The 144,179-nt window shown below is 45.5% G+C and overlaps 1 long non-coding RNA gene across 1 annotated transcript; it reads right to left on the bottom strand.

Annotated features, from left to right (window-relative positions):
• Positions 1-51,919: 51,919 nt before the first annotated feature.
• Positions 51,920-140,147, bottom strand: LOC137204095 (uncharacterized). The gene is made up of 3 exons (XR_010933419.1): positions 140,045-140,147; positions 111,335-111,397; positions 51,920-52,051 (listed from the first exon to the last, which is right to left on the bottom strand). It is a non-coding gene; the product is annotated as an uncharacterized lncRNA (long non-coding RNA).
• Positions 140,148-144,179: the final 4,032 nt, after the last annotated feature.

Genomic DNA, 144,179 nt, shown 5'->3' with positions numbered 1-144,179 from the left:
TCAGAAAGAGGGGTCCAGCCTTCAGCGGGGGTGAGGCCTGTCGCAGAGGAAGGACATTAGCCCAGCTTCAGGCGATTAACCCACGTACGATCCAGGTATAACATTATGACTGTCCGGAAACCTAATCATGGTCTATCTACGGACCTGAGCAAACTGGAGCGAGCGATGACAGTGGGCAGGTTACTGGGAAGCCACAAGAGCAGGAGAATTCACTTAAGGATGCCAGCCCAGACCCCGCCCTTGGTGGGGATTAGCTTCCTATGGGCTTTCAGGCGCCCGACCTTCCTGAGTTGCCCTGGAGTTCCTGGCTCAAAAGGGCCATTTCTCACCTGGGAGGCTCTTGGGGACAGAGGCTCCTTTGTCTTGTCATTGCTTTTTCAGGGTGAGTCTTCTGCCTACAGCTGCTGCTCGCTTCCTACAGAGGGGCCCCGTCACAGGAAGGGAGAACAGGGCCCTGGCAACTTGGATGCGAAGCTGCTAGGCGGGCGGTTAGAGGCTTAACAGCTCTGAGCATCATTGATAAGATGGGGACGACAGCGCTGAGCCTGCACAGATGCTGTATCCACTTAGCAGGTGCTTCCTAAATGGGAGCTGCTGTTTCATTATTCTTTGCTGCCTGGCGTGAGTGGAAGGGCGGCGAATTCCTGCCGCTCCCAAGTGTTGCCTGATCTACCATGTCTATAGTCCCACTATCATTTTTATTTATTTATGTCTAATTTCATTCCAGAGCAGCTTATGTGCTCTACTCCCTGAGGTCCCCTTCAAAGGCAGGTATTCATGGGAGAGGTAACATATCAGATCCACCCTTTTCACATTTTCCCAAAAAGCCCTCTAATGGCAGAGGGGAGTGAGCCTGTACATTCTGGGTGGCTGTGCAGACTGAGTCAGACAGCATAGCAAGTGTGAAGTTTCTTTGAGTTTTTTGCCTTAAAAGTGCAGGCCAATTTTGAAGCCTACTCTATAACATAAGCATCGTCTGAATGATTTGTTTAGAAAAAATAAACATTAGATGCTGCAGAAAGAAGAGTGATGATTACCCGTTGATCTAGTGGTTCCTAACACTGTTTTCCAAACCTACTGCATCAGAATCACTGGGAAAACTTAAAACCATCCAGCTACCCAGACCCCATGTCTGAAACTTTGACCCGTGTTTTGGGCTGGAACCTGGGGATTTGGGTTTTAGGAAGTGTCCCTAATCAATTCTGACTTGAGGCCAGGTTTAGGATCCACTGCAGAGTAAATACCCCCAATCTGCAGGGAGACATGTGTCTTTAAATGGAGGAGGGGAGTTCATGGGAGCAGAAGCCAGAGGAAGGCTCCAGCAGGTAAGGAGGTAAGGTAGACAAAGAGTTGGGGCTGAGAGGACAGTAAGATGAGCCTTTTGGAAGACGTTTGCTCGTTCGTTCATTCTGCCTTAGAATGATCAGTACTGATGTCAAATCTGCCCAAGCCTGTGGTTTCTTATGAATCCGTGACCTGAACATGAACACTGCTCAGGAGGGTGGAAGGCACCTGGCCCGGACGCTGACGATGCGGCCGGCCCTGCGCACCTGAGATCTCGTCTGAATCGGGAATTTGAGTCAGGCCCAGCGTGGGGAGGTCATCAAAGCTGCAGCTGGTCACACAGGCGCTGCAGAGGCCGTGTAGCATTGTTTCTCTGATGGTTGGGAAAGAGTGGGGGGTGGGGGGTGCCGGGATGCTCTGGAAGCTTCTCTAGACTCCGAGCCCAGGACAGGACTTCCTGGTTATTCCTAGCCGGGGTCTGTCCCTACACTGCTGGGACCTTCTCTGGGTCTGGCTCCCCTGTGGAGGCTCCCCGCATCCCACGCCACCCCCCACCCCGACCCCGAGGCAGCACCCAGTGCATTTGCTGTCCCTTCTCCCACGATCACGGGCAGGCGCAGGCAGGCTGGCCAGGAACTTCCCACTTCAGGTTTTCCAGTTTGCCGACCATGCAGGCCCCAGGCCTGGATTTCTGCTGAGGCAGGTGACCCCCTGGGACCTGACCTCTGCACCCTGTCCCCCGGCAGGGCCAGTTGTCAAGGAGATGACAGGATTGAATTCCGAGTTAAGGGAACCAATCTTGTCTGTCTAATTTTATCTTCACTGTCTTCCTCTTGCCTGCCCTTCCTCCGCTCTCTCTCTCTCTCTCCCTCTCTCTCCCTCTCTCTCTCTCTCTCTCTCTTTTTTTATCCCGTTCAGCAGTTAAAAGAATGGTGGTCATTTTCTAAGTGGTGACCAAATCATTATTTCATTCAAGTAAGACTTTTGCGGGCTTTTAGAAAATCTCTGCCGTAGGGTTGATTTTGCATATCATACACACAGAGCTGCCGTACGCTATTGATTGCTTCCAAGCCCCTGGACTAACTCACCTGTGATCCTCACAACAGCCTAGGAAGACTTTATTACCTCCAGCTGTCTGATGCAAAACATAGAAATAAGAGGCAAAGCCCACAGCTAGCCAGTGACTAAGCTGGTCCTGGATCCCAGGTCTCCTGACCCACAGTTCAGAGCTGGCCGGGATTTAGGATGGGACGTGCAACCTCCCTGGGCTCCTGGAGGCATTACACCTCTGGGGCCGGGTCAGTGCATTCAGTCAGCGGCATGCAGCTGAGCTTTGAGCTCATTTCGCTGCCTGGTGGCCATGATGCTGATGCTGATCTGATGAGACTCAGCTTATGGGATGTGATACCATCTGTATCCTTTGTCAAAAGCCATCAACTTTTCAGGACAAATCTGCAAATGGTGTTTCTTGCTTCTCCTCCCAACACCTACTTCCCCTTGCTCATTTTAAGATAATAAAAATATATGACATTTCTAAAACGCCACTCATCAGGCATCTTAGAAATTCACTTAGAAACTTGCAAATAAATGAAATAAAATGATGGCCATACTCAATGGGGGTAGAGTAACCCTCCTCCTCTTGGAGGGTGATGAGGGCATCAAGTCCACATAAACAGAGTCCTTTTCTGTTGTCCTGATACCTACAAAAAAATCTTCTAGAATGAACCCCCTCTATCCACTATCCTCCCACAACCCAGAGGCATCTTTGTTTGTTCTTATTTCAGTTTGTAGTAAATGACAATCACCTGGAAAGGGCATGGCTATACCGGGACTTAGGCGAGCCTGCCCCCCAGGATGTGAAGCCCAGCTAAGGGGATGTCCTACTTCTATCTTGCCTCTCCTCAAGTTCTCTGTTTGGCACTCCTCTCTCAGGGCCCCCTCCCAGCTGCCCATCCCTATAGCCTCCCTCCCACTCCAGATGTGCTCAGAATCATCACCCACATACACACAGCAGCCAAATTTCTTCCTCCCATGGGGATTTTCCCAACCTGTATCTCATTATTTTCAAGAAGACAGAACTTTTCTCTAGGGTAATTACATGTCCTGGTTTGCCCATGACTGTCACAGTATGATTGTGATGTCATAATCATGAATTATGTGTTCCTTTTGACTCAAATAAAATATCTCGTTGTGTATACGAAATTACCTGGTCTCTCAATGATCAGGTTTGCGGGAAGGACACCTTCATTGATATTTCCTAAATGAGATGATCTCCATACGAAGTCATGGCAAGATGGGGAGAGAGACATAGGAGGTGGGTGTCTCGGGTAGCTTGCCTCACTGACTTACAAGCTCATTTATCTTGGTTTCCTCAGAGCTTAGCACAGAGCTTGGAACACACTAGAGTAGTGATTCTCAAACTTTTGGGTCTCAGAACTATTTTACATTCTTCAAAGTTACTGAGGACGCCAAAGAGCTTTGTTTATGCAAATTATATCTGACATATTTAATACATTAGGAATTAAAACTGAGAGAGATTTAAAATATGTATTGGCGTTGATTTATATTTTTGCATATCTCTTCAGTATGTTGCCCAGTAGTAACTAGCGAGATTCCATATTTGGTCTTGTGGCAACCCTCAACACGTAGTCTCTGAAAAACTCCACTGTACACTCAAAAGACAATGAGAAGGAGAAAGGCAAATAAACTCTAGCATTAACATGAAAAACTAATTTTGCCCCTATGGACCCCTGAAAGCATCTCAGGGACTCCCGGGAGACCCAGACCACACTTTGAAAACTGCTTCCCTGCCTAGAGTCTGTCATACTGAGCAAAGTAAGTCAGACAGAGAAAGACAAACATCATATGATATCGTGTATATGTGGACTCAAAAAACAATGGTACAAATGAACCTATTTACAAAACAGAAATAGTCATAGATAGAAAACAAAGCTTATGGTTGCCAGGGGGGAAAGGTCGGGGGCAGGAGGGATACATTGGAAGATTGGGATTGACACATACACACTACTGTATATAAAATTGGTAACTAATAAGGACCTACTGTATAGCACAGGGAACTCTACTCAATACTCTGTAATGGCCTATATGGGAAAAGAATCTAAAAAAGAGTGGATACATGTATGTGTATAACTGATTCAATTTGCTGTATAGCAGAAACTACCACAACATTGTAAATCAACTCTACTCCAATAAAAATTAATAGCAAAAGAAAGGAAACTGCTTCCCTGGGTATTCAGTTAGTACCTGTTGAATAAAACAAATTTTCACATTAAAAATCTATAAGAGGAATGTGGCAGCTTCCAGTGGGAGGGGAGGTATTATTTGCACTTCCTGGATAGTTCCTGTGTAATTTAAATAGCTACTTTAGACATATTATGGTTCAGATTTGGGGGGATGAGGGGGACCCGATGCCTATAATAAAACAATTATAAAATTTTTTTTCCATGGAAAAAGGTGAAATAAAGTTCAGGCAATAAATTAGCAAAATTTTGAACATATTTGTGTCCGTGTGAAAGGGATGTGTACGATTCTCAAGCCACTGAGGGTGAAAAGAGGGGATGTTCGATCTCTTCTAGTGAAATTATAAGGTTTCCAAGGTTGGGGCTCTATTTTCTCATTTTTGAGATCTGTGTTGTCCAATACAGTAGCCACCAGCCACCTGTGACTGTTGAATACTTGAAAGATGGTGCTAGCCAGATTGAGCTGTGCTATAAATATAAAACGTACACTGAATTTTGAAGATTTGGTATGAAAAAAGAATACAAAATGTCTCATTAATCATTTTAGAATATCAATGACATGCTGAATTAATGTTTTGGCTATACTGAGTTAAATAAAATATATTATTAAAATTAATCTCACAGCCAAGATGTCCTTCAATGGGTGAATGGCTAAAAAGAAACTCGGGTCCATCTAGACAATGGAATATTATTCAGTGTTAAAATGCAATGAGCTATCAAACCATAAAAAGACATGGAGGAACCTTAAATATATGTCACTAAGTGAAAGAAAGCACTTAGTGAAAGAATCTGAAAAAGCTACATACTGTATGATTTCAGTCATGTAACACTATGGAAGAAGCAAAACCCCGAGGACATTGAAAGATCAGCAGTTGTCAGGTGTTAGATGGGGGGAGAGGCAGAAAGGGGTGAATAGGTGAGCACAGGGGATTTTTAGGGCAGTGAAACTATTCTGTGTGATATAGTAACGGTGATACTTGTCACTTAGACATTTGTCAAAACCCATGTGTTGTGTTTTCTTTACAACACAAAGAGTGATCCTTAATGTAAACTATGGGTTTTAGTCAATAATAATAATAATAATGTATCAATATTGGCTCATCAATTGTAACAAATGTCCCACCCTAATGCAGTATGTCACTAACGGGGCAACAAGTTGAGGCAGAGGAGGTGGTGGTGCAGATATATGGGAGATCTTCATTATTGCTCAGTTTTTCTGTAAATCTAAAATGGGACGAGGGGTCCAGATCCCGGCTCCACTCCGTGCGGCGGGCAGCTCCCTCTCAGACCCCAGCAGAAATCCCTAACCTTGCAAGATGCATTGGTAGCTGGTGTCTTTAAGTGAATCCCTGCATGTTGGCAGAGAGGTCTGTGAGTGGTCATTTTTATAAATCCCGAAGAGGGAGTGGAAATGACCTCCTTCCTTCCCAGTCCCACGCTCACCCAGGCTTCATCCCAGAGGGATTTAGCTGGGAAAGTCACTTTTCGGAGACTGGTTCCCTCTACTGCCAAACTCGGCCACCAAAAGTTCTGAAAGTAAACCGGGCACCTCCTGCCCTTGGGGCCCTTGGACTTCATCAGGGCTGTGGTCCGAATTCAGATGTGGGATGAGGGCAGCCCCCAGCCTCCATGGGGTGCTTGGAGAACGCAAACTCATCCCTTCATTCCCCAAATACCTTCTGTTACTTATTTTTATTTGAAATCAGGAAATACTCCAAACACACAGAAAAACACAGAGAATACTGCAAGATTCTCATGTGTCCACTGCCCAGATGTAAAAGATGTTAATATTTTGCCTTAAAGCTTCAGATCATTTTTTAAAGAAATAGCCTGTTTTAGATGGAGCTGCACAGTAGAATCATCAACCTGTCCCCATCCTTCGCCTTTTCTCTTTCCAGAGGGAACCTGTCTCCTGATATTACTGGAGTTCTTCCCTACCTAGCTTTATATATCATCTATGTACATGGCCATAAGCAAATGTATTACTGCTTTTAACAATGTAATAAATAAATAGAGAGATAGCTACTTACTGAATGTCTAGTATGCACTAGCCACTGTTCTAAGTACTGAGGATGGAGTAACGAAAAAAAAATCTCAACACTCGAGTTTAAATTCTAGGGAGGGAGGCAAATTAAAAACCAACACACGTGACAGTGGAATACTACTCAGCCATAAAAAAGAATGAAATGTTGCCATTACAATAGACAAATAAGCGCAAAATAAATAACTTAGTTTCCCATCGGTGCTCTGAAGAAATCATGCAAAGTAAAGAGAGAGAGAAGGACTGGGGTTGTGTGAGAGCTGGGGCTACGTGCAGCAACATGGATGGACGTGGAGGGCATTATGCTAAGTGAAATAAGTCAGAGAAAGACAAATATTGTATGATATCACTTACATGTGGAATCTAAAAAACACAACAAATTAGTGAATATAACAAAAAAGAAGCAGACTCACAGATATAGAGAACAAACTAGTGGCTACCAGTGGGGAGAGGGAAGAGGGGAGGGGCAATATAGGGGTAGGGAGATAGGAGGTACGAACTATTAAGTATAAAATAAGCTACAAGGATGTATTGTACAACATGGGGAATATAGCCACTATTTCACAGTAACTATAGATAGAGTATAAACTTTAAAAGTTGTGGCTCACCATATTGTATACCTATATAGTAACTTATATAGTATTGTACAGCAACTATACTTCAATTTAAAAACAAGAAGATTAAAAAACGCCAACACCTATGAGTACGCTGAAGAAAAATAAGGCAGGGAAGGTGCATCCCGGGTGCTGTCGGCTGACCTCCTGGGGTGGGTCCTGTGCTATATTGCCTTAAGCTTTGACTCCTTTTCAGTGGTGGTTAGTTTTTTTCTACAGGAGTCCCATTGCCCTGGGTCATGGAAGGGCAAAGAAAGGGGTCCTGCCGTTTGCTTCTGCAATCTGTGAATGGTTTCCTATGAATTCCACAGCTTGGGGGTCCAGCACCCCGAGGGAAGTTTACATTCAGACTCCCCTCTGTGGGAACCTCAGTCTTGGGATTTCAGTTTCACAAGGGAGACATTTTTCCCTCTGGAGCCCCAGGCAGATGACACCACTTTGTCATTTCTCGGAGCCATTAGGAGAGATTTTCCCCCAGTCTTTTCTCATAGAGGAGGCAGTTCTTCCAAGCGCCTGCTTAGAGGCAGGTCTCAAGGCTGCTCCCTGTGTGATGCGAACTGTGTCCCCCAACGTGCGTGCCACAGGGACCTGTGTCCAGGGCATATATCCGCCGGGCTCTCCAGCCCTCGTCGGTTCCATTTTATGGTCCATTTTTGCCTCTTGCACCAGGGGAGTTTTCTTTCCTTCTTTGCAACTTGGATCAAAATTTAAAACGTATTTTTGTTATTTTGTCCAGGACCTCTGTGTGTTTGGAACAGAAGGGAATCCACAGCAGCTCTGATTGCTGTGCTCCCAGGATTTTAAACCATCTTTTTATTGGCTTGTCTCAGGGCCTTAAATCCTCCCTCTGGCCTCCTGCCTTGTAGTTAAGAGCACGATTCTAGAGTCGGACTCTCTGGATTCAAATTCTGGCTCCATCACTTATTAAATGTGGACCAGGGGAAAGATAAGTAACCTCAGTTTCCTCATCTGTACAGTGGGACACTCATAATACTGGCCTCCTTGGATCGTTAGGAAGATTAAATAAGTTAGCACGGTAAGGTGCTCAGACGGGTGTCTGGAACCTGGTAAGTACCATATAGATACTAGCTGTTATTTATTTAGGTTTAGGGTCTTTACTGTTAGTCTGCTACTAATAAAGGATTCAACTCTTGGAAAATATATTCCATAGGGTTACTACTATGTATCTACCACTAATACGTTTAGTTTATTCAGTTCTCACCTAGTTGTCATCTTGGAGAAGGGAGATGAGGAACCCTTAGGAACTGGAGTCTGAGAGGCTAAACTTTGATGGGGATGGGTGGTCCAGGAGGATGGTTTGTCCAGGTGTGGCGGCAGAAGGGAGTGATCTTGCCAGCATGAGGGACTATATTTCTTTGATAAAAATTTAGAAATTAACAAAGAAAAGAAGCCATTTCCGATGTTGGTTCTTTCCTATGATTTTGAGGAAGGAGTGTGTCGTTTTACTGGAGTTTTTGTCTGGGCCACTTTTGCATTTCTTTTTTACTGAAGAGATTGTCACTTCCCAGTAGACTTGTCTAGGAAACACTTTAAAGTATTCCTGTGGGACACTAAGTGTCTGATGAGTTTCTCTTTCTGACACTATGAAGTAAGTGATCAGGCTGGACTTCAGTCTATGCTTTGCTGAAAGACACTTGGATGGATCATGCCACGGAGATGTTTGCTACAGATGGATAACTGCTCTATAAAGCTAGGAATCCCGGCTCTGACCCTGGTGTCAACTTTGGGGGGAATAAGAATAATTGGATACGTAAACTTCTATTTCATGCTCTGTAAAGAGCAAATATTGACCAGGGTGCACTTTGTCCCTCCAATAACAGAAATTCATTGAATACCTACTATGTGCCAGACATCAGCACCCAGGAGGCAACCACTGTTTCCAGTTTCATAGACATTCTCTCAACTTATTCTATGCAGGCAAACACACGCACAGCATTTTATAAAATGTACTGTTGCGTACCTTGCGTTTTCACTTAACGTTGTATCTTACAGGTCATTTCGCATCAGTGCATATGCTTCAGTAGGGCGGCCTCATTCTTTTAAATAACTTCATGGTATTTCACCACATGGATATACCATAATTTATATGAATAACCCCCTATTGATGGAGACTTAGAGGTTGTTTCCAATCATTCAAAAATGCTGCAGTGTATAATCTTATACACACGTTTCACAGATGTGAGCGTGTATCAGCAGGATAACTTCTTAGAAGCGGAATTAAAAGAAAAACTCCACATACATCTTTTCTAAAGATGGCAAGAAGCAGAAGTTCGTGCTATTAAATGAACCAATTGGATGTGGGGAAACAGTGCAGCAGGGAGCATTGGCCTGGGGGTGTTTTATTGCGGATAATCAACTGGTGACCTTGGGCAAGTCTTTTAACTTCTTTGAAACTTAGTTTCTTCGTTTGTAGAATGGGTCACTGGGTCATTCAAGGCTGAGGGAGAAATGTCCTTGAACCCATCCATCTTTGTAAAGTATTTACCATCCTGAGAGTCAGTGTAGATTTCCCCTGCACTCCCAGACTCCTCTTTGCTGAGCTAGGTGAGGAGTTGGTTTTAGGTTCTATTACTTCCTAAGGGCTGGCACACTTCATTGCCAGCTTCTCTTCTGCAGGAACACGCGGTACGTGTTCACGCCCCGAAGAGCTGAGAGTCCAATCTGGACTCTTGTCTCCGCTGGGTGACATTGGGAAGTCCTATTCTCTTGTACGGCCTCATTCCATTGTTGAGTGGATGAGTCCAGGAGGAGGTTTTGGGGCTCCAAAGAAGGGTAAAGCCCCATTTCCCATTTTTTTTTTCCACGGGGGACCCTTTGTAGGATAAACATGTCTTCACTATGTCCAATTTCCAAACAGTCCTTCCTTCCTGCGGCCAGTGTTTCCTCAGAAGGGTGAGCCAACCACGGAGCCCCAGGTAGAGAGAGGAGAGACAATTGCTGGTGGGGAAGATTAGACTAATCCTTATAAGCCAGCAGGGCCATTGGCGAAATCTTTTCTTAGGGTTCAGTTTGTGGTGTTTTTGTGATAGATAATCATTTATTACCTGAAGTAAGCCCTGAGCTTTCCCGAGAGTTGGGTTGCTCAGAAAACTCTGACCCGACTGTGGGTGCCCATCACGATCTGAGCAACCTGGAGCAAGTCCACGGACCAGAGGCCCTCAGTCTTTCACTGATAGGCATCAATCTCTAGTGACCAAACAAGGAGATCTTGGTTAATGAAAGACTATTGTTGGTTGGTAACGGAAGTGTCAACATAACCTTAAATAATGACCTTTGCTTATAGCTTTATTTTATAAATATTTTTGTTCAAGTTCAGTCTTGAGCCTTAAGGGATTATTAGCGGAGGGGTGGGAAGTGTGTACACAGACAAAGAGACAAGGTCTTAGCAAGATTTGACTGAATGAGATTGTATGAAGTTGAGAAACGTGAATGAATAGGATTTGCTGTTGTGTGGAAGCTTTTTACTTCACTCAGGAAAAGTCCCACCTTTCACTGGAATCTTATCCAGGCTTGAGCCCATTTGTCATCATGGACATGTCCCAGTTTTCCTAAAACTTCAGACTAAGGTGAATCTCCACACTCACAAAATTCTAGAACGGGGAAGCAGCTCTGTGGCACCTTAAATTGAGGTCTCCTTCTGCCTCAAGGCCATCAGAGGCAGAACGCGCCCCTGGCACTCAGCACTTGCAGGCTGTAGGCAGGATGGCTGCCATCTTGGTCAGATCTTGTCCAAATCAGGCCCCGAAGACCTTACTTGGTGTCTAGTCTATCTCTTAGCGCATACTTGGAAATTCTTGGAAGTTCAGTGTGTGCGAAGTCGGTCAGAATTTTCCCCTTTAGCCCTACCTGGAGCTCGGCTTTTCTCACCTTTAGAGCTTCTCACCTGACCCTGCCCCATTCTTCACAGAGTCTGTGATCCCGGTACACCTTCCCACCTCTCTCCTTGTTGCCTGTGTTCTTCTATGCTTACAGACTCTGGGCCATTGGCCGCCTCAGGCTGGCCTTCCATTCTGGGCTCCCCATATGTGTATCTGGCCCATGTCCAGTTGCCTGGCTTGGAGACTGAATCTTTTGGAAAAAGAACCACCAAGGCAGTTCTAAGGGGTCAAGCTATGGGCTTTCAAAAGAAGAGTCTGCCGGGGCTGAAGATTCTTTGTGTTCCCATAGCAACCCCTTCTGCCCATCTTTTGCAGCCTTCCTCTCCTTGGTTCTTTTCTAGCTCCTGAGACCCCAATTCTCACGGCTCCCCTGCTCGGCCGTGTCACCCTGTCGGTTGACTTCACTCATCGGTAGGCGGCATGGATGACTGGTCTGCTGACCCCGTTCTATTTTAACTGGTGTCTAACTGTATAGCTTGGTTCTCTCACATTGGCTTTGACCCGTTGGAGGGCCCAGCTCTGCTCTGTAATGTGCATGTGAGAGATGGGGGAACCTTTATCTCCCGCTTCCTCATGTTTCCATGTGGCGGAGCAGTATTGGAGTGAACTCTCTGGTCTCATCTCCCAGTCCTCAGGGCCGTGTGATGGGATTAGTTGGGGCCTGTATCTGCAAGGCCAGCTCTCCAGGACAGGCTCACATCACTGAAACGCAGTCAACATGGCCCATTTTTCTTGGCCTCCCTACACCTGCCACCCACACCCCGTCCCAGGTGGAGCGAGCTTTTCCTCTTCTACTTCCCAGTGACTCGGCCCAGGGCTGGGACTGTCACTTCCAACTGGGGAGGCAAGTAGGGCACACTGTAGTGCTCTCCACACCAGCCTCTCGGAGGCTCCCACTTCGGGTAAAGGGGCTAATACTTTGATCCTTTCTGGGTAAATTGGACCTAGTTATCAACTGGCTGGCCCTGGAAAGGAGGAAGTGTGGAGAATAAGGTCTCCTCCCTTCTAGTAAGGAGCAGGAATGAAGGCGCCATGGATCTCGTGTCTGCTCTGTTGCTAATCCTGAGCTTTCTTTGTTTAACTCCTCGTTCTGACATCTTCCTGGGTGCAGCAGCCAGGAAAGTGGTCTTCCTCTGATTTATGAATCCCGCTTCCCTCCTAAAGAAGCCTTCCCCTCCCTCTTCCGGCCAGGGACCTCTCCCAGGCCCACATGGTGGACATTAATACTGAGTCACCTTTTGCAACAGCACAAGAGTGACCCTTTTCTCCCTTCGACGTGCCTGTCCTTCCAGACCAAAAAGCATCAGCAAGTATGCATATTCCGGTCATGCGGAGCGTACCATCATTGTCCTGGAGGCCGGTTTCATCACGCTCCTTCTGGAGTATGAAAGTGTCTGGTGTCTTGTGGGCATTTCATGCACTTGCAGGAACAGGTGATTCAACCTGAGAAATATATATATATATATATTTTTTTTGCGGTACGCGGGCCTCTCACTATTGCAGCCCCTCCCGTTGCAGAGCAACAGGCTCCGGACCTGCAGGCTCAGCGGCCATGGCTCACGGGCCCAGCCGCTCCGCGGCATGTGGGATCTTCCCGGACCGGGGCACGAACCCGTGTCCCCTGCCTCGGCAGGTGGACTCTCAACCACTGCGCCACCAGGGAAGCCCAACCTGAGAAATTTTTGTCTGCCAGTGTCATCGGGCCACTGGCCACCCTGCGTGAACTTTCCCACTGCCTTTCTGCAGACACAAAGCACGTGTCCCCAGGGGCGGCCGTCCGCTGCCGCAGCCAGAACACGAAACCAGGTTCTGGTTTCCCTGAAGAGACTCACCCTTCCTCAGCACTGCGGCCCCGGGGAAGCTTTTCAGGGACCAGACGATGCGTTCCTCTTCATCCTTCTCTTCGGCTCTGTCTTTCTGCCTTTTCCTGTCTTGTTCTTTGTTAAAAAGGTCCAGAGTGGGGGAGCAGTGGCAGCTGTTGTGTAAGGGATGTGATTTTGACCCCCTCTGCTCCTAACAAATCAATACTCCTTTGAGTCTCTGTGAAGAGTGTTTTATAGACTCCCTTCTAAGCAGCCCCAATCTGTAAAAGCTGATACTATCTGATGACCCTTCTCATAGTTACACATTTTTGTCAACAAAATATTTCCTGAACCTTACCTTTCTCTAGAGCTGCGACTTTAAGGCACATATCTGCCTTGTGACAGTACGTCTTCTCTGTCCGTTTTGGAAAGAAAAGCACCACGCTTACATACCTGAAGGCACTGGGGGATGACAGGGGTCACCAGCTGACATGGTAGCCTCCAGCTGGGTGGGAGCGGGGGGTAGGGAAGCCACGTTAACCGTGAAAGGAGGAGTGAGGCTCCAGGCTGGCAGCCAGGGTCAGAGGAAACGCCATCAGCTTGAGAACGTCTGTCACCTGCGTTCAGGCACAGCCTTCAGCGGCGTGGCCTCAAAGACAGAAGGCGCCTAGGTTTTATCCTTCTTATTTCATGTGTCACTTCCCAGGAGGAGAAACAAGCAACCTCCACTTAATTGCCAAATTCCAGAGCTAGAGCTGACTTCACATGTCCTGTAATCTGACGTGGAAAACTGAAGGCCAGGCAGGTCTCCACGATAGACACGTCTTTTTGGACCTGAGTAGTTGTTTGGGTTTGTTTCCTTGTTTCTTTGTTTGAAGTGGAGTTTGTTGTCAATATTTAAAAATCTGGAGATTTCAAATAAAGTTTGAGAGACTTTCTGGAAATACTGGAAGCTCTGGCTGACAACTCCAGGCCCCATTCCTACATGGGCACAGCTGAGGGGGGGCCACCTTCTTACACTTCTGGAGGCCACAGCTCACTTACGGTGCATCCAGGTGTTGACAGTGCCTGGGCTTGTGCCCCCACCTGACTTTAGCCACCTCCTCTTTTTCTTTTCTTTTTTTAAAAAATTAATTAATTAATTAATCTGTTTCTTTATTTTTGGCTGCGTTGGGTCTTCGTTGCTGCGCGCGGGCTTTCTCTAGTTGCGGCGAGCGGGGGCTACTCTTCGTTGCGGTGCGTGGGCTTCTCATTGCAGTGGCTTCTCTTGTTGCAGAGCACGGGCTCTAGGCGTGCGGGCTTCAGTAGTTGTGGCACGCAGGCTCCGTAGTTGTGGCTCGCGGACTCAAGAGCACAGGCTCAGTAGTTGTGGCACACAGGCTTAGTTGCTCCGTGGCTGGTGGGATCTTCCCGGACCAGGCCTCGAACCCACGTCCCCTGCATTGGCAGGTGGATTCTTAAGAATCCACTGCGCCACCAGGGAAGTCCCAACCTCCTCTTTTTCTGTCTGAGGAACCAGGAGCCTAGAAGGTGAAGTGACTTCCCAAGGCTTCCCAGGGACTAACAGGCAGAGCCTCTGCCGAGTTCTCCCTGGCTGCTGTGCCAGAGACTATTCTAGATGCTTTGCTTTAGTTGAAAAATTCCTATAAAAATTCTTTTTAAAACCGATCTTTCAAGAAAAGGAAGGCAGAGACAGATTTCTCTAGTGGAAAGAGAATCGTGCTGGGCCTCAGACAGACCCAGATTCAGATCCTCGTACGTTCCTTGAGTGTCACTACATGGAGATCCAGCAATGAGAGAGACTATCCCTGGTTCCCACACTTCCAAGCTGAGTGGCCGTGGCCAACTTTGCAACTTCTCTGGCTCACACGGTGGGAATATTGATGCTCACCTTAGGGGTGGTTGTGAAGGCTGGTGCAAGCCCTGTGGAGTCTTCTTCTGACACCCTATGCCTGGTCGTCAGCCCCCCCCGTCCCATTAGCTCCAAGAGATGTGACAACTCCTTCCTTTGTGCCATTTGGTCCTACAGACTGCCGTTCCTACTCGTGTCACACTATTACATTTGCCCCCACGAGACCGCAAATCCAGACATTGGAGCCCTGTACCTGTTGTTATTACTGCGGCACTGAGCACAGTGTAGGAGCTCTGTGAATGCTTGTTGAAAGCCCCTAGCACAGTGGCTGTGATTTTTAAGAAGCAGCACAGGGGAATGAATGCACCCAAATCCGTTCTACCCTCCAGCGGTGGCAATAGCTGTCCAGTGAGGCTGCCGCTGTTCATCGTTGGTCCAGAACTTGGCCTTTGGCCTTGCTTTGGGGGCTACCCTTGAACCACCCAAGAAACCTGTCCCTTTTCTTCGTTATCATGTCAAAGTTTCTACTCAAACGATACTTACCACCTTAGCTGTAAGTCTTAATTCTGACTCTGTCAACATGAAGGATGCCTTAGTTCTCTGAACCTGTAGAATGTTCCATACATTCACAGCTGTTATTATTATCTGGCTAAATAGACGTGGCCAAACCCAGCCTCAGGGATGAAAACTTGCCACTCTTGAGAATTACCCAGAAGAATATTCAACAGCAAGGAGAGAAATGCCAGGAGAGATAGCAATACATTTTGAACAATGAGGATGTCATTAGAATAAGAAAGTACTTTAAAGGAAAGCCTTTTCATTTAAATGAATGAAAAAAAAAATCAATCCCATTGCTGTATGGTTACCCTGTGCCTGAGGGAACAGGAAGAAGGAAGGAGAGGACCAAAGAAGTAATAACATTGTGTCCAGAAATAATAAGACCCAAGGTGGATCACACTCCATGCATTTCTCCACGTTACCTGATTCCTGGTGGCCCCCATTTCTCCCTAGGAAAAGGAACAACCTTGGGGTAAACTAGCTTTTGCTCCAAGATAATGGATGGAAAAACCTCCTCTAACTAGACTTTTTCCAGGGATGGTGGGAGTGTTCCGACAGGCAAGGCTGGGGCCATGAATACTGCTAAGAGGACCCAGACATGGAGCTGACATTCTAGTGGAGGAGATAAGGCAGGATAGAAAAGCACGACCAGCATTAGGGAGATGCCTGAGGGGTGGGGAAAGGTCAACTTCCATGGCTAGGTCTCAGGAAGGTGCTATGGAAGAAATAGTGCTTTTGTTGGACTGTGAAGTCCTGGGGGCACTGGGAATGTGTGGAAAGGACAGAAGGGGGAGGGGAAGGGAGCCACACCAAGATAAGGTAGCAGGCTGATTACTTATTAATAAATGACTCAGCTAAAAACTTACACAACCGAGACACAGTCTGTGGGTTAGTCACTGGCTGCTTTTCATCTTTCCTTCCGGGGTGGAAAGAGCAGTGTGAGGTCTAACGCCCTATAACTCATTTTCCACGGAACCTTAGGATGTCATTGGGTCCCTTGGCACCTCAGTTTGCACATCTGTTAAAAAGAGGAGGAATACCTGACTTTCCTATCTCACCAGGTGGTTCTTAGGATGGAACAATACCGTGCATGTAAAAAAGTATTTGTTCATTCATTCAAACAACCATATATGGAGCCCTCTGGGCTTCCATCAAGAGCAGAGGGGTTAAGGCGTGGATGTGGAATTCCAGTTAGATCAAGAGTTAGAAACCAGTTTTATCAGGAGAGAGAACAGGACCGTAATGACTAGAGACATTTGAGCACTGGCTTTGGAAATGCTCTCGTGGCCCCGAAACCGCTGGTAATTTTGTCTTTTCTGTCTTTTCATTAACTGTGCAAAGGATAAAAGCTCAATACCAACAGAGAAGCATCTCTTGGGAGGAAATCAGCCTGGGTTGGGAGTGAGCACCCCAAAGCCGGCCTCTGTGTTTGGAGGGCCAGGCAGGGCCAGCAGCCCTCACCCCTCACCTGTGAGATATCTTGCCTACACTGTCTCTTCCCCTTTGGCCACCCCCAGCACTCTCCTTGAAGATGAGAGTGTTTGGCTTTTTATTTCTCTGGGCAAAATGGAAGAACAAAGGGGCATGTGTGGGAGGGACAGACACACTCCTAAGAGCTTAACTTCTTTAAGGAAGACCCCAAAATAGAGCCTCTCAGCTTCCCTCTTCTGGGTGGAGATCGGTCGAAAGACTACATGCCTTGCCTGAGTTTCCACCCTTCCCTGTTTTACCTGGGTTCTCGGGGCAGGACAGTTGCTAGGAACCCCTGAAGGAAGATTAGGAAGAGGTGAAAAGGTAAGGTCTGGGGCAGTATTTACTCTCCCACACAGCCTGTGTGACCAAGAGAATGAATGAGAAGACTACAGATAAGGTTAATCAACACAACAAGCTCATTGCTTCATAGGGACACAGGTTACAGTTTTCTTAAACGCTGAGAATGTTTTTAGATAAAGGGGAGAATCATGTGGTATTTTTCACTGTGGAGTTCCCTCAGAATAGCAGACCTTGCCAGAGACTGGTTTGACATTCTCTGTAAACACAATTAGTCTGCGGTCCCTGCCACACGGTAGTAAAGATGCCTTCAGAAAAGCAGGAGGGAGATTAAATGATTAAATTAGTACAGCAAATATATGTATGATAAAGTTTTATGAGCTCTTCTTCCAAGAAAGGGGCTCTGCAAAAGCAATATTTTACTATCCTTATTCCAAGCCTCGGGGAAATGTAGTCTCCCGTATTCAACTTGGCAGTTGGTGATCACATGTATCTAGTCACGACTTAGCCTTTTTTCTTTTTTCCAGAAAATTCAGACCAAGCATCATATTGGTAGTATTAACGTTATTTAGTAAGTCTTTAAACATCTTGTTTGATACCATATATCCTTTTCTTCTAGAGAGCAGCTCAAAATTCCTCTCGTGATCTAGCAAAAGCCTATCATAGCAAGGAAACATTCCACCATTATATGAAGTGATTATTCGCCGAGATTATATTTCCTTCCTGTAGGATGATCACAGTTGTTTCATTGACTCTCGAAGAACTGGATGGAAGCTGATGGATGGGCTAAATGATGCTCTGGGCTTGATTGTTACCTGTTCTATTAGAACCACCCTCAGATAAAATGAGAGCTTCTGCTCAGGTATTCTCATCCTTGTAGCCAGGGACTTACAGCTCAAGACAGGCAGACAGACAGTTGTTGCAGTCACAGCATGTGGTTCTCATTGTATAGCTAAATTAATGTAATGAAAGCTAACTTTTTACATTAGGTAAAGGAAAAAAAATGTACCTACCTCCAGTAGGTGAAGATGAAATTATGGAAGCCATATATTAGCACCAATCACCCATAGTCTTCCAGTCAGTTTGAGGAAAACATCCCAAAGGAAAAGTTTTGTTGTTTTATTTTGCTGAATGACAAGCTGTCACCCCTAAGGTGAGCTGTCACAAGAATTGACTGTTAGGACAGATCTCTCCAGAGGAAGGGGCTAGAGCGTCAAAGTTGTCAGAGCATGAAGGAAACCTGGTTCTCTGTGTTGTTATGATGACATTAGTTTTTTTCTTAAATCAGCCTTATTGAAGGATAATTTACATACAACAAAAGGCAGATTTTAATTGTGCGGTTTGGTGGGCATAAAAAATGTATCCATCCACATAACCACCACTTCAGTCTAGAATTAGAACCTTTCTATCACCCCAGAAAGTTCCATCACGTGCCTTTGCAGTTAATTACCCCCCATCCCACATAACCGCCCCCAAACAAACATGGAGCTGACTTGAAGTTCAGGTTTTAGTCACCTGAAGTTGGAAGGATTCTGACTCAGTGCCTAGCACCGCCCTGGAGCCCTGGAATACAATGTCAGTATAAATAAGGATACATTGATAACAATTACACCGGTCCAAACTGGCTTACAGAGGGCAGGGCTCTGTAACTCCAGGGTCTGCTTAGAGACAGACCTGGGAAACAGCTGAGGTGCAACTGCCCCTCCTATGTCAATTAGGGCCAGAATGACAACGGGATGAGGTGACTTTTACAAGTCTGGAGGTGACTTTAGGCCGATCCGGTCAGGGAGGTCTTGCGGGTCCGAGGAGGGTCTGTGGAAGATGGTGGGGTGTGAGTGGTCTGGTGTGAGAAGGGAGGTACAGGGAGAGGCAGGCAGCCCAGTAGGTGACGGGAGGGGGGGCGTGGGTGGCATGTGGGGGGCAAAGGGGATGGGGTGGGGCTGAGCTCCCACGTTCGCAACCCCTCACGGACCCAAGGAGAAGGCTCTGCTGGAGGGGCTGCAGGACCCCTGCCAAGCAGCCCCACGAGACCACGTGAGACCTGGGATGGCAGGGCGGGGCGTTCCCATAATTATTGCATAATATAACATATGTTGCATTAACATACATTATTTAATAAATAAATGCAGGTTTAAAAAAAATGTCAGACTATGATCCTGTTGCCCTTTTGCTTTTGAAAATGGCTTTGGTGCCTCTCAGCCCTTGGCCAGCTCTCTGGGGCTTTGGGGAGCCCTGGCGTGGGAGCGTTTGCCAAGCCTCTAATGACAGGGGCCCATTAGCGTGCGGGGCTGGCTTCCTGGAACCACCGGTGAGATTAAGAAATGGAGCCAGAGAACGAGCTCGATGCAGGCTCTGCCAGGGAGGGACCTGCGTCCCCAGCAGTGGCTGCTCCCTCGAGGCTGGAGTCGATGGCGAGGACGTGTCCAGGTCATTCAGGCAGCGCTGCCGACAGCGGGCTGGCTCCGGGCGCCCCTCCCCCCGCCACGAGTTCTGGGCAGCTCAGGAATCCCTGTGGCCATCGGGCTGTGCTGTCGCTAGCAAGGGACAGTACAACATGAAGGAGGTGTGGGGAGAGGCGTGTGAATTCAGTGCCCACCCGATGGCAGGCACTGGACACAGTCCCTGTCCTCAGTGAGGTGCAGAAGAGGAACGGGGCCAGTTACCTTCTTAGGATAAGGGCCCTCTTGTGGGTTGAATTATGTCCCCTCCGAATTCATATGTCAAAGTCCTAACCTCCTATAAGTCAGAACGTGACCTCATTTGGAAACAGTCTTTCCAGAGGTAACCAAGTTCAAGTGAGGTCGTTAGGTGAGCCCTAATCCAATACGACTGTGTCCTTATAAGAAGGGGACATTTGGACACAGAGACACTCACAGAGGGAAGAGATTGCGAAGACAGGGAGAAGACGGCCATCTACAAGCCAAGGGGAGAGGCCAGGAACAACCTTAGAAGTAATCAACCCTGCCCAGAACTGGGAGACAATACATTTCTGTTGTTCAAGTCACCCAGCCATGCAGCCCTAGGAAACTTAAACACAGGTCCTGCTGGGGAACATTTGGGGTGGTGGGATCCCCTGGAGCAGACTGAGGGGTCCAAGAAAGTGCTTGCATCAAGGACTGTCTGGGCTGGTACCCCGTGGGGAGGGGAGGGGAGGGACCGCAGGTCCAATGGGCAACCGGAGGGAAGCTTTGGGACTGACAGTGCTGAAGGGAGGCATCGAGAAGGAACCCAAAGGAGGCATCAGATACCGAGCTAAGGAAACAGGTCTGAGGGCCAATGGAATGCCGATCACCCAGCATGGGTCTCTGGAAATTATATATTCTCAGAAATGTCTCCGATTCTACTGGCAACATTGTAAACCCAGGCCACTGACCTTGTCACCTTGTCCACACATTTACTATGGGAGAGCAAGAACTTTATTTATTTTTTTTTGGCTGTAGTGATTGATTTATGTGGGTTTCTTGGATTAGGTTAATTGTCAACAATAACATGAGCTTCCATGGCCAGTGCAGGGATGGGGTTATCGGCTCCCGGGGCTGCGCAGGGTTCTCTGGACTGATAGCCGTGTGTGATACAATCCTGTCTGGCCTTGCAGGGCGGTTGGGCTCCCCGCCCACAGACAAGGCGTGATGACTGATTGCCTGTTGTTGGTAACCAGCTCAACATGGAACCAGCAAACTTCCAAAGTCAGGTTAGGGGGTGAGGAAATTGGCCGAGGACTTGGATTTTAGTTCATTAATGTCCAAACAACAGGGAAGCTTTCTGAATGGGAACAAGCCAGACTATTTCGTCCTAAAATTCCTTTCTGGGAGCATATTAGGATGGGGTTCCAGTAGAGAAGGATGGGCACTGGGTAAACAAAGCTGGCAGGTGAGAGTTTTCTCCATTAAAATGCACAAAAACAAAGCATCTTGGGATGCTGGAAAGACAATACTCACTTCACAAGTGAGTGGAAGGATAAAACTGTTAAAACAAAGAGTTTTGGCTGGCAGTTCTGGGTTCTCAGGAAGGTCGCATGAGGATGAGTGATGAACTTTCTCAGGGCCAATTCCTGGATAGTGGATCCTGTTTTATCGTCCAGAGAAAGGCAGGGTCTATTCTCCAACATTTTGTAGGCTGTCGAGAGCAGGGATAGATCTGAGACTGCCTTTAAATGCTGGGTTTCAATTGCTTTCTTTCTTCCCTGGGCAGGTATAAGGGCTTGTATATGATTTGGTGCCCGAGCCCCAAGGAACTGGAGGGCTTCTGTAGGCCAGAAACAGGGCTTTCCAATTACTTTTGTGTTTTTCTGCTGAGGACAAGACTCAGTTCCCAGGAGAGGGACGTTCAGGGCTGATGATTCTTCTTGGGAGGAAAAGCAGAGGCCACAGCGATGGCTGGGCCTGGCTCCCTTACTGTTTCGGGGTTTGGGGAGATGGCCTAGGTAACAATAATAATAATAATAGTTGCTATTTTGTGCTTAACATGGGGGAGGCATTAATCACACTTTCTCCCCTCTTGGTTCTAACCTACTGAAGAGCTAAGTAGGATCAAAGAGTCACCTGAAACCTAGGGCTCCCTCGTAAAGTTGGATAACGGCTCTCCAATCTGAACTTACATGCTCAGTGACTGGCCCCCTCAAGAGAGGCCCCCCTCCCTAGAGGATGGGGGTGGGCAGGGGAGGAGGGCGGCAAACTCCAGATGAAGCCAGGCAGGTCCATGTGAGAACGAGCCAAACATGTCCACGTCCACTCAGGGAGCCGGCTCCTGGCAGATGTGACCCCCTGGGTTTGCTTGGTTCTCCATGATGTCCCCGGGCAGAGAACTCACTGTTCCTCTGGCTGGAGCCACACGTGAAGGGTGGGGAGAGGAACTGGGAGTGTTTATTCCAACATTTCTCTCTTCTGGGCGTGGGGCAACAGGGTGAAAACATAAGGTGTAGGGTCATACTTGTATACCTGTAATAGCTGTCATTGCTGAGAACTCCTCCCAGGTGCCAGGTATTCTGATGAGGATGTTACATGCATTATTCATTTAAGGTGGTTTTGATTTCTTGACAAGGGACCGGAAGCCACAGGCTTGCCAGTTCCTCTAAACACTCACTGGTCTCCCCAGACCAGCCTTTGGGCTAGCAAAGGGCTTTCACCCCTAGACAGCCATCAGGGACCAGGACTGGCCATAGGCTGAGTCTGCTATGGGGTATGGAGCTCGAGAAAAGAAGGAATTTTCTGAATTTTTGTGTTCAAGCCCCGGGTTAATGTGGTTGGTTCTAGGATGAGGATTGACTCAGGTTACAGCAAGAGACAGAATCCTGGGGCTTTTGTTGGACCGTCTCTTTCTCAGAAGCAGCAGCTCCTTTGTCCATGGAGGTTGCTAAGTATGTGGGTAATGTAAGCCTGGGAATCTGGGGGGAGTTCTTGTAGAGAGATGCAGCTTGGGAGGAAAGCCAAGCCAGAGACCAAGCGTTGTTGACTTTATCCAAACATTTGGGTCCCTTGCTAGAGCCTGAGCTAGATATACTTCTGGCTTTCCAGTCAACTCTCTCTTTTTTAGGGCTGGGTTTCTGTTGCATACAACCAAAAAAGCATTGGCGAATGCATCTGTGGATCTATCCAATGGGATGAACAGTCTTCAGACAGTTTATTGTGGAAATTAAGTAGAAAAATGCACATCTAGTGAGATAGGAATGTTCTCAGAGCCTCTATGACCAAAAACAGCCCACTCCCACCTCCAGGCTGAACCAGAGCCTCTGAAGATGTCACCGTACTCACTCTTAAGTTTAGGATAAAATGCCCTAATTACCCACAGGCGGGGTATCTGGAGATATCAGCCAGCAGCCTTGAGTATCTTAGTTGGAGTTGATCAGTCCAGCTTTAGTCATTTATTGTGGGAAAGGGGCCCTGAAAGAGAGGAAGAGCCGAAGGCCCTTTGTTACATGGGGAGGGGCTAGGAAAGATGTAGGTTATGTCGGGGTGACTGGGGAGGATACAGAGCACAGAGTATCAGGGTGGGGTAGAGAGAGAGCACCAAAGATGTAGGAAGAGGTGAAGGTGGAAAACACCGAGGTGTCACTGGTAGAGCTGTGACGCGAAGTATAGTGAAGACGAATCTCCCTGAGTCCTGGCTTTGCGAGGAGCCATCCTTACCCTTAGACAGTAACAGAATAGGACCCACATAACGCATCAGGAAAATGGAGATGACAGAGACCCAGGGTGTGATATGAGTCAGGCCCTAGCGTGACTGTCGGTGCGGGTGTAGTGGGCGGGTGATCTGTTCGGGACACTCAAGTGTGAGTGTGGGTATTGGCAGCTGCAGTGGAGGAATGGACGTGATCCGAGGTGGGTCCCGGGTGTTCGCACATGTGTGCACGGGATGGTGATGGGCGGGGTGCGGGGGGGGTGTAGAATCAGCAGGAGGTTGGCTCCGCCAACAGGCAGCTGCCGGCCAAAGGCCCCTTCCACTTGTAATTGAGAAATGGCAGTGTGCTATCTCTCCCGGAGCGGGATGATAGTAATTAATTGTTCATTGATCCCTGCAGGTCAGCTAGAGGTCAGTGAAGTTACTCCAGTGGCCTTCCAGTTTGCCCGGTAGCCGGGAGCAGTGGTTTGAGACTCAGTGGGAACTGTCCTGTGCCCTAAATCCTGACGAAAGGTGACGGGATAATTATGGTAACCTCGATGTCTATTATTACAAATAACACACAAGTGAGCCATTCAGGAAAACCATGCCAGCGCACAGTCTAAGACTTGGGAAGGAGGAGGCCGAGGAAACGTGTGCGACAGCGGACCTTTTTCAGTGCAGAGCTGGTGGCTGCAATAGGATTACTATGGTCACTATCAAAAGCTTAAGTGACGGGCTTCCCTGGTGGCGCAGTGGTTGAGAGTCCACCTGCCGATGCAGGGGACACGGGTTCGTGCCCCGGTCCGGGAGTATCCCACATGCCGCGGAGCGGCTGCGCCCGTGAGCCATGGCCGCTGAGCCTGCGCGTCCGGAGCCTGTGCTCCGCAACGGGAGAGGCCACAACAGTGAGAGGCCCGCGTACTGCAAAAAAGAAAAAAAAAAAAGCTTAAGTGAGTGTCCATCTGTGTATGTGGCAGCACCTGGGGAACCATGGAGATCTCATTGCTGACCCATATAGGCGACTGCAGGCTAAGATGGAGAACTCTTACACAATCTGAAGGGCACACAGGGTGGATGGATAAAGTAGGACTCAGGTCAGGCCCCAGCTCTTCTGCAACGCCTTCTCCCATCCTCCGTGTTCTCCTATAGCCTCTGACGTTCTCCAACACATGACAGGGATGCCAGGCATTGTCCTAGGGGCTCGTGTTACATCTATGTTCCCGTGAAGTTTATATAGGTCCCGAGTTACCCTCCTTGTCTCTCTCCCCTCCAACCAGACTGTAAGCTTTTTGAAGGCGGGAGCCATGTTGGGTATCTTATACAACAGCCACAGCAAACATTAATTGAGTGTTACATTGTGCCGGGCACAGAGTAAGCTCCATAACGCTTAGCACGGGGTGACACATGTACTCGTCCCTCAATAAACATTGATCGATTAACAAATATGGAACCTCGTTGCCTTGATCATGGGGATGGTGAGGGGTGGAGGTAGGGAACTGCTGTGGTGAAATCTTGGTGGTTTCACTGTTTCCTGGAGAAGAGATTCAAAGTGTTAACCTTTCTAGCTATCTGCACTTGTATCTTAAAGGCTATGGGGTGAGATTATTGATGGAGGCTGTAATTGTGTGAATTTGCTCAGTGAAATATACTATCTCTGAGTTAGGACAGAGCTCATAGAACAATATAGTGTCCACATTTCAGAGGCAAAACCATTTTAACTCGGGGGAGAGAGAGTGTTTCGATGAAATCAAGGATCTGCTTTTCTTTTGAAATGCTGGTGTTTTCTTTCTGTGCCCCTCCACTCTCCTAACGGGTGGAGCTGGATGTGTTGCAGCTCTTAGAGGCAATAAATTCTCTCGCTGAAACCATCTGCCATCTGTTTGATGCCTCCACCCAGGCCCACCAACCACCACCAAATCCAAAGGACATCTTTTGGAACACAGTGTACCTGAAGGATGATTTTGGGAACACCTTCTTGAAACTTGGTCTTCTGCAGGCTACAATCCCAGGCTCGTGCGTTTTCCTCCCACCTGTTTGCCTGTTTTTCTCAGTTCCCTTCATGGGCTCCCCAAGCCTTCCTCCATCTCATCTAAGTTCGCCATTGCAATTGCCACCTATGTTCTCTATCTCCAGAGAGATAGGTGTCTCTCCCAGGCCCAGGTCCCTGTTTCTTTGGACTTCTTAGGCACTAGTCTCCACCTGAATGTCCCCTAAGCACCTCAAACTCAGTAAATAAACGTGGACCGTATCATGCACACTCCTCTACCTCTGCATCCTCATGCCCAAAGCTGTTCTCCATTTAGTAAATGACACCTTCATGCACGTTACCCAAGTCAGAAACCTGGGAGTCATCCTGATCTCCTTTCTCTATTCCTCACGCCCAGTTGGTGCCGAAGCCCCAGAATGAGTCTGTCTCTTGAGTCACTTTTGTATCACTGTTATCTTGTTCACCTGCCAGGCCACCAGCGTAGTTCAGTCCTTACCATCTCCTTCATAGGTCGTTGAAATGGCTGCTTAAATTGTCTCCCTTCCTTCCCTCTTGCCCACATCCCATTCATTTTCTGCCCCAATATTAAGGATCTTTTAAGAAATACAGATTATGTCCCTGCCCCCTTTAAACTCCACCAGAGTTTGCAATTCTTCTAGAAGGTCAAACACCTGGCATAGTTTATAAGGACCGTGATACTCAGGCTCCTGGTCGCCTCTGTTGCCCCAAACACTGTCCTTCCCATGTGACAGCCATGCCACATGACTGTCGCTGTCCTGTGCACACCATGCACCCTCTATGCCCTGAGAAGGGAACGCCCTCAGCCACTTGACAGCCCTACTCTCCTCTAAGGCTCAGCTTCCAGGCAGCCGCCATCACCATGCCCGCCCCCATCTCTGCGACCAGGCAGAGTGACGGTCTCCTTGACCTGTGCTCCCATAAATCCCCCTAAATATGCCAACACTTATAACAACAGCTGACGTTTAGGAAGCACTTGCTGTATGGAAGGTGATGTACTAAGCATTTTACTTTGCTTACTGAGTTAGTCCTCACAATCTAATGAATTGATCCTACCTTTATTCCCATTTTACAAATGTAGCCCAAGTGGCAGAGCTGGGTCTGAGCCCATGTCCAGTCCCAGCGCCCACACTTTGAACCCTGCCTCCACACTGCCTCTCCTCCACGGGGAGCTGTCTTTGCTTGGAGATCTGTCCTCCCTACTTAACTGTGAGTTTCCTCCAGGGTCCGGATTTGCTTTGTTCAGTATTTTTTCTTAAACCTAGTGCCTGGTATATCACAAGGGGTCAGCAATTTGTAGAAAGAATATCGTTCTGGATACGTCTACTCCAGAATGTATTCAATTTCTCAGATTGTGCCTTTTATCATTTAAAATATGGGGAAAAATGTATATCTGGCCTCTTCATGACTAAGCAAGAGAAAGCCTTCTTATCCTGGCATTCATCTATCTATCCATAATATTTACCTATGAGCTATTTTCAATGATTTTCCAAAATTTAGAGTCTTGAAGGCAGAAGGGCAGGACAGAAATTATGTCCTCTTGGAAAATATCCTTCTCTCCCAGGTATCAGGCTCCTTTTAAAATTAGCTTCTGAATATGAACGCCCAGCTCTTTAAAGTTTAATGTCCCAGCCATTTTAATTGTTTCTTTCAAAGTACAAAAGAGCAGCTGGGCCACATCGGCCCTAATCACTTGCCAACTTTCCTTTTTACAAAAACAGCTAAGCTCTTTCTGAGATTTAAAATCATTCCATCTGAGACCCCTGCTTGGCACCTACGTCTGCACTCACATAAAAGGAGCCTAATTTCTGCTTTTAAGAAACGTGTTGCAAAAGCAATTTTTGGTTTTGTTCTTTTTTCTAAAAAAGTATGATAAAGTATAATACAATTTTTAAAGTTTTTCTGTCCTTTTCCTCTACCAGCGTCTCTTTGCCCTTCTCTACTTGAATTGTCCTGAGATAGTGTTGTCAGATAAAATACAGGACACTCAGTAAATTTGAATTTCAGATAAACAACAGATACTGTCAGTCTACATCTGTCCAATGCAATATTTGGGATATACTTATATTAAAAATATATTTGTTGTTTGTTTGAAATTCAAATTTACTGGCGCCCTGTGATTTTTATTTGCTAAATCTGGCAACCCTAGCCTAGGAGCTTCCTGTTTCTACTAAATGGAAAACACTAACTTATATGATGAACAATATTCTGAAAATAAATAAGTAAACAAATAAAGCTAATAGCATGTCGGGATATCTCATCACACACACTCATACATGCCCACATACTCGCTGGTCCCTGATAAATAATTCCTTTCTTGCAATCCAGGAGGATAAATGAATGTAATTTCTGGAGCCCTAAACAGCCCTTATCAATGATCTACAAGCATTTATTGAAAATGAATATGTTTTAGGGGACTTGGGATGCAAAGGGGAAGGTGGCACCGTTCCTATCCTGGGGTCACATTCCAGGTTTCATGAAGCAAGAAAGAAGATGATTTCTTTTAGTGTGACTCCCATGAGGCATGACGATGATTTCAGAGAAGGAGTAGAGAAATAGGAGAGAAAGAGAGAGAGAGGGAGAGGGGGAGGGAGAGAGAGAGGTGCATTCCCTTTGTAAGCTGCAAGATGCTCCCTCCACCCCTCCCTCCTCCCTCTCCCCCTCCAGATTCAGGGCTGGGGTGCGGCTGGGGGTCTGGGCGGAGTCACTGTCTGTCACAGGCACGCCCCCTGGGGCACTATTTGGCCCTGAGTCTGAAATTGATTCTTTCTGGGTTTCAGGGTAGCAGCAGCAGGCAAGAGCTCCTGCTGTCACTTCCAAGACTTTTATAGACTCTGACAGCAGCAAAGGCTCCCTGTCTTTTGTCTTTTGTATTCTGTTTGCGTTCAGCCTCTAATGCACGTGGGGAATAACATGAAGGGGCCGGAAGGGGGGGGCCTGCTCCACAGGCTGTGCTCACTGGGAGGACGGTCCTAGGAGGAAACGGGTGAGGTCCCCCTGCCCCCAGGCCATCCTTTTTGATTTACACACTTGCTCTGGGATCTCTTTTGGAGGAAAAGCTTGCTGGGCCCACCACTTGGGATCACCCAGGGTGTGCAGGGGGTCATGGGGCGGGAGACGCAGGGAATTCCAGGGCAAGGGTGCCGCTCCCGAAGACGCTTCTCTCCTGTTTGGGGAAATGGGTATTAAATAGACAGGCAGGTGCAGAATGAGAGGTGGAGATATTAGTGTGTGTGGATTCCGAGCAGGGAGCAGTTCCCAAGGCTGAAATGGCGCAGGGGCCTTTGGAGGAAGAGACTTGAGTAAGCCTTTGAAAGAGAGCTGGGAAACACACAAGCTGGTATGATGCCCCGGTAGGCAGGGCAGGGAATGAACAGGCAGAGGGGTGGGGATGGGCAAGAACAGCTGGGGGCAGGGAGTGGGTGTTTGGAGAGTCTTCCACTCCCATTCGAATGGCCCCCAATGCAGGAAACTGGGGTGGGGCTGTAGCTGAGAGCTTCTCAAACTTGAGCAGACGTCAGCATCACCTGGAGGGTGGATACTGTTGAAATATACATGACTGGGCCACCCCCAGAGTCTCTGACGCAGTGGGTCTGGGGTGGGGCCTGAGCATATGCATTTCTAACAAGACCCCAGGGCTGCTGGGACTGCTGGTCTGCAGAACATCCTTTGAGATCTACAGTGTAGCTGGCTCTGCCCTGGAGGACCAGAACTGCTTCCCTTACTAACTCATTTTGTCTCTACTTCCTGAAAATGGCTAGTCTCTAAACTATTAAACATAAAAGATGATATTGGCTATTTGCCTATTTTTGTTCTGTTATGATTGGCAGGAGAGGCGGAGGAGGAAGAAAGCTTTCCCAAGTTTCTTTTTTCCATTTACTCAATTTTTGTTTTTGTTTTTTGTTTTTTTTTTCTGCGGTACGTGGGCCTCTCACTGTTGTGGCCTCTCCCGTTGCGGAGCACAGGCTCCGGACGCGCAGGCTCAGCGGCCATGGCTCACGGGCCCAGCCGCTCCGCGGCATGTGGGATCTTCCCGGACCGGGGCACGAACCCGTGTCCCCTGCATCGGCAGGCGGACTCTCAACCACTGCGCCACCAGGGAAGCCCCATCTACTCAATTTTTGGAACTTCAGCTGTCATTTGTGGGGTGCTATTCCCACCCCACCCCAATTCAGCCCTCACCCCAATTCACAGATGATTACAAGTATCCAGCAAGTCTGAAGTATTCACGCTAGCCTTTCCCCATCTTTGTGCCTCCAGTTAAGGTACCATTGGCAGGTGGGGATGCCAGATTTGGGCAGTGTTCTTAACGAAGCCTGAGGGTTAAACACATCCTTTGTGTCCTCCACCCTTAGAGAGCTAAAATCACCGGACTCCAGATAGAAAGAGCAAGAAGGCGGTTCAATGGAGTTTGGCGTTTTAGACCTGTCATCAGTTGTCCCAATGTAACAGGCAGGTTCCAGGACTGAGAAAATGAAACTCATCCAATGGGGATCTTAACAAGTAGCAGGGGCCGTGGAGGGTGGTCCAGCTCGAAGCCGTGGGAGGAGCCATGTCATTGCTGAGCACACAGTAAAGTGGGGCTTCTCACTGATGTTTCCAGTGCACGTTTCTCGCTGCTTCCTCTAATGTGTTTGGGTTTTTTTTCCCCTTTCTTTGTCGTGGTTGTTAAAACTATCATATCAAGTTATTACCTTGAAAACAGTGAAAAAGGTACGAAGAGTGGGGAAAGAGATGCTGAATGGTCACATCTGTTCTGTTCTGGACAACATGGAAGAGGGATTTTCCCCACCTTCCAAAGCAAAACTTTTGAGCTAGAGCAACATCGCGTGGTCTGGAAACCACACGCTGGGGCTGCGTACCGTCGTGGCTGATCTGGTGTCAGTAAGAAGAGACCGAAGAGAGGAAAGCGGTGTCATTTGTAGCAGTACTAGAAGAGAGGAAGCTCTCTGAGAGGTGTCAGGAGTGCCATCAGCCAAGGTGGCCCAGGCTACTTGGAAGGATTGGCAACCCATGGAGTCTAGACATGGGGGTCAATGAACTCATTCTCTCTACACTCAGGCCATTCACAGCCCTCCCCAGGGAAGACAGCTAAGCTGATCCCAGCCCCTCGACTCCGTCTACTGGGGAGAGAGAACCCCCTCCCACGAGGAGGTCCAGCCGTCCTCCCCCTCAGCTTCCACCAAGACTTTTCTCTTGCTTGTCCCCTCTTCTTCCTTGTTTTTCCCTTGCCTTGATCTCGAAAGGCAGGCAGCCTTCTGTCGTCCGGCTGCAAGGGAGTCTATGAGCGCACTATTTGCTTTAGGACTAAAATTGATTATTTCTCGGTGTCTGGTCCGTGCCGCTACTGCACACTCTCTTTTTATATTCCCTTCATGGATTGTAGATGAAACATGGACTGAAAGCAAATGGCAGGGAGCCACTGCCTTTCTCAAAGTGGGAAGAGCCTTGGGTGGGGATTGGTGACCTGAGCTCGGTCAAGGCATCTACACAATCCTCTGTGTGACCTTAGGCAACCCACGTGGTCTCCCGGGGCCTCAGTTCCCTCATCTTCCTGAAATGCTCACCGGTGGCTCCACGGCAAACATGGAAGCTACATCAGGAAGGCTGCTTCTGAAATACTCCTTAGTGATCTGGAAGGGTTAGGTCAGTACACATTGATTTTCTAAGTCAGTTCATTGTATCCCTGTATGGAAGAGGTAAGATCATTGAAACCGATGGTTGGGTTTGAATGGCTGAGTTTTAAACCCAAGACTCCAGTGGTTGAGTCTGAATGGCTGGACATCCTTCTGGGAGAGCTGAGGGTGGAGGTCTGGGGTTGCGGGGAGCTGATGGGGCCAGGAAGCCCTGAGGCCAGGTTGGGGAAGTCCATGCCGGACGGTCAGTGGACTCAGGGCCCCTCCCTCTTCCCAATTCCCCCCCCCCCACCGCAGCACCCCATGTGTGAAGTACGTTGTCTCCTCCACGAAATGCATCGATTCAGAAATATTTTATGTTCCTAGGTTTTTGTTTTTTGTTTTTTGGGTTTTTTTTTTTTTGTGGTACGTGGGCCTCTCACTGTTGTGGCCTCTCCCGTCGCGGAGCACAGGCTCCGGACGCACAGCCTCAGTGGCCATGGCTCACGGGCCCAGCCGCTCTGCAGCATGTGGGATCTTCCCGGACCGGGGCACGAACCCGTGTTCCCTGCATTGGCAGGCGGACTCTCAACCACTGCGCCACCAGGGAAGCCCATGTTCCTAGTTTTTGTTAGTCAGCACTGAACAAAATTGGTAACTGAGTGTCTAGGCAACCATACTGAGTGGACAAATAATTCCAGGCAAAATTTAAAAATACTAATAACTATATATGTATATATATATATATATATATGTATATATGTATGTATATATAGATACACACACACACACACACACACACACACACACACACACACACACACACACACACACACACACACACATACCTGTACAGCTTACTGTGCATAAGTGCATGCATGATTTCTTTTTCTCTCTTCAACAAGTGAAAATAGGTCATGAACTCTGGCTTTTGAGCACTTTCGGGATCTGGGAGACTCAGGCTGGGAGAATGAGTTTCTAGATTAGGGTCAGGAAGAGGGCTCCAGAGCAGAGGGTGGCAGACCCCTGTTTGGGCTGCATGGAGCCGGAGGTCCTGCACCCTCGAACCCCCTGCGTCCCCTCGGAGCCCCAGCTCCATCGTCAGCGCAGGGACCGACCCGGCCTCCCGTGCAGGGTCCGCTCGGCAGCCCGCTTCCAGGCGGCCCTCATGCGCTTGTACCCCAGCCTGTGTCTTGGCTCCCAGCTCGTCTCCCCAGATCGCTGACACAGGCTAATTGCTTGTAACAAAACTTGGCCTTAGAAATGTCAGGCATAATGGGAAGGTGGGGGAGGAAGAAGGGAATCAAAAACAACAAGAGAAATTCGGCAGAAGCCACCACGGAGGGTGCAGCCTCCGGGGCCCCCGGGGCCGGCCAGGTTCATTAACTGATCCAGATTTAGAAGGTCACCACCTTGCACAGCAGTTGCTCCAGCCCCGCAGCCCCCAGGTAGCAGCTGTCATGAGAACACCTTGGAAAGGGCAGGGAAGTGTCAGCGGGCCCACAGCACTTCAGAGTGCTCTGACGCCTGGCCCGGCTCTGCCCTCCTCCAAATGCCAAAGTGAAAACATTTATTAAGTGCGTTCCCTCCAGTCCGCTGGGCCCATCGCTGACAGGAGGCAGGCTCCTTTGAAGGCCCGGTGTTGACTCTTGGAGGCCACAGGGCACCTTCCTGACCGCCCACCTCCTCCTGCAGCTGCTCTGGGTGGGGCAGAGCTGGAAGTGCATGCATGATTTTAGGGGATGATCCTAGCTGGAAGCTAAGAAATGGCAAGCATGACGTTGGCATTTCCCCCGCAGGAAACCCTGATTGCAGTCCATTACTGATCTCTGCTTTTAGAGCTCTTGATTTCACAGTCATTCAAAAACTGGTAACAATGAGGTTTGGCTTCTGGACTATTGCAGTTCTCAGCAGAAAGGTCTGGCCAAGGGTACTGCCCCCGGCAGAGAGGCTGGGATTCCCCTCCAGGCTGTGCGGCCTTCCTTGGCTTTTCTGCCCCATTACCCCAACCCCCTGAATCCCAGACCAATGCCACCCATGCACTGCGTGGGTCCCCAAGTGCCCGTGGGCGGGGAGGGCTCTGCTCCTCCCCACATCCAAATGTCAAAATTAAACATTCATGAGGTCAGCTTCTTGCCTCTCCGCTGAGGTCCCCTTGCGTGTTCAGAGGCAGCGTGTTCAGGTCACACAGCTAAACCCACACAGCTGGTATTCTGGTGTCCCAAGCAGACAGTGTGGGTGTTAAAAGCCAGATTCCCTGGGTTCCCTTTCTCTGCACCTTCTAGCTGTGTGACCTTGGGCAATTCACTTCACTCAAATTCCCCACCTGTAAAACAGAGTATGATATCTACGTCCATGGGGTTGTCGTGTGGATTAAATGAGTTAGTATGTGTAAAGTGCTCAGAACCATGCCTGGCACGTGGTAATTTGATGTGACTTTATTAGTGTCACGCTTTGTTCATTTGCTGTTTGCAATCTTTGCACTCCTGTTATTAAGGGTGGCTCTCCTTTCCCTAAAACCCACTGTTAGGAGAGGATCTGACTGAACAGCGTCATCCAGCGGGAACTGATCACCTACTCTACTCCATAGTGTTAGGTGCTATGCAGACAAATACGGACGAGGCAGATGCCAGGCGGATGCCCGTCATTTACATCTCCCCAATGGAAGCAGTTTTTCCGCACTTAGGATGTCAGCAAACCTGGGTAGAAAGGTCCGTGGCTGGCAGATGGTGCCAAGGGCCACAGGGCAGGAGTGGTGAAGGGCTCAGTCACTCCAGTCGGCCCGGGGGGCTGGAACCAAGCCCTCCTGACCACAAAGGTGGGTATTCGGTTGCTAATTCTTAAAAGAGTGAAAGAGACTTAATAGACATATCAATTAAATCTGATATGTGGACCTGGTTTGGATCTTGCTTTGAAAAACCGACTGTAAACCCACATTTTTGAGACAATCGGGAAAATTTGATCACGGACTGGTTGTTAGGAGTGATCGTGGTATGTGGTTATGTTTCAAAAAGTCTTTCTTGATTAGAAATATACACAGGTGTTTATAGATGAAATGTTACAATGTCTGGAACTTGCTTTATTCCCAGCTTTATTGAGGTACAATTTACAAATAAAAATTACATATATTTAGGTTTTACAACACGATTTCTTAAAGGTGTACAATGTGATGATTTAATATATGCATGCACTGTGAAATGATTACCATAGTCAAATTCATTAACACATCAATTACTTCACCTCTTGTGTACATGTGTATGTGAGTGTGTGGTGAGAACACTTCATATCTACCCTTTAGCAACTTACAATGCAATATTATTAGCTATAATAATCATGCTGTACGTTAGATCCCCAGGACTTATTCATCTTATAACTGGAAGTTTGGACCCTTTGACCAACATCTCCCCATTTCCCCACCTCCCCTCAGCCCCTGGTAACCAGCATTCTACTCTCTGCTTCTATGAGTTTGACTTTTTCAGATTTCCACACAGAAGTGAGATGATACAATATTTGGCTTTCTGTGACGGCTTCTTTTAGTTAGCATAATGTCCTCCAGGTTCATCTATATTCTACAAATGGCAGACTTTCCATCTTTTTATGGTTCAAATAATATTCCAGGGTGTATATACGCCACATTTTCTTTATCCATTCATCCATTGACAGACACTCTTGTTGTTTCCATATCTTGGCTACTGTGAATAACGCTGCAATGAACATGGGAATGCAGGAAACTCTTCAAGCTACTGATTTAATTTCCTCTGGGTATTTACCCAGAAGTAGGATAGTTGGATCATATGGTAGTTCTATTTTAAATTTTTAGAACCTCTATACTGTTTTCACAGTGAGTGCACCAATTTACATTCCCACCAACAGTGCACGAAGGTTCCCTTTTCTCCACACCCTCTCCATTTGTTCTCTCGTTTTCTTTTTTGAGAAGAGCTAGTCTAACAGTGTGCGGTGATGTCTCATCGTGGTTCTGATTTGTACTTCTTTGATGATGAGTGATGAGCACCTTTTCGTTAACCTGTTGGCTATTTATACGTCCTCTTTGGAGAAATGCCTGTTGAGGTCCATTGCCCATATTTTAATCAGGTTATTTGGTTTTTGCTGTTGAGTTGTAGATGTTTCATCAGGAATTTTCTGTACAGTGTGGGGTGACAGGGAAAAGAATGAAGATAAAACAAGACTGACCAAATGGGATAATTGTTGAAGCTGGGTGACAGCTACAGGGGAACTTGTTTCACTATTCTCTCTATTTTTGCATATGTTTGAGAATGTCTGTAATAAACTGTTAAAATGAAAACACAGCGGACCCCATAAATATAGTTAACTGATCTTTGACAAAGGAGCAAAGGCAATACAATTAAATGAAAATTGTGTCTTCAACAAATGGTGCTGGATCAGCTGGGTAGCCACATGAAAAAAAGTTAATCTAGACACAGACCTTATACCCTCTACAAAAATTAACTCAAAATGGATCAGAGACCAAAATGGAAAATGCAAAAGTATAAAACTCCTGGAAGATAATATAGGAGAAAACCTAGAGGACCTTGGGTACGATGATGCTTTTTTAGATAGAACGTCAAAGACATGATCCATGAAAGAAATAATTGATAAGCTGGACTTCATTAAAATTAAAAATTTCTGCACTGTGAAAGACAGTATCAAGAGAATTAGAAGACAAGCCATAGACTGGGAAAAAATATTTGCAAAAGACATACCTGATAAAGGACGATTATCCAAAATATACTAAGAACTCTGAAAATTCTACAAGAAAATCTGATTTTAAAAGTGAGCCAAAGACCTTCACAAACACCTCGCCAAAGAAGATATACAGATGACAAATAAGCATATGAAAAGATGCTCCACATCCTATGCCATCAAGTAAACGCAAATTAAAACAACAACGAGATACCACTACACACCTATTAGAATGGCCAAAATCCGGAACACTAATAACACCAAATGCTGGTGAGAATGTGGAGCAATAGGAACTCTCATACATTATTGGCCGGGAATGCAACATGGTACAGCCACTTTGGAAGACTGTCACTTTGTTATAAAACTAAACATACTCTTACCACATGATCCAGGAATCATTCCCCTTGGTATTTGCCCGGAGTTGAAAACTTATGTCCACAAATATGTTTATAGCAGCTTTAATTATAACTGCCAAAACGTGGAAGCAACCAAGACGTCCTTCAGTAGGTCAATGGATAAACAGTGGTACATACAGACAATGGAATATTATTCAGCACTAAAAAGAAACAAGCTATCAAGCCCTGAAAAGACACAGAGGAAACTTAAATGCATATTACTAAGTGAAAGAAGCCAACCTGAAAAGGCTGCATGCTTTATGATTCTAACTATATGACATTCTGAAAAGGGCAAAACAATGAAGACAGTAAGAAAGATCAGTGGCTGTCAGGGGTGAGTAGAAAGGGAGAGATGAATAGGCAGAGCATGGAGGACTTTTAGGGCAGTGAAAATACTCTATATAATACGATAATGATGGATACGTGCCATCACATACTTATCCAAACCCATAGAATGTACAACCCCAAGAGCGAACCCTAAGGTAAACTATAGGTTTGGATTATTATGATGCTAACAACTGTACCGATCTGGTGAGTGATGTTGGTAATGGGGGAGGCTGTGTGTGTGATGGGGCAGGGGGTATATGGGAAATCTCTACCTCCCTCTCAACTTTGTTGTAAATCTAAAACTGCTCAAAAAAAAAAAAAGAAAAAGAAAAATACCACACACAATGGAGAGGCAGCTGCTTTGGCTGGGACAAAACCTCCCACGACCTTACTCTTCACAGATGGGCATGGTCACCTGTTCCTTGTCCCAGTGGCCCCAGTCTGACCACACCCCCTGTGTCCTTACCGTGGGGTGAGCATACTTCGACAGTGAAACCAGTGGTTATAGGGACCAAGAATTCATATTTTTGAAGGAGCCCTACAGATAAAACGTGGAAACCAAGAGAGTCCATTTGGGTTGCAGTGCACCTGCTAAGCAGCCTGCCCTCTCCCTGCTCCGATCCGAGGGCTGCCAAATGAATTGCTTTGCCCACCCTCAGGCATGCAAGAGGAAGAGATTTCCACTGCCTTAAAAGGCCCCTGTGTCCCGGGGCTCCTTTGCTCTGCCATTTCCAGAAAAGCCTATTTGTGGGAGAAAGCGGGCTGGTTGCAGCCCCATCAGTGTCTGAGCCTAGTGCTTGAAGGATCCATCCCTGAATGTCTGCGAGATCTCTGTCCCTTTCCAGTTGTTTACATGCAGGTCCTAGATGCTCCATCACTCTCCCAAAACATCTCCGGAAAGTCACCAGAGGTTCCTTTCTTCTCTCTCCCTCCTTCGATGAGTCCACTCAGCACCCCCATTTTGGAGCTTGGGAGGGTGGGGTGTGCGCGGGGGACGAGGGGACTGCTCACCGTCGTGGAAAAGCAACACGGCCCCCATTGGACTGTGGGGAAGGTCCCGGATTAGAGGTCAGGAGCCCTGGGCTTCCCTCTTGTTATCTTGTCTGGGTCATAGAGGACAATGCCTTTTATCTTTTTTCAGTCCAACTGTTCTCCTTTAGAGGACTGGATTGAAAGGCAAGTCTACCTCCAAAAGTCAAATATTTCCTTTTTTTTTAAAGGAACAATTGGCACATTTCCATTTCAGGGAGAGTCCCACAAGCCCATACGGATCCTATCTCTCCGTGCCGCGCCCCAGTGATGGTGGGAACGGGCTCCGTGCCTCCTGATGGTGCCAACTGGGCACTCACACAGGATCCTGCTCCGCTGCCCTGAGCGCTCACCATGCAGTCCTCCAGGAGGAGAGCTGAGTGGTACCCAGGTCAAAACTATCCCTTGTGCCTGTGATGGGAGGGGATTTGGTTTTGTCAGATCTGCCTGGGTCTGCATTCTAGAATCTTCTGAGCAATCCTGGGGGTGTCAGCACAATCAGCAAGGTTCTGTTAGCCTGTTGCTTTCTGATCGGCTAGATTTCTTGCCGTTTGGTAGCTTTTCCCAGCTGTCTATAATTCTGGTCTCTCAGGTCACACCAGCCCCATCTGGAGGAGCGGGTGGGATAGAATGCCGTCGAATGTTGTCTGGTTGGAGTCCTTCCTAAGTAGCTGCTGGCACTCTGCCCCAGGTCCCTCTGACCTTGGGTGTGGTGTCCCCCAGGTATACAGCACCCAGAGCCAGTTCAGCGTGGCAGTTAAGAGGAAGGTTCAGGACCCTCCGGAGTCAGACGCCCGAGGCCCACTCCCAGCCCAGCCACGGACCAGTTCTATGTGCTAGGGCCAGTTATTTTACTTCTGTGGGCTTTAGTTTCCCCATTTGTGAAGCGGGGATAATGAGACTCCCTACCTTAAAATATTTTTGGTGAGAGTTAAACGAGTCAAGCTCTCAGAAAAGCACCTGACACAAAAAAGGGCTCAGTAACCATCAGTTACGTTATGATTATTCCACTTGCTGCCGCCCGTCACCACGTGATTTCCGGAGAGCCAGCTCTGGCAGGTGGGAGTGGGTGTGGAGTCACTGTGTAGTGGGAGCTGGGGAGAGACGAGAGTATCAGTTATTTTATCATCTCACAAGTGGGGGTCTATGCAGTTCCCTGGGAAGCAGCTCAGACCTTATTTATGTCTTTGGGGCTCACCCTGCAGCTCTTCTGGGCCAGGAGTCTTGGGGCTGAGTGACGGGAAGGTCAGCTCTTCCTGGACCTCAGGTCCCACACCCAGCAGCGGCCACCAGACTTTCCCTCAGAGAGAAACCTGGGAGACAAACCTGTTTCACCTGGGAGGTGAGTTAGTTCCCTTGGACGCCTTATTTCTTGAGTGCCTACTATGTGCTCCCACTTGACCAGGTGCTGCGGACCCCAGACTGCATAAGACAGAGGCTCAAATCTTCTCTCAGCCTCAAGGCTCCTTCTCAACCCCCCACTGAACGAGCTCCACCCCAGGTCCACGCCCAGTGCCCTCTTGTCTCAGACCCTTCACCTTGCTGACCCCTTAGCTTGTGTGTATATCTTGGGGAATGATATACACACATGACTCTCCCTGGCTTCCTGCAGGTCTGTGCTCAAATGACACCTTCTCAGGGAAGCCTTCTCTGATTTCACGGTTTAAATCAACCCACCACTCGCTATGCCTTTCCCCTGCCTTTTGGTCTTCAGTGAGCCTATTACTACCTGACATTATCTTACATACTCATGTAATTTGTTTTGGGCCCGTCTCTCCCAGACTTGGATATATATCAGGTGTTCTTAAGCTTTTTCTTTGTGTCCCATGACCCCATGAGCAATCTGGTGAAGACTACAGATCCCATTTCAGAATAAAGTGTTATAAATGCAGACGATCCGATACAGCGGGCCCTCTGTATCTGCTGGATTGATTGAATCCACAGATGGGAAAACCCGCAGATACTGAGGGCTGTCTGTACGTAGTTTTACAAAGGAAACCAACCATATTGAAATATGGTTATCGAAATAAAGAAGAACCCACAAGTTTATGACACTGGGATATATGTGCTTCTTTAATAACACATAAAATAATACTTTAATGATCTAAAGTGGTTTGCCAAATCCCGAGTTTTGAAGTAATGCTAATTCTGATAAATATTCCCAGGTATCTGCAAGAGCTCATAGCGTGATATGAAACATTTATTGTTTCTGGTGACAAGCCACAGGTACTGCTAATACTGTGGTTTGTTGATCTGCAATAACTGTAGTGTGATATATATGAAAATATTTATTGCTTTTGGTGACAAACTACAGGTACTGCTAATATTGTGGTTTGTGGCCTATATGCATAATCGAAGGAATGCTAAAGTTTAGTTATTTTAGTGAAAATAAAGATACCTTTTTTTCCCCATCTGAGTTCACAGATTCCTTGAGTGCCTAACTTCTGCTCAAGCTCTTCAGGCCTACTAGGCCCAAATCCATGCCTGGCATATCACAGGTACTCAGTAAATATTTCTTGAATAAATAAAAGCTTATGTTACAATCTAATAGTTAAAGGGTTAAAGTTTTTCCCTACTCTTTCACATCCATTTTAATAATAAAATGACAGCAATAGGTAGTGTTCAATGATCATTTGCTACGTGCCAGGCATTGTTTTATGAATATTATGTCATTTATTCCTTCCAACAACTCTGAGGAAGGTACTATCAATACTCCCTTTCTGCGGTTATGGAAACTGAGCCAGACAGAGTTTAAGTAGTCTGTTCAAGGCCACACAGCTGGTGTTCTAACAGCTGTGAGTCCAGAGCCTGTGTTCTTAGACTCTGAAGGTAAGCTTCCTCAGATGTCTCGGCCTTGGGAACTGGCCCTCAGTCCCAAAGGTCCAGCCCTGGTCTCCTCCTCTGGCTAAGGCTCAGACCAGCTCTCTCTCACCCTCATCTTCTGAGGTGCCACCTGAAGGGTCTCAGCCACACCCCAGCCTCACACAACCACCTCAGAGCTAATGACCACCATCAGAACGGCCGTCATTAAAAAGTCTACAAGTAACAAATGCTGGAGAGGGTGTGGAGAAAAGGGAGCCCTCCTATTCTGTTGGTGGGAACGTAAGTTGGTGCAGCCACTGTGGAAAATAGTATGGAGGTTCCTCAGAAAACTAAAACTAGAATTACCATATGATCCAGCAATCCTACTCCTGGCCATATATCCAGACAAAACTATAATTCAAAAAGATACATACAGCCCTATGTTCATAGCAGCACTATTCACAATAGCCAAGACATGGAAACAACCTAAATGTCCATTGACAGATGAATGGATAAAGAAGATGTGGTATATATATTCAATGGAATATTACCCAGCCATAAAAAAGAACAAAGTAATGCCATCTGCAGCAACATGATGCAACTAGAGATTATCATACTAAGTGAAGTCAGTCAGAAAGAGAAAGACAAATACCATATGCTATCACTTACATGTGAAATCTAAAATACGACACCTATCTACAAAACAGAAACAAACTCACGGACATAGAGAACAAACTTGTGGTTGCCAAGGGGGAGGGGGTTGGGGGAGGGATGGAGTGGGAGGCTGGGGTTAGCAGATGGAAGCTATAATATATAGAATGGAGAAACAACAAGGTCCTACTGTCTAAGCACAGGGAACTACAGTCAATATATTGTAATAACTTATAACGGAAAAGAGTATGAAAAATAATATACATACATAACATTCACAGCGGCTTGTATTGGTTTGTTATATATGTACGTAGAGCTGAATCACCTTGCTGTACAACAGAAACTAGCACAACATTGTAAATCAACTATACTTCAATTTAAAAGAATAAAAAGCTAACGACCCCCGGGTCGGTATCTCCAGAACAGACTTTTCTTCTACTCTCCAAATATCAATGTCCACCTGCCCCCTGGACATCTTCCCCTGATGTTCTTCAAGCCCTGCTGTGCCAATGTAAGGGTCATCTTCTCTGTGAGGACTTTTCTGACCTTTCCCGGACAGATCTGCCCACCTGATATCTCCACTGTTCTCTGTACACAACTTATCACAAGCCCAGTGATATGGTGCTACCCAATTTGCTTACATGCCTGCCTCTCCTTACCATTCCGGCAGCTCCTTGGAGACAGGGACTGTTTCTAGTGTGTCTCTAAGTCCCTAGGACGCTGAGCAATGTCTGACACAGTAGGTGCCCTGTGGGTGCTTATTGAATGGGTGAACAGATGAATCAATGAATAACTGAGTAAATATATGGTCCAACTTTACTTACCACTTTGGCTATTGTGTTTATTATAATTCACAACCAAGCGTCTAGTACCATTACATGACCCAAGGGAAATGAATTCCGAAAGTGCGAGGACAGCGTTCCTCTTTATTTCCAAGCTTGAAGTCAGTCTGAGCAGTAAAAATACAAAGAACTAGATCACACAGGGTATGATAGTTATTTGTTTCAGTTCCTCGAATCAATTCAAACCCTGTTAATACTTAATTTAATTCCTTGGCTTCCCCCCCCCCCCGACCAGAACATTAACAGATATGTTATTAAGCTGTGGGGTCATCTATAATTAGTCATCTCTCTGTGAATTAAATTTTAAAAAGGAAAAGTAAGATCAAAGAATAATCAGATTTCCTATTTATACAGGACAACTGAGTTAAATTATATTTACTTTCTAAAAATAGATGATTTTCTTAAGAATCAAACATTTATTTGTATCTCAAGCAATCTCCATACATCTTATGTAGAGTTAACAAATACATTCCAGGTAATAGTATTACACATTTAATAAATGTAGCATGTACTGGATGGTGTTTGAGTGCAAAGCATCGAGCAAGCTCTTGAAGGCAAACAAAGATGGATTGAACGGTCTCTTCCCTAAAAAGGAGCTTGTGAACCATAGAAGGGTGTGAGCCTTGAGGGAAAGGCTGAGCAAAGCTGGCCACAGAACTTATATTTCAAAACACCAAACTGAAGCTTTGAGGCATTTTGAAGTCTTGGTCTAGTGGCATGGTTAATGGTGGAGAGGTCTGTTGGGTCTGAAGATAAAGGAACATGTGGGATAAAAGGCATCTTTACACCACACTTGCCTTATTAATTCCCCTCAGGCACCTGGAGTGTGTCCTTATTACCAGCTGCCACAAGCAACACTGTGCTGAGCATCCTTGCACCTGTTACTCTATGTGACATCACTGGCATATGTACCCAGGATTGCTAGATCACTAGAATGGCACTATCCACCCAGATAGCACAAAATGTATGAGATAGGACAATGGTTCTCAACAAGTTTTGCCCCCCAGGGAACATTTGGCAATGTCAGAAGACATTCTGATTGTCGTGCCTGGGAGGGGTGCTACCGGCCTCTAATGAGTAGAGGCCAAGGATGTTGCTAAACATCTTACAATGCACAAGACAGCCCTCACAACAGAGAATTATCCAGCCCCAAACGTCCATGTGCTGAGGTTGATACCCCAGTCAAGGTATCTTAATCTTTGGTCCATATTCCTTTCTGATGATCTATTGATAGACTTGAGTGATTCCGTGAACCTCCTGAAAATGTATGCCCAATGTTATGCACGTGTGTTTATGAGGTATGGAGTGGTGTCAATCGTATCTTCCCTACCTCCTCAATTCATGTCCACCCAGAACCTCAGAATGTGATCTTATTCAGAAACAGGGTCTTTGCAGATGAAATTAGTTAAGGATCTCGAGATAAAATCTTCCTGGATTTAGGGTGGGATCCAATGTTGGGTGTCCTTAGAAGAAGGAGAGATGACACACAGATACACAGGTATGAAGGCCACATGAAGATGGAGACAGACAGAGACTGGAGTTACGCTGCCCCCATCAAGGAATGCCAAGAGCTGCCAAAAGCTGGAAGAGGCAAGAAAGGATTCTCCCCCAGAGCCTCCAGAGGGGGCGTAACCCTGCTGGCCCCTTGAGTTCACATTTCTGGCTGCCAGAACTCTGAGAGGAAAAATTTCTCCTGTTTTAAGCCACGAAGTTTGTGGGAATTTGTTGCAGCACTGCTAGGAAACGAACACAAAGTATGTGCATTTTTACTGGGCAAAGAGTTTACTTTTTGCTTGCCCAACACTCTTTTTCTTTTCTTTTGTAACAGTATCCCAGTTTTCCTCCGACTCGTTTCGTCCGAGAGGTTTGGGGTGGGGTTGACCCCATCCCCGGTCACGTGACCCAGTGATGTTTCAGGATTAGACGTGGGGCTCCTCCTTTCAGCTCAAACTGCCACGCAGCTACATAAGGCTGCCTTTGTTGGTGGCCCTCTTACCACCGTGCAGAGAAAGCCTGCTGAGAATAAAGTCAACACAGAGGACAACACAGCCAACAGAGAAAAACGATATCTATTGATTTCATTGGAGACCCTGGGTCAGTCTGTTCTTAAAGATTTCATCTCTTAAACTTTCCTGTAACTACCCTCAGTCCCATACTTTTTTGGTTTAATCCAGGAAAAATTGGGTATTGGTCAACTGAAAGTAACTAAAAGGGTTCTGACAAATAGAATTCCCAGCTTTCATTGAAATTGCCATAGAGAGTCCCCTCAGATGTTTAGGAACCCCTAACCTTTTTTTATTATTGTTAGCAAAGTTTGTAATTCTGTGCTTAAAAGGACACTGTATGACCATAATATTAACTGGACATTCTCAAATCCAGGAATAGGGCCTCTTTGAATTATTGAATTTGGGATTCTAAAAAGTTTTCACAAGTTCCTAGGATCATGGAATATTAGAACTGAAAATGATATCAAAGATATCCTGATTTTTTTCTAAAGATAAAAGCATGGAGGAAGAGCTATTATACACCAACATTCCAGATCATTAGAAATATAATTTATCTCAAAGGTCCTTTAAATAAGCAATTTTCATCGCACATCTAAGATAAAATTTATTTAGAATGATATTTCTCCTTAGAACTTCTTTGGAATGCATCTATTATGTAAAGAAAGATGAGCTTGTAAATGGCACAATCAGATATTCAAATGAGAAGTGAAGAGGAATATTAAACACCTGCTTACTTTGGTCAACGTTCCCTTTCTGAGATGTCTGTCTGACTTCCCTGTGGTTTGTGACTCCGCCAGTGCGCTCAGAAGTTCCTTAATAAACAAGGTCAACACGTCTCCATTGCTTGCCCTTCCTCTCTCCCCTGAGCACCCCCCTCTGGAGGAGTGCCCTGAAAACATTCATTGGAAAAAATGAAAATGACGGTGCTTCGGTCTTTAGCGCAGTTATGCACAGAACCAGTCTTGTGGATTCGGGGAGCACATCTCCAGGTTGAGCCACTTGTTCTTGGTGGCTTGGAAGGTGCAGCATTTTCACCCCTCACTCGCACACCTACATGAGGTCTTGGTAAGGGTCCCCATCATGTGTTCCAGGTATTGGCATGATGGCGTGACCTCACTGATCCCCCTGACCCCTTTAACATTGTGAGGAGGAAGTAGCAGCATCTTTCTCTTCTGCTGGAATGAGGAAATAAGATGGTATTGGCTAAACCCATCCATCCCTTCTCCCCGACATTTCCCTAACTTGGGGGATATCTGATGCTCTCTTGAGCAGATCTCAGAGTTGACACTAAAGTAACACTGAAGCAGCTGTTCTTTTGTTCTGCTTTCTTCTGAAGAATGACCTTTAGATTCCGAGCAAGCTGCTGCACAATTGTGTCCTCATGCTGGGCAGGTCTGAGGGAGGAAATGGCGGGATAACTAGGCCTGTATCCCAGTAGTTGAGTTCACCTCCACAGCCTTCTTAGGAACTCAGGGGGATTTCTGAAATTGACCTAAAACTGCAGCCAAGCTAAATAAGCCCCACAAGGACATGGATTTCAGGCGTGTGTGAAGGAATCTCAATACAATATTAACCATTGAAGAACCAAGATAAATCCTACAGAGGAGTTTCCCTGCACACACATTCTCTACCACTCCTACTGGTGATGTGTAGACATAGAATCAGAGGTCCTTAGATAGTAATAGTACCCAACCTATTCATCTTGCTTAAGACTGGACAAGTAAAGGGATCCTCCAATATGACAGAACTAATTGCAAAGGCAGGTTCATGCCAGGCATCCTGATTGTGATGGTTTTAAAACACGTCCCCCAAATTCTTTGACATTCCTACCATTGAGAGAGTGTCTATGTCCCCTCTCCTTGAATCTGGGCCCCATGACTGACTGACTAATAGAACAGTGGCAGAAGTAAATGATGCTGTAGTAGTTTCCCAGCACAGGAATTTAAGAAACTGGCAGCGTCTGCCTTCTGTCTCTTGGAACTTGCATTCTTGGAATCTAGCCACCATGTTGTGAGGAAGCCCAAGCAGCCTGTGGAGAGGCCCATGTGGAGAGGAATGAGGTCCCTGGCTGTTAGCCCCAGCTGAGCTCCCAGCCGACAGAAATATTGACTTACCAGCCTTGTGAGTACGGTAACCTGGAAGTAGATTCTTCAGCCGCCCATCCCAGTTGGTGCCACATGGAGCAGAGATGGGCCTTCCCTGCAGATTGGTGGGTTAAATAAAGGTTTGTTTCTAGCATTTAATGGTTTTAAGCCACTATGTTCTGGGTGGTTTGTTATACGGCAATAAATGACACGAACACTCCCTGTCTGATACAGTCCCTATGAGCCCATCAACCAGCATCTTTTCGGGCGTGGGAGCTGGGGCAAATGGCAAGGTGCTACATCGGTGGTTGTCACGCTTAACCAGAGAGCAGAATGGCATGGGGAGCTTGTTCAAAATGCAAATCGCCTATTTCAGTAGCTCTGGTTTGGGTCCGAGTACCTGCATTTTGAACACACACTCCAGCTGGCCAAGAATATTGTACAGTCATCAGTTAATTAGATTATAGTTACTCTAACGAAAGAGCAAGCTGGCTGGACAAAAATGCTTTGGGAAAATTACAGCTGTGCTTCTGATCTACCCTCTCTCCCGCCTTCGCTATCTTTCAGCTTGAAGAAGACTGGTAGTTGGCATTCTAGAAAGAGGGATAAGATATTACTTTAACCCACCTATTCACACTTGGTGAGGATTCATGGATTCGAATTCTTTCATTCAAACCCTGTATGTTCAGAGCTGCCAGCCCCCAGCTCTGCCCTGTGTCCTCCCAGCTGCCCATCCCTTACTTGGGGCAGGGTATTCTAGTGGTTAGAACACATGCCCTCAAATCAGACAAACCCAGCTTCAAAGCCTGGGGGGCTTATTAGGCACGTGACCTTTAGCCAATGACTTCCCCTTCTTACATCTCCAATCACTCATCTGTAAAATGATCATAATCATGTTGCCCGTCTCACAGGACCTCTGTGAGGAGTAAACGACTAATGCATGTTAGATGCTCAACACAATGCCCGGCTCAATACGTATTTGTCCTATGACTGGTGTGAACCAGGGTCAAATCCCTTGGGCACATCTTTAAAAACACAGATTCCCAGGCCCCAGTCTCACAGATTCTGATTCAGTGGATATGCATGGGCCTCAGAACCTGTGCAAGTAATTCTGGGGTGCTGTCAGGTTTGGGATCCAGTGGAACACTCAGGGCCCATTGCTCTTGAACATGATGACTACCTTATACACTAAAATAATATGCAAGATGTCGTTCCATTCCAGGAGATTTGCATGCATTTTATGCACCCTCTGCGAGAACGAGGCTACCGGGCTCCTTAACCAACCTGAAGGACACAGGCCTCTGTGGACCACTCCTGTTTCTGTCCTCCAAAGAGGCTGGACCTCCAGCATGTCCAGGGCGCAACCTCAGGGTGAGAGATGTCCCTGGGCACCTCTGCTTCCCTAACCTTCCAGAAGCTTCACAGTAGCCACCTGCACACTTGACCCAGTTCTCGCCCACAAGATGGAGGTAAATGTCACTGCTGGAGATCTTAATTAATCATCTTTCTGTTTTTTTTTTTTCCTTTTGGGTCAGACTGTTAAGTGTCTATCAAGTTGATGGTGCTCTAGGGAGTCTTTTGTTCTGAATAGGTGAAAAATTGTACCCACAAAAAGAGTTCCTCATCCAATCAATTCTCTCTAACAACTTTATTGATTAGCTGCAGGAACATTTTTCATTTATTAATTATGAAGAAGATGTCTCCGAGATTTTTTAAAGTTAACTATTGTAAGATTTTTTTTAATACTGAGTTAACATTGACTTGCCTCAAACTGCTTACCAGGGCACAGAGTCCTAAAGCAGGTATTTGGGGGTCCTGGCAAAGGAAGATATTAAAGTGCCTGTGAGCGTACGTAGTGGTCTGAATCTTCATTTGGGGCTGATTAATTGATTCCTTGAAAAAAAAAAAAAAAACACGGCTTGTCCTTTTCAATAATGTGTTAGCATCAAAATATCATCCCATTATGATGTCCAGGCTAGTGATGGTTAATTAATTAACTGCTGCCAGTTAAAAACACTGTTCAACCCAGGTAAATCTTTCATTTATTAAAATCAATTTTGATAATGGCTTTGCGGAGGGATTCAGGGGCAGAGTCAGGAGTCTTGACTGGCCCCTCCTTCCCTCCCTGCCGCTTCCCTTCCTTTCCCCTCTTCCTCCTCCCCCCATCCCTCCCCCTTCTTCCTCCAGGCCCCGCCCCCGCCGACCCGCCTGAGGCAGGTGTCTGTTACAGCCCCATTCTGCAGTGCAGTGCAGCGGCTCCCTGAAGTCTGCAAGCTGGCTTCCTCCTGCTGAGTTGTTCAGCTGAAAGCCTCTGATGGTGGGCAACCTTGCCAGCTTGATTCCCCAGGCTTCCTGAAGGGGCCGGCTGGGCTGCTAGGAAGTGAAGGAATTTGTACCTGGAAATAAAATTCTTGCTGCCCAGCAACCAGTAGCATCCCCAGCCCTTTCCCTCAACACACCAGTGCTGGACAAGGTTCATGTAAGTAACCCTCATCCTGGATGCAGGAAGGAAGGCATCCAGTTATCCAGTTTCATTCCACAGAGATCCTGCGTACATCAGGCTGGATGAACCAAGCGTTGTGGTGGCACAAACATGAATACAGGTCCACCCCTGCCCTCAGGGTGACTGCAGTCTACAGAGGGAGACTGAAACCTTCTCACAGTTCTAGCACAATGGAAGAACCCTCAAAGAATATATGTAGGTATTGGGTTGGCCAAAAAGTTCGTTCGGGTTTTCCATACGAGGCTACCAAAAACCCAAACAAACTTTTTGGCCAACCTAAAAATATATATTTATATATATGAATATATATGTATAGCTGAATCCCTTTGCTGTACACCTGAAACTAACACAACATTGTAAATCAACTATATTTCAATAAAAATTTTTAAAAAATAAATGAAGGACCCTGAAGAAGATAGCTGGTGGTTGGTGGGCAAGATCAAAGACAGGAAGAGATGCCCACCTCACCTCAAGTACTTCAGAGGGAAAATGGGTTTGATCCCAAGGTAGAAGATTATAAAAGGGAGTATTTCTCATGGGGAATAGGAGAGGGCAAAAATGAATCGTATTCTTGAATGTGAATGATCCCAGCGAAAATGAAAAGAGCGTGAGAGGCACAATAAAATAAAACAAAAAGCAAAACCCCGGGTGCGGATCAGGGAGCTCAAAGTGGAGTGTGAGGTTAGGGAGATCTGGTGAGAGTAGGTTGATCCACCATGGGAGGGGGTGGGGTGGGGACTGAGGCAGAAGGAGCCTGGGTTCCCACAGGGCTAAAGAGAATCTCAAAAGCTCTAAACCATGTGTCTGGTGTAAGAAGAAAAAGGGGGAAGGGAGGGAGCCAGGTTTGAGAAGGGTGATGGGGGATTATGGGGCTCTGTGCCCCCTCTGTGTTCTCAGGCAAGAACCAGCCTCCCTAGTGATGGGAAGCTCAGCAGTAGGGAGACAGTGAAGGATGTCGGGAGTGTGTGACCATTTGAAATGGACTGATGTCGCCAGATAAATCGCACGCCAGGCTCCAAAAAGTACTTACGAATGTGACCTTAGTACTACTTTCTGTTGCTGAGAAATTAAGGAAGGAGGATAGGAAAATAGGGATTGGTAAAAGTCCTCATTTTCAAATAAAAAAGAAAGGGTAGATTCTAGAAACCTTAAACTGGAACCCTGGTAAAATTCCAGAACAGATTATTAAAAGGAAGATTGGGGGCTTTTAGAAATAAAGCCAGGGGTTCTCAGTAGTTAACATGAATTTGTGAATAACAAGTCAAACTAACCGCATTTCCTTCTTGATAGGGTTCTAGACTTGTGTATCACAAGTACTGCATAACTGTGGATCATCTTGATTCTAGCAAAACAACCAAGCCGTTCATGCTCCACATTCTTATGGGCAAATCTGTAAATTCTGGGTTCAGTTCGGGCAGTTAGTTTGAATCACTATCAGCGGGGATTCTTAGGAAAAAGATCTTGATTATTCAACCCAAGGAGGAATTTAGTTTAGATTCTGTTCCTAACCCTACCTGGTTCAACATTTTTCTAAAAGAAGTCAATGAAGGCACAAAAGACGTGCTTATCAGATTTACAAATATGACTCATGTCTGGGAGGGATAGTTAACACAGCCAAAGAACAAATCAATATTCAGAGTTATTCTGTGAGGTTGGAATATGGAAATAAACCAAGAGTATAACAGGACTGAACACAAAGTCTGAGTTTAGGTTAAAAAAATCAATAGGAAAAAAGGCACAGCATTAGGTAAGTATGACTTGGCAGCAGCCGACGTGAATACAAGGTCGGAGATTTATCCGACTGTAAATTCAGGACAAAGCAGCAGCGCAATGTGGCTGCTAGGAGAGCTGATGCAGTATTAGGCGCTGCCTTAGTCTGGGGACCCCCAGAAGCAGAGCCCAAGATAAGGATTCCAGTACAAGTAATTAACTGGGGAGGTGACCCCACGACACCTCGTCCTGTAGGGGGTGGACAGGGAAGGAGCCAATAAAGAGTGAGTATCAAGCCAGTAGCTATGCAGGTGACAGGGGCTTGACGCTGCTGGGACACTCGGTGAAGCATGGGGAATGTGCATCTCAGGGCCACCCCGGCTGAGAGGTGAGAGAGCTGTGGCATTTATACTCCAACTCCCATTGGTCGTTGATGGAAGGCCCCTGTGGGGAGTGCTCATTCCTTGGCACTTCCAGATGGGCACAGTCCAAGTGGACTCTGGTAGCCAGAGAAAGCCCTCAGGTGAAGACATACAGGTGCTGGCAGTGAGAAGTCAGACGGGCATGTACCAACATGGTAAGACTCAAGGAGATGTGAGCTGTGCACCGGGAATACCTGCTACAGTCCCTAAGACTCATACAACAAACAAGTGTCTTTCTTGTTGGTCAACCATTACCTGGAGCACTGTGTTTAATTCTGGTGCCGCATTAAAGAGGAATCTTGAAAAATGGAGTATTTCTCAGAGTAGGGTCCCAAGACAATAAGGGGTTTGAGGACCATGACATCTGAAATGGAGCTATGGAGTCCCAGTTTGGACTTGGGGGTGGAGGATATATGCTTGACAGCTCCTGTTGGCTGTCAAACAGACATGTCCAACTCCACATGTCCACGTGGGAATTCAATTCCTCCCCTGTCTCCCAAAAATCTAGAACACCATGTTTGAAATAATTGTGCACAAATACAGAAAATACAATATGACCTGTACTTCCCACCAAAAAAAAGGTGGTGATACTCTTGTTCTAAAGGGGTGTTGAGGAAGGGGAACTGAATAAATATGGAAGGCCGAAAACCAAATACCAAAATGTCATATATATATATATATATATATATATATATATATATATATATATATATATATGTATAATTTTAAAGAAGCACGACATTTTGATACTGAAGCAATTAGTTGAAAGAATATACAGAACTTGGACAAATTCTTAACCTGAGACCATAAAAGAACACGGGAATTCATTTACAAAAACTAAAGCACCCCCATGGATGAACAAATAGAAGATTATTTACTATTTATGTGAGCAGACAGTATATGAATAAAGATCCCCACATACAAACATATAGACATACGTATAGATATAGTTAACTGTTAACTATTCACTCACACGTATACACATACAGTAAATTATAGCTGGGTATGACACTATGGTGGTTTTGATTTTAATACCAGTTTTCACCTGATTGGTGAAAATAAATTATGACACACCCATAAATGGAATATGAAGCTGGGGAAGTCTCTAGGTATTGATGGAGAATAATCTCCAAGATACAGTTTGCTCTGAACAAGCAGTCTCCCTGCCATGAACACTGGTCCCGTGTTTTATTTGGTTTCAGTCCTGAAGGGATCCTTCCCTTCCTTTCATTGCTCCTGGATCCTGGTCAGACTACTTACTAAGCATGTGGCCTTGAAAAAAATCCTTCAACTTCTCAGGATTCTAGTTTCCCCAAAATACCTTTGTCATAGGCTTGCCGTGGAGAACATTGGGAATAAGAATGAGCTTTTGGGATTGAGAATTTGATTTTTTTTTTTTTTTTTTTGAGTTGACCTGGGGAATAGAGAATCCAAAGCTGCCCCTAAAGCTTTTGTGGAAAGGAGCATTTATTCCTCTTTTCATTTACTGTTACTCTAGCCAAGGGACAAAATGTTTGTTCCTGGAATCCTTGCTTCCCCTGAGGAGGTTGTCAGGGATACAGTGACCTGGGCCAGTAGCAATGGACACGTAAAAATCAGAACAAAGGCAGGAGAACGGTACAGAGAAACAAAGAAAGCATCCAAGTCACCTGGGTTGGTACAGTTCAGGTCAGAAGCTGTGATAATAGCACTTTGGGAATCCCAAGGCAGCGTCAGGCGGGGAAGCTGTCAGCTCTCATCTAGGCTTGTTCCAAGACCTCCTGTGACAGTCAGGATGCCACTGCAAATTGAATGAACAGAAAGACACAGCGTGAAGACCAGACCCAGGAAACATCTTCCAAGAACGAGGGAACTGAGCCCATGCCAAAAAGCACACTTAAATGTCTAGGATTCACAAGGACAAACTCAAGGAGACCATCTCCCTATAACCAGGAAGAATTTGTTACTGTGCAAATCTAAGAAATTGAAGTCAATGTCTGAGGCAAGATGAAAAAATTAGAGTTGACCCTGATGATGGAAAGATTTTCACAAGGGTTTCATTGTTTAATCTGTTGGCTGTCTGTACTTTCTAGAGAATGAGGTGGAAACAATATAGAGCAATTTGGTCCTCCTTTCTTGCCAAGTGGCTGCCTCGCACAGGGCTGGCGTTCCTGGCGGCTCAGCACTCTGGACTTTGGGGGATGCTGGTGAAAGGGTAACAGTACCTTGTACCTTACAAAGTACTTCCACGTCAGTTATGTTAGTTGACCTCAACACCACTAAGAGAAATGTAATATGAGGAAACTTGGGCTCTGCAAAGTGACGTACATCACACAGTTCGAAATGGACCACACCATGGACCATGCTACTTCTACCAGCCACCCCTCCATTCCTCAAATCCTCCTTGACCTACTCCCGTCCCTGTAGTGCCATTCATTCAGCAAAGGGATCTCGGGAAGCCCCATCCCAAGATGAAAATACCTCTAGGAGGATTATCACATGGATGACATTATCTGCCAATGAGGATGAGTTTATCCAATAGGACCCTTAGGAGATGAAAGACAAGACAGACACGTTCTGAAATAAGGCTGGAGAGAGTAGAAGAAATCTGGAACACACGGCGCTGTTAAATACAGTCAGCGAATCCAGGCAAGAAACCCAGAGGAAACTCTGGGCAGCTGGAGAGCATTTTGAAGGCATGGAGGGACCCAGAGAAAATGGACAGAAAGGTCCCAAGACAAGTGCCACCTACGCTGAGGTTATATCTGGAGATGGTCCAGATCCTGTGACTTGTGGTAGGTCTTCAGTTTCAACACGGCCAGCCAGCTAGAAGGAATGAAGAGTTGGGTTTGATTGAAGCAGACAAAAGGGAACCTGGATGCACAGAGATGACTACGGAAGAGGTCAGTTAGCAATGGAAAGAGCTCTCGGGAACTTTAAATCTAGACAGCGGCCATAATCCCAGGGTCTGCGGAACAAGCCCAGGCAGAGAGGAAGATGTCTGCAACCTTCTGTAATGTGGAAACCTGAGTCTCAGAGGCTCAGCTGGGTGCCTAGCAGGGAGCACACTGGGCAGGTGAGGGTGAGTGGGCCACCCAGACCCATTGAAATGCCCCTGGAAATCAGGGCCCCAGCGTAGAGACTTGGGACGTAAATGAGCAGAGGCCTGGGCTCTGTTACCCAGAGTGCCAGGGATTAGAAGCCTGACTCAAAGTGGATAGGAAACTGGAGTTAAGATGAACAATATACCCTCTGACTTACAATTCCACTCCCATGAATTTTACTCTACAGATATTCTCATACATGTGGGAAATGGCATACATACGAAAATATTCACTGTGGCATTGTTAGTAATAGCCAGAGGTTGGAAACAACCTAAACATTGTCTATGCCACCAATAGAGGATGGCTAGAACAAACTATGGCCTACTCTTGTGAAGGAATTAAGCTGCAGAACTTCTATGCATGGATCTGGAATAATCTTCAAGGCACAGTTTCCTCAAAATTAGCAGAGCAAACCACTATGTACAGCAGGCACACAGCACTGTATTTCTTTTTTGTAAGGCATGACTGGGGGAACCCTCTGGGCGCGAGACCTGGATGCCTGGGTTATAGGGTAGGAAGGAGATATTTATCAATACGTCCTTTTGTAAATCAGGGGATTTGTACTGTGTGTATGTATTACCTATTAAGAAAATACAGGCTTGGAAGGATTCGATGACAGGGAGTAGAATATCAGAGCCAGAGAAAAGAGTTAGCAAAGATGGGAGCTCAGGCAGAGGCAGGGCCAGTGTGTTTGCTGTGGTGTGTTCCTAGCCAGGGTCAGAGGGAGCCAGAGAGGGCGAGGGTGAGGCAGCTCAGCCCAGGAAAGGGACACCTGACAGTAAGGAGTAAGGAGAGGGCCAGGTGACGAGGCAGCTCTCCAAATGCCCTCCTGCCCTGGAGATTTAGTTCTGGAAGGGAATTTTCAGATCACTCAGTCTAGTGGTTCCAAAATGTTAGTCTGCTATTTGACTGTGTCAGAACCAACCAAAGCCCTTGTTAACAAAATTCAGACAGGTGGCCCCATCACAGACCCCTGAGTCTAAAAGTTTTAGTTGTGAGTGGGAGCTGGGCCTTGGCATTCCTGCAGATTGTAAGTTCAGCCAGGTTGGGAACCACTGACTTTGACCATCCACCTCTCTCATAGCTCAAGGGGATTTCCAAGCAAGATAATGCTGGTGTAGTGACCACAGATCAGTCAGGAGGCTTCAGGTTAGTACCCACAAGCAGTGTAGTTCATCATCCATTGCAAAGAACACAGGTTCATGGTCACACAGACTATGTGGGAATCCCAGGCTTGCCGCTTGATAGCTATGTCCTTGGAGATGACTTAATATTGTTATGCTTCAATCTCTTCTTCTCTACATGGATTTAGTAATACTTAGCCCATAGGCTTACAATTTAAATAGGATTGCATATAAATATACACGTATAACACCCACTTGTCATTACTATTGCTGTTCTATTACTGCTGTTGCAACCTCACAGGAAGATAATAATGACCTTGCCGGAAGACGAAGGACTGTCATCACAGGAAGAGTCAGAAATGGACCAACCAACTTCTGCAGCATCATTGAAGCCCAGCATCAAACCATCAGAGGAACCAGAGTGAAAAGTGGGCCCGACATGACATCAGTTTCCTGTGAGGCTCATAATCCCATGACTGCCTGAGCCATTTACAACTCCATCCTGGCCTACATTTAGTGCTTAATCACCCTCAAAATATACCATTCTATGCTGGTAGTGGGATTGTCTTGGGCTTATGCAGTGAGCCACACTAGAGGGAAAAACAGACGGGTTCTGGATCTCCAGAGTACTTAGAGCGCTCTGCACTTTTTGTTGTATTTAACTGGGCTCCTGATCAGATCACTTTCCTAGGATTACAGAACGGAAGCCTGAGGTATTCATCTGATCTCTTTCTCTCCGAGCACCTAATTCCATTAATGAGCACAGAAGCACCTTCCCGGAGCGTTTAATGGGTTTGGGCTCAGAGTCACTTCAATTTCGCATCACGCCTGGCTGGCAGAGGCCCCGACGTGCAGTGAACTTGGCAGTGTAGGGCTTTGAGAAGCTCATCTTGACCCCTCTTTCTCAGGCAGAACTAAATTTTACCCAGAGGCCAGGCTACGAGCAAATATTTCTTCAGATTTGGAACTTTCAGGAGAGACTTTATGTGAAGTGTGGTAGTTTGGTTGCAGTTGGGTTTTTTAAACTTATTCCTATTTTTTTAGGTACTGAAGAGGGTGGAGAAATGGCTGAGGGGCTCCCTGAATCTGGCTCCGAGTGTAACTGGTGCATCAGGATGCCGTCAGGGTCCTCCTCAGAGCTCCTGTATTTTCACTTCATTTCTTTTCTCCAGAATCTGCACTTCATAAATATTGGAGCCTTTATATCTGAAGTGAGGGGAGAGAGAAAAATGAAGACTAAATGCAAGGAGATGAGGTGAAGAGCTCACCCCTGAGAGGCACAGAGAAGAGGTCCCTGGGAGCAAGTCTCTGGGGATTGTACCCCACCCCGTCTTCACAAAGGGGAGGCAACAGACGCCTAGAGAGGTAGGGGATTCTGTGGCCAAGCAGGGACCAGGACCCAGATGTTTGAGACTGACTAGTTTGGCAAAGTCAGGAAGAAAGCCCTGGGCTGGGGAAAGGGGAACCGAAGCTGAGGAGTTAGAGCTAAATTTGTTGGCAAACCTGTCCCTAGGACTTTTTTCAAAAGCAATTTCTAAAATATCATTACATCAGTGTCTCACTTTCTATTGCTGTGTAACAAATTAACACAAAGCTAAACAGCTATAAATAACACACAGTTATTATCTCCCAGTTTTTGTGAGTCAGGAATCCTGGCACAGCTGAGCTAGATGCCTCGGGCTTAAGGTATCTCAGAAGACTGCAGTCAGGACTTCAGCTGGGGCCATGGTCTCATCTGCAAGTCCGCCTAGGGGAGGACCCACTTGCGTGTTCACTCATGTTCCTGGCGAGACTCAGTTCCTTGTGGATTATTGGACTGAGGGCCTTAGTTCCTTGCTGGCTGTTGGTCAGAGGCCCCCCACAGTTCCTTGCCGTGGGGACCTCTTCATAGGGCAACTCATAACATGGCAGCTGGCTTCCATTGAAGCAAGTGAGGAAACAAGAGAGCATGGGAGAGTGCCTAAGACAGACGCCTGTCTTCTTACACCCTATTTTGGAAATCACATCCCATCAACTCTACTGCATCCTATTGTCTAGAAGCAAGTCACTAAATCCAGCCCACATGCAAAAAGGAAGCAGTGGTTCAAGGACATGAATAACAGGAGATGGGGATCATTGGGGGCCATCTTGGAGACTACCTGCCAGTAACTTGTGTTTTTGGTAAAAAACCAGAAAATGCAGACATGCTATACTTCATAGACAATTTTATCATGAAGATTTTAACTACTTACATATTCTTTCATGATGTTTTATCTACACATATATGCAGTTTAAAACATGTCTCCAACAATATAGACTCTTTGGGAACATATTCTGTTAACTCAGGAATATATCATTAAATCTGTATCAATAAATATTGTTCTACGTCATTTTCAATGGTTGAACTTCTTTCATCACATATTCCATCATATGAGCTGTGATGGTTAATTTTCTGTGTCAGCCTGACTGGCCCATGGAGTGTGCAGATATTTGGTGAAGCATTCTTCTGCGTGTGTCTGTGATGGCATCTCTGGATGAGGTTAACATTTGAATTCACAGACTGAATAAAGCAGATTGCCTTCCTTGGTGTGGGTGGTCCTCATCCAATCCTTTCGAGACCTGAATAGAACAAATGGCAGGGTAACAGAGAACGCCCTCTCTCTGCCTATTTTTGAGCTGGGGACCAGTCTTCTCCAACATATGGACTTGGACTGGAATTTACACTATTGGCCCTCCTGGTTCTCAGGTCTTTGGAATTGCAGACAGTTGATCATGGGACATCTCAGCCTCCGTAATTATCTGGGCCAATTCCTTATAATAAATCTTGAAAAACAATTCTAAAATTTGTATAGAACCACAGAAGACCCTAAATAGCCAAAGCCATCTTGAGAAAGAAGAACAAATCTGGAGATATAACACTTCCTGCTTTCAAATTATATTATAAAGTTATAGTAATCAAAATAGTATAATATTGACATAAACCATATCCAAAGATTGGCTACACAGACACACGGATAAATGCAACAGAATAGAGAGCCCGGAAAGAAACCTTGCATTTATGGTCAATTAATTTACGACGAAAGGAGCTGAGAATATGCAGTGGGGAAATGATAGTCTCTTCAATAAATGATATTGGGAAAACTGGACAGTGACATGCAAAAGAATGAAACTGGAGGCTTATACCATACACAAAAATCAACTCAAAATGGAGTAAAACGTTAAATATAAGACCTGAAACCATAAAACTCCTAGAAGAAAGCACAGCGGATAAGCTCTCTGACATCAGTCTTGGCAACGGAAGAAGGAAACCATGAACAAATTGAAAAGGCAACCTACGGAATGGGAGAAAATATTTGCAAATCTGATAAGGGGTTAATATTTTAAAAAATAGTCATTTCTTGGTATCTCCAGGGGAGTGGTTCCAGGACCCACAGCAGATACGAAAATCCACAGTTATTCAAGTCCCATGGTTAGGTCTCCATATCTGTGGGTTCTGCATCTGTGGAGTCAACCAACCACAGATTGTAAACACAGTACACAATGTTTACATCATGTAAACCTGATGTAACGCAGATATGAAGTGTTGACTACATATATAAAGAACTCACACAACTCAATAGAAAAAAAAATCTGATTTTAAAATGGACAGAAGAACTGAGTAGACATTTTTTCAAAGAAGACATACAAATGGCAGACAGGTACATGAAAAAGTGCTCAACATCACTGATCATCAGGGAATGCGAACCAAAACCGCAGTGAGATACCACCTCTCATTGTTAGAATGGCTATCATCAAAAACTCAAGAGATAAGAAGGGTTGGTGAGGATGTGGAGAAAAGGGAACCTTTGTGCCCTGTTGGTGGGAATGTAAATTCATGCAGCCACTATGGAAAGCAATTTAGAGGTTCCTCAAGAAATTAAAAATAGAACTACCATATGGTCCAGCAATTCCACTTCTGAGTATATATCCTAAGGAAACTAAATCAGTATCAAAGACATCAGTATCAAAACTAAATCAAAGACATATCTACACCCCCATGTTCATTGAAGTATTGTTTACAATAGCCAAGACATGGAAACAACCTAAGTGTCAATCAGTGGACAAATGGACAAAGAAATTGTAATATATATATACAATGAAATATTATTCAGCTATAGAAATAAGGAAATCCTACCATTTGCAACCACATGGATAGACTTTGAGGGCATTATGCTAAGTGAAATAAGCCAAACAGAGAAAGACAAATACTTCATGGTAACACTTATATGCAGAATCTAAAAAAAAGTCAAACTTATAGAAACAGAAAGGAAAGTGGTCGCCAGGGTCTGGGGGTTGGGGGAAATAGGGAGAGGTTGGTAAAAGGGTACAAATTTCCATTTATAAGAATAAGGATCTAATGTCTAACATGGTGACTATAGTTGATAACACTGTATTGTATAATTAAGAGAGTAAAACTTAAATGTTCTCACCAAAAAATAAAATAAAAATAAAACCATCAGTTGAATGGTAGAAAAATAGGAAGAAAGAGAGACAGACAATGAGATGGCTGGTTTTGCGGAGATTGTCCCCATTTGGGGCTTTGTAGGAATTCCCAGTTCACATGAGAAGTATCTATTGCAAATACGCACATTTAACTTCATGGCACACCCTGGAAAGTGCCACCTAAAGGCAATGGACCAAAGTCAGCAATTTCAGTTCAATTCCTGGTTCTGTTAACTAGTCTTGTGACTTCAGGCAAGTCACCTCATCTCTCTGGAAATGAAATTGTGGAACCAGATCAGAGTGAGTAAATATACAGCCCATAATTCCATCCTTGCATCTACAGAAGACACTGACAATTAATTGTTGCATTCTTGATGACCAGTCTACACAGCAGCCTCATGAACCTTAACCCAGGTCTCCAGGCAGACACTACCAGTGGCTAGAGTTGGCCTTCCAGAATGCCATCTTGGAACAAAATGATCCAGTGCCAATACTCCATGATCGGGGCTTCACCTCATTCACCTTCTCCACAAGAAGCTGGGATGATTTCATCTGCAGGGGAGGTAGCGGAGGCTAAGAGTGGAGAGGGCTCTTACATAGGACACAGGGTAGCTGTTCTCCTTCCCTCCTCAAAAGCCAAGCTGTTTTGGCCAAAATACTCTGACAAGGCACCAAACAGACCTGTGAAAAAGGAACCAAGAGTACTTTCAGGGGGCTAACTTCCTTCATGGGTTCCTGTCACATCCCAGGGGAACATGCTTTTGTTCCCTTTGCTTTTTGGGGTCTGAAGGAGCCATCAAGAGGAATAAATGATTGCCTCTTGGTCAACCATGTGGACCCATGACTAGGTGCTGGTCTCAGGGGGAATGGCTGAATCCCTTCAGTCTTGGGGTCTCCAAAATGGGACCCCTTTGAAGGTAGAACTTGGATTTGGATCTAGGTCAGAAGGACAAACATGACTACCTCGCTGGACAGATGGTAGAGAAAAGCAAAGTTCTGAGGTTGACCATGGGCTGAAGATAGCTCTTCCACACCAGGCATCTGAAGGTGGTGGCAGGCACTCAGGAAGCTGACCAGACAGCCAGGTTAGGAGACTCAAGGTGGAGCCAAGGGAGGCAGGCAGGACCCAGGCCCAGGGAGAGGAGGGGCTGGGATCTGAGGGCTCGTGGACAGGGTGGGAGCGGTGAACAGGGAGAGAAACCAGGCAGGAAGGTGGGGGGATGTGAGGCCAGGAAGTCAGAAACCAGGCCCAAGGGCAGGAGAGCAGGGAGGAGACCTCAGTGACAAGGACAGCGGCTCCACAGAGGGGCAGTTTCCCACTCAGACAGAAAACTTACTACATGCTTCCTCCCGGGATGGGACAGCTCCTGGTAGAGGGAGCCCTGAGCATGCGGTAGGCAGGGGCTGGGCAGGTAAGCGCCTGCCTTGCCTAAGTGGGGGAGCCAGGCTGGGGATGGGGGAGAGTCTGACTGCAGTGATTAGGGGTGGTGATCGCAACTGCTCTGCTGCTGCTCCTTTTTCAAACCTCTTCACAGGAGTACACTCAGTTTCAATCAGTGTGTATGACATAATTTTCGTGCCCCTAACTAATGCTTCCTGGGTGTCTTTCAGATGGAAGCTGAGTGGCTCTAACACTATGGGGTACAACTGGGTAGAACTTGTTGAGAGAAATGGGTTACTGGCATAGCCTAATGCCAGGTTGACGCTGGAAGAAGAAGGTGTGTTCACTGGAGCAAGTAAGAACTTGGCCTTGAGAGTATCTAAGAGGGTTCAGGCCAGGCCCAGGTTTTCTAACCCAGTGGAAAATGGCGACTCACGCAATAGCATATACAGCCATTTATAGAGACACCGAAACAATCTGTCCTGTGCTAAGTGCCAGCTGGTCGGTGTAACTTCAAGTCTTTGAATCACCACAGGTGGGCTGCCAAAAATCTCAGAGTTGAGTGTGACACGAACACAGAAAGCTTGACAACCACTGAAATGAAGTGACAGAGCCAGTGAGGGAAAGAAAAAGACCCAACAGGGGTCTTGACCCCACCAAGTTGGGTTGCTGGAAAATACAGATCAGCAAACGCAGCAGTTCTCAACTTGGCTGCACACTGGAATGACCTGAGCAGTCTTATAACTTTTGCTGCGTGGGTCCCACCCTCAGAGGCTCTGAATTTAATTGGTCTGGGTGGGAGTTTTCAAAGCTCCCCAGATGATTATAATGCGCAGCCCAAGTTGAAAGCCAATGAGCCAGCTGCACAGCACTGACTTAATCAGGGGTGGGAGGAAGGAAGGGGAACAGCAATCAGTTTTACCTTAATTTCCCTTTGCAAACTACTAAAACTGAGCAGCATCGCTGAAAACCCCACTGCTCTGGGAAGAAGTCATTATTGACTGGAAACAAGCATAGGAGGATTTCAGCTAAGTGGAAGAACTGATTTTCCCATGCTGGTACCTCCAGGAAAGGCCTTCTATCTGCCCAGTTAGGGAGCAGGCATCCCATCACTTCATAATTTAAACTTAAAGCCATCCCAGGAAGACGTGTACCATTTGCCCTATGTTGGTGGGGCTTGGCTCAAGTCACCAAATGGGTCTTCCCCATCTCACTTTTATATTTTTTATGGAGAAACTCAGCATTATCCTCCAGCCAAATGGTACCAATGGAGCATGTCCATGCCCGTACCCTCTTAATTTCTCACCCTTCTGTCTCCTTCTCAGAGCTTCAAAGACCACTAACTGGCCCCCTCTGATGCCTCTCCCCATCCTGACCTCACCTTCCCAGGTGACATAGCAGACAGCAGTTTCCTTCTTGAGTCATCAAAGTTTACTTGTCCCATTTCCCATTTCTTCAGAGTCCTGATAAATGATTTCAAGTTGATGGGCTGGGAAGTGATAGTAGCTTACTGAGTAAGATATGGCACAGAACCTTCTAGACCAGGTGTTTCCCAAGAGGTTGGTACAAATTAAGAGAGACCAGGCAGTGGGATGGGACAGGGTAGGGAGTGATGGGGGACAAACAAGACTTTTTAACATGCCTCAGATGTCACAAGTGGTTCAACCTGCCCACGAGCTGCAGGAAGAAACTAAAGAAGGAGAAATGGGGAAAAGTTGTATGCATGGGGAGGGGGTGGGTAAGGGAGAATATGGGAAAGAAAGAAAACTGGAAGGCCATTTTAGGCAGTGGTTGGAGTTTCTTGGTTTCTTCATGGAAAGAGAGTGAAACCATTTCCTCTAATGAGTGAGAATTATCCAATTAATCTATAAATCTAAGGGCTGCTGTGGGAAATGAGATCTGCAAAGAAATGCCAGGTTGGCATCTTGGGTGACGGGTGTAAACGTGTATGATGAAGCAGAAAATCTCTTCTACACTAAAATATCTGCAGAATAAATCAGGACAAGAATTGCCAAATTCTAATGGTACATTAGGAGCAATTTACTTTATCTTGATTCATTTCTTTGGAGGAAGAAAATTTTGCTTTGGGGTTGAGTGCAAAAGTCTATGATCCTTAGTAGGCGTTGTTAATGAAGAAGAGAGAGGCTTTGAAAAGCAGATTTCTATACCTGAAGGAATTTATAAGAAGTTTCTTACTACGTCATGGAGGAAAAGGCTCAAGGAGATAAAGAACTATGGGGGAAAACAAGTGCCCTTTAAATAATCAGCTCAGGGGACTCAGGAAAAACACTGGAATGCAGAAAGGACAGGAAGCGTAGCAAAATGGTGCTGTGTTCTGGGACCTAACAAGGGGGCAGGTGGGAGCCGATGAAGTGAGGAGAGGAGGAAAAGAGCAAGTCACTAAGGAACAAAGAAGTGGCCTAAGCACCAAGGCACAGAAGCAGAAAGGTTAGACAGGCTTCCATGAAATGTTACCGGAAGTATTCTTCATTTACATTGCACAGAAGAAAACCCCAGGAAAATACCATTCCTGATGGGCAAAGAGGGCAAGCAGGTAACCGGAGGACTCAAAATAGCAGAGGTTTTAATGTGTATATTTACTTCTGTCTGTACCAAAAGATGCTACATTTTGATGTAAGGTCTGCGGGTTACACTCAGAAAGCAACAACAACCAGACATTTTGTCTCGTGTGGAACCTGTTCCCAATAATTCTCAAGATTTCTGATCTCCTGTCAGCCCCACCGTGGCTGCTGAGTACAGTAGGTTTCTTCTTTGAGTCTTCCTTCTTTAACCCTGGGTTTGTTTTCCAGGCATGGAGTCTCACCCTACGTGACATGGCTCGGACCAGTGTACCTGAAATAGAGTGGAGCATCCTTTGCAAAAAGCTATCTGAAACTAAAACCACAGAGACTCGCAACACTCAATTGAATGGATATGGGGAATTGGCAGGGACCATTGGGGAGGGACCAGCAATTACTCTGAGTGTTTCCCAGGGAAGGGGCGTTACCTTGGGAGCTTCACAAAGAACAAACACGATGCCCATCATTTAGGAAGCAGAAAAAGATGACCACATTCCTTACAGCCTGATAAGCTTAACCTGGTTTCCAGGGAAGATGCTAGAACAAATCATCAAGCAATCAATGTGCAGTCAGCCAGAAGGGGGCAAGGCCTGGGGAGCTTATGGACACAGCCGTGTGAAGAGTAAATCAAGTCGGACCAATTTAATTTCCTTCTATGATAGAGTGACAGGCCATGTAGATAAGGTGGAAGCAATAGATGTAATCGACCTGAGACCTCAGCAAGGCATTTGCTTCTGCCCCACGTGACAGGCTCAGTGACAAGCCCTCTTGCTACGGTTCAGGCCAGGGGTCAAGAACCCCAGAGCTCTCACACACGACGGTGGGAGAGCCAGCTCCTGCCAGGCTCGCCTGCTCTTCGCTCCGTTGCCTGAGTGGGTTGAGGTTCGTTGTCACACAATTTTATTTGACGAGCATTTGTTTTGTGCCTCCTGGGTCTGCATACTCTGGCATTTAATAAACGTTTGTTGAATAAATGAATGAATGCATTCTTAGGCACATGAGCTACGACCTTAGGAGACTGGCACCAGGGAGCCTAACCGCAGTCCACCTCCTCCATGGCAAACAGACAAGCAGAAAATACTCAGCTAATTGCTCCTCCATCCATTCAAAATACCAGAACCCATTTTTATATTTATACCGTATTGACATTGGGTGTGTGCAGAGTAGAAAGCAGGATCTTTCCTGCTGCCAATGGTTGCCATTTTTTTCAGAATTGAGAGAGATAGAGAGAGAGTTAGTTCCAGAATGGATTAGATGATCTTCAGATTACCCACCTTTGCCTGTAGGCGAGATGACAGAATTTTAATAATGCAAACTATCCATGGGTCATAACAAATTAGTCTAAGTTGAAAAGTTGAAGCAGGCACAGAAAACAGCCTACTGCAATGGGGGCCCATGAGACAAAATTCGGGAATGAAACTGAACACGATTGGTCTTTGTCAAGATTGTAGGTCAGGCTAGAGCTAAATGGGACCTAAATGTAGTTTTCAACAGACCCCCGGATGGCAGGAGAAGCCATATGGCTTCAACCAATGGCATAAGGTGAATGCCGTCCAGCCAGGAAGCAAACCTTCAGTGCCCCACAGAGCAGATCTCATGTGATTTCCAGCCCCATTTCTTTGGAGTGAGTGCAGAAAAAAATGGCTGAAAGAACTAAGTGGTTGGGGAGATACCTGAGATATGAGAGAAAGGGCTAAAGCAGTTAACTAAAGAGAAGGCTATCAGGTTGTCAAGGGTCTAAAAGTGGTAAGTGAGGCACAAATAATTATTCTCTCCCTCCTCGTTGGGTTAGGAAAAAGGAAATGGAATATTTTATTTTTAAAATTTATTATTTTAAAAAATATTTTATTTTTATACAGTTTTAAAGGTTACACTCTATTTACAGTTATTAGTGAATATTGGCTATATTCCTCATGTTGAATATAGATCCTTGTAGCCTGTTTTACACCCAACAGTTTGTATCTCCCTTATATTGCCCCTCCTCCACCACTGGCAACCACTAGTTTGTTCTCTATATCTATGAGTCTGCTTCTTTTCTGTTATATTCACTAGTTTGTTGTATTTTTTAGATTCCACATCAAGTAATATCATACAGCATTTGTCTTTCTCTGTCTGACCTATTTCACTTAGCATAATGCCTTCCAAGTCCATCCCTGTTGTTGCAAATGGCAACATTTCACTCTTTTTATGGTTGAGTCGTATTCCATCGTGTGTGTGTGTGTGTGTGTGTGTGTGTGTGTGTATGCCACATCTTCTTTATCCATTCATCTGTTGATGGACACTTAGGTTGCTTCCATATCTTGGCAATTGTAAATGATGCTGCTATGAACATTAGGATGCACATATCTTTTCAAATTAGTGGTTAAAAAAAAAAATCTAATACCATAAACAAAGTAAACTCAAAATGACTTAAAGACCTAATTGTTAAGACCAGATACTATAAAACTCCTAGAGGAAAACATAGGCAGAAAACTCTTTGACATAAATTGCAGCAATATTTTTGTGGATGTGTCTCTTAAAGTAAAGGAAATAAAAGAAAAAATAAACAAATGGGACCTAATTAAATTTAAAAGCTTTTGCACAGCAAAGGACACCATCAACAAAATGAAAAGACAACCTATGGGAGAAAAGATATGACTGATAAGGGATTAATATCCAACATATATAAACAGATATATAAACAGTTCTTAGAACTCAACATCAAAAAATAAACAACCTGATTACAAAATGGGCATAAAACTGAATAGACATTTTTCCAAAGAGGAAAGGCAGATGGCCAAGAGGCCCATGAAAAGATGCTCAACACCACTAATTATCAGGGAAATGCAAGTCAAAACCACAGTGAGATATCGCCTCACACCTGTCAGAATGGCTATCATCAAAAATACAAGTAACAAGTGCTGGTGAGGAAAAGGGAAACCTTGTGCACTGTTGGTGGAATTGTAAATTGGTGCAGCCACCATGGAAAACAGTATAGAGCTTCCTCAAAAAATTAAAAATAGAATTGCCATATGATCAAGCAATTTTACTCTCCTCAAAAAACAAAAACACTAATTTGAAAACATATATGCACTCCAATGTTTACTGAGGCACTGTTTACAATAGCCAAAATATGGAAGTTAGCTAAGTGTCCATCAGTAGATGAATAGATAAACATGTGATATATATATACAATGGAATATTACTCAACCATAAAAAAGAAAACTTGCCATGTGTGACAATATGGATAGATCTAGAAGATATTATGATAAGTGAAATAAGTCAAACACAGAGAGATACATACCACATGATTTCATTTATATGGGGAATCAAAAAATAAACAAACAAAACAAAATGAAAAGAGACTCATAGATACAGAGAACAAATGGGAGGTTGCCAGAAGTAAGGGGGTAGGAGGTAGGTGAAATAAGTGAAGGGGATTAAGAGGTACAAACCTCCAGCTATATAATAAATAAGTCATGGGGATGTAATATACAACATAAGGAATAGGGTCAATAATATTGCAATAATTTTGCATGAGGACAGATGGTTATTAAACTTATCAATGTGATTATTTCATAATGTATACAAGCGTAAAATTATGTAGTACCTGAAACTAACATAATATTGTATATCAACTATATTTCAATTCAAAAAATTAAAGAAAAAAACAAGGAAAGGAGAAAACTATTGACTCCAAAATACACACAGAAAGGAAATACAGTTATAGCACACTGCTCGGCTTGACAGTAATCATAATCATAACAACGTACACTTTGAATGTTGACTTAATCAAAAGTTGTGATGTAACTATACTGGGAGGATGGAAGAGGGGAAAGCGGGAGCAAATGAGAGCTAAATTGTCTTATCCCAAAATAAAAATCAACAGACAATATAAAAATCAGTCAAATCAAGAAGTGTAGTATAAGCATTTCATTTGAAGGTAAATAACTGAAAACAGCTAAAAGACTTTTTAAAAATGGCTGCCCGGGGAGCAGGACTTGAGGATAAGAAGGATCAGGGTCAGGGGCCTGCTGTTTTTTGATACAAGTTTTTTAGCACTCTTTAAAGTGTATGCATGTCTTATTTTTAAATGTTAACTCTATTTTTAGTGTTTTGAGAAAACTCCATACCGTTTTCCACAGTGGCTGCACAAATTGACATTCCCACCAATAGCGTATGAGGGTTCCCTTTTCTCTGCATTCTCACCAACTCTTGCTATCTCTTGCGTTTTTGATGATAGCCATTCTGACACTCACTCACTTCCCACAAAGCTGGAGACATGCCCTGGGAGAGGGCTGCTGTTAGAAACTTCCATAACCTGCTCGCCAGCAGGAAAACATCCCAAAGTATCAGGAAGATGACCTCTACCCACCTTCCATCTTCCCAAATTGTCCAAGTGCTTCTTATTGGTGGGACCAAATCTCTTCTCATACACTAGCTACAAGGGAGTCTGGGAAATACAGGTTTTGACTTGCTGGGTTCCAGACAACACGAGGCAGAGATGGAGCTGAGTGCTGACCCATCACCTCCAACACTCTGGCGATCTTTGAAAGTGTGGCAGGAATAAAAGATTATGTGGGAACCTTGCCTTTTTATTTGGGGGCAGCTCCAAATGTTATTAAAGATGGTCTTTTCTCTGGGCCTTTCAGTTTCTCCATAGAAGCAGCCCTCAATCTCCATCCTGGAAGGATAAGCCAGTTCTCAGCATCCTGGGGGCTGGAGGGGTCAATGCTTGGCGTGCCTCACCCTGTTCTCCCTCTACCTGAAGTCCCTGAGTTCAGAGTTTCAGTTTTTAACCTAAAAATTCATGTGGATGAATCTACTCCACAATAAATCTTAGTTTGTTTTAGTAAAAAATAATAATATTTGTTTTAATATAAAAATATTCTCTGCTGAATCTTTGGGTGAAATAATGCTCCAGAAAGCTATTCCATGTTTAATTTGTATTTTAAGAACTACTCCCTGATACATGGCCACATATCCCCCAGAGTTACACATCACCCAGTTTGAGAAATATGGGCCTGGATTATTTCTCTAAGATTCGATGACTATTTTTCTCTTCTTAGTAGGTAGGTAAAAATGAAAAACAACAAAAGAAAGGAAGGGAAGCTTGAGAAGGAATGACCTCCCTCTTGTTTTACAAATAAATCATAGAAGGACAAAGCTGGAATGGAAAATTCAGAACAGTGATCAATATTTGGAGAAAAGAAACCAAAAGGCCATGGTTTATTGCACGATCCACGCACGACGTGCAAGAAGGAAGCTAACTGTGAACACAGGTTTCCAGGGCTGGGAGGAGGTAGAGACAAATCCTTTTTTCAATGAACGGAGCCAGTGAGAGCCTGCTGGAAGTAAATTCACTGCTTCTGGAAAAAGCCATAGTTCTGCTTTGGGAAGCTCCCAGCATACCTTTTTTTTTTAACTTCCGGGGCACTAAACACAGCAAATCATACATTGTTTTCTTCCAACCCTTAGACTGGCTGATGGGGACATGTCCAAGACACTACTCACTACCTTCTTTGGGTGTCAAGCTGGGCAAAATCAGTTGGTATAATTGGGTGAAAGAAAATGAAAATCAGAGCAGTGTGTAGTAAAGTGAAAAGAGAAAGATGTACAGTAACTCCTTTGAGTAGGAGAGAAAAGGATGGAAATGTGAACGACGATGCTTAGGTTTGTGGTACCCTCTGGGGGCAGAGCACTTGGACAGACATGAACTCATCCAGTCCTTTCAATGCTGTCTGATAGTCCCATTTTATAGATGAGCAAATGAAATCCGAGCAAGGTCCAGAGATTTGCTCAACATTACAAAGATAGAAAATAGTAGACCCTGGATTCAAACCCAGGACTATGGGCTTCCCTGATGATGATCATTTAACTACACTCCTATGTCTGAAAGGGAGGGGCTAGGAGGCTGGGATACTGTCCCAGCTCTACCACTAACTGGCTGTGTAACACTGAGCATGTTACTTAAATGCTTAGTTTCTTCTTCTGCACAATAGAGATAATTATAGCATCTGCCTCACTGGATAGTCAAGGGGATTAGATGATATAACATATGTAAAGTACTTAGCACAGGGCTTGGTGCCTATCAAGCACTCAGGAAATGCTAGCTACTGTTGCTGTGCAAACACCTGGGAACTGTAGAAGAAAGGAGCATTCCAGGAAAGTACCAAGCAGAAGAATTCAGAATGTCACTCCAGGCAAGAGACTGTGCTAATCACATTTCCCTGCTTTGCATGGAATCACAGGGAGCTACATTTCTCAACCCAGCTGGCTTCTGTGTAGTTTGGGCCAATGCTATCAGTCAGAATCTCTAGAAAAACAGAACCAGTAGGAGGTAGATATAGAGTAGACAGATCGATAGATAGATAGATAGATAGATAGATAGATAGATGATTGATAGATTTATCTCAAGGAACTAGTTCATGCAATTGTGGGGCGGGGCTGGAAGGTCTAAAACTTGTAAAGCGGGCTGGCAAGGCTGGCAACTCAGACTGGAGTTGATGCTGCAGTCTTAGGGCAGAATTTCTTCTCCTAGAAGTCTCAGGTTTTGCTTTTAAGGCCTTCAACTGATTGGATCAGGCCCACCCAATTTGTGAAAGATAATCTCCTTTACTGAAAGTCAACTGACTGTTAGCCACCGTTACTAGATGCTAGCCATGTCTACAAAATATTACCATAGCAACACCTAGATTAGTGTTTGATTAAATACCTGAGTACTCTAGCCCAGCAGTCCCCAACATTTTTGTCACCAGGGACCGGTTTCATGGAAGACAATTTTTCCACGGACCGGGGATAGTGGGGGGGAGGGGGTGGATGGTTCCAAGATGATTCAAGTGCATTACCTTTATTGAGCACTTTACTTCTATTATTGTCACATTGTGATACATAATGAAATAATTGTACAACTCACCATAATGCAGAATAAGTGGGAGCCCCGAGCTTGTTTTCCTGCAACTAGATGGTCCCATCTGGGGGTGATGGGAGACAGTGACACCTGAAGCTCCACCTCAGATCATCAGCATTAGATTCTCATAAGGAGAGCGCAACCTAGATCCCTCACATGCGCAGTTCACAGTAGTGTCCCCACTCCTATGAGAATCGAATGCCTCCGCTGATCTGACAGGAAGCGGAGCTCAGGCTGTAATGTGAGTGACAGGGAGTGGCTGTAAATACAGATGAAGCTTCGCACACTCGCCCACCGCCCACCTCCTGCTGTGCGGCCCGGTTCCTAACAGGCCACAGGCCGGTACCGGTCCATGGCCTGGGGGGTTGGGGACCCCTGCTCTAGCCTAGCCAATGTGACCTAAAATTAACCATCATAGAGGCACAGCCAGTGTTGGGAGGTAGAGGAGGGGAGAAGCCAGGGCGTGCCTCCCCATCTCCCCGTCTTGCTCTGTCTCAGGAGCAACTCCAGCAGCGACGGTGGGCTCAGCGGGCAGCCTTTCCATCTTGGACCCAGGTTCCTCTAAGCAGCCCCAGACAATGGTTCTAGCTCCCACCAGATGGCCTGGCTTCTGGTGACAAGTCTTCCTCCACTGCCTCCGTGGCCCTTGGTGGTAATGGCTTCCTGCTCTTACCAACTTCTGGGCTGTCTCCTTGTCTCTGCTTGGCTTACTTAGCCTCTCGTGTGTCACTGATGCCCTGTGTGGGATCTAGAGTGGCTTCTGCCTTGACCCTGACCGCATCAGAGGCCCTTCTTGTTAGTTGGGATGCTTGCCCAGCCTTTCAAGTTGCACTGGTTTCTTAGGACTCTGTAGATGAGTTGTGGGGATGAATTTAGAGAAGTGAAGAAGACAGAGACAAAAGAACTTGTTCCATGACCTCACTCACAGCTGCTCAGTCAGAGCAACGCCAGATGGTGAGAGAGGATAAAACCATGGCGCCAACTTCCTGAGGGCAGAGGGGGGGAGATGGCCCTGGTCCAAGGGATTCCACTTACTCGTGAGTGTTGGCATCTGCTTCTCTCACATCAAGAGGGTCATCACCAAAGCCCTGCATGTCTCAGAGGGCAGCCCCACATTGCGCGAGCACCGCCCCTCCACTGCTCAAGACCTGGGTTATTTTGGGAGTAGTCTCTAAATGGCTGAGGCAAGTAAGCAGCTGCTGATCACGGCGTCTCTGGGCACCTGGCTGTTTCATTCTAGAAGCATCTGTCTGAAGACGTTGGGGCTGCCAGTGAGGAAAGTCCAAGAGCCTATGTCCCCCCCACACAAACCCTGGCCCCTTTCCGTGCTTCAATGTTCTCCCAAACACTTAGCAATATCTGACGCATTGCACGTTATGATTATTTATTTGCTTATCATCTCTCTGCCTGCTCAAATATAAGCTCCACCAAGGCAGGCAGTTTTGTCCCTGTGCTCTCGGCTTTATTTCTAGCGCAAAGAGCAGTGCCCAGCTCAGAGCAGGCACTCAGTGGGTGCCAGATGGAGCGACATCATTGCCTCTTTGATCCAAAGGACAGGACCCAGAGACCTGCATCCTCTATTAACCCTTAGCAGACATCCTGATAGAGTCCAGGGCACGGCCGTTCTTCCAGCGCACCCCCCAAACACAGCAGCGCAGAATGGTAGGAATTTGGGAAAACATCTCCAATTCCATGCTGGGCAGAGACAAGGAGGGCGTGGAGAGAAGGACAAGGAAGAAAAGTAGTTTCTGTGGCAAGAAACACATAAGTCAGGGACCGAAGGAGGTGGCTGTAGACCCCAAGTCCCCTGCCCAGTTCACACGCCTACAAAGGGCTCGTGACGCCCCTTACCCCCCTTCCCACCAGATAGAGCTGAAGGATGTCTGATGGCAAATACCCACCACCTCCCCTCCCTCCTTTCCCTCCCCTTCCCCCTTCCTTTCCCTCCCTTCCCTTCTCCCAGCTTTAACGCCATCTGAGCTCTGTTCCCTTTCTCCTCATGTCATCTCTCTCGTCATCTCTCTCTCTCAGGCACTGTCCTTTCTTCAGAGTTAGTAGAGAGCAGGGTGGAGGGAGGGACCGAAGCCAGTGGGGTGGCCCACCCTTCCAAGCCCCTTGCTTCCCATACCTAGCAGGGCATTGCCCCTTGTGAACCACCAAGCCCGGAGATTTTCTAGTGACAGTTCCAGCAGTCACCGTGACCCCAGGAGCTCCGCCACTTCCAGCTGAATGGAGTCCTCTTTCCCCTCTCCAGTCCAGCACACCCCAGCTCCCCTGTTCAAGCCCATATCAGTGGCTCCAGGTCAAAGTGCTCGACTTTTCATGGCAACCTTTCCACTCTTCAAGGTCTAGATCAAGTCCCACTTCTCCACTGACTCCAGCCCCCGCAGACGGATCCCTTCTCTGAAAGGGTGAATGCCACACCACCATAGCTCTGGGGGTTTTGTTTGTTCGTTTGTCCTTGAAATATATTTGACCTATAACATTGTGTAACTTTAAAGTGTACATGTTGATATGCTACATTTATGTATTGTAATATGATTGCTAGTGTAGTGGTAGCACCTCTGTCACCTCACATAATTATTTCTTTGTTCTGGTGGAAATACTAAAGATCTAGTCTCTTAGCAAGTTTGATGATTAAAATACAATATTGTATTCACTTTGTATTTACTGTATTTATAGTCACTAGACTGGGCATGAGATCTCCAGGACTTGTCTATTAGTTGCAAGTTTGTACCTTAAACAGCATCTATTCCCCCTCCCTCAAGCCCCTAGTAACCACCAGTCTACTCTCTGTTTTTACCAGTTCAGTTTTTTCGATTACACAGATAAGTGAGACCCTACAGCCCTTGTCTTTCTCTCTCTGATTTATCTCATTTAGCATAATGTTTTCAAGGTCCAGCCATGTTATCATAAAGGGCAGGATTTCCTTCTTTCTCATGGCTGAGGCTCTGTTTTTTTTCTTAGCTGCTTCTCCCTCTCTCCAGCCAACCCTAAAACCCTTTGCACACTGCCCGTCTGCCCCCAACCCATCACCTTACCCAGAGGAGGAAGCGCATTGGGCGCTCAACACATCATTGCTTCGTGCACCTCACCTCGGAGGAAAGAATTTCCTCCCAGCTCCCAGAGAGAAGGACGACAGAATAAAAGGCATGATAATACCAATAATATAGCCAAGGCTACCAGCCATCTGCACTCCTTTTAATCATTGTAAAAGTAACACATGTTTGTTTTAGAAAATTTGGAACATACAGAAAAGAATTTTTAAAAGCCACATCTATCCTGGTGTGTTTCCTGCCAGTGCAAATATGCACATGTTTTCAAGGAAATTGGAATCATAACACAGTTTTTTTTAAAATTGGAATATGAATATATTTCTATATTAGAATGCTCACAAGTGTAACATCATTTTTGATCCTTCTTTCCCTTTATTATTTTAGGGGGAAATTTTCCATGTTGTTAAATAGTTTTTATGTTGTTAAATATCTTTCAAAAATGTGATTTTTCACAGCTGCAAAATGTACCACCATATGGATGTGCCCTGCCCTATGGCCCTGTTGTTGGGTATCCCAGACATTGCCCGTTCCCTGTCGCCTCCAGGCCTGTGCTCCACCGTTTAGCCCCATGATGTGCCCACACAAAACAGACCCTGCCTGACGTTGACTAGCCCTTCCACCAGGCTCCCAAGCTCTCCCCCTTCCTCATTTATTCTGTCTTCCAAATGAAGCAGCTAATCCTTAGGACGTCCTCTGTCACCACTCACCACCTGCCACTCTCCCCCCACCATGGTCAGACTCACCCACGATGCTTTAATCATTCAGCCTTCTGGAAGGTTCCAAGTGCCCTAACACCCAGAACCGGGGCACATTTCTCAGTCTTGTCTTCCTGGCCCTCTTTGCCTCTCTGGGACCTTTGATCCCACCCTCCTTCCTGAATCCCTCCCCTCCCTGAGCCTCCAGGATGGGGCACTGCCTTTCTCCCATCTTTCTTTCTCTCCTGCGCTGCCATCTCCATGTCCCCCTCCAAATGCGGATGGACCCCAGGCCTTGTCCTCAACCCTCTTTTCTCACTCTCTTTTTCTTTTTTCTTTTTTTTGGCTGCACTGAAATGCTTGAGGGATCTTAGTTCCCCAAACAGGGATCGAACCGGCCTCGATCACCCCATTGGTACGTGATAATGAGAGTCATTAAGCTGGGGGAATGGGAATCGCCTACTTGTCTACATGTGGCCCAAACTCAGCTCCTGGGCGCTGTCTCTAAGAGGCCTGAGCGGAGGCCTTCAGAGCGCCCTCTTCTGTTTTGGGAGGACTCACTCTGGACCTTGGCCGAGCTTGCTTTTATTTATGGGAACTCTCTCATAAATGAGTTTGGCTCTCTCCCTCGAGGGCTTTTAGGGGGCTGAGCAGAATGAGCTGGCACAACAGCAGACAGCCAGAGCACTGATTTCCACAAGGAAATGGTGTCTGGGTTCACTTTCTAGCTGTGTGACCTTGGCACTTGGCCAAGTCACTTACCTCTGGTGCCTCAGTTTCGTCGCCTGGAAAATGGAGACGGGATAAGGATTACATGAGTCATGCACATACATGTTCTAACATGCTTAGAACAGAACCTCGTGTGTAGTAAGCATTTACTAAATTTTAGCTATTATCAATGTTCAGATCCTTCTCTCAGGGAGATAAGGAGGTGAAAAAGGATCCTGGCCCCCTCCACTTCACCTCTGCCTCCAGAGTGGAGGGACCTGGGGATCAGAGAAGGATGTTATAGTCCAGATACATCAGGGAAGAGGGGGTCGGGAAGGTTTCTTTCCAAATCTTAGTTATTATCCTCCTCTCTTACGTGCATATCTGGAGTTATAGATATACAACTACGTCCCTGGTTCAACTCTCTGGGCTGTGAGACCCTTGTAGACCAGAACTTGCTATGCTCATCTCTGTGTCTCCATGGCAACCTGCATACAATAGGTGCTCAACTTATGTGACAAATGGAATAAGTTAAGAAAGGTATTAGAAGAAAGAAAACTAAGGCCATAGAGGCTGAGGCTGAAGTCATCAATATTTGAAATTATTGACCAATCTAGGAAGTTAGCTTCTGGGTAATTATGAAGCTACAGCTGCTCAGACTGAAGAGAACAAAGAACTGTGCATTCTCAAACAATAGGCATTTTGGCTATTACCCCCCAGTGTTGATTATGAAGGAAGTAGAGAAAAAAAGAAAATAAAAGGGGAACGTTTTGGTGGACATGATTTTAAGATGGTAAAAAGTGGGCACCACTGGCTACTCTTAAATTAAGAACAAGGTTCAAGGACTCATCGGGCAGTGAGTCGAGTATTAGCTGGACAGAAAGCATCCGAACATGGTAACAGGCGAGATGGCGTTTGTGGAAACTTGTTTCCTGACTCAGGATTAGTGAGGTGGGAAAGAAGATATACCTTGTTATGGGCATCAGAGCAGGTGGCCGTCAGTGAGAGTCACCTCAGGGTCTTCTGGGGGGGCGGGTGTCCCTTCCTTTGTGGGTCCCTCTCGCTTGATGTTACCCCATCCCTCCAGTCCACTGGAGCCCTCGTGTTAAGCAAGCTTCCTACGTGGGGCTTCAGCTGGATAGTTAACTGTGCCCCAGATTCCCCCTCAACCTCCCTCGCCCCATTCCTCAGCAACCTGGCCAAAAGATATATTGCCAGTGTAGTGGGTTAAAGCGTGCCCTTCCCTCAAAATTCATGCTCACCCAGAAACTCAGAATGTGACCTAATTTGGAAATGGGTTCTTTATAGATGTAATTAGCTAAGGACCTTAAGATAAAATCTTCCTGAATTTAGGGTGGGTCCTAAATCCTATGACTGGTACCCTTTTTAGAAGAGGAGAGGATACACAGACAGACACAAAGAAGAAGGCCATGTGAAGATGAAGGTAGGCAGCGATTGGCGTGATGCTCCCACAGCCAAGGAATGCCTGGGACTATCAGAGCTAGAAGAGGCAAGGGAGGATTCTTTCCTAGAACCTTCAGAGGGAGCACGGTCCTGCTGCCACCTTGATTTCAGACTTCTAATCTCCAGAACTAAAGAAAATAAATTCCTGTTGTTCTAAGCCATGAAGTTGGTGGTACTTTTTTATGACTGCCCTAGGAAACTAATACAGCCAGTGGGATGCTAGTGACTGAAAATGGGTAAATCTATTACCCCAGGAGTATTTACATTTTAAATCTAATTTAACTGGACAGCAGATGACTTTAAACACAAAGGAATGAATCTCAGCTGGTGTAGTGTCCAGCAGTATGGTGGGCCATAGGGCTTTTAGGTAGAGGTCCTTTCCAAGTTCATCATAAATTACTCCATGAAAGTAACCAATGCTCCCATCTCTATGGCCCGAGCAAGTGGATGTGAACCCGTTCAAAGGGTGGTAAAAAGTTAATGGACAATAATATTCTAGTTTCCCAAGTCATTGACTCATGTTTGCTTCAGATGAAAATTTAATTTCAAAGTGGAACAATTAAGGAAGTACGTAGAAATTGTACTAAAAATGGTTAGAATTATGTTAGGCAAGACATCCGCTCTGTGATCTGCAAATATTGACTGATCTATTTTCAAAGCATTGAGGAGTAAGCTATGAATACAAATGTGATGCAAAGCAGAGAGTTAACTCTACTTATGAACTATTCTTCCTCCCTTCCCCCCAAAATCAGCCCTAACTCCGATCAAACCTTTAGATCTAACTATGAATTACATTAACTATAGAGAAGAGAGGACCATATTCAAGGATACCTTGAGAATGCGATCAGCAATGCTTTTTCAACTTTAGCTGCATGGAAATCACCTGGAGGGCCTCGGGGGTGGGGTGGACGATTCTGATTCAGTAGGTTTTGGGGGGTGCCTGAGATTTTGTATTTCTAAAATCTCCCACGTAATTGATTGAGACCACACTTTGAGAACTACTGCTATGGAAGGTAGTTTTTCCTTCTTTTTTCTTTCCTTTCTTTTTTACTTGAGATATAATTGACCTATAACATTGTTTATTAGTTTTAAGTGTACAACATAATGATATACATAAATATGGCAAACTGGTCACCACAGTAAGTTTAGATAACATCCATCACCACAGAGTTACAAATTTTTTTCCTCGTTGAGAACTTTTAAGATTTACTCTCTTAGCATCCTTCAAGTATACCATACAGCATTATTAACTATAGTCACCATGCTGTAAATTAAATCCTAAGGGCGTATTTACCTTATAACTGGAAGTTTGTACCCTTTGACCCCCTTAACCCATTACACACACATATACACACACACATACCCCGCCTGCCGCCTGCCTCTGGCAACCACCAATCTGTTCTCTTATCTATGAGTTTGGTGTTTTGGTTTGTTTAGATTTCACATATAAGTTACATCATATAGTGTTTGATGCTGCTCTCTCGCTCTTTTAAAGAATTCTTATCTTTTAAAGATACTGCAATATTTATGGATGAAATAATAAGATGTCTGGGATATATTTAAGTACAACTCAGGGAGGGGGTATGCAGAGGGTATAAATGACACAAAATCTATGACAAAGGAGGCAAGAATATACAGTGGAGAAAAGACAGTCTCTTCAATAAGTGGTGCTGGGAAAACTGGACAGCTACATGTAAAAGAATGAAATTAGGACACTCCCTGACACCATACACAAAAATAAACTCAAAATGGATTAAAGACCTAAATGTAAGGCCGCACACTATAAAACTCTGAGAGGAAAATATAGGCAGAACACTGTTTGACATAAATCACAGCAAGATCTTTTTTGACCCACCTCCTAGAGTAATGAAAATAAAAACAAAAATAAACAAATGGGACCTAATGAAACTTCAAAGCTTTTGCACAGCAAAGGATACCATAAACAAGATGAAGAGACAACCCTCAGAATGGGAGAAAATATTTGCAAAGGAAGCAACTGACAAGGGATTAATCTCCAAAACATACAAATAGCTCATGCAGCTCAATATCAAAAAAAAAAAACCACAACAAACCTCCCAATCAAAAAATGGGTGGAAGACCTAAACAGACATTTCTCCAAAGACATACAGATGGCCAAGAGGCACATGAAAAGACGCTCAACTTCAGTATTTATTAGAGAAATACAAATCAAAACTACAATGAGGTATCACCTCACACTGGCCAGAATGACTATCAGGAAAAAATCTACAAACAGTAAAGGTATGAAGAAAAGGAAACCCTCTTACACTGTTGGTGGGAATGTAAATTGATACAGCCACTGTGGAGAACAGTACGGAGGTTCCTCAGAAAACTAAAAATAGAACTACCATAAGACCCAGCAATCCCACTCCTGAGCATATACCTGGAGAAAACCATAATTCCAAAAGATACATGCACCCCAATGTTCATTGCAGCACTATTTACAGTAGCCAGGACAATGGAAGCAGCCTAAATGTCCATCAGCAGAGGAATGGATAAAGAAAATGTGGCACATATATACAATGGAATATTACTCAGCCATAAGAAGGAACAAAATTGTGCCACCTGCAGAGATGTGGATGGACCTAGAGACTATCATATAGAGTGAAGTAAGTCAGAAAGAGAAAAATAAATATCATATATTAACGCATATATGTAGAATCTAGAAAAATGGTACAGATGAACCTATTTGCAAAGCACAAATAGAGACACAGATGTAGAGAACAAACATACGGACACCAAGGGGGAAGGGGGGGTGAGAGGTATTGGGAAATTGGGATTGACATACATACACTACTATGTATAAAATAGATAACTAACGAGAACCTACTGTATAGCACAGGGAGCTCTACTCAGTGCTCAGTGGTGACCTAAATGGGAAGGAAATCCAAAAAGGAGGGGGTATAGGTATACGTATAACTGATTCACTTTGCTGTGCAATAGAGACTAACACAACATTGTAAAGCAACTATACTCCAATTTTTAAAAAAATGGCCAAGAGTTGATCATTACTGAAACTGAGTAATGGGGACATAGGAATTCCTTATGCTATCCTCTCTACTTTTGTATATATTTGAGACTTTGCATAATAAAAGGTTGAGAATAAATAAATCAAGCAGAGGGTCATCTTTAGATTCATCTATATGTATGCAGGGCCCATTGTGTGCAGCAGTTTTACACGTATTTTATTTAACTGTCGCAACACAGTTAGCCCCTTATTATGGAGGTTCAGATGGACAAAACAACTGGCTGGATGTCAGGCCGCTAGTGAGTGGCAGAGTCGGGAACTCACATTCAGGCTTTCGACTCCAAGTACGGTGCTCATTCCATTGCGTCAGTGGTCATCACCTAAGAAGGCAAAGGAATCACCTTGGGAGCTTATTTAGAATGCAGATTGCAGTACTCCCCTGAAAGTGTCTCCTATCCAGAAGATTTGGGGTGAGGCTCAAAAATTAGTGTTTTCATAACTCTTCCGGGTGACTGTAATGCAGGTGACTTAGAGGCTGCATCTAGAGAACACAGTCTTCCGGGTCGAGCCAAATGGAATGAAAGATGATAGGAGATGCGGCCTTCCCAGAAAGACAGCTGAGTTCTGAAGCCCCAAGAGAGGATTCTACCCATCCTTGCCTCCTGTAGGTATTGGGGTGATGAATCCTACTTTGGCTGGGTTTCTAGGCCCTTCCATAAAGGCTAAATGATTAAGGCTGTACTAAGGTAGAAAAGGCAGGATTCGAATCACCTAGAATAGTCTCCTCAAGGATGTAGAGCAGAAAGGCACGTTTAACTCAGAAACAAGCACCAAGTACCAGGCATCTCTTAAAGGAGCAGCTTCCCAAGGTGGTAAATGCCAGCTGCTTTCCTCCTTTGCCACACAGAGGGATGAGTTCTTGCCTAATTCTAATCTTGTCCGCTGATGCCTGCCAAAGCCTCGAATGAACATTCTGGAGTTCTCTGTCTTCTCTTGGAAATGCTGATAGAGCATCTGGTGGGGCGAGTGCTGGGGGAGGATGTCACGAAGTTTCTTTTGAGACTTGGGGAGGCAAAGTTGACTCCCCTTCCAATACCCCACGTCCCAGTCAGAGAAGGCTCCTGGGACCCAGTCTCATTTTTGCTAATGAGAGGGGTTTAGAAGGCCCAATTACACCTTCTACCTCAGTGGTTCTGCCCGTTAGCTACATATTCGAATGATCTGGGGAAATCTAAAAAGCTCTGAAATAGATAACCAACAAGGACCTATTGTATAACACAGGGAACTCTACTTGATACTCTGTAATAACCTGTATGGGTAAAGAATCTGAAAAAGAATAGATACATGTATATGTATAACTGAATCACTTTGCTGTACACCTGAAACTAACACAACATTGTAAATCAACCGTACTCCAATATAAAATAGAAATTAAAAAAATAAATGCACTGGGAAACCAAAAAATAAAAATAAATAAAAAGGGGCATCCCTGGTGGCGCAGTGGTTGAGAGTCCGCCTGCTGATGCAGGGGACACGGGTTCGTGCCCGGGTCCGGGGAAGATCCCACATGCCGCGGAGCGGCTGGGCCCGTGAGCCATGGCCGCTGAGCCTGCGCGTCCGGAGCCTGTGCTCCGCAACGGGAGAGGCCACAACAGTGAGAGGCCCGCGTACCGCAAAAAACAAAAAACAGAAAACAAAAACAAACGAACAAAAAAACCTCTGAATGCCTAGACCCTGTCCCCCACTCCAGACCATCATATCAGGATAGAGACAGCGGGACCCAGGTGTCTGTATTGTTTAGGACTTCCCAGGTGATTCCTACGTGCAGCCAAGGTTGAGAACCACTTCCAGTAATTTTAACGATGCCACCCGCTTTGAGACATGGCTTCCAGACTCTTGGTACCTAAGTTCCTTGAGGATGAGGACTACACATCCCTCCACTCCTGTATTTTTCTCAGCATCCAGAACCACTGGGTGTAGATGCTATCCTCAACAAACACTTCATTGATTCAAGAAGTATTCATTGGACCTACTGTGTGCCCAGATGTGGGGAATATAAAACCATTCATAATACACAGTCCTGGCTGAGCAGAAACTGGCAATAAAGTTGGGAAACAAGATACGCCAACATAAAAGTTAAAATAATAATGAAAGAATTAAAGAGCAATTCAAGATATTTTGCTGCAGTTGTTTGTGCCCCGGCTGAGGGGTTTCAGAAGAGAGAGCAGTTACTGGGGTGATCCCAGGAAGCTTTATCTACGAGGATATGAAAGATTTGGGCAGTGGAAGGAGAGAAGAGAGGGAGAGAAGGCTTGAAGATAAAACTTCTCCAGGTAGGTGGAAAGGCCCACACTCAAGACTCCATGCCGAGCTTCATGAGGCCAAGTCCTCCACTTCTAGAACACACTGGCATTTTAGGAAATCTTGTTTTTACTTCCTAACTGAGAACCTAGAGCATGTATTGGAAAGAACACTGTACTGTGAGTCATGAAACCAAAGGTAGATGGTCACATCTCAACCTCTCTTGTCCTCTGTCTCTATTAAACAAGAGGTGGAAACTAAGAGAAGTTTAATGCCCTCTTTCCATATGAAATTCTGTAATTCAGTTCCCAAGACCGTGAGGCATAGATTCTATTTTTATAATAAACCTTTCTAAGGTATAACTTATACACAGTAACTGCACCTAATCTGAGTGTATATTTTGATGAGTTTTCAAATATATATACCCATGCAATCACCACCATAATCAAGATGGAGGACGTTTCCATCACTGCCAAAATTTCCTCTATGTCCCCTCCCAGTCAATTGCCACTCCACCCACTCCAGCCCCAAGTAACCACTGATCCACTTTCTGTCACTGTAGATTAGATTTGTTTTTTCCAAAGTTAAATGTAATCACATAGTCTTTTGCGTCTGGCTTCTTGAATTCAGCATAATGTTTTGAAATTCATCCATCAGTATGTATCAGTAGTTTCTTCCCTTTTAATGCTAAAGAGCATTCCACTGAATGGATATACCACAATTTGTTTACACGTTCATCTATTAACAAAAATTTGACTTGCTCCCAGGTTTTGGCTGTTATAAATAAAACTGCTATGAACTTTCATGTACAGTTGAACCTTGAATAACGTGGGAGTTAGGGGCACTGACCCTCCATGGGGTCAAAAATCTGTGTATAACTTTATAGTTGGTCTCCTGTATCCACAGTTCTGCCTCCATGGAGTAAACCAACTGCAGACTGTATCATACCATAGTACATATTTGTTGAAAAACAGCTGTATACAAGTGGACCCATGCAGTTCAAACCCATGTTGTTCAGGGGTCAACTGTATAAGTCTGTGTGTGAACATATATTTTCATTTCTCTTGGGCAAATACCTAAGACTAGGATTGCTTGCATGGCTGCATGGTGAGTATATACTTAACTTTAAACTTTTCCAAAGTGGTTACACCATTTTGCATTCTCACCATTTATGTATGAGTGATCTACATGCTCTGCATTGTTGCCAAATTTGGTATTGTCAGTCTTTTTAATTTAGCTATACAGGATGTGCTTTTTTTTTTTTAACATCTTTATTGGAGAATAATTGCTTTACAGTGTTGTGTTAGTTTCTGCTTATAACAAAGTGTATCAGCTATATGCATACGTATATCCCCATAACCCCTCCTTCTTACATCTCCCTCCCACACCCCTGATCTCACCCCTCTAGGTAGTCGCAAAGCACTGACCTGATCTCTCTGTGATATGCAGCTTCTTCCCACTAGCTATCTATTTTACATTCGGTAGTGTATATATGTCTATGCCACTCTCTCACTTCGTCCCAGCTTACCCTTCCCACTCCCCGTGTCCTCAAGTCCATTCTCTACATCTGCGTCTTTATTTCTGTCCTGCCCCTATGTCCATCAGAGCCTTTTTTTTTTTTTTAGATTCCATATATATGTGTTAATATACGGTATTTGTTTTGCTCTTCCTGACTTACTTCACTCTGCATGACAGTCTCTAGGTCCATCCACCTCACTATAAATAACTCAATTTTGTTTCTTTTTGTGGCTGAGTAATATTCCATTGTATATATGTGCCACATCTTCTTTATCCATTCATCTGTTGATGGACACATGTCCTGGCTATTTTAAATAGAGCTGCTATGAACATTGTGGTACATGACTCCTTTTGAATTATGTTTTTCTCAGGGTATATGCCCAGTAGTGGGATTGCTGGGTGATATGGTAGTTTTATTTTTAGATTTTTAAGGAACCTCCACAGTGGCTGTATCAATTTACATTCCCAGCAACAGTGCAAGAGGGTTCCCTTTTCTCCACACCCTCTCCAGCATTTATCGTTTGTAGATTTTTTTTTTTTTAACATCTTTATTGGGGTATAATTGCTTTACAATGGTGTGTTAGTTTCTGCTTTATAACAAAGTGAATCAGCTATACATATACATATGTTCCCATATCTCTTCCCTCTTGCGTCTCCCTCCCTCCCACCCTCCCTATCCCACCCCTCCAGGCTGTCACAAAGCACCAAGCCAATATCCCTGTGCCATGCGGCTGCTTCCCACTAGCTATCTACCTTATGTTTGTTAGTGTATATATGTCCATGCCTCTCTCTCGCCCTGTCACAGCTCACCCTTCCCCTTCCCCATATCCTCAAGTCCGTTCTCTAGGCGGTCTGCATCTTTATTCCTGCCTTACCCCTAGGTTCTTCATGACATTTTTTTTTCTTAAATTCCATATATATGTGTTAGCATACGGTATTTGTCTTTTTCTTTCTGACTTACTTCACTCTGTATGACAGTCTCTAGGTCTATCCACCTCATTACAAATAGCTCAATTTCGTTTCTTTTTATGGCTGAGTAATATTCCATTGTATATATGTGCCACATCTTCTTTATCCATTCATCCGATGATGGGCACTTAGGTTGTTTCCATCTCCAGGCTATTGTAAATAGAGCTGCAATGTAGATTTTTTGATGATGCCATTCTGACTGGTGTGAGGTGATACCTCATTGTATTTTTGATTTGCATTTCTCTAATGATTAGTGATGTTGAGCATCCTTTCATGTGTTTGTTGGCTATCTGTGTATCTTCTTTGGAGATATGTCTATTTAGGTCTTCCACCCATTTTTTGATTGGGTTGTTTGTTTTTTTGATATTGAACTGCATGAGCTGTTTTTATATTTTGGAGATTAATCCTTTGCCCATTGCTTCATTTGCAAATATTTTCACCCATTCTGAGGGCTGTCTTTTCATCTTGTTTATGGTTTCCTTTGCTGTGCAAAAGCTTTCAAGTTTCATTAGGTCCCATTTGTTTATTTTTATTTCCGTTCCTCTAGGAAGTGGGTCAAAAAGGATCTTGCTGTGATTTATGTCATGGAGTGTTCTGCCTATGTTTTCCTCTAAGAGTTTTATAGTGTCTGGCCTTATATTTAGGTCTTTAATTCATTTTGAGTTTATTTTTGTGTATGGTGTTAGGGAGTGTTCTAATTCCATTCTTTTCCATGTAGCTGTCCAGTATTCCCAGTACCACTTATCGAAGAGGTCTCTTCTCCATTGTATACTCTTGCCTCCTTTATCAAAGATAAGGTGACCATATATGCGTAGGTTTATCTCTGGGCTTTCTATGCTGTTCCATTGATCTATATTTCTGTTTTTGTGCCAGTACCTTACTGTCTTGATTTCTGTAGCTTTGTAGTATAGTCTGAAGTCAGGGAGCCTGATTCCTCCAGCTCTGTTTTTCTTCCTCAAGATTGCTTTGGCTATTCAGGGCCTTTTGTGTTTCCATACAAGTTGTGCAAGTTTTTGTTCTAGTTCTGTGGAAAATGCCATTGGTAGATTGATAGTGATTGCATTGAATCTGTAGATTGCTTTTGGGTAGTACAGTCATTTTCACAATGTTGATTCTTCCAATCCAAGAACATGCTATATCTCTCCATCTGTTTGTATCATCTTTAATTTCTTTCTTCAGTGTCTTATAGTTTTCTGCATACAGGTCTTTTGTCTCCTTAGGTAGGTTTATTCCTAGGTGTTTTATTCTTTTTGTTGCAGTGGTAAATGGGAGTGTTTCCTTAATTTCTCTTCCAGATTTTTCATCATTAGTGTATAGGAATTCAAGAGATTTCTGTGCATTAATTTTGTATCCTGCTACTCGACCAAATTGATTGATTAGCTCTAGTAGTTTTCTGGAAGCATCTTTAGGATTCTCTATGTACAGTATCATGTCATTTGCAAACAACGACAGCTTTACTTCTTCTTTTCCAATTTGGATTCCTTTTATTTCTTTTTCATCTCTGATTGCTGTGGCTAAAACTTCCAAAACTATATTGAATAATAGTGGTAAGAGTGGGCAACATTGTCTTGTTCCTAATCTTAGAGGAAATGGTTTCAGTTTTTCACCATTGAGAACGATGTTGGCTATGGGTTTGTCATATTATTATGTTAACCCCTTTATTATGTTGACGTAGGTTCTCTCCATGCCTACTTTCTGGATAGTTTTTTATCATAAATGGGTGTTGAATTTTGTCAAAAGCTTTTTATGCATCTATTGAGATGATCATATAGTTTTTCTCCTTCAATTTGTTATTATGGTGTATCACATTGATTGATTTGTGTATGTTGAAGAATCCTTGCATTCCTGGGATAAACCCCACTTGATCATGGTGTATGATCCTTTTAGTGTGCTGTTGGATTCTGTTTGCTAGTATTTTGTTGAGGATTTTTGCATCTATGTTCATCAGAGATATTGGCCTGTAGTTTTCTTTTTTAGTAGCATCTTTGTCTGGTTTTGGTATCAGGGTGATGGTGACCTTGTAGAATGAGCTTGGGTGTGTTCCTCCCTCTGCTATATTTTGGATGAGTTTGAGAAGGATAGGTGTTAGCTCTTCTCTAAATGTTTGAAAGAATTCGCCTGTGCAGCCATCTGGTCCTGGGCTTTTGTTTGTTGGAAGATTTTTAATCACAGTCTCAATTTCAGTGCTTGTGATTGGTCTGTTTATATTTTCGATTTCTTCCTGGTTCAGTCTTGGAAGGTTGTGCTTTTCTAAGAATTTGTCCATTTCTTCCAGGTTGTCCATTTTATTGGCATAGAGTTGCTTGTGCAATCTCTCATGATCCTTTGTATTTCTCCAGTGTCAGTTGTTACTTCTCCTATCTCATTTCTAATTCTGTTGATTTGAGTCTTCTTCCTTTTTTTCTTGATAAGTCTGACTAATGGTGTGTCAATTTTGTTTATCTTCTCAAAGAACCAGCTTTTAGTTTGATTGTTCTTTGCTATTGTTTCCTTCATTCCTTTTTCATTTATTTCCCATCTGATCTTTATGATTTCTTTCCTTCTACTCACTTTGGGGATTTTTTGTTCTTCTTTCTCTAATGCTTAGGTGTAAGGTTAGATTGTTTGTTTTAGATGTTTCTTGTTTCTTGAGGTAGGATTGTATTGCTATAAACTTCCCTCTTAGAAATGTTTTTGCTGCATCCCATAGGTTTTTGACCACCCTGTTTTCACTGTCATTTGTTTCTAGGTATTTTTTGATTTCCTCTTTGATTTCTTCAGTGATCTCTTGGTTATTTAGTAGTGTATTGTTTAGCCTCCATGTGTTTGTATTTTTTACAGTTTTTTTCCCTGTAATTGATATCTAGTCTCATAATGTTGTGGTCGGGAAAGATGCTTGATACGATTTCAGTTTTCTTAAATTTACCATCTTCATCTTCATTTATTTGGTCTTGTAGGTTTTTACCTTGCTCCTTCGTCTGTGACATATTTTTTTTGTCATTTCTTTTTTGTTGTTGTTTTTTTTTATGGGTGGTGCTGTATTCCTTTCTTACTGGTTGTTTGGCCTGAGACATCCAGCACTGGAGTTCGCAGGCAGTTGGATAGAGCCAGGAATTGGTACTGAGATGAGGACCTCCAGGAGGCCTCACTCTGATTAATATTCCCTGGGGTGTGAGGTTCTCTGTTAGTCCAGTGATTTGGACTCGGAACCCCCACCACAGGAGCTTGGGCCCGACCTCTGGTCTGGAACCATGATCCCGCAAGATTTGTGGCATGGTAAAAAAGAAAAAAAAAAAAAGAAAGAAAGAAAGAAAGAAGAGAAAAAAGGAGCAGTACAATATCAAAGAATAAAAAACAAAATAAAATTAGGAAGATAAAAAATATATTAGGAAAAATAAAACTTTAATTGAAACAACCTGTTGCTGGGGGTTCCTCCCGTTCCCTTAGGGGTCCGTGGTCCCCCACCAGTGTCTGGTGGGTGTCCTAGTTGTGCAGAGACGCGAATTCCCTCTCCTCTTAGTACACCGTCTTGACTCCGCCCCCTGCAGGATGTGCTTTGATCTTAGACTTTAGGTTATCCCTACATAGCAAGGGATAGAAAGGCTTTTCAGCAGGAACCCTGTATTATGTTGCTTGGTCCTAGGATTAGTTTAGCCTTGCAAAATATAGGTGTCTCAGTGTTCTTCTGGGATCAGAGACACTGGTCAGTTTCACTGGAAGTTAAAGTGATCCTGTTGAGTTGACTCAATCTTCACCATCCATAGTGGATAATGCTTTAAGTTCCTCTGCATTCTGATTTCAGAGGCCCAGCACCCCAGCCAGGGCTTCCCTGGTCTCTCCCAGAGGGCTCCTGACACATTTTTAAGGAAGAGAGGCTGCCTTTAGCTACCAGGATGCTTTTCTTCCCATTTGTGCCAACATCTTCATTTTATGACATGTTTTAATGAGGGAGGATAAAGGGAGAAAATGACTGCCAAATGTTTCTGAAATGGGTCTGAACAATAATTACATTCTGCAGTGAAATGACAGAAATTCTCCACCCAATATGCTTTGGAAAGGCCTGGCAGGAGAGAAATATGTGTTCCAGAAAGCACAATTGAACGAGCACATTTTAAAGTTCTAACATAATAAAAGATGTCTACAACACCTAAAGAAAACCAAAGTTTAACACTCTCCTTCCACTTTTTAAAAGGAATGAATGTGGATTGAACCTCAGTAAAGAGTGTGAACGACCAGCCCTGTCGAGAAGTGGATTCCTCCCATGCTGGATTCTAAAACAGTAAGGGAAGATGACATGGCCTATCCAACCTCCTCAACCCTGGGGGAATTTGACTGAGGGACTGTGGGTTGGATACTGTGGAATCCAAAGATAATGGTGCTCCATAGGGCAGCCCACTCCCCCACAGCCAGACCACAGCTTGTCTGCAACTAAAGGCAAGTGCTGGAGGAAATATGAGCTGTATCTCTGGTCTTGGAGAGTGGTCCCCAGGAGGGACAGTGCTGCTGACACTTTCATGGAGAGCTACTGCACACATCCAGGGGTCCAGATGCTCCCCTGAGAAGGCATAGCACCTGCCTTAAAAGTCCAGCATTGGGCTTCCCTGGTGGCGCAGTGGTTGAGAGTCCGCCTGCAAGTCCAGCATTTTCTCTTAAAAGTCCAGTATTTGAGTCCCCACCCCTTTGAGCCTTATGCAATTTGAAGCCAGGGCCTAGAAAGCACAGCCACCCACAGAGCCCATCTCATTTTGCTGACAGTAGCCATTCTCCCTTCATTTACTTATTTACCACCACACACACACCCCCAGTAAGATAAGGTAGTTCATGGAAAACACGCATTTTAAAATATAAACATCAGATATAGGCAAACCATTTTGTAATGGGAGGCCAAGTGTGAATGTGTTCACAACTACAGGTCGAACTTTCGTACCTTTCACTGAAGTTCAATTCATATTTTTTCTTTTGAAAAACTATAGAGGGTACATGGGATCCCTCTATAATATTTCATACAACTGCATTAGAATCTACAATTATCTTCAGATACAAAGTTTCATTTAAAAAATACCAAAAACAAATGGAAGGGGCAGGATCCTAAAGAGATTAGATGATGTACGGATTTGGTTTGAGATTCGGGAATGGCGAAGTGAAAAAGGAAATGGGATTATTATAAAGTCTTTGCTCACATGATTACGGAGGCCAAGAAGTCCCAAGAATTGAGAATCAGGAGAATTCATGGTGTAGGTCCCAGTCTGAGTCCTAAGGTAGGAGAAGGCCCCAGCTGAAAGTCAGGCAGAGAGCAAATTCTCTCGTGTTCAGCTTTTTGTTAGACTAAGGCCTTCAACGCATTGGATGAGACCCACTCACAATAGGGAGGGCAATCTGTTTTACTCCCTCTACTGATTCAATCTCATCCAGAAACACTCTCACGGACACACCCAGAATAATGTTTAGCCAAATATCTGGGCACCCCATGGCCCAGTCGAGTCGACACAAAAAATCAGTCATCGAAGTTACTTCACATCTCCGTGCCTCGGTTCCTCGTCTGTAACGTGGGCATGATGCGAGCACCTTCCTCACCCAGTTGGAGAGAAGTTCAAGAGAGACAGAATATTCAAAGTCCTTAGTAGAATGCTTGGAATATAGTATGTGCCCCAGCTCCCAAGAGGGGAGAAGTTGGCAAGGAGCAAGGAGAAATTGGACACAGGCTTCCTGAGCTGACTCACCTCTAACTTGCCTCCAGGGCCCCTTCTCTCCTTCTTTCTCTTCCTCTTTTTGCAGCAGTTCTAATACCAACATTTGAAAAGGTTCTGATTGCTCAGAGTGACACTTCCTTTGCATCCCTTTGCCGGCAGCCTCTCTTCTTAGAAAGTCTAATTGTTCCACCAAGGACTTCTGATCGAGACTCAGGCAGAGTGAGGGCTGGGCGGGTCTCAGGGACTTTATCAAATGTCTGCTACCCTGACATTTGATATTGTGGAAACGGATTAGCTGCCTCCCTCACCGTAATTGCTGTTGACAAAACACAAGAAGCCCGAAGGCATTCCCCCCATGCTGACCCAGCTCCCCCCGCACTGCTGCGCTTATTCAAATGACCACGGCATAAAATATCTCCGTGGAGACAGCGAGGCAGCAGCATTACAAGGGGGGATTACACCTTACAGCGCAAACGCAAGGAGGCAGGAGGCGGTGGCAATGGTTTATGTGAAAGAAGCCTCCCCTTTACACACAAATATCTAAAAACTATTAATTTGGGGGCAGCAGCAAGGAAGAAATACATGAAAGGAAAATTGATTTCTATTTAAATGGTATGTTTTCGTCACCTTTCTTCAGAGCCTAAGCATCCGTCTTTGAGGACCTGTGCTAATTGATTTCAAATGCAGTTCAACGCCATCGCTGTAGAATAATAAATCTCAGGGCAAAGAGGCTAAGGGGGAACTTGAGCGGAAGGGGAGGGGGATGTAACCTGTGGCCTTTAATAGGCGTGTCTCTGTCATCCTGGGTGAGCTCGAAGCAGTCCCCTGACGGGTGCCGGCAGCAGGGGTTGCTCAGTTGTTTGTGTAATGGACAATCCCTCGAACTTGAAATCCTCCTACTGATCCAGGGAGTGTCCATTTCTGGGTTACACCTGGGGCCCGGGTGGCCACACCCAGGCACATGCCATCCCTCTTCTGAAGGACTGAGGCATTCTTGAAGCCACTATTCCACTCCTCCTTGCAATGCCTGATGCCTTCTTTCCCTGGGGCCCCCTCATGGGCCTGTTCTTCCTGGCAAGCCTCTTTCTTATGACCCTCTCCTTCCTAAACTGGTGTCCCTTCCTCCCCAGGGGGCTGTCACTTTGAGATGCAAGCAGCTGAGCTGGTCCCTGGAAGGTACAGAGACTTGCTAGAGACCCAGACGTCTACCCCGGGTGGAGGGATGAACCTCAGAAAGAGGTGGGTCCAGGCTCCATGGCTGGTCATAGAGGGCAAGTGGAGCGTTTGGGTTTCATCCTGGTGATTCCCTCCCTGCCTGTGCTGGAGCCTTGCCGTTGCTCATCCCTGGGAGAGGTGAGGACCGAGGGCACGAGGGCTGGGATGCAAGCCCGGATAGGAAGGACCAACAAGGGCTCTTGCTTACTCAGTGGCCACGCGGCAGCTTTAATGTTGTTTTCCTGAGCAAGAATCTAGCCAATAAGGAAGAGAACCACTAATCTGTCAAAACGCCCTATACAAAGGAGCTGAACAATCACAAGAAAGTGATGCACCCATTCCAGAAAATAATTCATGGGGGACAGGCCAATCCCCAAGCCCTGTGTCAGCAGGTACCCTTACTAGGAAGGAAGGAGCAGGTAGTCTAGCGAATCTGCAGGGGCCAGAGAGGAGCTGGGGCTACAGACCTGTGCCCACCTGTACAACGGTTGTGACCTGGTGGGGTTGTATAGGGGAGAGCAGTTAGATTTGTGCAGGGCATGATCCAACCTGCATCAGCATCAAGTCCTTGTAACTCCCCACTTTGCATTCCAGGAACTCTGCTGGGGCAGAACTACTCCCAAGAAGAACTGAACTCTCTCCAAGGGTTTTTCTCCAAATGACTGAGATCAGGAGTTGATTTCTGAAAATGGACAGCCCTAGCCAGGATCTATGCACATAAACCAGAAGCAACATCTATGTAAGATCAAAATACAGCATCATTTCATTCAGTTTGGGCACAAAGGCAATTAATCCAAATTTCCACTGCATAGACAAATGATCCCAAGACAGACTAAATTATTGATGGACTTAATGGTATCTTTTTTGTACAGATATGACTTCATTCTTTATGATAAGCATTTCAGTAGTTATATAAGTACATTTAATCTGCCATGTTTTCATCCCACTGAATTCTCAGCCCACATAAATCACTTTTAAAATTTTTACATTTTTTTCTTCCAGTTTAATTGAGATATAATTGACACATAGCACATAGTAAAAGTGCAAGGGGCACAGCAAAATGATTTGACTTGCATACATCATGAAATGATTGTCACAAAAAGTTTAGTGATCATCCATTATCTCATAGAGAGACAAAATTAAAGAAATAGAAAAAAACTTGTTCTCCTTGTGGTGAGAACTTAGGTTTCCCTCTCTGAACAACTTTTATGTGTAACATACAGCCTGCTCATTATATTTACCATGTTGTACATTACATCCCTGGTACTTCTTTATCTTATAAGTAGAAGCTTGTATCTTTTGACTGCTTTCGTCCAACTCCCACAGTTGCTTCTGTTTACGGCATCAAACGAGCTAGGTCCTCATGTCCCACGTCTCTGTCTCTCCCCATTACTTTCATATTCATTCATTCATTCACTCATTCATTCAGTCTCAACCCTCACTTAGCTCACTGTTTGGTGGGTGAAGCCAGACATGAAACAGATGAACGTTTCTTCCTGTGTTGTGAGGATATGATAAGGGAGATTTAAAGCAAAAAGCCCTGGCGACTGGCTAAGCCGAGTCAAGCTCTCATTTCCCCTCAGTTTGCCCATCTCCCACCTGCCAACCCCCCATGGGGCCTATTGATTTCTGACACGCCTTGATGTAAAATTACACGTCGTGATATCATTCAGGATAATGCTGACAAAGGCAAAAGGGGCCCCTCTGGCTCCCACTGAGAGTTCCTTCCCTCAAACCCACCGCCAACCAGAGCCAGTTCCTGAATTACATTTACAGCTGGGAGGATGCAGCAGCAGCAAAGACACCCCACGGAGGGAGGAAGATAAATAAAATTGCAATCGGGCCCATTGATCTCCCCTCTGATGAATTTAATAGGGAAGTGGAGAAACGGCAGGAAAAGCCCTGCCATGCTGCTGTTTAACTCACTTCTGAGGGCAGGGGACGTCCCTAAGTAAATTGGCCACACTCCCGCTAACAGTCCCTGGGTGAGAAACTCCTGACTCTGCAGCCCCAAAACAGAAGAAAAGGAGGCGGGAAGTAATCTGGAATAGGAAAGAGCAGGCATTAACAAGCCGGACTTAAAATACCCACTAGGTGATTAAGGGGCTTAGGCTGGTATTATTTGTGTGCTCTTCCTCTGAAAGCTACGAGGGAGGCTGAGACCCGGCAAGGCGCACTCCCTGCTGCCTGGGTAGAAATGCACAATGACTCATCTTTCTCCAGGCAAGAACTAGCTGGCACCGAGGGAAGGTCTGTCTGCCTTTCCTCTGTACTGGGTAAAGTACAGCTTCTCATCATGAGGACCAACCTTTTCCCGGCAGAGCACAAGCCCTGTTGCCTTTCTGCTCCCAGTTCTGTGCTATGACGGGGTGGCTGAAACTCTGGGTCTGTCTCAGGTGTCCCCAGTTCCAAATTCTATCCCACTATTGTCCTAGTGGGAAAATCCTCCATCTTGGTGTAGGCACCCCATGATAGACTAAACATGACAGCAAGTCTGGGGGTTCTCCATGATGAACTGAGGCAGGAAGGAACTTGGACCAGATGTCGCTGAGTTCATCAGAGGCAGCTCTTGGTCCCCACCCAGGACTACTCAGAGGAAGAGCCCACGGGTGTCTCCCGGTTGAGCAGCGTCCGCGAGTGGACAGGACTGGGCCTCGCAGAGAGAGAAGGAGAGGGCTTTGACCTTGCTTCCTAGGGTCTGCTGCTCCCCTAGCCTGGCCACCTGCACTCCTCACTCCCCCTTGGCTGAGGCCCCCCGCGTCTTCCTGCAGTTTCCTGACACACGCTCCTGGAGCCCCACCTTGGACCGCTCACTCGCCCTCTACCAGGCACCCATCCAAAGGGCAGTCAGCATCGTAACCACAATCCAAGCCTTGAGCTAAAGGGAGGGAGCTCTAACCAAGGTGGACGGGGTGGGGCTTTCAGACATAAGAGGACATTTTTGGAGGCCTGGGCCTGCTGGTGCTGCAGGAACCACACCGCATGGCTAATCCCCTGTGTGAGGCCTGCCTGGAGGGACCTGATGTGCACGGAGCTTCGCTGCGGTTGGACTCTGCCCAGTCGCCTAACCCTTGACCCCAGTGTGGCAAGGTGGCACTGACAGTACAGGCAGCCAATGGACACAAAACTCCAGAATGGTACAGCATTATAGGAGGCCCCCTCCTGGGTGCCCCGAACTTGTTTTGGGTTCAGGAAATCCCACACTGAACTGTCCTCAGTAGGTAAAACTGTAAATATCTGCACACAGCTCTCCTGCCACCCCTGGGCTCAGGCCCTCAGTCCTTCCACTGTCTTCATGGGCTCCAGACCTTTTTCACCCCAGACCTCAGGTTTGCTTCAGGTTGTCACATTCAGAGCCAAGTGTCCCTCCCCAACATGCTAGAGAGAGAGTTCTTTGGGATGAGAGTTAAGAGACTTATGGCGCTGGTCTCTGCAATTTGTTCATCTGGAGAGGAGATGCTTCCTATTTTTCAGGGATGGGCAGCCATCCAGGTGAGTGTTTTTTTCTGTATCTCCAATGTAATCCAACTCGATTATATCAACAGGTATTTACTGGGCATCTATTAGATGCCAGGCGCTGGGATGACAGTAATAAACAAGCTGAATTAGTCTCCACCCTCACAGAACAAATAGTCCAGAGGATGAAAGGGGATACAGACAGGGTAACAGAACACTCTAGGACAGTGTGATAAGGACATTAGCAAGAGAAGCAGAGGCTGCAGCCAAGCTCCTGAGCTCTTGATGGAAGTCAGGAATGGAGATGAGCGGGAAAGAAGCAACGTCTGAGCTAAAACTTAGAGGATGAGCTGGGGTTAGCAGGCAAAGGGGATGGGGGTGGAGAGGGCCACAGGAGGGAGGAAGAACACGTGCAAACATGGAGGCAAGAGGTTACTGGGCATAGTGGGGGCTTGGATGATGGATGATGGGGGAAATGGGGAGAGATGAGGCTGGAGGAATCAGGAAGGTACAATTCACAAGGGACTTAGCAGACTGACTAGGGGTTTGGGCTTCATCTCTCCTAAGGGCACTGAGACGCCAGTGGGAAGTTTTAAAATGAGGAAGTGACAGACTCAGATCTGCGCTTGAGAAAGATCTTTCTGACCCGAGGGCGTGAGCAGAGGGTGGAACTGGAAGCAGGGAGATCAGGTTGAAGGCAACTGCAGAGCCCAGGCCAGAGAGGCGCCGGAGAGCATCGGTGGGAACAGAGACAAGGAGGGACACGGGAAAGTGACTGGGAAGGACAACTGACGCTCTGATTGAGAGCTGTGCTGCCATTCACTGGAAGAGGGGACCCAAGAGCTGAGAAAGTCTCTCAACTGTCAGCCCAGATGCTGGTGTACCCGTGTGCCCTGTGCCACACCAGACCCTAAGGGGAGTACACAGACCCTGAACTCCTTGTCATTGGTTGTTGCATCATGCTCTCTTTTGGGTCCCCAACATCTGGCACACAATTGGTGGTGAAAAGCATTTATTAAATGCATGCACGAATGAATGCATTGATACATGAATATAAGACAGAATCTCTAACTTCAAAGTTCTTTGAGTCTTTTTGCAAGACAAGGTGATCCTACATCAAACAATTAAAGAACAGCACAAGATAGGACATAATTAAGTTCTAAATCATCTGGTTCAGGCTGTAAGTGCTGGAGTTTCAGAGAAGAGAAAGATCCATGTGGGCTGGAGGAGTTAAGGATGGCTTAAATATAATTCCCCAACATTACAGTACCCTGGAAACAGCAGTGCCGGTCTTAAAACTGAAGAGAGATGAAAGCCAACACAGACAGCCTTATTTACCCAGTGTTGTACAGCAGACCACCATGATATTGGGGGACTGAATTAATATCACTGGCCTTGGGAGGTTAACACTGTTCAAGTGGACTTATTCCTGCACGATTAATAATGGGCTCTAACGTAGTCCGTTCTCATTGTATTCTTTTTTTAAAGATGCTTTTTAATTGAGGTAAAATCCATGTGACATAAAATTAACCATTTTAAAGTGTACAATTCCGTGGCATTTAGTACATTCACATTATTACGTAACTACCTCCTCTCTCTGGATCCAAAATATTTTCATCACCCCCCCAGAAACCCTGCTCATTTTATACCTGAACCAGCAAAGCAATATGGCAGACTGGAAGGAGCCCTGACATGCAGAGCCTTGAGTTCCCACTGGGGTCTATGATTAAGTTACTCAAATCTGACCCAGGGCAAGTCACCAGTGATTTCTTTCTTTCTGACCCAGGGCAAGTCACCAGTGATTTCTTTCTTTCTTTTTTTGTAAAAAAAAAAATTTATTTATTTTATTTATTTATTCTTGGCTGCATTGGGTCTTCGTTGCTGCATGCAGGCTTTCTCTAGTTGTGGCGAGCGGGGGCTATTCTTCGTTGCAGTGAGCAGCCTTCTCATTTCAGTGGCTTCTCTCGTTGTGGAGCACGGGCTTTAGGCAGGAGGGCTTCAGTAGTTGTGGCTCGCAGGCTCTAGAGCGCAGGCTCAGTAGCTGTGCTGCAGGGGCTTAGTTGCAGCACGTGGGATCTTCCCGGACCAGGGCTTGAACCCATGTCCCCTGCATTGGCAAGCGCATTCTTAACTACTGTGCCACCAAGGAAGCCCACCGGTGATTTCCGGACCTCAGTTCCATCATCTCTAAAATGGGGATATTTGATTAAGATGATATCCAAGGCCTCTTCTAAATTTACAACACAGTTATTTTAAGTACAGTTGTCTTTCACATTTGAAGATAGTTGGCATAAAAACAGATTTGTTGGTTGACTGTATTATGCAAAAAAAAAAAAAAGAAGCATGGTGAATGTCTGTAAGTATGTGTGCATATTTTAAAGGGCAGAGATGGGAGGAGGGTGGACTAGCTGAGGCTAAGATGGAACCGGAGCCACGCATTGGTAAAGAGAGTGGAGTTTGGGGAGATTATCTAGCTGGCTCTTGCATTTTTTGTTCACTTGGGTATTTTAGTGTTTAACTCGTGGTCGACTCTGAATTGAATTCAGCAATTGGGTTTGTTCTAGAGTTGCATTAGGTGCTACCACTGAGCTGTGTTTGTATCCTGAATAATTTTATATCTAATCCCAAGGCTAAAAATGTTTTTCTCTTTCTTCCTGCCCCAAACCTTTGATTACCACTTTTCTTTACCAGCCTCTCCGTGCACGCCTCATGGAAAGAACATGTTTCCAGTTTTCTAAGTAATTTCAAACTTATGCGGAGTCCAAGAAAATGCACAGAATCTCAAAACTAATGGCGCGAGAAAAGAATGATTATGTGCGGAGTCTCCTGGGTTCACGGGGAGTCTTCTAAAATTCAGTAGCTATCTGGAGGTACTAGACCATTGCCAACATTTGAAGTTCAAGAATGGAGAGGTTCCCTGAGCATGGGATTGCTTCCACACGCTGCTTTGGGTAAAGATACTAAAGGTAAGTCTAATAAAGTGAGCCTAGAAGCCACAGGGTTGTTATTGCGAGGGTCCTCCAAATCATAAGAGCAGTAAGTACAGTCAAAGGCAGAAGAAATAAATACATCGGTGGTTAATAGGACAGATTTTGGTGCAAGGCTGACTGGGTTTGAATTCCACTTTATCTACTTACTAGCTGGGTGATTGGCAACTTACTTAACCTCTTTGGTGTCAGTCAGCCTATGCTAAATTATGCTGCAGTAACAAACAATTCCCAGATCCTAGTAGCATAAATAAACAAAAAAGTTTTACTTCTTTTTTACTTCTTTTGGGTTTTTTTTGGCTGCGCTGGGTCTTAGTTGCAGCATGTGGGGTCTTTGTTGAGGTGTGCGGGATCTTCACTGCAGTGCGTGGGCTTCTCTCTAGTTGTGGGGTGCAGGTTCTCTCTCTCTAGTTGAGGCATGTGAGCTCAGTAGTTGTGGTGCATGGGCTTAGTTGTCCCGCAGTATGTGGGATCTTAGTTCCCTGACCAGGGATTGAACCTGCGTCCCCTGCTTTGCAAGGCAGATTCTTTACCACTGGACCACCAACGAAGTCCCAAAAGTTTTATTTCTCATTCACTATGCCACCTCTCTACTCTGGTACCCAAGCTGAGGAACAAGCCTCTATCTGGGTGGGACATGCTAACTTTGCAGCAGAATGAAAAGGGAAATGGCAGAATCATGTAATGACTCAAAAGTTTCTCGTCAGAAGTGGTTTACATCACTCCTATCATATTTATTGGCCCAAGCAAATCACACAGCCAAACCAGGCTTCAACAAGGCAGGGAAGAGCAGCAAATACTTGAGAATCATACAATCTACTGTGAAGTTATCCTGTTTTCCCATGTGTAAAATTGGAATAATAATAGTATTTACTTCTTAAGTTTGTAATAAGATTCAATGGGATAATAGTTTTAAAGTGCCTAGCATGTCGTAAGTGCTAAGAAAATGTTAGCTATTGGTATGGCCTTGCTGATACATATCTGCAAGTGGTTTTCATTAAAAAAATTTTCTTATGAAAAAATAATCAGAGAAAAATACGGCATATCACACAAGCAAAGAGAAAAAGAATTAGAATCACTTTTAACCTGACTGTCAGTCAGGTAAGGAAAATATCATAAGTATTTTTGAGTATATCTTTAAGACTTTATACGCACAATCACATCACATCACACACACACACACAAACACACACACAGATGTATGTGACAAAAATGAATTATAACAAGTTGTATTATAATCTTTTTTTCCATCTAACTCTAATGTAACCACTTCCATGATAATAAAAATATATTCAATCCGTGATTTTAATCAGTTTCATAGTATTACATTCTTTGTATATAACATTTTCCTTCAAAAATACCATCCACGTACTATTCAGGATATGTAGATTTTTAAAATACTGTTTCCAAGTATTTGGAACTCACTCTGGTTAACAGTGGTTTGCTGCTCACTCTGCCCCATCTTTTCACAGTTCCGTCTTCTCAGGTTACATTTTTAGAAGTGGAATTACAGGTATCTTCCCAAGGCTTTTGACATGGATTGCCAAAAGGTCCTCCAGGAAAGCTCCAATTTGTAAATTTCACTAGCAGTGCAGCTCTCACTAAATAAGATTCCTTTTTTTTTTTTTTTTTTTACACTTTTTCCTATCTTAGAATCTAAGGGTGGCAAATGTCATCCCAGTTGCTACTTTAATTTACATTCCTTTGATAACAAATAAGGAAGAAATTTTCCTACAGTTTTTGGCTACTTATATTTCTTCTCATGTGAGTATAACTGTCTTTCAAATATACTCAAGAACTATTGTGATTTTCTTTTAAAAATTGCACTAAGTCAAAATGATCACAAATATTAAATGACACCTAGTAATTATTGTACATTTTGTTAGATTCAATAGTGGTATCGTAGTTCTGTAAGAAGTTGTCCATATTGTTAGAGATTCTTACTGAGGGACCAGCAGTGTATGGGTGTTCTCATTTTCCCACTACCTCACCAATGCTTGATACGGTCAGTCTTCAATTTCTGCTTTCCTGGTTGGTGCATAGTGTATTACATATTACATTGTGGTTTTAATTTGCATTTCCCTTTTGGCTACTGAGTTTGAACACATTTTTATATATTTATTGACCATTTAACCATTTGTGAAGTATCTGTTCAAGTATCTTGTTCATTTTACTATTGGAATATCGGCCTTTTTCTTGTTTTGTGAGAATATCTATATGTTTTCTACATATAAGCCCTTTGTCATTTATAAGTGTTGCATATATTGCAACGGTGGCTTGCCTTGCCACTCTGAAAACCGTCTTTTGATAAGTAGAACTTCTAAATTTTAACCCAGTCCAATTTATTAATCTTTTGTTTCATGGTATAGTACTCTGTGTATCCTGTTTAAGAAATCTTTGCCTACCGTAAAATCATGAAGTTATTTTTCTACGTTATCTTTTGGAAGGTTTTGGTTTCCCATTTAGGTCCCTGATCCATCTGGAATTGATTTTTTTGCTTAGTTGTCAAGGTTTCCTGCACCAGGTATTTAAAAAAACAAACAAACAAACAAACATCCTTTCCCCTGGTCTGCAGTGCCATCTTTGTAAAAATTGCAGTGTCGGCATATGTGTGTTTGTTTCTAAGCGTCCTATCTTGTTGCTTGGCCTATTTGTCTATCCTTTTGCCAATTCCACACTGTCTTAATTGGCCTAGCTTTATACATCTGGATATCCAGTAATAAAAGTTTCTCTGCCTCATTTTTCTTCTTTAAGTGTCCAATCCCTACAAGGGACTGTATATATATTACTTCTGGGGTTTAGCCCTTTGGGTCCTCACTGTAACACGTGGTGGTGTTTAGGAGCCCCCCTTCCTTGCTGTGCCCCCAAATTTTATCTCGCAGTCATACATGCTCTACTCAGCTTCGTGGCCGCTCTCTCTTGAAACAAGCAGGTGCTTCTGTGGACAAACTAGCCCTCCCAGTGCCAGGCTCAACACTCTAGGCTTCCTTCTTCTGCTGGTTCTTGGCCTCATGATTCTTCAGTCATGTCCTGTGAGCCCTCCAATACCTCAAACTGGTATATTTTAGGTTATGTCCGGCTTCTCTAAGTGAGAGGTTTAGTCTGAATTATCTAGTCTGCCATTACTGAAGACAAAATTTCTAACCCTTTTAACATTTAAGTATATTTGGAAATGTTCACAGTACAATAATTTTTTTAATGCAAAAAAAGAAAGGAATCTCAAATCCACAGGACTTTGGGTCATTACATAACTCCTGCGTCATTAGCTACCAGACATGACTGCACACCATTGAAGTGCTAACACAATGTTCTGATTCTGGCCGAGGTCCTCAGATTGGAAATGCCTGAGGCTCACAGATGCCACTGGAACAGAGGCAGGGTCTGGAGCCACACCTGGAGATGGTGCCACCTGCACCAGCACTTCTGACATTTGACCAGCCCAGACAGGTTAGGCAACTCAGTGCCAAGTACTTAGAACTAATATGGAAAAAACGCTTAACTGACTGAAGTTTTTCATTTTCAAAGGACTTCTCTGGGCTGTGTCAGAAGCACCTCATATAGATACCCATGTCACTGTGCGAGGTCTTTTGATATTCTCATAGGCGGATTTTTGTATGCAGAAAAGACTGTTTCAAGTTTTGTTTTAGAAATAAGATTTCCAATTTCTTACTAATGGATGCTAACATTTAATGGGTTCTTATCATATAGCAGGGACTATTCTAAGAGCTTACATCTACTACCTTATTTAATGCTCTATTAATATTCTGCTATTAATGTCAGCATGTCCATTTTATAGGTGAGAATACCGAGGCACAGTCAGGTGAATCTACCAGCCCAGGATCACACAGCGATTCAATGGCAGTGCCGGTTTTAAACCCTGGCAGCTTGGCTCCAGCAACAGTAGAGCTATGCTCCACTGTTTCTCCTTAAAGAGCCAAATTTGAAAACCTGCTTCTAAGTTATGCTTCTACAATTAGCTTATAAATCTCATTATTCTATGTGTAAGTCTAACACATTTTAACAACCACTTTAAGGGAGACTTTGATGCATGGTTGATTCAATTTATAAACTTGGTTAATTAAATTCCCTTAAACATTTTAAACTGCAGTTATAAATTTACTATGTTCTCTTTCCTTTTTAAGTACCTCATCTGACTGATTTAACAAACAAAACCCTCCCAGCTACTTACATTCTTATAAATCTAATAAATTAAACTTCTGAGTGTGGTGAACCCTAAGTTCTCCTAAATGTTTTAACCCTGTATGTTAATTTTATAAAATCTCCATTTAAGAGCATAAGCCTCATGAATCGCTCAGTTCCCATTTTAAACTAAGATTACAAGGCTGAACTGTTTCTACAGAAGACAAATTCTCTTCAACTTTAGAAAATTAAAATACCAAATATGCAAAGAATTCCCTGATATGAAAATATCAATGCTACCAATTTGATTCTTTTAAACATTCTTATTTTTAATTTTAAAAACTTCTGAGTTAAAACATGCCTGCACTCTAAGGAAACAATTTTGTCCTAAACAAATTTGGGGGTTACCTTCCCTGGCTTTTTTTTTTTTTCTCTCTCTCTCTACTGGAGAGGATTCTTAAATGACCAAGGGTGTTAACCAGAATTTGACCAGACTCTTGTTTGCAACTCCAACGTCCAGGATAAAGTCATGTTTGCAGTCACCACTCCTGGCTTTCAAAAGTCCAAGAATGGAGTGGGCATGTGGTCCTGATTCTCCCGGGGTTATGATTTTAGCTAATTTTTAAGTCATGCAGTGTCTATAACCTCTCCTCAGGTAACCTCATATTTGATTGGGTTCAATAATCTATTTGCTACTCCATTCCATTCTGATCCATTTTTTTTTCTTCTTCGCTGTTAGAACTATGCAACTTATATGGATATTAATATAATAACTGAATTCTGTGTGTCTCCAATGGCTATGTCTGACTCAAATTATAACTTCTGCAATATTCACGCATATATACGCAACACTCACCCACACGCCCCAAGATATTTTTAGGCCCACCTAGTATCCTAGACAAACTATTGACCAGTTTTGAATATCCAAAGAATCATAAGTCTAAGCATTTGCTTAGGTGAGTTCTAAGAGAAATGAATAAGAACATTTGCATAAATTAAATGTGAAGATACTTGCTAAAGAAACATGGGTTTGACTGAAGATTTGAAATGAAATTTCTCACTTAGCTTGGGAATTGCAAATCAGTTGGTCTCACAATCTCCACCCATACCCACACTCGACCAGGAAAATATTCCCTTTTTGCTTTAAGACTTTTAAAGACAATGTGAAGGATTCAGAAGTTCATTTTCTCTCCTCCAGACTCAACGCATAAGCCCCCTGTACTTGCATTATCATAAAGCCATGGTAATTGCTTGAACATGTTCATTTATCCTGCAATGTGCTGGTTTTATCTGCCTGTATTTAAAGGATTGAAGGGGTGACAGGGAACAGCTAGAGAGAGCAGTTTGGTCTGCGAATGCAGAGAGCCTGAGCTCAGACATGGATGTGTGAGGACTCAAGTTTTCTTGAAATGGAGCAGCTCACTGCCTGGCTGGCACTGAGTCTACTCTGCCCTCTCCTTTCTCTCCTCCCTCCTGCTGGGGCTTCCCTCACCACTAGCTCTCACACACTCTCTCTCCCTTCCTCCTTACCTGCTCTCTGCTCTCTCACCTACCCTCCCTCAGTCCAGAGACTGCAACCCTGCAGAGAGTGGTAGATAGACAACCCCTGCTCCATCAAAAAAAAAAAAATCTTATTACAATTGCTACAATCAGAGCCAGGAGCCGTTTGAACGCCCGTATGGATAATCACAGCTGGGACTGCATAAGCAAAACAAGAGCTAGTGGACAGTCAGAGACCATGGAAAACCCATCGATTGTTGCTGTGGCTTCTTTCCATAGCACAGAATGAGCGTGGAAGAGCTGAACTCTGGGCAATTTCGAGCAAACAATATGCTGTAGAGCGTTATTTGTAGGCCCTGAAAATCGAAGTGGAACCCCCAGCTCCCCGTAGAACATGCTTCGTTAGTGTGGAACAAAGGGCTGGTGCTGGCTGGGGACTGCAGTGCAGTGGGGAGGGGGGGTGCAGCAGGTACAGTGGAAGCTCAGGGAGGCTGTGTGGGCCAGTCCCTGCACCAGAGAGGACTCGGAGATACAGGAGAGCCAGCCTCCTTTCTCAGTGCAGGGGCTGCCATTCATGAGGTCACAGATGGCAGCCCTGATGCTCACTAGCTGGGTAAGCTTCTGCGGCCTTCCATCCGGGGTCCTGGGTTTCCCTTCTGCCTCCAATGCAGGGTTCTTATGAGGACCAAGTATGACTCAGCGATGTAACAGCATCTATTTCATATGCATTGATATGATTTTAGAGATCTGCCTAGCACCATGATGGGGCCTAAGTGTGCATCAGGGACCAGCATGGTCAGGCCCCAGAGGAAACAGATGGCACCGTCAGTCAGGGTATCTGGGGGAGAGCTGAGGAAGGGACTCTCGCAAAGAATGAACAGGGTTAAGGGAAAGCAGCAAAGGAGGGCAAAACACCAGGGGTTAAGCCCAGCAGAGAGAAGTTCCAGCCCTAGGTCCAGAGGAGGAGACAGGTTCCCGAGCTTGGAGAGAGCTGCAGTTGTAGCTGCAGGAGAGGGCTGCCCCACAGAAGCTGTCGCCTGTGTTAGGTGAACTCAGTTACTCCAAAGGATGACCCATGCAAGGAGGAAGTTGGGGTGGAGGGGTGAGTACCCTGACTGCACTCTCATCTCAGCCTCTGATCTCCCGGTAGAGACTTGTATTGGCCTGGCCCAGCCCAGCCGGAAGCCAGAGGACAAGGAAGACCATCAATGCAGACCTCCTGGGCCCGCCTCCCAGGACCAGAGCAGGTACAGAAGCATGGAAAGTAGTTCTGGAAATGGCCAGTACAGCAGCCCTGTTCCGTGTCCCTAGCCAACCCCAAGCATTACTCTGATACTTATCCACTCACAGGTCATTTGTCCACATTAGACTCCTTGGAAACAGGGCCTATACTGACTGCAGTGGATTCAACAAGTAAGAAGTAGTTGGAAGGTTCGGGGCTGCTGGAGTAGGTCCCACAGGAACAATGTCAGAGCAGCCTTCTCTGTGAGTCTCTTGGGCTTTCTTTTATGTTGTCACCTCATGGTGACGTGATCCAGGCATCTCAACATTCTAACCTCAGTACCTAACATGGTCCCTGGAACACAGAGGATGCTCAGTAAATTAGGAGTGAATGAAGGAACGATGGCCCGACCACCAGCTGGAGATGGTCAAGGGCAGAATGCTTCCTTGGCCTGTGAGCACAGTCCTCTTAGGAGACTCTGAGCAGAGTCTACACACCAGTAGAGCTCAGAGACCTTCAGGAGACTCAACCTGTGTTGGCGAAAGTCACTGCACCAGAGGCTCCCCTGCTGCGCCCCTTCTATCCTGAGCATACCGGCACCAGGACAGCTGAACTCCACGCGGTCTGCTCCCACTGTGTCCCCACTGTTACCCTGAGCTCCTGAGAACAGACCCCACTCTCATCCATCCTTGTCACTCTCATGCTCAGCTGACTAACAAGTAAGTCCAACCCCCGTTTTACAGGCGAGAAACTGTCTCAAGATCCTTGTTTTCTAGTGCAGCAGATTCTACACAATCCTCCTACAGAGAAAACAACCATAGGCTTCAGGCCTCGGGGAGAAAGGAAAAAACAGTCTGCTCCCATGGTCTCCCCACTCCCAACCTTTCCCCCCATCCCACAGCCAGCTGCTTGGAAATACAGGCCTTTCCATGGGCTCTTGATTCTTAAAAGAAGAGGAAGAAGAAGAAGGGATGGGTGAAGGAGAAGAACTAGAAGAAGAAATCATGCCCCAAACTCCTAGGTTGATTTAGAGGAGCTCAGATATGTGCCTCACATACCAGTTCCTTCAGCCACGGGCCACACTGACCAGATCACTCCTCGGGGCAGGAGGCAGGGTCAGAGGGGGACCAATGCCCCAACCCCTCTTCCAAGTTTTTCCAGGAAAATGTTAGTTCCAAAGAGTGGATACTGGACCTTCTCTTCAAACCATCAATTCACAGGATTCTCCCAGAGAGGAGAGCAATAGGGTAGAGCCAAATGCAACAAAATGACATTTGTCTTGAAGAACAAACTTGCTTCATTTGCACTGCAAAGCATTTTAAGCAATGAACTGGGTTACTATATTGATTAACTACAAGATCACCCATAAACAACAAACCCAACATAGAAATGCATTTCTATATCACATCAAATCTAGGCTGGTGCAGGGCCCCCATCTCCTGCTGTCCTGTTGGCTTGTCATTTCCAGGGTGTTTATTTTGTCCATATACTTCCGAGTGATTACCAGCACGTCTGTACAACTGCCAGCAGGAATGCTGGGGAGGGGAAGGCAAGGGCACACCCCTCCCTTTAAGGGCAAGACTTGGAAATGTACACACTGTTATTTCCACTCTCATTCTATTGGACACATTTTAGTCACACGGCAACCCTTAGCTGCAGGGGAAGCTGGGAAATGTAGTCTTTATTCTCAGTGGCCTTGTTTCCCAACCAAAAATTATTTCACTCTTTAAGAAGAAGAAAAAATATTTTTAGGGACAATTACAGTCCCTACTGTAGTTGCAAACATAAAAACATGTATGTTTCACATACAAATACAGATTTTAAATTTCTCTTTAAAAAGTTGAAGGATCTGACAATATTGGGAGATATTGCTATGGGGTAAGAATCAGCAGGACTAAGTAAAAGCTGAGCCAATGGGGCAAGGTCTACCCCAGTTCCTACCTGGAACTAAGGAGAGTCTGGAACTGAATGATGCCCTTAGGGGCAGGGTAAAGTAACAGTTTGGATTAATCCAACTCCAAGAGATTAACCCTTTTCTAGTAGAGGGTTCTACTACACAGCTCACTCTCACCACCATCTGCACATCAGTGCTGTAAGAACAAGAGTGCTTCGAATCAATGTTAAACCAAAGAATTCATTCATTCATTTTCTTCAACAAACATTATGTGTGTACCTACTTTGTGCTAGTCCTGGTACTAGGCCCAGGGACACAAAGAAGAATATGACACAGACTTTGTCTTCCAAAGAGCTCTTATTTTTTTTGAAACATTTATTTTGGGGATCCTCAAGGTATTTTTAAAATTAAATGAGTTCCTATATTAAAATATGTGAATCAATCCTCCACTGTGAGCTCATCATAATAGGAGGTATCAGGGACATAGTTACGTAGTTTAAGATAAGACCCAGTACCTGATGACAAACTAGAGAATAAATAAATAGTCCCGAAGGGTTTCACTGTGGGGAGTTTTGAGGCATTTCCTCCTACCGTCCTTCTTCCCACTTTCCCAAGTGTATATTTTCAGTATGGAGGACGACATGTTTTATGGATTAAGAAACCATGTTTTCCTCCCAAACATGCAGCACATTTCTTCTCTTAAAGGTTAGCTGCTTCAAGACAGAAGACATTTCTCTGGCAGTTCCATTAGTTTCCACTGGTGGTTGAATCATCGCCATTGGGGTTGGGATGGTCACAGCACATCATTCTGTAGATCATCACATGACAAGTCTTTTGGGCTAGAACTTCAATTGTGACTGTATCATCAGGTAATCTACTTCTGACCCATAAGTGAACTTGGAGCAAGTATAAGAGGAATGACACAGGACCAGATTTGTTCTGATTCCCTTGGCACGGACTTGGCGAGATAGAAAAATGGCAGACTTCCTTGTCTCACCCCCTACCCCTACCTGGAGATCCTCCACAAGTTCTCTACTGTTCAGTCACTCTGAGGACTAGTTACAAGCACTGCTTTGGGATCACATAGCTCTGAGTTCAAATCTCAGCTTTACAGCAAACACGCTGGGAGATTTTGGAAACATTACTTAATCTTTCTAAAGTACAGCTGGCTTCTGTCTAAAATGAAGATAATTATGGTAACAATACAAGATTGTTGATAGGAATCATTCATTCATTCAACATATTTTGAACTCCTACTATGTTCTAAGGACAATGTTCTAGCACTGACAAATTCCTACTTTCATATAACTTATATACTAGAGAAATAAATGAGTTAATGCCTGAAAAGGGTTAAGTCTGGTGCCTGAAATGTGGTCAGAGCATTATTATAAGGGAAGTTAGCAAAAGTGTCCACTGTGTTCCAGGAGTTTGAATACCCCCAGGGTCCAGGGAAGAGACTAAAGAGAAAGTTCTACTGCCTGAGCCCTCAGAGGGAAAAACTTCTGCCCACTCATTCACGCTTAGAGTCTACGGACTCCATGTGTTGCCCACAAGAGGTCTTGCATCTTACAAGAAGATGCCTAGAAATTCTGAAGAACAGAGACCCCCGATATATATATATATATTTATATATATATATAAAAATATATATATATTTTTTAAAGCAAACAAGGAATGCTTAACCTTATGCATAAAATACCATGGTTAAGCTTCAGACACTGAGATGTTTTGGTAAGTAAGATATTTGGTGGCAGGAGCTTCCTAGTGCCCTCGGATCACAGTCATAAAGGTAACGACCCCTCTGCTTCCACATAAAACTAAACCCTCCTTGACGCCTTATCCCAAACAGGATACAAGGCAGCTTCCCTCCCTCGGCCTTCAGGGAAGTTGGCCCAAACGTGGAAGCAAGCCTACTGGCATTGCAGCTTTTCAGTGCACTGGGGGCATCTGCATGCCAAGCTGGCTCAGAAGCTATTAAAAATGGAGAAGTACCGAGAAGCAATTCTTGGTGGGCGCAGGTGGGAGAGGGTAGGCAGAGGCTCGTTCCCAGCCCTCCTCTCTGCCATGGGAATCACAAGCACATGAATAAACAACATGGGCCTGGAACAGCAATGCAGGGAAAGGATGAACCCGCTTTTGCCTGAGGCCCCATGTACCAGCGGCCAAAGATTTCCAGGAACATCAAACCTGCCTGGCTGGCTTCCCTGGAAAAGAAGGGAGTCCCGAGAAGTGGGCAGAGGTGTCCTGGCCCCCAGCCCCTCGGTAATAATCAAGATCAGCCCCAAGCAGAGGGTGTCAAGTGGGTCTCGTATTTATGACGATACCAGCAGGGGAAGAGCCGGGAGCAACTGGCCCTGTGGTTTATTAGTAGATCAGCCGCCCAGGTTGGCCAGAAAGAGGGTCCAGAAAATTAAATGACCGACACAACAGACCTAAGAAAGGGGAACAGAGTAGACCACAGCACCTCCCCTCAGAGCCTTGGGGTTCCTTCAAAGACCTCTCGCATTTTTGCTTGGTTTGAACTTAAATGTTTTCTTTAATATATTAGTTTAAACGGGTTTCATTGATTATCATAAGATAAATGATGTCACTTTGAAAAACATTTTCTCTCTTTCATCATTTTAAATAAAGGGGACAATACATCAAACGGCAAAAACTCTCCTCAGGTTGGGGTTCTTTCTGGGCCTATATATTTTGCAACATAAATTTTTCAACTCACTGGAAAGAGACACAGAATGGGAAAGAAAAATGTAAGGGGGGCTTCACTGATGGCGCAGTGGTTGAGAGTGCGCCTGCCGATGCAAGGGGACGCGGGTTCATGCCCCAGTCCGGGAGGATCCCACGTGCCGCGGAGCGGCTGGGCCCATGAGCCATGGCCGCTAAGCCTGCGCGTCCGGAGCCTGTGCTCCGCAACAAGAGAGGCCACAACAGTGAGAGGCCCGTGTACGGCAAAAAAAAAAAAAAAAAAAAAGTAAGGGTTCCCTCTGCTCTTCTTGTCAATCTCCTTGAAGTTGAAAATCCATCTTGCCTGGCCTGATGCAGGCTGATTGCCAAATTGGGTTGCTGTCGCCTCACTTTCCTACTTATTTAGCTTCTTGAAGGGTCTCCAGGCCTGGCTCGAAAAGGGCCACAGAGGGGTTGAAATGGGCTTTTTCTTGGGTCGATGCAGGTGGGCCCGAGGTTACCTTGCCCACTGTATCCATGGCAATCATTTGCTCCCAGCAATGAACCCCGTCTCTGCCATCGGGCCCACTGGACAGGGGTGCTCCCGTCAGGGGTCGAATGGCCAACTGTCTGCTGGACTCTTGCACACCAGTCACCAGTCCCTCAGCCATCGGGGTTGGGGAGGAGTTGAAGCAACTTTTTCTTAGGTGCCTTGACTACCTTATCTTATATGAGTCATTTCCCAGATGCCTGTCAGCTATTCTGAAGACAAAATTGGGGAAATGGCTTCTATTCTGATGACATAAAATGCCCTTAAAGGCAAAGACTTCAGTTCATACCAGATTTTTGTATCCAACCTTCAGGAGCAGCTGTGGCTCCTGGAGCAGCTGTGCAGTAGGACGCAGTGCCCTGAACTTGGACCCAGGAAGCTGGAGTGTGAGTCCAGGAGCGCCCAGACCTGCCACTAACTTATCACATAAACCAGGCTAGTCACTCACACTGCTCACTCTGCAGGGAGCTGTTGCGAAGACCAAATGAAACCATGATTCTTTCTGGCCACAAAAGATTTGAGGAAACAGCTCCTGAGAAAACAGGACTTGGGGTTGAGGGAGCAGCAACCAGGCCCTAATGGTCTTGGAGGTACAGGAAGAGCCTCCAGGCTGGGACGCCCAGCTTCCTCTGAGTGTGGGTCTCACATTCACAGCACAAGTGTGAACACTCAGGAAAGTCTTCCGTAGAAGTTCTAGAAATGTCATACACGTGGAGCCACTTCCCTGCTCAAAAGCTACCCATGGTTCCAAATACGTGCCAACCTGCCCGCCCAGGCTTCCTGCCTCCTTTCCAGTCAGACTGGTCTCCTCACCGCCCCAGAAGACGACTTCCACTCCCCCACAGCTCCCCCAGAACACCTTTCTTCTTGGGGCCCAGATTCCCCTCAGTCTCTGTCTGGGGAGCCCGCTCTCAGCAGCCCACTCCACCTGGACCCCTGCTTTGGAGCTGACACTCACCATCATGCTCACCAGGCAAAAATCAGGTGCTGCCCTCATGGGAGGGTTTTCTGAGCTGTGATTTCAACTCTTGGATTAAGATTTAACTTTTTCTGAGTTTTTACCTTGTAGGTAAAAGCCAAGTAGGTTGGAAGCTTTTCAGGGGGGCGAGAACTGTATCTAATTCATCTTTGTATCCCCTGGCAGACAGGACGTATTTAATCAATGTGCCTGGAGAGATCAATATGGAAATCTTTCCATCTCTAGAACTTTGTTCAGACCCCAAAGAACAGAAGAGAGCAGAAGACAGTCTCCCTCAGTGACCTGGTGGACAGCTCTCATGGGCTGTGACTACAGGCCTGGAAAACAACCCTGTACCTCAATTTACACCCTCCTCCCCAAGGCCTGAAATGACTCTAAGTGATGTCCCACAGGTCACATAGCAGGTTTCACAGAACCAGTGAGGTAAAGCCCGGCCGAGAGCCTTAGCTCCCTCCCCCTCCTCCTTCTCTCTCTCTCTCTCTCTCTCTCTCTCCACTCCCCACCCCCATTTTCATCTACCCTGACACAGGCTGTTTACCTATACCTTGATGTCGCTTAGGAATATCGCTAATGTTTACGGAGCGCCAACCGTACGCTCGGCACTGTGCTCACGACTTCCCACGTGCTATTTCACGGAATCCTGACACCAGCCCTTTGAGACGGCTTCTAGTTCCCACTTTAAAGGTACTGAAAACAGCAGTGAAATCGTTGCCCAGAGTCACTTAGGTAGGAGATGCAGGACTTGGCCCCCTTCGGCCTTATTCTAAAAGCCTCTGTATTTAGATTCTCCCTCTTGGTGGGGGAGGGAGGCAAGGTGGGATGCGTGAACCTGCACTGTCTTCATCTTCATAAAGTCCAGGAGCCAGGATGCAACACTCCATTGTGGTTATCCCAGAGAAGACCAGGAAACCAAAGCCAACCCCGGCCGCTCAGGAATCGGGAGCACAGCGTATCCTTATCCACACCCGAAGGGGTGAGTGACAAGAGCATGCAGTCTTATAGAAACTCTCTCTACTACTAACCCACAGAGCATGTACCACATCCATTCACTCACTCGTCTATACAGCAAGTGTTTCCTGAGCATCTACTATATTCCAGGCCCTGTGCTAGGATCAAGGGGTAAAAAGTAATCAATGCACGGCCTTGAGGAGCTCACTACCTAGTGAGAAAACAGATACGCAGACACACAATTACAGAGGCGAATCCAGGACTGAGTGGTGTTTGTGGGAGCCCGGAGTGGGGAGAGACCAGCTGGGCGGGGAGGTCGGGGGCCGGCGGGGGGGCTCCCGCACGGCCGCCGGGGTTCTGCTTTCTGTCCTCACAGAGCTTTATGCATGTTCACATCTGATCCCCCCTGCCTCTGCCCATTTCCCCACCCTCTTCCCTGACCCTGACAGATTCCACCCTGCTCTCCAAAGAAGGGAAGTGTGACTCACAGCTCAGATGAAAAGCTCTGGAAACTCCCACAGAGAGCAGCTCCGAGTCTCCTGGAGCAGCAGAGGTGTGGGAGGGATAAGATGAAAGGGAGGAGGGAAGAGTGGGGAGGGGAGAGATCCTGCAGCCAACCACGTACCTGGCTCTCTCTGGCTTTCTCTCTCTCTCTCTGTGAATCTCCAGAATGTGTAATCTCTGACCACTGCTGGAAACAAACAAAAACAACTGAATGCATTAAATATATATACACACATACACAAATATATGCACATATGTATATATACATACACACACATACACATATATGCACATACACATATCAGAGCCTCCGGCTTCCCCACCAAGCTCAGTGCCCCTTATTCTGTCCTCTCTATGCACACCCCAAAATGTTCAAAACCCCAGCTGGAGGTGGTTTGGGATCTTATTTGGCTTTAAGCCACCAGGAGCCCATCAGCAGGCTTGCCCAGTCCCTTGTCTGAGAAGCCATTATGGGAGAAGTTAATTCAGCACAGCCAAGTTCAGGATGATGGAGACAGATGAATCAATCAAAATATTCATTTATATTTGATGAACAAGAACTTTAAATGAATGAATGAATAAATGAAACTTTACCAAGGCCCTCCTATGTACCAGGGCCTGTGCCAGAAATGTTTGAGTATAACTTATTTTAATCCCCACACTAACTTTATGAGGTAAGGATTATTACCTTCATTTCAATGGCCAAGATTCTGAGGGTCAGAGTGGGTAAGTTTCTTTTCCAAGATAACATAAAAATGCTATTAAGTGGCCAAACTGGAATTTAGTGGATTCTCCATTGTTCCACAGCTGAAACCAAAATTGTGTGCTCTGTCAGATGGTAGGCACATGGTGGAAGTGTAAAAAATAGAAGATATAGACTTATATTTGAAGAGCTCACAGATTGGCAGAGAAGGAGAAAATGCCCTTCAGGTACAATGGGAATTGGAGGGCAAGCACAGAGCATATGATGATGCATGTCACGGGGATTCAGGAGGAGTGCTTACTTCCTGCCCAGGGTCTAGCAAATGCTATGTGGAAGCACAGAGCTCTGAGCTTAGAACTTGGTGGGTTCTTAACGAGTGCCAGGTTGGTTTGGTACAGGTCTAGGTGAATCAGTGTAGGAGCAAAAGACAGCCCAGAAACAGGCCCATGGGTAAAAATAGTTTACATTAGCATTTCAAGTTAGTGGGCATAGGATGACTTTTAGTCAATAACTAGTTTGGGGACAACTGGCTAGCAATTTGCTAAAAAGAAAAGCTTTGTACAGTACCTAAAAACAAATTCCAAAAGAATTAAGGATTTACCCTGAAAGAACTAGGAGAAAATATAGGTGAATATCTCATCTTAGAGGAGAGAATTTTCTAATTATGTTTGCAAAGGAAGTTTTACAAGTAAAAGAACAGATAGTTTCAACTCCATAAAAATTTTAAACTCCAATGTAACAAATCAAGTACTGTTGAGGTTTAAATGATACACAACAAACTGGGAAAAACATGAAACAAATGTGAGAGATAGAGGTTAGTATTCTTAAGCTAGAGGATGCAATTATAATCAATAAGAAAAGAAACTTCAATTTTTTAAAAAAATCATCAAAGTATACCAATGGCATAATTCCCAAAGAAGAAATGCAAATGACCAATAGGTTTATGAAAAAATGTTCAAATTCATTAAATATTTAAAGGCAAATTAAAATTTTAAATTGTAAAAGTGAGTGGGTTTTACATTTTTTCATTTTTTTTTTTTTGTTAAAAAAAGTAAGTATTTTTACATGGTCCCCAAATCAAAAAGCAAAGAATACAGTGAACCATTTTCCTCCCACCCTGTCCCCCTATCTGCCTGGGGCTCACCACACCCCAAACAGGTAACCACTGTTTGCAAACAAAAAGCAAAGAATACAGTGAACCGTCTTCCTCCCACCGTCCCCCCATCTGCCTGGGACTCACCACACCCCAAAAAGGCAAACACTGCTATGAATATTTGTGTACCCTTCCAGAGTTTATATACATATACACAAGCAAATATGCATTAGTATTTATTTTCCTCCCTTTTAAATAAAATACAGCATTATATATATACACATACATCCACAGTTTCACACCTAGCTTCTCCCTCTTAACAATATATGCTAGACAACGATTAATATGGGTATATTAAGGACTTCTCTATATAGCATTACATAGTTTTTTATTGTATAGATGTACAATAATTTATTTAGATGGTTTCCAGTCTTTTACTCTTGCAAACAATGCTGTAATGAATAACCTTGAACATATGTCATTTCCCAAATATGCCAGGGTGTCTGGAGAATGAATTCCAAGAAGTGAAATTACTGGGACCAAGGGTATATGTATTTTTAATTCAGGAAATGTTGCCAAATTGCCTTCTATAAGAGTTTTACCAATTTACACACCCACATAAAATACATGAGTGTGCCTGTTTCTCCACAGCCTTGCCAACAGAGTGTGATACCAAATGGATGAGTAAAAGGTGCTATCTCACGATAGTTTCAATTTGCATTCCTCCTGTTGTAAGTGAGTCTGGGCATCATCCCATATATTAAATAACCATTTTATCTCCTTTCCTATGAAATGTATGTTTATGTTCTTCAAATTGTTCCCAATATTTTCTTTATAGGATAATATCTAGGGAGTATCAGAGCACAAGGACTCAGACACAGACTATAAATAAGGGTCAAAATTGATTTAAAAAAAGTCTTATTCAGGGGTCATTTGGCACATATATCAAAATCCCTAAAATGTAAATATTCTTTGACATAAACTCCATTTGCAGAAAGTTATCATAAAGAAATAATCAGGGACTTCCCTGGTGACGCAGTGGTTAAGAATCCACCTGCCAAAAAAAAAAAGAATCCACCTGCTAATGCAAGGGACAGGGGTTTGAGCCCTGGTCCAGGAAGATCCCACATGCTGTGGAGCAACTAAGCCCGTGCGCCACAACTACTGAGCCCACGTGCCACAACTACTGAAGTCTGCACACCTAGAGCCCGTGCTCTGCAACAAAGACAAGCCACCTCAATGAGAAGCCTGCGTACTGCAACAAAGAGTGGCCCCCGCTCGCTGCAACTAGAGAAAGCCATGCTCAGCAACAAAGACCCAACACACACAAAAATAAATAAATTTATTAAACAAAACAAAAAAGAAATAATCATAGGTGTGGAAAGATGTGCACGTGATCCTCCAAGCATTGTTTAAGTCAGAAAACTATATAGAATCTGCCTCTCTCTGGATTCCCTTGGGGGCTCACTTATGTTTCTCTCTGCATCTTTCTGCTTTTTTCTTTAACCTGGTTTTTCTGATGCCTGTCAATGTCAATCACTGATGGTTGCCTCAAAATGGTTGCCCCAATATGGCAACCTCAATAGTCAAGACAATCTGCATTGGCTAACAGTGTTACATCAGGGCCAGTGCTGTCAACTAAGTGAGCCAGCCTCTCTGAATCTCAACTCCAAGTTCCTGGGAGAGGGAATATCATTGTTTCGGGAGGAGTCTGGGGCCAACTGTGGGTCTAGAAAATTGCAGTCTCTGGGGGAAGGGCTGCCATACTTCAATGGTGATGTTTGATGAAGAGATACTTGCCTAGCAGCTCTGAAAATAGAGCAGCGCCCTGGCAAGTAGAGCTTTGGGGCATCAGAAGCATGCATCCATTTACCACTTCTACCTGAACACGTGCCAGAAGCACGTGGACCCTTCTTACGCAGAGCAGGTAAGAAGGGTCCAGACCACAGATGTCTGAGGAAGCAAGATTGGTTCAGTGAGCAACAGTCGTTATTTAACTTATTATAATAATTATTTCTTCAGGGCTTCCCTGGTGGCGCAGTGGTTGAGAGTCCGCCTGCTGATGCAGGCGACACGGGTTCGTGCCCCGGTCCGGGAAGATCCCACATGCCGCGGAGCGGCTGGGCCCATGAGCCATGGCCGCTGAGCCTGCGCATCCGGAGCCTGTGCTCCGCAAGGGGAGAGGCCACAACAGTGAGAGGCCCGCGTACCGCAAAAAAAAAAAAATTCTTCAATTGGTTGGCATTTCAAAAACAAAGTTCATCAAACTAAGCCACAGTTCCTGTGATTTCGTGACTGAACCAGCAGCCACTTCTTATGAAGAAGGAAGAACACATCTCAGCCACTGTATGCATACTTGTAGTGAAAACATACTCTTTCCAATGTCCCGAGAGCATTCTGAACCTGCAAAACCTTCATGCCACTTTCGTTTTGTGAATGCCAAGAGGAGGCTTGCACAATTTCTTTGTTGGAGGAGAAAGAGCCCCTGGTGAATTGATGATTTTCCCCCAATTTCTCCTCAGCCCGGGGGACAAATTTGAGAGACATTTCAAAGTTATAAGACTTGGTGAGTAATCCGACGTAGTAGACAAAATAAAAGAGAAAATTATTCTCTGGGATTTCTAGCTTGGGAACTTGAGTAGATCACGCTAACACGGAATAATCCAGAGTGCAGAGAGTATCAGAGGCAGAAATCAATGTAGGGACAGGAGCAGAAGTCAATGGAATGGGCTCAGTTTGGGTCATGTTGATCTTGAGATAGCATCCGTCTACAGATGCTACAGGTCTGGAGATCTGTAGTGAGTCTTGAACTGAAATTTCAGCCATGGAGTATTCTAGTTTGGGTTCCTCCCAAAGGAGAACCTGAGACACAGACTCGGGTGCAGGTAGTTTAGTTGGGAGGTGATGCCACAGAGCAGAGTAGAGAAAAGTGTAGAGGGAGACGGGGCATGAAGAAAAGCCAGTAAAGTGTGCTATTGAGCGGCTTATGTCAGTGGGCAACTGGAGCTCAGTCTCACCGGAGATTCTCTGCAGTCACATGGTAGTAACCACTACAGAGCTATCCCTCTAAAGATGGGAAGCTGGAGGATTTATCCACTTACCACATACCCATCGGGTGAGGGCTGCACCCAGGAAGTGTCAACTCTTCCATGCTTCCTGCACTCAAATTTGGCCCTCTGCAGCGTCAGAAAAGGCCCTGAGGCAGGAGAGTGAAGTGACACCCAGAGCATTCTTATGTGTGCATGAGCTGTTCAGCACAGGTGCACTAAGATCCAGTGGGCTGAGGAGATGTGGTGCGTGTACATAGAGCATAGGCTACAGAAGTCAAGAGGATGTGGGTCATATTGGACATCATGGAGTGGATAAAATTGGTGAGTCTAGAGAGAAGAGAAGAGGCACACAGACAAAACCTCAGGACCCAGAGGAAAGGAAAAGGAGTGCTCGGAAAAGGAGGGTGATCAGGACAGTGTCGCATCAACCAAAGGAGACTCAGGAGGGAGAGATCAACAGCACCAAATGAGGGCTCGTTGAGATGGGTTGAGGTCATCGCTGATTTTGGTGGTAAGAGTGGAGACAAAAGCTTCATTTCCTCTGGAGACTAGATGTAATTTGAGGAAAGGGAGGTAGAGAGGTAAAAATGGTACATATGAACCTATTTGTAGGGCAGGAATAGAGACGTAGACGTTGAGAACAGACATGTGGACACCGCGGGGGAAGGGGAGGGTGAGACAAATTGGGAGATTAGGTTTGACATAAATACACTACCACATGTAAAATAGATAGCTAGTGGGAACCTGCTGTTTAGCACAGGGAGCTCAGCTCAGTGCTCTGTGATGACCTAGATTGGGGTGGGGGGGAAGCGGGGAAGGAGGTCCAAGAGGGAGGAGATATATGTATACATATAGCTGATTCACTTCATTGTACAGCAGAAACTAACACAACATTGTAAAGCAATTTTACTCCAATAAAAAAAAGAAAAAAAAAAAGAACTTTGGTTTTAAAGAGAAGGGGAGATATGCTGGTAGCTGGGAACATGTGGGTGGGAGTAGTGACATGCTGGTAAGCTTTAACAACCAGTTCTCAGGACACCAAAAATAAAGCCCTGATTTGTAGCATTTGCTGATGTCCATAGCGTAAATGCTCATGGCTGATTTCAAGCTACCAACATGATGTCAACTGTCTTGCAAAATTCCTGGTATTTTAACAATCAGGTCTTGTGAGCTGGTAGGAGTTATCTCCAGCCCACCAATGCATGGGAGTTAAAAAGTGTTGTTGACCAGCATTGTTGTTAATAGAAGAAAAGCCCATGGAGCAAGCCATGGAGAGGGAGCTATGGAAGATACAGGAGCAAGAGTACAGTGAAAATTTTTGGAGCCAAGTTCTGAAGGGGATGAAATAAGCACAGTGACCTTGGAATGGAGTAGAAATATGATTGAAGGCCATGAAGAGTTTGGAGGTACAATGTAAAGTGCACGCCTTGCCTGGGGCGGGGGGGCGCTTCCATTTTTAATAAAATAAATAAATATTTTTATAAATTAAAAAAGATACACCTGGGAAACCACAGACCTGGGTGTGCTTACCAGCTCCACAGCTTACCCCTGGGGAAATTGGGGTAAGTCACATAACCTCTCAAGCCTTAATTTCTTCACCAATGAAAATCGGATAAAATGCCTACTTCAGAGGATTCTCATAAGGGTTAAAGTGGTAAGTATGTGATCGTGAGTAGCTGAAAATAACAGCAGCTAGAGTTGGTTGAGCACTTAACCTCATGCCAGGCACAGACTTCCTGATAGTCTCATTACATCTCCCCAGTAACCCCATGAGAGATACTCTTTAATAGCCCAACTTAACAGGTGACAAAATGAGCTCAGAGAGGTCAAGGAACTTTTCTGAGTGCAGAGAGCTAGTACTTGATAGAGTTAGAATTTGAACTTGAGCAATTTGGCAACTATATCAACCACGACGCAAACCTGCTTCCCCCAGTATCTGGCACACAGAAGCCAGAAAGTGACAATGTTGTCCCTTTCATGAGAAGGGAGAGCAGGGCTTGGAAGAGCTCACAAGTGGCCCAGGAACAGTGTTCAATTAGAGATGAATGAAAGAATTGTTGCACAGTTTTCACAAGTGAGGTCAGAAATCACAAACTAGTCATGGTGCCGATCAACATGGCCCATAAATGCTTGTTGAACTGAATGAGAAGCTGGCTTCTTTCCCATGAGTCAGTTCTAACTGAGGTGCTGGAGGGACTAGGAGACCCTGAGACCCTAAGTTGGGGAGAGCAGGGGAGACACAGAGAGGCATCGTTGGCCAGAATGACAAGCAGAGGTTTACATGGAGATCCAGTGGGTGCAGCCCAACAGTGATTTTAACAACATTCACAATCAAACCTATTCCCACATCCATGTCAGTGTAGCCAAATTGTATTTCCAAAGACCCAATGGTCTCAGCACCTTTCCCCCAAAGTTTGGGATGAGATAAGAAAGGCAATTCCTTGAGTGTTCTGGAAACTTGAAGCCAAGACACCGACCCAAATGGCTGTCACCTGGTGTCAGAGAGCTAACAATGGTGGCTGGGTTCTGGACACCTGGCTGTGCTTATCTCTAAGTCGACTCAAACCCTGGTAACCCGACCAGATTGGCCACTCTGGGCAGCTTCTTGTAAGACTTGAAAATCAGAGAGATCCACAGCACAGAGTGTATGGCCTGGACTCTGTGCTTCCTGGAGAAGTTGTCTGCTTCCCACATGAGAAGACAGTCGAGGACTCAGAAAGCCACCTGGTTTTCTGTGCAGCTGTCGATGGTGTGAAGGCTGCAGTTTTATTTACTGCTCAGGCATCTGGTAAACCAAGGCCAGTGTTTCACCTAAGAGCAGCCATCAGGAAAAAATGTCAATAGGCCTCATCTTTGCCTCCTGGCAACAAAACCCTTCACTGGTTCATCTTCCACAGGGAGTGGTTCAGGAGAGCTTCCAGCCCACGGGCTTTGAGTGGTAGGAGTCACCTCTCACATCCTGTAACAAGGAGATTGCAGGCAGGCCCGGCAGCTGTGTGTATGACAAACTGTCTCATATTTTTTAATGAAAAAATGATGCTTCATCTTTATAATGACAGAGAACGTGGAGGTGGCTTACAGTAATATATGCCCTTTTTAATACATGGATCGTCATCTCAGGGCAATGGCAGCATGAAGGATGGAGCCGCAGACAAAAGGTTAATAGAGCACTGGGCCTTTTTTAATTGAAAAAAATGACTGAGGGACCCCACAGCAGACCGAGTGGTAATAGTATTACAGACTGTAAGTACCGTTCCGGAAACTTACTATTCATCCGGGGGGAGAGCAACGGACACCAGCACATGTCACCAAGCCTCAGCATGAGGGGGAGTCCATTCCCCAGGAGGTTAATAAGCAACACAGTGTTTCTCAAAAAGATATATACTTTTAAAAATACACCTCTCTCTTTTTTATTGTTCTTAATTTACTATTACTTCTAAGAAATAAACACACCATGTGTTGGCACAATTTGAATCAATTCTTCTCTGTCAATGTGTCTGACCCAGATTTAGTCAGGTTTTCCAAGGCTAGTCTCACTCTGGGCAAAATTTTATTTTGTCAAATATTTTAACTTCAAAGAGCACTTTGTAAGAAGGATCCAGTGTGGACGAGAAAACGAGTCATTTGTGACGGGCTCAGGATGCACAGATGAGATAATGAGCGAGGAAGTGCTTTGAGGGCGTGAACACATAAACATGAACTTCTCTTTCGGCTTGATCTTCAAGCCGATCTTAATGTTCACATTAAGATTTTCAAACTCTCCCGGGGTGACTGGAAATCTGCAGCCTTTTAAGTCATGTGGTACGTGGGGCTGAGTCCAGGAATGGGTCATGGGAATGACTCGGCCCAAAATAAACAAGGGGTTTCCATTTAACCCTGAGCTTCTCAAGTGCTTCACAACCAAACATGTCGAGCCTATTCAGCGGAGGACCTGGGATCTGACTAGGCAATGGAAGGGTTAGCCATGGAGCTGATGATGGGACACAAAGGGGCCTGTCACAAAACTGCCGCAACTCTGGAAGGACTGATCCCTTCAAGCCTACTATGCTTCTGCACCCCTCCTGGCTGACACCCTGTTACCCTTTACCCCCGTGAAGAGGAATGAAGTGATTAGATCAGCAAACATCAGGAATCTCCCCCCTGCATGAAATCCAGGCAAAGGCGTCACTGTAGCCGATGTAAGGTGGGAAACAGAGGTCTTCCCAGCAAAGAGCTTCCAATCCACACACAATCACTGTGACTCTTCTGGGTCTTTCTAAGCCCCAAAGAAGCAGTTTCCTGCCCTGAGTTACCAGAGCATGCATGCTCAACAATTCTCTTGCCCACAAACAGAAATGTTTCTAAGGGACAATCCTGCCTCTTAGAAGCTGAGTGAGAATTCATTTACACCCATGATAACTCAAAACGTGTCTGCTAAATACCAGGCTAGAAAGGTGACTTTCTCAAAGGTCTTTACCTTTCTGAAAGTGACGTGGGGCATCTAGTAAAGATCATTGCCACCAAGCGTAACCTTGCACAAGGCTCCTTTGCCATGGTCCAGCAGGTGTCATAGGACACACAGCTGCTCTGTGGCTGTCTCACCTTTATTTAATAGAAATATTAGGATTTTCAAAGGCAAAGTAAAATCAGTTTGCCTGTCTATGTTCAAACAACGATGCGTCTTTAAACTCCAGTCTTCTCTGGCTTTGTGTATCTCCAAAAGATAAATGGATGTGGGAGAAAGGCAGTTTAGTTCTTTAAGAGATTAAAATATCATGTTGTCCCCTGAAGCCCCCCACTGTCTGGAGCAGACAGGAATGGGGAGCAGAAGGTTTGACAACATCTGCATGGACATTTTGGGGCTGGTTGATGAGGGGTTAATTGGGGCTAATTTGAAATGCACAAGCCAGAAACATTTTCCCTGGAGAACCTATGACAGCATCTTAGCTTCCCTGGCTGAGAGATGACGGCTCCCAGCTCCCTGTCAGTTCCTCCGGGGAGCTCAGAGAAATGATATGTACATGAACCCAACAGAAAACATAAAAATAATAAATGAAACTAATAATGCAAAAAGGGTTGGGGAAATAAGTAGTCCCTTCTGACACAAGCTGTGCCGGAAGCCTTGGGGAAAGAAGGCTGGAATATTAAATGAAAGATGTAAATTGTAAAAATTGGAGCTGTAAATTTTCCTTTAGAAGAAGAGGGAGCCAACAGTTCTGTTCAGAGTTAACTGAGCTCACAGGAGCTGGTTTCCAGTTCAGGTTCAATCCAAGGAGGTTCAGTCCCTTCCCTCCCCCAAAGAGGCAGGGGCTCGGGAGCAGGGAGGTGTGGGGAAGGAAATGAAGGGCGGCCAAACAGGATTTGCAACGTGCCCTTCTAGTTAAACAGAATGTGCTCTTTCCATGGGGGCTTCAGGGGCAGCAACTCCTTGTTAAACCCCTCCTTTCTCAGCAGAGGTCTCCTCGCCATTGCCCCCTGAGACGGCCAACCAAGGAAATAATGCCACAGTGGCCAGGTGGGAGATCTTGACAAGGATGAACAGAAAAACCTAATGAGGCGAACCAGCTCGAATCTGATCGAAATGTATTTCCAAGTGATTGCAGCGCCACAGGATGGAAACATGAAGATGCTCTGTTTTGCTCTAAAAAGAAGGAAAGAAGAGAGGGAGAATGCAAGGACCCACTCGTAAAGAGAGGAGACTGTTCTCGCTATTTATTTGTTTGTGTTATGATTGTCTGATCTCAGTCACAGGGCTGACAATTTCAGCTAGTTGGTCATTTCCAGCTCAAAGCTCATTGGGAACACTCAGACATTCTCCACACTGCAGCAATCCAGAGAAGCCAGATCCTACCTAATTCCATCCTTTCTTTGAGGCAACTGTGCCACACCACCCGCTTCTGAACCCAGCCTGGACTCGCCTCCCCCTTACCCACCATCCTTTCTCTTATTCTGAGTAGATGGAAAATGTAGGCCTTGGCGCTGTGGGGTCAATGACAGAGGCGCATGGTCCCCTGGAGGCCTGGTCCCTCAGTACTGCTCCTTTGGTGTTGATCCGAGATACAAAGGATGAAAGCAATCCAGAAGTGACAACACTCTGGTACGTTACACCTTCCCGCACCTCCAAAGTGAGCATCAGTATGATGTGAGGGAGAGACCTGGGCGCCACCAACTCAGTCCAGGATCTTCATTTATGACTGTATTATTCACTCAGTAAATATCTACTGAGCCCCAGGCACTGGGTCTACAGCAGTAAGTGGAGCAGATGTGACTGGCGATCTCAGGGCGCTTTGCACCATCAACATCCAGTACCCCCTGAGCACCTTGAAGCGGGGGAGGAGATATGATTCCTGCCCTCCAAAGGTCTCCACCCAGTTGGGGAGATACACCCGGGACACACAAGTGAGGGGAAAATTCTAAGACAATGCATCCCCATTTCGCAGAGGAGAGGAGAGGAGCAGGGCTTGACCAACATAAGTGGTGGTGCTGGGGCCGGAGCTCTGTCTCTGTTCCAACACCCTGGCGTCTGCAGAACCAGAGCAAGATCCCGCTAATGCTTTAGGGGCTGGTGGCTGCAGTGACTCCACCTTGGCCTGCACCTCCTCTGTGCACCCTGCCCCCCAATCATAGTGCAGCCCAGTGAATCCTCACTGACCCACCGGTAGAGTCCCTGTGGGTATCACCACAACCATCCTGGCATAAACCAACTGTCTTAGTGTCCTAGGGCTGTTGTGACAAAGTACCTCAAACTGCATGGGCTAAAACAACAGAAATTTATTCTCTCATAGTTATGGAGGCTGGAAGTTCAAAATTAAAGTGTTGGCAGGGGCTTCCCTGGTGGCGCAGTGGTTGAGAGTCCGCCTGCCAATGCAGGGGACGCGGGTTTGTGCCACGGTCCGGGAAGATCCCACATGCAGCGGAGCGGCTAGGCCCATGGGCCATGGCTGCTGAGCCTGCGCGTCCGGAGCCTGTGCTCCGCAATGGGAGAGGCCACAACAGTGAGAGGCCCGCGTACCACAAAAAAAAAAAGTGTCGGCAGGGCTGTGCTCCCTCCGAGACTGGGGAGAAGCCTTCCTGGCCTCTTCCTTGCTCCTGGTGGCTGTCAGTCCTTGACCTTCCTTGGCTTGTAGACGCAACACTCCTATCTCTGCCTCGTGGCATTTTCCCTGTGTGTCTCTGCCTCTGTGCCCAAATTCCCCTCTTCTTAGAAGGACACCAGTCCTACTGGATTAAGGGTGGATTAAGGGGCCACCCTACTCCAATACGCCTCATCTTAACTAATTATACTTGCAATGATCATACTTCCAAATAGGTCACATTCTGAGGTACTTGGGGTTAGGACTTCAACTGTTGGTGGGGGGGGGACGCAATTCAATCCATAACACCAGACCATACCAATAAGCTTGTCAAAGTTCCCTCAAGGAAGCTTCCAGAACCACCGTGCTGTAAGGGAGAAAAGAAACAGCCCTCATGTTCCCTTTTCTACCATGATCACTGTGTACCAGAAGGTGCCCTCAATCAATATTTACTGAATGATTCTTTTCAGTCTCCTGATATCCTCACCCCAAACATCAACTGAGTCTCGTTTTTTGTTGCTTGTTTGTTTTGGCTGCATTGGGTCTTGGTTGTTGTGCACGGGGTTTCTCTAGTTGCAGCAAGCGGGAGCTACTCTTCGTTCTGGTGTGTTGGCTTCTCACTGCGGTGGCTTCTCTTGTTGCGGAGCATGGGCTCTAGGTGCGCAGGCTTCAGTAGTTGCAGCACGTGGGCTCAGTAGTTGCGGCTCACGGGCTTAGTTGCTCTGTGGCATGTGGGATCTTCCCGGACCAGGGCTCAAACCCGTGTCCCCTGCATTGGCAGACTTCTTTCCCACCGGGGAAGTCCCTGTATCTGTTTTTAAAAGCAGAGAATCACAGTGGCTGCTAGTCTTTCAAAAGCATAAAGTCCCCACTCATTTTCCCCTCCAATATTTATTATACACACACTCTTTGAAAGGCACTGTGTGGGCAACAGAAATTTGTTAATGTGCTTCCCTGAAGTAAGGATGGCGGAGATAAAACAAGAAAACGCTTCGTCTTTGGCATGCCAAGATTTTTAACTCCTGCTATCTCCTCCCTGAGAGATAAGTGGAAACTTAGCATGTTTTTGAATCATGCACTCTTCAAGGACCTGAGTGCAAAAGCGAGTTCCTTAGCCAGCGAGGGAGCCCGGCCACCTACCTGTGTGATTCTCTTCCTGTCAGTTTCTATGACTGTACTGTCCCCAATGGGAACAACTAGCCCCATGTTTAATGTGGCTATTTAAATTTAGCATTAAATTAATTAAAATTAAATAAAATTACAAATTCAGTTCTTCAGTTGCACTAGCCACATTTCAAGCGCTCAATAACATAGGTCACTACCCTATTGGATGGTGTAGATATAGATTTCCATCACTGCAGAAAGTTCTATCGAACAGCACCAGTCAATGCAGTCACTGGAGCGAAGGGGTGAAAACATTGATGCTTTGTAAAAACAAAACAGCTTCCATAGGAAAGTAAGTGCTTGAAGAGATGGGGAAAGGGAAAAGGAAGTGAAGATAGCTCTTGAATAGAAAATCCAAGTTCTGTGGAAGCAATTATCCATAGTGATGAGTGGAAGTTATGATCTGGGCACCTGTGAAGGTCCCGGGCACATCCTTTGTGAATGTCACTGGCCCACTATGTATGCATTGGGCCCTGCAGAAAGTGGCAAGTACCACAAGAAAGGGAACCTCCAGCTGCAGCGGGCACGCCAAGCAGAGAGGCACCCTCTGGCTGTAAGAGCAGGGAAAAATTTATGGAGAAGTGGCATCCAAGATGGACCTGGAAGGTTCGGTGGGGTTCAGACCTGCAGAGATGAAGGAAAAGCATTGCAAGCAGAGGGGACTTGTGATGGGAGAGACCCTGGCTGTGTTCCCTAGACTCAGAGCAACAGGGAGAATAGTGTTTCCTTCCTTGGGCTTCCAGGAGGTACTTGAGCAGGCACATTTACATTAAAAAAGAAACTCATAAGACAAATGATTGATACTGACACATATGTAAGACACAAAAAGCCTACAAATGGTTAATGAGATGAGATAAGATGAAAGTTTGGAGTCGGATCCCTGTCTCAGTGGCCCAGCCTTTTTTTTTTTTTTTTTTTTTTTGCGGGGCCTCTCACTGTTGTGGCCTCTCCCGTTGTGGAGCACAGGCTCCGGACGCACAGGCTCAGCGGCCATGGCTCACGGGCCCAGCCACTCCGCGGCATGTGGGATCCTCCAGGACCGGGGCACGAACCTGTGACCCCTGCATCGGCAGGCGGACTCTCAACCACTGCGCCACCAGGGAAGCCCGGCCCAGCCTTTTAATGCTCTTCACAGCCCTCAGTTCTGCAAGTTCCTTCTCAAAGGCTGTAGGAGTCTGAAAGCAGAAGTGGCTGCTTCTCCAGCCCTGGTCCACCTCGGGGATGGACTTGACATGCCAGCTCCTCCGGGCTAACAGGAAAATACTAACATTGACCAAAGCAAATGCTTACTGTGCATTTTACCAGAAGCCATGCTCTGTGCTAAGCCTGTCTGCTGGGGGGCCCTGGCCCAACCACGCTCTGTGCTAAGCCTGTCTGCTGGGGGACCCTGGCCCTTGCATTAAAGGTGACATTTCCTTGACACCCAGCCCCTTCTTTCAAAGCCCAAGTCCTGAGGATTTCTGTGACTTCCCTCTGCCCCTCACTGTCCCATCTCTGGGCCCTGGGCCACCTGGTCCCAAGGCTGCTACCCCTTCACCAACGTCCACTAGGGATCAGCCTCACCAATATTTCTAGAATGTTCCCCAGAAGAGGCGGCTTCCCAGTCCTCTCCCTCTACTTAGCAGGACAGTTTCTGCCTCCTCTGAAATGTGACTGTCAGTATCCAGGCTCTGGCTGTTCAACCCCAAGTGAGCTAATCAGGGGATTCTTTCCACATCAGAGGGTTTCCCTGTACCAGCTCTGAAGAAAATAAAATGTTCTCCATCTCAATTCATATTCGTCATACATAATCTTCCCCAGGGCCCTCTGGAGAGAAATAATTATTGCTGTTATTTTGCAAATGAGTAAACTGAGATTCAGAGAAGTTAAGTGACACGATAAAGGTTACGGAGCAGAGAAGTGGTGGGACCCATTCATAAACACAGGTCTGCCTGGTCCCAAAGCCCTGAGCCTGACCCTCTCCCCCACTGCCTGAACTGACTCCATCAGAACCTTATCCCCTGGTTGCCTCAAGGGGAATGGAGACAAACCAATCAAAAGACAGTGGGGTTTACAAAAGCTCTTTCCAAGCCGTTTACAATGACTGGGAAAATAGAATTCTCTAGAAGACATATAAGATGCCGATTGGCAAGAATTCTAATGAGCCTACAGGCTCTGCCGTGCATATCTGGGCTGTATCTATTGCAGGTCAGGAATGAGGGAGTTATTCTATCCGTGAATCAGAGAATAATTATTGTTATTATTTAGCATTGATTAATTGTTCCTCCAGCCCTCTAGGCCTCTCCACACAGTTCTCAGAATATAATTAAGCTTCCAGGCTTGCCCAGGCCTTGACATTCTGGGTAAAGAGCTGCACTGAGAGCCCTGCAAGGATGAGGCAGATCTCAGAGCGGCTGGGAGCGGGACCACAGAAGGAGATGGCCCAGCCCACAGCGGCACGCTCATCACCCCTCGCCCCTCCTGGCCGGTCTCACAGCAGCTCCAGGGGTCACGGCGGTGACTCAAGCACAAGGGCAGAAATCAAAGACCTCCCCTTCCTTACAGAGAAAACCAAGCAGGCTCTGAGAGTTTTCCACATTGAGAACTTCGGGAAATGCATAAATATTGCATAACTGCTAATAAGGAAGGGCTCGCTCTTCAGGGGTAAATACAGCAGCCAACGTCGCAGCTTCATTCGCAAGGGCCTGATTAAATGTAACATTGTAAAGGGCTCCGAGCAGTGAATTTTCATCCTGACATCCAATAACACTCCCTGACCCTTTGGATATTGTCCTCCCCAGAGGTCAAAAATATGAATAAATTATGGTTCTGACAACCTTGACACTGAGTAGAGGTGGGATGAAAAGCTCTCTGGGAGAAAAAATCTGACATTACATTTGTGATCACAGAGAATAAAGGAAAATCCATATCCTAATTTTGCTAAATTTAGGCTTGCCGGGAAGAACAGAGACTAACCTTTGACGTGATGTTTATTCAGGAGGCAAGGGGCTCTCAGAGCTCACAGCCAAGATACATCCTCTGTCATTCGATGTGAGGTGGGAGTTACTCATTCCCACGGACAATTTTTATCGATTAGAAATGATCAACCCAGGGAGAATGCCATCCAAAGGAGTTGGCTGCAAAGCAGTCTTGTTAAATAGTTAGAAGTGCCGCTTCCTGTTAGGTCAAATGTACGTCCAGAGCGTGGGGCCATCCGTTACATGTGAGGAGCCTCATTGACAGACAGCAGAGCCAGGACAATCAGCCTGAGATCTGCTAAGACAGGAATTTATAACAGTTGGGCAAAGGAAGGTTGTCTCCTATTTTAGCTTCTGTCAGTGGGTGGGAGAGGAGTGGAAACCAAGGCCTGAAAGGAGAGGAGTGAATTACTCAGGTGGCCTTGGGGAGATGGCCTTTGGGATGAAGGGTAGAGGTCAATGTATAAGACCCATCCATCCATTCCTCTGAGCCTAAAACCTACCTACCGGATTTGTCATTAAAGCAGCAGGGAATGTGCCAGGCAGAAGCCCTGCATCACTCCAAAGGCTCGATTGATGGCAAGAGAGGGATAAGCAGACGCCCTTGTCCTTGCACATCAAGACCTTGATTTGACCGTGTCGGCCGTGGCACGGTAACCTGTCCAGCAGCCGAGGTGGGCTCCCTTCTCTACTGAATCCAGAAGGGTCCAAGTGCTCATAGATGGAGAGCCCAGAGCACCGTAACCCAGCTATTCATGGCCCCGTTGGCATTTCCATTTCACAGAACAATGAATTGATTTGATTTTGTAACACAACATACTTTATAACTTTATGGCTTCTATCATTCCTCTTGCTTGCTATACTTCCTCTAGATGCTTCTAAGCAGTAGAGGGCAGTGATTAAGCATCCAGGCTATGGAATCTGACTACCTAGGACCTAAACCTGGCCTTACTTCCTGGGCGCAGTGGGCATTGTGGTTTGCCATCCAGAGGTCCCTTTCAGGACCAAGGCACTCTTTTCTGTAGCTGCAGGGAGCAGTGCCATGCCAAGCCATTCCGCAGCCCACGGCAAGAGGAAAAATCAATGCTACTGATTTAAAATTTAAACTTAAATTTTTGAGAGGTGTTTTTTCATCATGCATGGTTTCACTCATTGTAATTTTTGTATAATTTTGCATTAAAATATTGTTTATCTTGGTTGCTGAGGCGTGGCAGCCCCTGACATTTTGCACCCTGGGTGAAGGCGCCTCTCTTCTCTCCCCCGCGTCCTGGCTCTGGCAGGAGTGCTGGCTGCAGATGCCTCAGAGCTGAGCACCTCTGCAGGAATAACCCTGACTAGACGGAGCTGCCTCACCCAGTTTACACCCCTTGGATATGGGGAGCAAGCAGCCCACACCCAGGGCGTGGCTGATGAACAGCTTCGAACGCATGACCCCCAGAACCAGCTGTGACGACCCTGAAGAGCTGTGGGATCAGCTCTATTGGTTTCCTAGAGCTGTCGTTGCAAAATACCACAAACTGTGCAGGTTAGAACAACAGAAATGCACTGTCTCACAGGTCTGGAGGCCAGAAGGCAAAAACCAAGATGTCAGAAGGGCCAGCCTCCCTCTCAAGGTAACAGAGGCGGCTCTGTTCCAGGCTGCTCTCCTCGCTTCTGGTAGTTCCTTGCCCTGTGGCAGCATAACTCCAAGCTTCACATGGTGTCCTTTTTCTAAGAACACTGCTCACATTGCCACCAAGGGGCAGGCTACAGGCCACCCGCAGGGTTCTCCGAGTGTCAGTGCATGTGAGTAGGCCCGGCAAAGGGTGCCCTTTGGGTGTGAGGGATCGTTTTGTCATACATGTAAATTTCGGGGCACTGCTTGGATGTGCATACCTACTCTCACCTTTCATGAACCTGAAGAGTGGAAAGAAGGAAGAGAAAAACCAGAGACTGGATTAATATTTTTATCTCATTTATTCCTTAGGAACACCTTCCACAGAGATCAGGAAAATGAAGTTGCCCTTGAATTCAGCATCGAAACTCTTTCCATCTGATAGGTCCCAAAGTTTCCATCCTCCTACCTTGTGGCTTAATTCCTGTTGCCTGTTCCGGGTTTGGTGTGGGTTTTGTCATACCTTCTCCTCTACCACTTCCCCCTCTGCCTCGACTTCAAGCTAAGTTCTTGGTCCGCGGCTTTCCCTCCTTTGCACCATTCTGACAGCCCAAGATTAGAAATGTTGGGTTTTGTACGAACTTAGTCCTGGAGCTGATCTCTGGAGAAAATATTGCTCCCCAGAGCCCTTCACATAGGTGCCGTCTCTGCCTGTGGGAAGGGTGGTTCTCCCTGCCTTTCCTGCTAACTCTAAACCCTAAGACAGAAGGAAGCCAGGTATCAGTCCCAGGTTGGGCCTCAAGACACCCAGTTCTCTCTGGGAACAAAGCGAATTTGCATAAAGAACAAACATTCTCCCTTCTAGGGGAAAACGGATTCCTCCAAATCCCACCCCAGCCTCAACCCAGACCCCAGGAGCTCAGTCCTCGAGTTCGGGATAGGAGGGGACACACAGTCACCCCCTTGGTCCAGCTGTGCCACGTACTAGCTGAGTGACCTTGAGGAAGGAACTTAATCCCTCTGTGTTTCTGGGGCGCCATTTCTACCATGGAAACAATGCAGTGGTGTTTACAATTTTATCAGGGCTGGATTCTAAAGTCAGTGCCTAAGGAAGGACTCACTATGCGTCGGAGCTTCCCTTGAAAACCCCTTAAATTGGCCACAGTTCAGCAACAGAGTCTCCTTTCTCCTGGTGGAGATCAACACAGCATGTCTCACTACACAGATCAGGGTTTCTTCAGGTCATCAAGAGAGTCTAGCTGGTTTGTCTTCAGAGGTCAGGTTATGTGGAAAATGGCTCTCCTAAAATATTATAATTACATTCTTGACAGCTCACACTTTGGAAGGCACTTAGGAACTTAATCTGATGGGGGAGAGAAGGAGGTTTATGTCTCCTGTCTCACCCTTGTTCCACACAGGCCATCTGCCAGTGGAAATATGATGGAATTAGTCAGTCCTTGGTACTTAATATCTCTCTCTCTCTCTCTCTCCAATTTGTTATGGATGAAATTCTGTCCCTCCTAAAAATACGTTGAAGTGCTAACCCCCAGCACCGCAGAATGCGGCCTTACTTTGTGCCACAATCTTTACAGAGGCGATCAAGGAAAATGAGGTCATTAAATGGGCCCTAACCCAGCATGACTGCTGCCCTTATAAAATGGGGAGATTTGGATGCAAAGACACATACACAGGGAAGGTGATGTGAAGACACAGGGCAAAGAGAGCCATCTACAAGCCACGGGATGCCTGAAGCGACAAGAAGCTAGGAGAGAAGGCTGGACCAGATTCTCCTTCACAGCCCTCAGGAGGAAACCAATCCTGCCAACACCTTGATTTCAGACTTCTAGCCTCCAGACTGAAGACAATAAATGTCTACTGTTTCAGCTACTCATTTTGTGGTACTTTGCTATGGCAGCTCCTAGGAACTAATACACAGTTGGATCTGCCCCAGTTAAATGTGCCTTTGATGAGACTCCCCTGAAATACCTTCTTCAGAGGGTTTTTGTGAGAATCACATGAGCTAAGCTCTGAGTGCAAGGATTAGCTCTGCACCTAGAATCCTCAGTGTTAGCTCTCACTATATTACTCCTTTAATTCAGGTAAAGATACTGGACTAGGAACCCTGAGACCTCTGGTCTTAGTCCTAAGTAAGTGAGGAAGAAAGGCACGTCTGCCCGGGCCTCAGTTCTTGGCAAAATGAGGGCTTGAATGGATACATTTCCTTCCAGCCCTGACACTCTGGAGTTCCGTGACACTACAGGACACGAGTCAAGTTGCCATATTAGAACGTCAAGGTCTGCTTTGACCCTGAATGAGACAGCAGGCAAGCATGCCTGTAAATATTTCAGGGTCATTGTGTGCTGGTCCAGAGGCTGACACACATTGACCTCTTTGGGTTTGCTGTGCAGAAACCAAAAAATCAAAAGAACAACACTCTGTGTCTTGAAATTGAAACCTAATACCTACCCTTTCCCTTCTGGTAACTGCAATTGCTTTGCTTCTCTGGTTTGTGATGTTTGTAGGGAAACGTTGCTTTTCCTACTGACTTACATCTTTTTCTAAATAGAAAATGTAGAGCCTATTATATTCCCAGAAGTGTTCAGCTGGGTAAGGCCAAGGCATTGGAACCCCTTCTCCTGAGGTAGCCCTCACCCCATAGCCCCAAATCACCACCATGTTCTATTCATAATACTGCTGCTTCCATACACCTAAGGACCTCAGCAGAGCCAGCTACATCATCAGCTGGGCTAAGGCAAGAGGAAAATGCAGCATCCTGGCCAGGGGCAAGGCAGTCAGTCTCCCTGCCCCCGGGCAGATGGGCAACCCCCAAAGGTTTGCAACTTCCGCACTGGGATGTGCTCAGGACCTGGATCAGGGGTGAATGAGAGGCCCTGCCAGCCCAGCCCAGGGTGGGGATGGCCACCACCAACCCCAAGGTGCTGAAGGGCACACGCCTGACCCCCACCCTCCCTGCGTCCACACTCAGGTCCTGCCCGAGGGCAGCAGGAGTACCTGGGCCTCCCCTGTCAACACCCAGGCAGAGAGTGGCAGTGTTGGAGAGGGAGAGAGAGGAAGAGGGCTTGCTGAGCAGGGCCTTGGGTGCCAGGGTACCAGGAAACAGGCAGCTGAGAACCTTTCTGGGGGCACAGAGAGGCACCAGAGGTGTATGGTGCTTACCTGAAGCTCCAAGTGCCCTGGCACATGTGCCACTGTCCCATCGGACTTCACTTATGAAACACAAATTCAAACAGAATGAGTAAGAATTTCAAGACTCAGCATCCAGAGATCATCAACCCCCAAGTGCAAGGCCTTTCTGGGTGTAGGGCCCTGGGTGGCTGTACAGCTACGTGCCCAAGAAGCCAACCCTAGACCTAAGGTGCCCGTTGTTCAAAATAAAGGTCAGGGGCTTCCCTGGTGGCACAGTGGTTGAGAGTCCGCCTGCTGATGCAGGGGACACGGGTTCGTGCCCTGGTCCAGGAAGATCCCACATGCCGTGGAGCGGCTGGGCCCGTGAGCCATGGCCGCTGAGCCTGCGCGTCCGGAGCCTGTGCTCCGCAACGGGAGAGGCCACAGCGGTGAGAGGCCCGCGTACCACAAAAATAATAATAATAATAATAATAAAATAAAGGTCATTCGAGCTCATCCCTTGTGAGCTTCAGAGCAGTGGCAGAAAGAGAGGAGTGGGCTTTGGAGGTGGGCCCGGCCGCAGTGCCCACTCTGGTTCTCCAACTGGTCCTCTCGTGCCCCGAGGGATCTGTAGATGGAGATCCAGTGCATCCGTGCCGGCTGTCCTCAGCGAGGGCTGAGTAAGTGGTAGCCGTCCCTGACAGAGTGGGGGGTTTCCAACAATAATGCTTTAAAGAGGCTGGGTTATACTTCATAAGGTTCCCCTGTGAACCCAGTAGGAATCCAAGAAAAGGAGAGGGGAGGAATCTAGACAGACACAGAGGAGAGACTGCCTGAGGTCAGCTTATAAGGGGCCGGGGTGGAGCAAGAGAATGCCATGTTTCTATTTAGGGAGTGGTGAAACCTTAAGGCAGGGCTTATCACATCGCTCTGGTCTCTAAAAATGAAAAAAGCTGGCATCCTGGTGGGGGTGGAGGGCGGGCCTGGGGGCTGGGACAGTGACCAAAACCCATCAGTCATGTGGGGAAAAGTTAAGCTTGTTGTCTGTGAGTTTAAATATCCATTTGAATATAGCCCAAATGCTTTGTAATCTCGTGCTTGGAAGTAATTATGGTGATGGATTTTGCATTTTGTCGTACAATGCAATTAAGAGTTAGGGTTTCGCCAACATCTTAAGTCTATTTAGAGCTCCGTATGGAAGCTTGCCATGTTTTTCATGACTCTGATGAGACTGCATCTCATTCGTGGTGCCCTCCTGCACCCGGCACACTGGCTCTGGCCACACACTCCAGGAAGCAGTTAAGAGCCAAGGGGCCAGAGGACCTGCCCAGCCCGCTCTCCCGTGACCCTGCAGCACTTTAATACATCACCATTGTGGCCCCTGTCACCTCTGACAGCAAATATGATTTTAGCTGTCAGGGAGCTGACAGAAAACAAAACATAATTTACAGCCAAATTCAGCCTGCAGAAGCACACACCTGGCTCTCAGAGGCTGGAGCTCAGGAAACACACCCAGGGGCAGGATTTTGCTGGCCTGGCTGAGTGGGTGAGACCCCCCGCCCGCCCCAGGCTCCTCAGTGTTGCTGTGAGAGGAAGGGGAGAACAGAGATGTAGTTACTGTTTCTGACAACTCTAAGTCTTACCAATAAAATACACTGAGAATTTTATGACTAATAACCATTCTGCCATAATTACACTGTTAGCAATAAATTCCCTACTGAAACAAGATCCCCCCAGCCTTTTTTTTTTTTTTTTTGCTAATTCCAAAGGGAAACGATACTTTGTTTCTTTCACTACCTGCTCTGCAGACTGAGTCCTCTAAAATGACACTGGGGAATGTCCTTGTGCCCTTGGAGAAGGACACAATTTGAAAGTCCCAAATTCTCAGGCTGGTTGCTTGGGGTTGGCAGGGATGAGAAGGGGCTGGGACAAAAGATCTGGGAGATGATAGAAACCCAGAAATGTCGAGATCTGTTTTCAGGCTTGGTAATGAGCTCTCAGAACTGAACAGATGAATGTATGTACGTAGGAACACGTAGGCGTCCCAAAGGAGGCAAATTGAATCAGAAATACGTAGGATGAGCCAAACCGAGATTAGACAATAGGAAATCTAAGCTGTCTGTGAAAATGGAAGATGTTGCACTGCGGATTATTTGAAAGGATGCTCATCAGCTGTGCTGGGGCTCTGGACACTGATGCCCCAAGAGAGGGCTTCTAGTCTGGTTTGTTCTTAACTCCCTGTGCGACCACCATTCAGTGCAGAGCAGTGATAAAGCACAGCAGCCAGACCCGTCAAGGGTACCCAGGTTCAGATCCAGGTTCATCACTTACTAGCTCCGTGACCTTGGCCAAGTCATCTAACCTTGCTAAGCCTCAGCTTTCCCCTCTGTTAAATGGGGATGAAGCTATACCTACTGCAGAGGGCTGCAGAATTCAATAAGATGGAGTATGTTAAGGTGCAAAGCAGGACAGGATATAGTAGCTGCTCAAGAGATGGTGCTAAGTGTGCTACATAACAAGCAATGACTGAGCATCTACTGTGTGCAGGCACATAGGATCACGTAGGGGTTAAAGGTTTGAGCCCTACTTTCAGGAAGCTTGACAGAAGAACAGATAATACAAGGTGAGAAGAAGTTAAGATCCATGCCAGTGACATCTGGACAAGTCACCCTGGAGTTGAGCAGAGGAAGGAAAACTTTAAGTCAGGGAAGTTGTGCATATCACATAATCGATCTGTTCATTCCTCTCCCCATCTAGAAAAGGGAATCGTCATCCTTTTTTCTCTTACCTCTCAGAGGTGGTATGAGGCCCCAAACAAATTATAGACATAAACCCATGTTGGAAAGTACAGCACACTCTATAAACACCAAATGAGGATGAGAAGGGTGATGATGTAGGGACTTGGTAAGAGTGAGAAGGATTCTTGGAGACTTTGCAGCTTGGTGGTTTATGAAAACTATGATCAGCTCTCAGGGGCTCCAAAGGCACAGAAGACAGCCTGGGCCATAAGAACCGTACCAGGATTTCAAATTCCCCACTCCACTCTAGTTCAGACTTCTAACAGACACACATTCAACTGCTTAAACACTTTCAAAGGGGAAGTTGAAAAGTCATGCGGACGAAGTGGTACAAAACAAAAACTTGTCTTTCTGTGGAATCTTCTGCTATGGAACCTCCCAGGAACTCAAGAATGTAGGAAAATAAGAAACCCAAGTACCGTCTGTAGCAACCAAACCTTGTGATGGCTCTGGTCGGATCACAAGTTTGATCACCAGTAGCCTCAATTTTATTAAAAATATGTCCTCCTGTTTGTGTATTGCCCAGTAAAAAGTCCACGCTTATTTATGTGTGTCTGGAAGGGGTAAGGAAGGAGAGTGTCCATTTGTAAAGACAGCATAGACACAGAGAGTTAATTCATTTACTCCTTGACAAACATTGAGGTGTTCCCGGCTTGTGACCCCCAAAATTCATACATTCAAGTCTTAAGCCCTAGTACTTTAGAATGTGACTGCATTTGGAAGTTAAAGTAAGGCCATTAGGGTGGGCTTTTATCCAATACCACTGTGTTCTTATAAGAAGAGGAAATTTGGACACAGACACACTCAGAGGGAAGATGATGTGAAGACACAGGGAGAAGATGGTCATCTATAAGCCAAGGAAAGGCCTCGGGAGAAAGCAAACCTTGATCTCAGACTTCCAGCCTTCAGAACTAAGAGACAGTGAATCTCTATAAGTCACCCAACCTGTGGTCCTCTGTAGTCACAGGCCTTGGAGATGCAAGGAAGAAGACCGTGCCCACCTCGGAAGAGCTCACCATCTCGTCAGGGAAGCAAAGTCTTACAAACACAGTATGACTGAGGCTGGGCTAGATGACATAAAGAAGAACACGACTGCTTGGTACTGGGGGGTATCGGGGTGTGCACAAGGGCGGACTCACGCAGACGGCCTCTGCCAAGATGACACAGATTGAAAACCACAGTGTGACCTGGCTCATTCCTCAGTCCCAGTCTTGTGCTGGTCAATCTTTAATTAATGAATCACATATCTTGGTGTAGCAGGTAGGTTATTGACTTACTGGACTTGTCCTTTTGGGAAGTAAAGAGGCATAAATTCTTGGGGCTACGAGGTCTCTTGGAGTTTTCTAATTCCATCAGGCAGCCTGGTGAGAGGTAAAGTCAGCTGCCATTCTAGACAGCCAGTCCAGGAGATCAGGAATATCCATATAGAGACAGCAGCAAGGCAAATGGAGGAAGGGAAGGAAGGAGGGAGGGAGAGGGAGGAGGGGGAGGGAGAGAGAAAGAAAGAACCTTTGCTCAAATTTCACACCGCTCTAGAAATAAAGGCTACATCCATAGCTGCATCATGTGGATAAAGGTGATTCTTAGACCATCTTGGTCTACAAGGAGCCAAACAAACAGGGAGAGGGTGGCCTGGGGTCTCTGCAATCCTCCTGGACAGCAGCCTCACCCAGACTCACCCAGTAGGAGAAGGTGGTGTGTCTCAGGGAAGTGAAAATGGACGCAACCAGAGCTTTGAGTCCCACCCCTCCCTGACCACAGGCCAGGAGACTGTCCCCCTCTCTCCTGAAACTAACATCTGGTCCAGCTACCTGCTATCAGCCAAGGCCAGCCCCAGCCATCATACGTACACTTGTTTCAGCCACCCATACCTGTCCCAGCCAGCAGCACAGACTGCAAGCTCACAGGGAGCCTCACGGCTCATGTAGCCAGTGGTCCTAGATGGAGTGTGTGAGCAGCACGCGTGGGCTAGTTAAACACACAGATTCTCAGGCCCCATCCCAGCCATCAGAGGCTCTGCAGCAAGGGCCAGAAGCCACATTTTCATCAAGACTGAGCGATGCTGATGGGCCACACTTGGAGCAAGACCCATGCGCAGCATCCTTTGAAATACAGATGAGAAAGCTAAGGCTTCAAGAGGTGCTGTGACTTAACCCAAGACCACAGAGCCAGCCAGTGGTAAAATCCATCAGAACTCTCATTCTGACCTGTAGTAACAAGAATATCAACTCAAGACTGTTAATTCAATGTCCATGGGGCCGGCCTGTTCCCCACGCCCACTGCCTCTCCTCACTTCCCAAAGTCTTCTTTACAAAGACGGAACAAAACCAGAGATTAGAACTCAGGGCAAGAATTCTCTGAATGAACGTTGCAAGCACTCTAAACCTGAAAATATCTATGTCCATGTCCTTTCTCTGGCCCCCTCCCTTTCCATCTCCTGTCTGAGACAGTGAAAGACGTTCTCTAAGTGGTTGTTGGAAAGAGCAAAAGGCTGGTACAAGACAAATAGTCAGATAGCTAAATAAACTTTGAAATTCAAATGGATACTTTTAGCTCAAATTAATACACTGTGTAATTAACACTTGTGCTTCTATCAACCTGTATTTATGACCGGGTAGTGCCATAAGCCTTACCTCACAAAAGACCATTTTATGCACATCCATTTAGGGCTGAAAAAATAATCTTTCAAGATTATCAGAGGAATCCAAGGGGGAGGTGATTTCTCCCCTGGTGTGCTTGAACTTGGGAAGACTTTCAACATAATGGTTGACATATAAAAGACATTTGTAATAATTACTTAGGCACTAATGACAGTTTGGACAATAAGAAGCCTGGTTCCAAAGTTCTTTGACCAGCAGTGTTTGCTGTGACTAAGGCCCATGTAGACGGCAGGCGTCAACTTTGTCTAACCTTTGCACTTGTAATAAAAATGCAATAAAGTAATTGGTTAAAATAGAGACATGTCTGATAAAGAGTATTTGCTTTTTTTAATAACTGGTTAAAATAAGAACATATCTGATAAATGAGTTTATGGGGGGGCGGAAGGCCAGGCCTTACTAATTAGTTGAGATTCTGTTTCCTACATAGATTCCTTCTTTACCTCTTTGAAGAGAAATGGAGCAATGAAACAATGAAAATGCTCTACAGCCCTGACCAATAGCATGTGTGCTCCTCAACTAATAGAGAATTGTTTACATGCTGTAACACTTGTTTTAAAATTCCCTTGCTTCACAGCACTAGAAAATACAGACTTTGATGGCATATTTAATCACAAAACTGTGGTTCCCATCAGGACGCGGATATACTTTGACCTTATTTGCCATAAAGAGGACACAGAAATGCAGGAAGGAGACTCTCTGTGTCCTCCGGTCTCTTAGTTCATTGCCATCTATACTTGAGTTGAAAATCCATGAATGTCTTGATCTTATTTCCCTTGAGAGTTTGCTCTCTATTAGGTCCCTATTTAAAATTTCCAACTTTTAAGTAAAATTTTATTTCTTAACAATTAAATATATAAAGGATGACATTTGGTATAATTATGAGCAGACCAGAATACAGTATACACAGCGATAGTAATAAGAATGACAAGGACAAGGGTACCATAAATAAGCATGCATTGATTGTGCACCCTTTTGTGCCCCCCTAATAACAGTTAATGAACCTGGAAGGCAGCCATACTGGCTCTGGGCACTATAACATGGAGGCCCCCGTTCCCAGGAATTGATGCTCCCTGAGCTGCTCTGGGCTTGGCCCTAATAACTGACTTTCATGGAAGTATTTGAGGTTAACATCTTTTCCTGCTGGCATAAACTATCTCTTCCTGAGAGGCTCCCAACCTTTGGCCAATTTGCGCGGAGCTACAGACAGTGAAACAATTTGGGAGGACTTGCTCTTTTGGTAAAGGACCCAGCAAAGGGAGAGAGAGAATTCCTGAGTTGTGGCACCACGTGCCCTGGCTCCCAAGCCTGGGAGCGTAAAATAAGGGCTGCAGACAAGATCAGGCCTCACCTTTGTAACCAACTGGTACTCACAGGGTGTCTGCATAGATAGAACGCTCTCCTGGGAGGAAGCATATCACCTAGATATGCCTGATACTTCCTAATCCAACTGTATCATGCTCTACCTTCCCCTCACAGAAACAAAGACTTATTTTTTAAGACTTCCCTACCTCCAGAGGAATATCAATTAACCAGAACCCATCTAATTTGAATCTTTGGTTAAGTGCATATTCCCCCGGAAAAAAAATTTTTAATAATTATAGTAGCAAACATCTGCATAGTACTTACCATGTGCCAGGCACTGTACTAAGCACTTTACATTTAAGCCTTTACATTTAAACTATTTGAAACAGGTCCTATTATGATCCCAAGGTTACAGATGACAAGTCCGGGTCTCAGAGAAGTCACCACATCTAGGTCTGCAAGACCGCAGAGTGAGCACTGATGCTCAAAACAGAGTGTCTTAAGCCAGCACAACCCTCAGTTAGTAAAGATTTGATTCTGGCCACAAGACTGGACTTTTCAAAGCCCAAAGAAGACTTAGAGCCTTGGGAAAAATCTGAAAATCACGTGTTAAAACAATGTGAACTGAATGATGAAACTTCAATTGTCTCAGAAGTTAAATGAATTTGTATCCTCCATGAATTCCCCAGTTCTCTCCATTCCCTCTACATCACCCTCTGTGATTCATCCCTCTGGGGATTAAAGTGTCCCCAGCATCCAAGGTGATTTCTATCAGAAACGCTCCCATTTTCAGGGACTGGAGGATTCAGGATACAGGTGTCAAAACAGAGCACCGCAGACCTCCACTCCGGCCGCTGGAGCTATAGCACCACCCTGCTGCCGAGCTGGCCTGAAAGGGGGTCTCAACGATTACTTTAGTTGACTCCCAAACGATTGGGTTCTATTGTCTCCACTGCTAAGTGTTAAAAGAAGTGGTCTGAGCACTGTGGGGCTTTTCAAGGCATTACCTGGCCCTGAAAGAGGTAATGGAACTGTTTTAGAACCAAGGAGAATAACTAGGGCTGTGAGGAGAGCTGATGGTGTTGTGTTAAAAGAAGCACAGTCATTCTCTATTCCTTCCCCAGTGAACACAGAAACACACTAACGGTGTCCATCAATATTGGGTTATGTAATATTAAGGCACATTTACTGAGCATTTACCACGTTCCAGGCCCTATTCTAAGTCCTTTACCTGTATTATATCATTTGAGACAACAATCCCATGAGGTAAATTCTATTATTTCCCATTTTATAGACAGAGAAACTGAGGCACAAAGAGGTTAGGTAACTCACCTACAAATAGTAGTTGTTGGAGTCTTCAACCTCAGGCAGGCTGACTCCAGAGCCTAGGATGAAATTAGGGGCTTCTTTTTAACTGAGGGACAATTGTGCTGTGGTTAGTCACTCTTGTGCTAAAAGTAAATGTTAAGTCCATAAGAGACAAACATTCGACCAGCTTTCTGATAAGGCTGGAATGTCCAGTTGCAAATACACGAGGCCAGCCTCTTCTGGGGAAATGCAGGAAAATAAGAGGAAGGAGTTGCTGGAAGCTGGAGGGTAGAACGCAGATTCGTGATGATCTGGCCCGGGTGTCGCCCGTGGGTTGCCCAAAGCCCTCCTGAAATGCCTCTTCCTCCTACAGCATGGTGTGTGCCAACTCCTGAAGTTTCGGGCTCTATGGAACTAATCTAGGAATTTCCCTAGCTGATGTTCAGTGTTAACTGCATTTTTCTGGTCTATAAATCTGACAGTGGAGGGAAGGGCTGCCCGGGGTCACTATCCCAGACTCAGGCCCTTGTGTTGGGCCTTCAAACTCTCCTTTCAATCCCAGTGCTTGGGGTGGGGTTCTGTGGCAGAGCTCAGCAATGGCAGCTTGCTTGTGCTGCTAGAACTTTTTCACTTTTCTTGATTTGAGTCGTGATGAATCAAGGTAAGTTTTGGAGTCAACATCTTAATCCATTCAAGTCCATCTTAATCCATCTTAAGTCCATTTCCCAAACTGTAAGTTTGCACAAATGGTTAAAATCCAAAGGCAACACCTACATTAAAGATTGGCATACTCTACCCAAAGGATTAATTCCATGGGGGTTCCTTAAGAAAATGTTATTTCTAACAGCTGATGGAGCAAAAAGGACAGGGAATATATATCCTGGGTGACACACCCAATTCAACCATTTTCAACAGAGATTTCTCAGTCTCTGAACCCCAGACAATGCACACACCTCTACTGTACTTTTCTCTGTAGCCCTTGTTCCCCATTATGCCAATTCTCTGACTTCTGCGTCCGAGCGTACCGTTAATAACTGCAGATAAAGATACGAAGGATAACAGGTGACCTCTACACAATTCTAACTCAACTTGGGGAAAAGCCAAGAATTGAGTCGGCCAGCTTCCTGATTTGCCCCCGCACGGAATTACCAATTTGGCTAACACTATTTCCTAAATTAAATTGTCCTCACGCTGAATTGACCAGCTCCGGCATCAAGCAGGGCATGAAGAGTATATTAGGAGGAGTTCTTGTCAGCAACTGGGTTAGGTTCACATATAAATGTTCAGGCCTTCGAATGAAACAGTCCTAGCTGTAAAATGTTTAACTCAACCACTCAGAACCATGTCCCTCTGTGAATGCTCTGAGTTTGTGAGCCTTTCAACAGCACAACTGTTCCACTGACCTATTTATTTCCAGTGTTGGGCCCCTTCTGCAGCTAGGGAAGGAGGAGGCTGTTCTAGCCACAGTAGCCTCGTGATCCTAAATCCTCTTTTAGGAAGTGGCAATAATCAAAACGCAGTTTCACTCATAGAAACAGGAATCAGCTCATTAGGGAGTCAGTGGCGAGCCACAAAGCAAGAAACGGCAGATCGTTCTTCCCTAGGCCTCTGCGTTTCTGGCTGGCCTCTCTGGGATTCTCCAGGATCTAAATGAGCCGCATGAGGGCTCCCAGAGGTTTCCTGGAATGCTGAAGCAGGTGGAGAATCGCAATTAGGTTCAGCTCAAGGCACAGACACAAAGACAGTTTAAGTTCAAAGTGCTTCCCCACCCAGGCAGTTGCTCAGGTGGCAGTAATTGAGGACAGGGAGAAAAGTGACAGGTGCTGGGGACACCAGCCTAACAAGAACAAGCTCAGACTTTGGAGATCTGCAGGGCAGGTGAGCATTGCTCATCCTCTTTTCAGCAAAGTGCAAGGAGCTACTGTAAAGTGAGCCGGTGACAAACCTGGATGCGGGGCTTCAGAGCGGAAGACTGGGTGTAGGTCCAGACTCCTCTCCTCTGACCGGTCCGGGGCCCCTCACAAATTCTACGGGCTGGTTTGGATGAACAATTTCCCTTCCTCCGTACCCAACATCCCTAGACATCAAAGGACATCACCATGCCTTTGCATTTAGACAAGGTTGGGAGAGTAACACCAAGGCCATCCCTTTACACCTATAACCCATGTGGCCTGGGAATTTGCCTCTTAGGAATTGTGGTCCTAATTTAACCTGAGTCATGGAGGGGCCATGAAATTATCCTTTGCTCATCAAGGCAAAGCCAAAGCTGATTCGAGACCCAGAGCATGTGGGGCTGCAAAGCTACTCTTCACCTTCTTTTTTAAGGAGGAAAATAATTGCACTGCTCACATGGTTCCCACTCATCTCGAGCCGACAGAAGACCTTGAAGAGGAAGAGCCACAGAGCTCAGAACAATGGCGTGATCCCCTCCCTCCCTAACCTCTGCTCCCCGCCACCCCTTCCTTCACATTCTTTCCAACTATGCAGATAGCGCTTTTGAACTATTAGGAGTCCTTGACTGGTTGATTCAGAAAAGTTAACTTCACTGAAATAAACTTTCCCTCTAGAATCCAAACTGTTAGCAGACTTTTGTGAGATTTGATCCTTGGAAGCCAGTATCTGCTCTATCCCACGGAATCTCCATTGACATGCTATGCGCAGACTGTCAGATATTCCCCTTCTATGTTGGGTAGACGATCGAATCAGATAATTATCTGTACCTTCCTTGATTTTCACAGCTTTAAAGCTCCCTGAAAGGGAGAAGAATCCAGAGAGTTCGTGGATAGGAGCTGGGCCTGTGGACATTGAATGGAAAGAGCCTATAAAGGAGGAAGGAACAAGAGGGATGATTTATAAAGCCCTTCCCTGTTCAGTGTTCCCTAATTCCACGATGTTTTTGAAAGGAATGGCCATCTGAAGTCTCCCAAGGATTTAGGACTTGGGCATTCAGATGCTTCTTAGGAACTGGATTTAGAACCAAGAACTAGGCTTCAAAAGCTGACCGGTGAGCAGAAGAATGAAGGTGGATTGACAGACAGCAACATCTTTAGAGTAATTGGAGGCAATTATCATGTAACTTCTGATTCATCAAGGACCCAACCACCAGCACTAAGACTTTTAAAAGGAATTTTAGACTTTTTCTGTTTAACATGAAATTGTAGACAGAAATTGGTGTCATGGTCTACGTCCCTCTACTACAAATTAGCAGGTATCCTTTGCTCAAAATAGCCAAGGCTTTTGTTGTGGAACCAAAATTGATCAAAGGTTACTGCAATCTAAAAACAAAAGAAAGAAAGGGGGAGAGAATTCTCCAGTTGCCTGGTTGCTAAGCAACCAGTCTGTTCTGGTAACTGGGTCCGGGGGTCTTCGCTTTCATTTGCTGCTGACTTTCGCTCCATATATAATATATACCAGCATGTTTATTCTCCTGTAAATGCCCAGCAAATAAAAAGCAATAAAGCCCTTTCACTGAAATTATTTCATGTGATAAAAGCTTTTATCCACATCACTGGTGTGACTGACAATACCATACCAGCAAGCTTCCCGAATTAGTTCTTGTTCCGCTATTGTACTCCTGGGCTTGCGTTCTTTAGTAACAGAAAAAGAGCTACAGTTTTATGTAAGCGTTCTACAGTCTGGCATTACAGCTCCTCAGTACCAGTGATTAAGATGTCATGTCTATTCGAGGCACATCTTCCTTCTAGTTGCTGTCAACTTTCTAGAGAAACTACCTTTCACATGATTTTCCCCCCCTTAAAAACTTAGGTTTGCCTTTAGAATTAATCCACAGGAGAGAATTTGAATGAGTTATTTGTCCATTCTGAGTGCGTTTGAGGAAATCCAAATGGTATTCGATACCCTTAAGACTTTCTCAAAATGTGTACCAAAGATCACTTACATCAAGATCAAAATCCAGGGGCCAGGTCTGGGAATCTGCATTTTATCGAACACCATGCCCCTCTCCCCACCAGGTAACTTGGATGCACACTGAAATTTGAGCACCACTGCCTGAAAGGTTTTGAATGTTTTCATCTGTACAAATTAATCAATCCTGGGCAAACCTGCATTTTGAAATCAGAGCTGGGAGGTCTCTATTTGGGCAAAGGCTTAAAGAATCCTTCAGAAATGTCCGGTTCCTATAATTAGTGTCTGTGGGCTC

Source organism: Pseudorca crassidens, chromosome 12 (genome assembly GCF_039906515.1).
Source record: "Pseudorca crassidens isolate mPseCra1 chromosome 12, mPseCra1.hap1, whole genome shotgun sequence".
Classification (NCBI taxonomy): domain Eukaryota; kingdom Metazoa; phylum Chordata; class Mammalia; order Artiodactyla; family Delphinidae; genus Pseudorca; species Pseudorca crassidens.
This window is presented reverse-complemented; position numbering and strand designations above follow the sequence as displayed.